The sequence below is a fragment of the Camelus ferus genome, chromosome 8 (genome assembly GCF_009834535.1).
Source record: "Camelus ferus isolate YT-003-E chromosome 8, BCGSAC_Cfer_1.0, whole genome shotgun sequence".
In the NCBI taxonomy this organism is placed as follows: domain Eukaryota; kingdom Metazoa; phylum Chordata; class Mammalia; order Artiodactyla; family Camelidae; genus Camelus; species Camelus ferus.
In genome coordinates this window covers 72,536,143-72,676,078 of record NC_045703.1, presented here as the reverse complement: position 1 = coordinate 72,676,078, position 139,936 = coordinate 72,536,143, and the positions used below count along the sequence as shown (strand labels likewise).

Genomic DNA, 139,936 nt, shown 5'->3' with positions numbered 1-139,936 from the left:
ATAATAGCTAATATTTGCAAATATCAAACTCCCAGCTTGTCCCTTCCCACCCCTTTTCCCCCTGGTAACCATAAGTTAGTGTATTATGTCTGTGAGTCTGTTCCTGATTTGTAGATGAGTTCGTTAATGTCTTCTTTTCTTTCTTTTTTTTTTTTAAGATTCCACAGATAAGCAATATCATGTGGCATTTTTCTTTCTCTGTCTGGCTTACTTCACTTAGAATGATGATCTCCAGGTCCATGCATGTTGCTGCAAATGGCCTTATTTTATTCTTTTTATGGCTGAGTAGAGTTCCACTGTGTAAATGTACCACAGCTTCTTTACGCAGTCCTCTGTCGACGGACGTTTAGGTCCTCTGGGAGAGCTGAAGGCTTCTGAACCATCGTGCGTGTGGTCTGAAAGGAAACCTGGCCACATCCAGGGATTCTAGAACCGAAGGAAGGCGTTCTGGATACCACAGTGTTTTATTTTTGAAAGCTGCTTTGGAGATGTGTTGGCATTATTCACTGCTCGCTTTAAGTAAGTAACTTTATATTCTTTTCTACATCAGGTTTTTCTGCTAAGTTAGTAAAACTGTCTCCCCCTCATCATTAATGCAATTTATTTCCCTGAGTGACCTGGACTCTTTTTTTTCTTTTAATGGAAGGACTGGGGATTGAGTCCAGAACCTCGTGCATGCTGAGCACGCCCTCCACCTCTGAGCTCCATCTCTGCCTAAAACTACCCTTTAATTTACTCCCACCACCTGTCCTGCCCTGTTGTTTTAGATTACACTTCACCAAATTGCCTGAGTAGTGTGAGGTCAGCTGTCTGTCCTGCGGGCAGGGCTGGGACAGGTTAGAGATGGAAGTCAGGTTCCCTCTGCTGGCCGCCTGGAGCCAGGAAATGGGCGACACTTTTGTCTGCAGAGGCTCCTGGTCCCGAACTGAGAGTTAAGGAGAGAAGCCACGGCCGTTTCTGCTGATGCCCCTTCCACGGGCATCTTCTTTTTCTGTCTCGCATTTCCCCATCTCTGTAGGGGCGGCCCCTGGGATCTGGACAGCTTAAGCCCAAGAGAGCACAGCTTGGACTCCAGCTGACTGCGGCTGGCAGGTGGCCCTGCCAGCCTGACAGAGCCCATGACTTTTCCAGCCTCCCAACCCGGTGGAAGTGGCCGTGGCCGTGTGACTGATTCTGGCTGGTGGGGAGTGGGCGGATGATCCCTGTGTCCCTTGCCGGCTGGCTCTGGAAGCTTCTGACTGAAGGAGGGCCCCTCTCCCTCCTCATTATCCAGCTGAATGGGGAGGACTTCATGGCCTGCGGGGTGGAAGCATGGGGACACCGAGGGACCCCTGCATGACCACGGAGACAGTCACTTACCCACCAGGAACATGGCCTTGAATGTTTCCTAAGCAAAAATTAACTTTCTTAGATTCAGGCACAGAACTGGGGGGTTATGTGTCGGGATAGCCATACTGCCCTGAGAAACAGGCCTATAACTCCCCAAGCCTGGATTTCTCGTCTGCACAGCACCACGCGTGCCTGGCTGTATTCGGGCCAAGATCACAGGACATGAAGTCCCAGGTGCTCCTTGGCAGGTGCTTGGTAAGTACTTGCTTTCCCCTTTAAAACCGCCTCTCATTGCTCTGCCTCCCTCTGTGCCTTCTCCGTCCCTCTGTGTGTTTGGGTGAGACAGCGTCCTCACAGCTGCCCACGGCATCCCGGGAGGGAAGCGCTGTGCCTCGGCGCCGCCTGCACCCTGTCCCTGTGGTGGTGGCTCCTCCGAGTTGCAGCCCCCACTGCCCTTTGGTGCAGTAAGTGGAACAAAGTCAGGACGCAGCACAAATGGGTCTGCCCATCAAACCGCCACCTAAGCACAGGAGGGCTCCGGTCCCGTAATTATCAGGATGATTAAGTCGCTCCCGGTCGGAACCAGACTGAAGTCACTCTCTAATAGCTCGTAATTATAGGTCTGCCAGTGCACATCCAGGCAGAGACGTGCTGAGCCCGGGGTCCGGGAGGGAAGCGGGGGCCCCGCCAGGGCTGGCTGGAGCCCCGGTCCTGAGTCGGCCACACAGCCTGTTTCTGGGGCCAGACACCAGCATGTCCCAAAGCCCCAGCCCTGGGGGGGGGGGGGTGGCACAAAATGAACTCAATTAATTTTTTAATAAATTAAAAAATGTATTTATTTTGCCCAGCTTCACTGAGGTGTGGCTGACAAGTGGAAACTGTACATAAGGGGCGACGTGGTGTCTTGCACGGGAACGCTTCCGCAACGTTTACCGCGTCGAGCTAGCTAACACGCCCGCCGCCTCACACAGTTACCTTGTTCTTTCTCTTGATCAGAACATTTAAATCTCCTCTCTGAGCAAAGTTCAAGGATACAGAACAGTGTTATTAACCACAGCCACCACGTGTGCATGGGGCCCGGGACCCCAGGCCCTACTTACCTTTTAACCGGAGGCGTGTGCCCTTGCGCAGACATCTCTCTCCCGTCTCCTCCCCGGCCCCTGCAGCCCCCGCTGCTCTGGCTCTGAGTGGGACCGTTTTCCATGCCCAGGTAGGTGAGGCCACACGGCGCTGGTCTGTGTCCGGCTCATTTGTCTCGGTGTGATGCCCCCGTCCCTCCCTGCGGACAATGGGGGTCCCTTCCTGGCTGCGGCTGGAGTGTACTCCTTGCACGGGGAGAGCTCGGCTCTGGGATCAGAGCCACCAGCCAAAGGGGTCCCGGCCGGCGACTGAAGGGAGGACAAAGGCTCCCCCCACCCTCCTAGTCCTGCAGCCGGACGCAGAATTAAGCTGACACACGCAGCTGAACAGGAGGACAGCAAACACTTACTTAGAATTTTTACGTGTCCACAGGAATCTTCAGAAGAAAAATGAACCCCTGCAGAAGCCATCAGGCCCCAAAGTGCATGTGCCTTTTACACAAAGCACGAGCCATCGTGGGGCTGTGACGAGGCCCGAGGCAGATGGGCGGCCAGGGGCTCCCAGAGAGACTGTGGAAGGGAGGACGGGGCTGTCCGAGCAGGTCTGACTGTCCAGGTCCACCTCGGGGTCAACTCCCCGGCCCTGGGGGTAAGAATGCTTTCCCCCGGGGCAGGGGAGGCAGCTTGGGGGGCACCTTCCAGGGGAACCTCAGGACCTGCTTTGGAAACAGGGCAGTCAGGGAGCCTACCTGCTTCCTGTGCAGGATAGTCACCTGCCAGAGCGGTGTGTTTGGGGTGGGTGTTCTGAACCCCTCAAATGTCTGAAAGAACATTAAGCAACTGAGAGTTAGTAAGCTTGAAAAACCAGACGGCAATGAACTCAGCAGCAAGGGGACGGTGGGGAAGTTGTTGCCGAGGGGAGGGGAGGACAGGGGGTTCTGGGGCTCTGGCTGAGGTTGTAAAGACCCAACAAAGATGCCCAGTTCCTCAGTGACCAACGGAGACGTGGTGGGAGAGGAAGGGGAGACGAGACATGACCAGCTAGGACCTGCTGGGCTGGAGGAGGTGGGCGGCTTCCCAGCCAACCTGGCCGCACTCGCCTGGCCACACTCAAAGGACTGCACTGCGCTCAGGGCTCCACTGTTGCCCCTGGAAATTCTCAGTCATCTTGTCTCGGCCTGTGTTCTGTCTGCGAGGACACGGAGCCCACAGACGTGCTGTGGTCCTGGTCGCCCCGTTCACGCCGAGCAGCCATGACGCTGAGCAAAGTTCAAGGTACCGTGTTCCATCCACGACCCGGTACATGGGGCACTGACAGCCTGTGAGCCCACGCTTTCCTCCAGAACGAGCGCTTGCGTGGCACAGTGGCCATGTGGTTATCGCGTCGAACTCAGGTCCCTCCCCCGCCACACAGCAAAGCCAATCTACTGACCCTGGGTGGTGGTGAAGGAAAGTACAGTGTTTCCTGCAGGCGCCAAGCAAGGAGAAGGGGCAGCTCGTGCCTCAAAGACCCAAACTGCTCGATGGCTTCCAGGGAGGGGTTTTAAAGACAACGTTATGGGTGAGGGTTGCCGGGTGCGTGACCAGCTCGTGCGCTGTCTTCTGACTGGCTGGTGGTGAGGTAACGGGGATGTTTCGGGAACCTTAATCGCCAGCCTTCGGGTTCCAGCTAGTCCCGAGCCTCCTGCTCGCGGTCGGACGCAGCCGCGGGCCCCCCCTGGGAGGCGGGGTCTTAGCTTCTGCAGAGAGAGTTAAAGACATGAGCTGGATTGTCACGTGCGCCCCTCGGGGGGACCAGGAGGCCTGTGGCTCTATTGTCGATTAGGCTGTGATTAGTTTTCCTGCCTGGCTGACTTCCTGCCAATTCCTCTGCTCCAGTCATGAACTGTGTGCAGCCGCTCTTTGGAGCTCAGGGGAGGCCCAGCAAGTGGCAGGGGGCACGGAGGGGCCTGTACCCGGGCGGGCCCCGCAGGGTCCTGCTGGGTTGCAAGGTGTCCTAAGAGACGCCACCGCCCAGGGCCCCCCACAGGCTGGCGCTCTCATCGCTTCCCTGTGTTTATGCTGAAACCGATGGCGGGGAGGGAGGCGGGGACGGACGCCCACAGCTCCCTTTCCCTGGGGCCTCTCCTCACTCACCAGTGAGCCGGGAGAGCTGGGGGCAGCGCGCACACCAACACGTGCGCTAGAACGAGTCCGTGTCACAGGTCACTCCTCCGCCAAGAAGATGTGTGTGCATGTGTAAACCCCGACTCGTCCGGACTCTGAGGGGAGCAGGCTGCCCTCCAGAGCCTTCGCGGGGCCGCCAATGCCTTTGCCAACTCCAGCCTCTGGATCTGGGAGTCTGGGAGTGCCCGTTGTCTGAGGGCACCGGGCGCGGTGGCCTCGTTTCAGTGGCACTAGGAAGGTTCTCAGCGTACTGCAGGTGTCCCGGTGCGGGCCGCCCACTGGGCTGAAGCGTGTGTGGCCAGAGTGGGGAGGCAGTGTTTCCCCAAGTTCTTTCCTAGGACCGGCCGCGCCGCGACCCCGGGGTCCCTCAGACGGCAGCTGCCGGATCGCAGCTCCGGGTGGGGCCCAGCGGTCAAGGTTCAACCAGGCCTCCAGGTGATTCTGATGCAGACCAGGCTGTGAACCCCACCGTGGGGGAGGGCTGTCTGCCTGATGTCCCCACGACAGAGTGACAGGCAGGCTCTGTCCCAACCGATGTGCGGCTGAAGCCACGCCTGGAGGCCTCAGCGACCCTGCAATCTCCCCGAGGAAGGGACAAGAGCCCGCAGGCTACAGGCTGGAAGACTGGGGAGCTACTGCTCAGAAACAGGAGATGTGGGAGGTTTCCAAGGGGGGCACCCAGCTGAGGGCGGAGGGAAGGCAGGACCGGCGTTTGGCAAAGGAAGGGACAGGGGTTATGGGTTTGGGATTCCCCTCAGAGAGATGAAGCTAAGAACAGCTGAACAGTTTACCGGGAGAAACTGAGTGCGTGCGTGTGTGTGTGCGCGTGTGCGTGCGTGCACGTATGCGTGTGCGTGCAGGCCCGCAGGGTGAGCAGCTTTGGGCAGGAAAGAGGCCCCTATGTCTTGTCACCAACCTTAAACCAGGCACCCCAAGCCTTTCCGCTGATGACACAACACCTTGCCTAACCTGTGGGCGCTTTCCTAGACCAAAGGAGTAGAAATGGAGAACGCGTAATCCCCAGATGACCGGCGTCTTCCCCGCTCCCCTCTCAGGCACCTCATGAACAGACTGTGTGAACAAGACAGCGTCTGAGGAAAATTCGCAAGACACAGACACGCCACGCGCGGCCGGCGGTGGTGGCGCCTCTGACCCCTCCTCTTGATGGTCAACAGAAATGACTTCCCTGTTTTCCCTTTAAAAGCCTCCACGGCTGAGCAGAACCTGCAGAGAAGGTCTCCTGGGGACACCAAGTCCACCGTCTCCCCAGACTGCCGGCATTCTGACTGAAAGCAACTTTCCTCTCTGTCAACATTGCCTCTTTCGCTTACTTATGTAAAGAGTGGCGAGCAGCTGGCCCACGATCGGTAACAGCGTGTGTGTGCGTGTGTGTGTGCGCACGCGTGTGATGTGTAGTGACAATGGGTCCGCCCGTGTGTGGTGACAGCAGGTCCACACGTACATGGTGATGGTGGGTCCCGGTGTGTGTGGGGACACAGGGACACTAGGCGGCAGGTGCAGTGATTTCCTTCGCTGCCCACGTTCCCCGACCCGAACGGGCCCTTCCTTTGAGTCACCGGTCACCGCAGGTCTGGGTGGGAACAGCTGGTTCCTGTCACCTGCTGTGAGATTGCCTTGGGCGACAGCTGACATTTCCTGCACGCGATGCTCTCAGCTGATCCGCCTCCCCCAGAGGAGGCCTGAGTCCCTGCTTCGGACCCTCCCCAGCCTGGAGCTTCCTCCCCTGCCCTCAGACAGAACCACAAAGCCGCCACACAGACAGCCTTGCCGCCCCGGGAAGCCGTGATGCGGCGTCACCCCTTCCGTCCGTGGACCACGCTCCTCAGCAGCTCGTGCTGTCAGTGGAAACGGCTCTCACAAAGCCACCTGGTCGGGGTCCCTCCTTAAGCTCTCGGGAAAGCACCTCTCAGGGGGAGAGAGGGGACCTCTCACACACGGCGCCCAGAACCAGGATGTGGTCAAGGACAGGCCAGGCCCTGGTTCTCCAGCCCCCAGGGGAACCCAGGACGCGTAGCCAGGGTCTCCTTCCGACAGCATGGCCTGACTTGTTCGGGGGTCGGAGAAGCTGCCCTCAGAGACACTTGCACTAACAGGTCATCCTGTGAAAACCTGCGAGGTGTCCCTGGGGCCCCCTGTGCGGCCGGGTCAGCCGGGCATCCTGCTGCCTCCTCGCCCACCCGGGACAGCCGCTGGCCCAGGGAGGGCTCGTCCCTGCAGAGGCGGCTGGCGGCTTCACTGACGCTGGGACCTGCTGTCTGTCTGTCTGTCTGTCTGTCTCGTGAAGTTTGGCCTCTTCACATCCCTCCATTTTCCGGGTGAGTCTCAGGACTGCCCCGAGGATACAGGTTCCAAGAACGAGCCCCCCAGACGGGGACTTTCCTGACACCTGGTGGCCACTGGCCGCCGCCTCCCGGGCATCTCAGGCTTTACCCACCTTGCAGTCACCGCTGGGGCCTGCAGATTAGACTGACCTGAGGCAGGCTAACGGGGGAACAAGCAGAAGCCACTAAGGCATGCGCGGCACATCCACACGGATTCCCAGGGCTGCGGCGCTCGGAGGGGTAGAAGCCCCGCAGCTTCCGTCGCGTCCTGGGAGAGGACGGCACGCGTGTGGAGGGGGCAGGACAGCGGAAGGGACGTCGCGTTCCCAGGGGCAGTGAAAGCAGGAAGGCAAGTTCATGGGGGAGCTGCCGGAGGTGAGGGCTGTTTCGGGAGGTTCCTCTGGTGCCATCTCTGGACTGAGAACCGTCCAGAGTGGCCTCACGGTTAAGAATTCTCCGGCCCTTCCTTCAGGGGGAGGGCAGAGGGCTTTTTGGATTTACTTTTCCTCAGTGCTTTCAGCTCAGAACCCTGCCTGTGCCAGGGTGGCACATTTTGGGTGATGCCCTGTGGGGCCTCCAGCGGCAGGTGCAGCGTGGGGGCCGGGCCTCACCAGCTGCACAGGTGACTTGCGATGCATCTGCATAGATGTGGTTGGGTTCTCAGAGCCAGCAGGCCTGGGCTGGCATCTCACCCGGGCTGACAAACTTGCCTGACCGGCTGGTTTCCCCTCGATCACACCCCCCCCAGCACCGGCAGCCCTCGGGGTGCGGCCCTGCCTTTGTTTCTGCCGCACTCAGAGCAGGCCTCCTCCTGAGCCCGGGCGCTGGCTCTCCAGCAACGAGTCTTTCCTTGAACCTGGGTCTGAGCTGCATTCTCCGGGATTCGGGAAGCAACAGGGACCAGCTCGGCATGCGGAGACCAGAAGACCTTGAGGACAGGGCCAGCTGCGGGGAAGAGAAAAGCTTTTCCCTGAAGAACTTGCCCCGTTTGCTAGCAGCTGCTCCTGAGACGTGCTCGCGGCTTTGCGGCCCCTCTGCGTCCCTTTTCAGGTGCTGCGCTCTGAAAAGCGCTGGCTTTAGCAGGACAGCGAGCACTGGGCACAATGGAACGATAGTAGTGGCTTGTTCGGATTTTTCACTTGTTTCTTTTTCTCCCTTTTTTGTTTTTTTCTTTGGGGGGGAGGGTAATTAGGTTGATTTACTTTCATTTACTTATTTATTTCATGTAGGTCCTGGGCTCCATCCCATGCTAAGCACGTGCTCTACCACTGAGCTGTCCCCTCCCCTCTAGGCTTGCTTGGGTTTTTAAAAATTCACCTCCAGCATGTTGTCACTTAGTATTTCCTACTAGCTCGTGCGGGGACACCCTAAGGGAGTTCCTCAGGGCCCCTCTGATGTGGGGCGCCCTCCGACCGTGGCTCAGACCCCGCCCTGGGCAGTGGGCTGGGACCAGCAGGAGTCCGCCCTCTTGTCCACATCTCACCATCGTGGATCCCAGAGAAGAGACTTGTCCTGGGACTTGCCCCAACTCAGGGGAGTCTAGGGGAGCAAAAACCTTTTTATTTCTACCTCCTAGATTTGCTGTCGGGGGCCTGCAAATTAGACTGACAATGGACGGGTTAGCAAGAAGAGAACACACAGAAGTTTATCCATCTGTGCACGGTGCAGCCGCATGGGAGAACTTGGTGATGTAAACTCCGGGGGGTTAGGACGGGGGCTTCCTCAGCGTACGAACAGAAAAGCAGGACTGTAGAGAAGGGACAGGACACAGGAAAGGGCTGTGCGTTTCCAGGGCGGCGGGTGGGGGAAGGTGAGTCTGCGGGGAGCTGACGGGCGATGAGGCCCAGCTGGCCAGTTTGCTGGGTGGACTCGCTCTCGGTGCCCCGGCCCCAGCGGTGAGGTTGTTCTCGTCCTGCTACAGAAAGCGAGGACACCCCCACCAGGGGGCTGACGCTCTGCTCTCAGACAGGGGTGGGGGTGTAGGGTCTCACTCTGCGTCTGCTCTGTCTCCATTGCCTCCTAGAGCAGCATCCTGGCGAGATAGGAGGGAGGGGACAGGGCACAGCCATCGAAAGAATGACACACCACTGGGGACGCGACATAAACTGGTTAGAGGCTGCAGAGCCCAGGGTGGCGGTGGATCTGACTCCCAGCAGGCCCCAGCCTCGTCTCACACGCTCACTGCAACACACCAGCTGCTAAACGGCCCTCCCACAGGCGCCTGACAGGTCCCAGGCTGACCGCGAAAGGCCAAAAAGTGGGCGGGGGCCCCATTCCTGGGAGTCCACACCCCTTTCCCCAAACAGCTGAAATAATCCTGCCGCTTGTTAGCATATGAGGTTACGCAGCCCTTACAAACTAGCCACCTCCACACCACATGGCCGATCTCACTTTTCTAGAAGGCCCCACGCTCTGGGGCCGCCCCTCGCCTCCTGAGACGGCCCACACTCTGTCTGTGGAGTGTGTGCCTCTGAATAAACTCGCTTTCACTCTGCGATGGCTCGCTCTTGAATTCCTTCCTGCGCAAAGCCAAGGACCCTCACTGGGCGGGGCGCGTCCGGAGACCTGGGACACGGCCCTCCTCTCACCCCATTTTCCCCCAGCGCTGGGATGGTGCCCTCTGACCCCAGGAACAGCTTCATGGACATTCCTTCCCCAGCAAGGGGTGTGGGCTGGCACGGGGCGCCCCTGACAGCAGGGACCAGCTCCTCCTTCCTCCCTCCTCTCCCTGAGCCCCAAATACGCACAGCCCTCACCTCTGCGGCACTGGAGAGAGGGGGCAGCAGTGCCGGCCTCCGTGCCTCCTGCAAGGATCTTCCAGAGGGAATGGGCCATGATGACCCCTATCTGCCTGCGAGAGGGCTGAGAGCCGCCAGCGCTGCTTCTCGCGGGCACAGCGGAGGTCCTGTTAGACCTGGGGGACCGGCGACGGAGGTGGAATAAGCACCCAGCAGAGCGCGATGCCAGCGGTTCCCCAAGGGCAGTGCATGCGGCTCGCACCGCCCCCAGGGCGGGTCCCCACGTCCCGCTCCCCCCAGATCACCCTGACGTCCCCCGGGCAGAGTCCCTGATGTGCTGTGTCATCCGGACCCCACCTCCCTCACTCAGGGCTACACCCCGCGTGCAAACCTCGGAGTCTAAGAAGAGTTGCTCTCAACTGTTAAGTGCTGTGACACCAGCCACTCTGCCTTCTCAGTCCACGCCTCTGCCACCTCGCACAGACAGCTCCATTGTCCCTGCTTCCCCGGCAAGAGAACCGAGCTCAGACATCAGTGTCCTCCTCACGGACCCACGGCTCACAGCACGGCAGAGCCGAAGGCTGCCGTCAGGCTGGCAGAGCCCGGCCCTCCTACCTGGGCCGGTCCCGGGCTGCAGCTTACCCAGCCCTCCTGCTTGCTCGGGCAACTTTCACAAGACTCCTTTGCGGCTACTTCTCCTCCCTTTCTCAAGTTTCAGCAGAATAATTTGATGAGTAGCATTCTTTAGAATTTAGATTCATCAACGAACAGGGAAAATTCAGACTTTGTCTGTTTCAAGGCGAAACCAAGCAGCCGCCGCGGGGCCTCCTGGGAGCAAAAGCTTGGCGTGCGCCCAGCTCTTTGCAGAAAAAGGCTTTCGTCTCCTAGGCCTTTCCCAAGTGCCAAAGAGTAGGCTCAACAGCTACTAATCAGGGAAGTGAGAGAATGCAGAAACAAAGGAGACGCAGTCCCGCAGGAGAAGCGGTCACGGCTTAAACAACAGCCCAGTCATAAAGCAGAGCCCCAGCTCCCCCCAAAGGAGCGTCCTTAACAACCCAGCACCTGTCCTGAGCACCGTCACCGTCCTCCCTCTGGGCGGGGGACCAGGGGCGTCTTAGTTTCTGCAGAAACTGTGAACTGGAAGTACTGACACAGAGGACCCTGCGGGGCCCCTCCTGGCACAAACCGTTTCCGTGTCCCCCATTTCTTGTTTGTAGGAAATAGGGCTCATTCAGCCTCCTTGACCTTCCCTGAGCTCCCAAGGGCAGATTCAAACAGTTGCTAATAGGGAAGGAAGGGGGTGCAGAGACAAGGGAGGGACAATCAGGAAAAAACAGTGCAGCCCTGGGACAGGGTCCTGCTTCCTCCTCAAGGGACACGCGTAACAACATCTTTGAGTCCTTCCACAGGAACTGAGGCCCCACCCGGTGGGGAGGACGGTGACTTCACGCTGAGCACAAGATTCCTGGAGCACAGCCCTGGTACCTCCCCACCAGCCAATCAGGAGAAAGTCACACCCCCTGCAGCCCCCACCCCAAGTTTCCCCCGGAAACCATCGGAGGGTTTGGGGTTCCCGAACACGAGCCGCCCGGCCTCCCTGCTCCGCCCCGCAGTAGACCTTTCTCTGCTCCAGACTCCAATGTTTCAGTTTGTCTGACTTCACTGTGTGTTGGGCACACAAACTTTTGTTGGGTAACACCCTGTCTGGAGAATTGTATCAATCAACTAGTTTAAAAATACTGTTAGTTTATTTAGGAAAAAGGAATTTGCGTTTCAAGGGAGGCTAGAGTGCACCCTTCCAGGACACGTGCTGTCTCTGAGCTACTCTGCATCTCTGGGCGCTGCAGGTAACTCGTCCATGCGGAGCTCCTATCCTGGTCTCCTGCTGCGGGAAATCCACTTTTGTCCTCGTTTGCAGTTCATCTCAAAATTCCTTTATTCTACATGTATTTGTGCTTTGTTGACTTTTCATTTGAACCAGTTTTCACCTATACATGAACGCTTGCTTCTCTCCCATTGCATGCAAAACATAAAATTGTCAACACGCGTCCATTTTTCACATCTAGATGCAAGGGTAGGGAGCAGGATTTGCCACCCTGAACACTCCTCTTTGATCTGTTAATTACTGCAAGCTGGTTATTTTCTAAGGAACAGCAGACACGGGGCAAACTCTGACAACCAAGTAGGAACTGCCCTTTAGTAAGAAAGATCTACATTTGTAAGGGAAGTGCCCACCTGTAAGGGCCTCTCTCCCTGGAAGGGGAGGAGGACCAAACCTCTAGAAACTTATCAGCGGAGAAGGCGGTGACTCAAACCCGTATCGCAATCAGCCTCATTCACTGTGCCTCCGTTCACCTCCCCAAGTGGACTCTCTCCATCCTCAACATCTTCTTTTGTCTCTTTGGGGTGGGGGGAGATAATTAGGTTTATTTATTTATTTATACTTTTGACGGAGGTGCTGAGGACTGAACCCAGGGCCTCACGCACGCTAGGCACCTGCCCCACCACTGAGCCACCCTCCCCCTTCTTCATCTATCTTTTAAAGATGGCACTGAAGGTGATGGCTTTGGCCCTGTTGTGGGTCAATGGCCTCTCCTGGGTCTCTCCCATGTATCCATGTCATTAAACTTCTGTGTGACTTTCTCCTGTTGATCCGCCTCATGTCGGTTTAATTCTCAGACCAGCCAGCAGACGGGTGAGGGGACAATGCTTTCCTCTCTGACATGCTCCTTGTTTCCTGCAAGAAGCAACAAGGGACACAAAGACGTGGGGGGCCTGATTTTACCTTTCCCTGGCAATCTCTCACACATAGAATAGACCCAGGGCACAAAATGTGCTGTGCTGCTCAGACTTCTGCCTCACGGCTAACGTCCTGTGGCACGTGAACGCTTGCATTAGGTGCTGGACTTCCAGGAGCCAGAAAGCATCCTCTCGTCTTGATTCCGTTCTGAGCACAGCCACAAGGAAGGGCCCGATACTTACAACATCTCTATAGAAAATACTGGTGCATTTTGCCTCAGGAGGGGCACTGCCCCAGAAAAGGTGAGGAGCAGAGCATTCCGTCAGCACCAACTGTGTGCTCCATAAAATGCAGGAGAGCAGAGGAGCCAGGCCCTGTCCCTGAAGAGCGAGAAAGGACAGGCCCGTCCACTGAAAACAAAACAAAAAGCAGCACAGCCTCAAAGCTGAGAACTCCCTTCTATTCAGCAGACTTTCTGCGGGCTAGCGCCTGGAGGTGACCCCTCAGGTGGCTCCGAGGGGCGGCTCCCAAGAGGCAAACGAGGAGCCAGGAGGTTTTGCAGCGAAGCCAGGCAGTTGGAGCACCAAAAGGTCACTGTTAATTCAAGGGAGCCAGACATCCCAAGGGGAGGAATCCAGCGCCTTTCTACGTGTGGGGAGGTGCAATGGGCTCACTGAAATCACCCCTGCAAAGGGCACCTGGCTGTCCGGGGCCAGTGCCCCGCGCTCCGCACCCCGAGCGCCCTGTGGCGGCGCTAGCGCTCCACCCCGCGTGCCCCGGGCTCGCCTCGGAGCGGCAGCCACAGCTTTGCTCGCTGGCGAGCCTGGCTGCGCTTCTCCGCTCACACGCCCCCTGTATCCCCTGCCTTCGTTCCTCTCTCGAGCATCTAGATAACGGGATCTGACAGCTTGTTTTGCAGCTGCTAACACCCCCACCAACTGCAAGCCATCAACCAGGGCTTGAGGACCGCAAGCGCGTACTGGCACCTCAGGATCTATGAGGTGACCCCCGTGACCCCCACGGCGACCTCACTGTCAACCAGAGAACCGTGCGTGGGCTGCCCTGCAGCTCCCCTCCCTCACCTGGCCTTTACAATGCTCTTCTGAGACCCATCGGGGTGTCCGGGCCTTTTAAGCACTCGCTGTCCCCGAGTCCTGGGCGCTGGCAGTAAACACTGCACTTGCCTTCACCACAGCCCGGGGCAGTAGACTGGCTTTGCTGCCTGCGGGTGAGTGGGCCCAGGCTTGGTTTGGTAACACATGCTAGTTGAATTTTAATCTGAATTAGCTGGAAAAATAAGACTACGGGAAATACGTAGAGGACACCACCAGGCAATCCGCAGTTCACCACGGGACAGCGTGGTGACACGGGTTCTCCAAGGAATCCAGCAGAGCAGAGTCATCGTGAGCGCCAAAACAGTTTGCTTCCCAGTAACCCCAGGACCCTCAGCTCACATTCCGCTCCAAACAGTGACCTTTGGTTGATAAGAATCAGTAGCAGAGTTCACCACCCATGCTCCTCTTTCAAGCTACCGACTTGACTGTACATGAGATTTCAAAAGCAGAGAACCAGGTCCCACAATCGGCAAAAGAAACGCCGTTCCCAGGAGGGCAGCCTCGCCACCCAGCCGAGCCCTGCACGGGCTGCTCTCAGCCCAGGTGAGTCCGCCTGGGGTGGGGGCAGGGCAGGGGGCTGCAGGCGCACACTTGCTTTTGTGGAAAAGAAAATGCTTTACGGGGAAAATGCTAATGTCGGGGAGGAAGAAATTTCTTCTAGGTTCTATTGGCTGTCTAAGAATTAAGCTGACATGAGACAGATTAACAGCAGAAAATCAAACAAAAGTTTAATAACATGTATCCATGGGCGAGACCCAGGAAAAATGAGTAACTCACCAACATGGCCAAAATCTTCACCTTCAAGGCCACCTTCAGCTAAAGGCAAAGAGGACGCCACGGGCGCGGAGGGTCAGTCTGGGGACGTTACCCGGGTGACTGGGGTGTGGATTCAAGATTGCTCTTTCCACCGCCTCGGGTTTCTTCTTTCTCCGGGGACAGAGAGGAGACACCCTCACAGATGGAAGTCTCCCTCACAAACCTAACTGTGCCTTATAGCAGGCAATTCCTGCATGGTTTTCAGCGTTTTTCCCATGTCTGCTGTTTCTAGGAAAATGACCGACTTACAATCACTGGTATTCCAAAGGGGCGTATGTTAGGGCGGCAAATTCTGCTCCCTACCCTGACTTCCTTACAACAGCACCCTAATTGCTGTCCGCAGCAAAGGCGGTGGGCGCCCTTACGGCTAAATAAACTGTCTTTTAAAGCTTCCCTTCCTTGTCCCTGAGGTTTCTCTTCAAAGGGCTTCACAGAGCTCTGGGTGTTTTTGGTCCTGCCGTTTCAAGTGACGATTAAAAAGAGTTATTCACATCCCAGTCTTTAAGAGATTCGGAGCAAGCCCGAGGCAGGCGCAGAGAGGAGGCCTCAGGCGATGGCCCTTGTGGAGCCCGCAGCTGGGCTCACCTGGCCCCGGCTCCCAGGGCGACAGTGCAGGGTCCGGGGGCCAGAGGACCTGGGCTCCCAGACCCACCCAGGCCCAGCTGTTCTGCAGCAGGTGGAGGAGGCGTCCCGGCGGGTCTGGAGCCCAGAGCCAGGGCTGGGCCTGCACAAGGCAGGGGAGCAACATTCCCACCCAGATATGTCTCTGTGGCATGATGATTCCTTTAGGTGGGGTATTTTTAGGAAACAGAAGACTCCAGGCACTTTCCTTTTGCCTCCCCTTTAGCTGCCTAAAGAATTTGTTTGTTTGTTTTTATGGAATTCGAGTCAGTTTACCATGTCGTGTTCATTTCTGCTGTACAGCATAGTGATTCACTTACACATACATATACTCCTTTTCATGTTCTTTTCCATTATAGGTTATTACAAGGGATTGAATATAGTTCCCTGTGCTGTGCAGAAGGACCTTGTTGTTTATCTATTTTATATATAGCAGTTCGTATCTGCAAATCCCAAACCCCCAATTTATCCCTCTACCACCCACTTCCCCTCCTGGTAACCACAAGTTTGTTTTCTATGTCTGTGAGTCTGTCTCTATTTTGTAAATAAGTTCATTTGCATCTTTTTTTAAGATTCCACATGTGAGTGATATTCAGTATTTTTCTTTCTCTGTCTGACTTGCTTCACTTAGTATGATATCTCTAGATCCAGCCACATTGCTGCACTGGCATTATTTCATTTTCATGGCTGAGTAGTATTCCATTGTATACATACACCACACCTCTTTATCCAGCCACCTGTGGTGGACATGTGGATTGCTGAGAATTTAGACAAAGGGCCAGTTCCCAGAAGAGCTCTCTCACCACAGTTGACTCTAATATGAGCTGGATGTGTGTCCAGAGGAACCTAGCAGAGTGTGTTTGTTGACGTCCCTGTGTCCCACTGTCTCTGCCTGGCCCAGAAAACATGTATTCACTGAACATTTGTTCTTCTGTCTTCATGTGAGCAGCCTTGCCCCACTGTGACGTCCCAAACTTCCAGCATCCTCTTTGCCTTTAGCTGAAGATGGCCTTGAAGGTGAAGATTCTGGCCATGTTGGTGAGTTGCTTACTTCTCCTGAGTCTCTCCCATGGATACACGTTGTTAAACTTGCGTGTGGCTTTGTCCTGACTATCTGTCTCATGTCGGTTTAATGCTTAGGCCGGCCCGAAGGGCCTGGGCGGGTGGAGGGGCTTTTCTTCCTCCCGACAGTGGGCGTAGGTGGCTGGATTCAACTTCGCTGGCCGGACGCTACTGGCCGGACGCTACTGGCCGCAAGGCCGCCGCAGCTCCGAGGGCCCGGGGCGCCTGACCAAAGCGGGCAGGGGGCTGGCATGTTTACGCAGCCGACCAGTCTCCAGGCTCTCTGCCGCTTGCAGGGCCTGTCGGAAACAGGCTGGGAAGAGTCCTTTGCTTTCTTCTCTAAAATAATATGAGCAGGAGAAATATGTCTGCGGTGCTTATGCCTCGACCGGGGAACGTCTGGGAAGTTCGGCAGAGCGCGCCTGGTTTGCGGGCGCTCCTCCCCCCCGAGGCGCTCGCTGTGCCCCTTGTCTCTGTCTGGTGCGTCCTGTGTCACAAGGAGGAAAGCCGTGGGCCCGATTGGCCTCCCCTTCACCTTGTTCTGGGTGTGGGGTGCGGGGGCACAGAGCAGCAGTGGAGCGGAGCGTCCCCCAGCGGGCCGCGGGGGACAGGGACGGAGAAGGGGCGGAGCCGAGGCAGCAGCGCCCAACGGGCTCCCTGGGCTTTTGGAGTCTAAACCCGGAGGCATTTCAGGCTCCCGCGATGTGCTTCGGTAGAACCACCCAGAAGTGCCCGCACCACCCTGTCTGGTGGCCGCCTCCTCCTCCTCCTCCTCCTCCTTTTTAATTTAAGGGCACTGATCCTTGTGGAGGATCATTTAAGGACAAAGTCCCTTCAGACCTTGTAGTGGCCTCTTGTTTACTTAATGTCCCCCCGGCCTGGGGAAGCATCATGGTGCTGGTGTCACTCTCGGTCACTGTCAGGGTTCGGCTGTTCTTGTCGTGAGACGTGTCGGTTATGATGTCAGGTCCGTGGAGGGTCTGTTTCAGCTGTTCTCCTGGCTTCTGCTTCTCCAAGCACAGGGAGGCCTGGTTTCTGATGCTTGTTGCTGGCTGGGAACACGGTGGTTCCGACCTCTGCGAGAACACAGCGCAGCCGGCGGGCCGCAGCGGTGACAGTCAGGTGGGCAGCGCCCCGAGAACGAAGTGCACTCCTGAGCCAGGGCCCCCGTGAGCCAAACGAGTCAGAGTCAGGTAAATCAGAGGACGCCCCGAGAGGCATCACCCTGTTTCAGCCAAGTGGCTTGTTGGGTAATTTCCGGTATTTGCTGCAACAGGGCAGGTGTGGATCGGGGGGCCCAGCGCGAGGCATCAGCTGTAATGCAGACTCCTCCTTGTTCAGCCAGCAAGTCATCTCGAGTGATTCTATGGCCTAAAGTCACCTTAGCAAGAAAGCAGAGGGATTTTGTTGTGCAACTACGGCCTTAGAGGTAGAGTCAGTGAAATTGCCAGAGTTAAGGAACGTTGTCTTCCCGCGCGCTAACAAGGAGGGAAGTCAAGCAGAAAGTGGCGAGAGAATAAAACATTTCACTCTGAAGATGAGGATTTTGATCTGTGACCTTGGGAGAGCTGTCCACCTTAAGATGTCATCTGCTTCTCGGGAAAAACCTCCCTAATTATTTTTTTTATATTATTATTATTTTTTTTTTTTACTAATGATGTCTAGTTGATTTACAATGTTGTGTTAATTTCTGGTGTGCAGCATAGTGAATCAGACATATATATATATATATACCCCTTTTCATATTCTTGTTCATAGGCCTCCCTAGTTAATTATAATTTTAGATCTGCAGCTGGTACATGGCTCCAGGAGTCTGAAAGAGCCCTCTTTAACTGAGAGATGTGGGCCCAAGGCTCAAGTCCCTGATGCTTGTCTGCCCCCGGGAAGTGAGGAAGACCAGGTACAGTCCTTTCGAAGGCTGAAGGGCACAGTTCATTCCACTTTAGCGGAACCATCTCAAAGTTACAGAACCTGCACTTGCCGGAGGCGTCTCCGTGAATCTCTCACAAGATGAGGCACTTCTGTAAAAACATCAGAGTTAAACAATAACTGTCTGTAAATGGCAAGAAGACGTTTGAAAAATGGCCGTCTTTAGAGATATGATGAGAGTTCATTGATAAGGAAATTCAGTTATTTCTGTGCCATACAACAACTTAAGATAACAACTGACAAATTTTTATAGCAAGGGTATTGACAAACTTCCATGAAGCTCAGCTTCTGGACACCTACATTAGTAAGACGTGTTTATACACATATGACCTAGGACGGTTCCCATCTGCTCCTGGTTGGCAGTGCTGCCCGTGTGATTTCACGTCCCAAACAAACCTGATTAAGTCCATGTATCTTTTACCAGGGTCCTTCTGGGAAGCCTCAAAGTTAGTTCGAGGTCAAAAAGATTCCATTTAGAACCTGATCCTGGGAAGTTATCAAAAATGTCAACAGATTTCACATTTGATCAAATAGGATCACAGATCATTATGAAATGATGCTTAATTATCTATTGAAACTAAGTGACAATGAGAGAGTTTAAAGGCAAATACAGATGGTTGTATCGTTGTGAACTAAATTCAGCTCTTTTAAAATCGAGAAGACTCAGCTCTCCCGAGTAGTCAAAGACCTGAGAAAGGCAGGAAGCACAGGAAATTTTGGTAGGACACAAAATCTTTGCTTTCCGGGCAGATGACTCAAAAGGTAAAGGGAAATTTTTCACAGCGTCTTACCGACAGCAGGCCAATAGTCTAAGGAAATATTGTTCTTTTTACAGAGAGAAAACTACATTCTGCTTTTGCACCAGGTTGCAGCACCTGGGTAGGTGTTAGAAGGCAGTCTGTGATTTGCAAGTGGAGACCCTGTGGGTATCTGAAGGCCAGTAGAAGAAACTCAGCCACCGTGCAGACGATGTGTTGTGCTGGGAAAGGCACTGCTTGGATGTGAGGGGCTGAGTCAGTCCCTCTACCTAGAATTCAGGGCACAGCACCACCGGCCCTTCACCCCATGGTTCTTCCAAAACAAACAGCACAAAGAGTTTGGCAGAACATACAGCGGCGCTCAGAGGACAGTGATGAGCAGAGAGACGGCCTTCGCACGGCCAGGAAGTCATTGGGTCGAGCCCGGGCCTCAGTTCTACGGCCGAAAACTCGTTACTAGCTCTCTGAGCTTCAGTTGTCTTCCTTTACAAATGGTTTCTATTTTTTTTTTAATTTATAGTATTTTTCAATATCACTCTGATGCTGCAAACATCCTTTAGGGTATGATACAGTATATGGATCCAGAGTGTCCCCTTGGTTCTCTATCTCTGCAAGCTATTAGTTGTTTGTGGACAAGTTTTTAATACCTTTGTATTAGTTAGATTCTTCAGAGAACTAGAGCCAATAGGAGACAAACATAAAATAAGGAATTGATTCACACACAGAATTATGGAGGCTGAGAAATCCCAAGATTTGCTGTCTACAAGCTGGAGACCCAAGAGGGCTGATGGTGTGGTTCTGGTCCAAGTCCAAGTCTGAAAGCAGAAGATGCTGTCCCACCTTGAAAACTATCAGGCAGAGAGCAAATTTTTCCTTTCTCAGCCTTTTTGGTCTATTCATGCCTTCAACTGATTGGATGTGGCTCACTCACACTGGGGAAAGCCATCTGCTTTACTCAGTCTATTTTTCACATGTGAATCTCACGTGGAAGCACCCTCACAGACACATCCAGAATGACATTTAACCAAATATCTGGGCACCCTGTGGCCCAGTCAAAACACATAAGATCAACCATCATTATCTCTAAGCTTTCTCTCATCATCTGTAAAGTAGAAATAATATTAGTACCTATCTCAAAAGATTGTGAGCATTAAATGAATTAATGTACATGGAGCTTTTATTACAGAAGCTGGCGTGTGCTAAATGTTCAGAGAGGGGAGAGAGTCATGTTCAATGAATAATTCCGTCCCAGTTCAATGGAGAGCATAACAGATAGACCACTACAGCAAGCGGCCAGGTGAACAGAACACGTAATCCCTGCGTGGCTGGAAGAACTGGAGAAGGCTTTCAGAGGAGGAAAACTCTCTGCCAGGACTTGAATTATAAATAGAATTTTGCCAGGCAGAGAGCGGTGGGTAGGAGGGAAGAAGGCATTGCAGGGAGGGAAAGAGGACACGTGCTCAACAGTGACCAGGAGACAGATGGGGAAGCTGGGCTGTTCAGTGTTCTGCCTTCACAAAGAGCGACGTGGGGAAAAGAGAACAGTGTAGGGGGGAAAATGCCTTCTTAGTTTCTCTGCCAGGGGCCCTGTAATTAGACTCATAAAAGACGGATGAATAGGAGACAAACAGCCTAAGTTTAACGGGTGCGTCACACGCACACATGGGCCACCTGGAGGTGAGTGACTCACTGGAGCGGCTAGAGCTTGGGGTCTCTATACCTAACTTCACAGGGGAAAGGAGGGAGGCAAAGGGCACTTATGGGAAAGCAAGTGTCTTTTTGGAAAGACAACGGGCCCTCAGGAGAAGAGGTGTGAGGTGATCGTTTGTGATAAAGTCTGTCTAGGTATCAGGCTGAATTCTCCAAGAAGACGAGGTTGCTCGTGGAAGGGGGTTAATGACAACCGAATTCTTTTTAGTTTGGTGGTGGGGGGAGGCTCTGATTTTAGGCAGAGAAGGGATTATAGGAACTTAAATTCCTTCAGCTCAAAATAATTCTTATGCCCAAACGGCAGACTTTGAGGTGGTATATTTACGGCCCTTCAGCAGTCAGATGGTGAAAGATGAAGCTGACGGAGTAAGTGTCACATGACAAAGAGCTTTATAAACTGCCAAGAAACTTGGGCTTTATCCTGTCAGCAGTGGGAAGCCACTGAAAGTTTCTTAAGGACGTTTATCATTTGGAGGAGATCACTGGGAGTTCAGTCCCCCAATATTTCTGTGTCACGTGCCAGAACCTTCTCCTGTGCGGTCACGGACGCTCAGACTGCAGTTCTCTCCTCCACTGCCTTTATGTTCTCTTACTTAATTCTGTCCACCTCATTTATTCAGATCATTCTAACTCCCTGTTCCAAACTGGTTCCTGTAAGGGAAATTTCCAACAGCCAAAGCAGTAAAATCCTCAAAAAACATGAGCTGAAATAAAAGGAGAGAGTGGTGTGGAGAAAGCTAATGTGAAGAGAGTTACTCTGAAAAAGGAGTCTCGCCAAAGGGTAAAAGACCACGCCTTAAGCCATTTCAAGAAGCTGGAAGGTAACTAGAGACTCGTGCATGGAGCTGGATTCCCGAGCAGGGCACACAGCTCCAGGCTGGTCGTACCCTCTGGATGCCGAGTGCCTCTAGCTGTCTCCAGAGGCAAATGCAGATCCTTTCTGGAGCCTTAGGGGACCGATGCTTATCGATTAAATATGAGCTTACAATCAAACATGACTGAAAACACAAGGAAAATGCCTCCATGCGTGAAAATTAACAGAAACAACGAACAAGCTTATCCTCTGTGGAATTTTGAGATACAAAATATAGAATAAGCATGTCTAAAATGTTTAAAGAATAAAAAATGGAATAAAAAATGATCAGGGGCCAAAAAACTACCAAAAAAATGAACAGATATATTATAAAAGAAATAAATAGAATTTTTAAATGAAAAACATTAAATCAAAATTTTAATGAATGGGTTAAACTATTGACTAGATAAAGCAGAAGAGAAAACAAGTGAATTGGAAAACAAATCTGGAGAGATCACCCAGACTGTGATACAGAGAGAGCAGAGGCAGTTAGGAGAGGTAAAGGGACATGAAGAACAGAACAAGGAGTTTTAACACAACTCTAGAAAGAAGTTCAAAAGAAAAGACCAGAGCAAAGGAAACTGAAAAAAATTACAGCTGAGAATTTTCCAGAACTAATGAGTGATATGAATCCACAGATACAGCAGTAACACGTGAATCAGCAAGACTAAGAGAGCCACACCTCGACACCTTAGAGTGAAAAGATGGACCAGAAGAGGCCAAAAGAGGGGCATCAGAGCAACCAGACGATCCCACTCCCAGGCATATACTGGAGAAAACTCTAATTTGAAAAAGTACATGCACCCCAGTGTTCATAGCAGCACTGTTCACAATGGCCAAGACATGGAAGAAACCTAAATGTTTGACAAATGACTGGATAAAGAAATTGTGGTATATGTATACAATGGAATACTACTCAGCCATAAAAAAGAATGAAATAATGCCATTTGCAGCAACATGGATGGACCTAGAGATTGTCATACTAAGTGAAGTAAGTCAGAGACAAATATCATATGACATCACTTATATGTGAAATCGAAAAAAATGAGACAAGTGAATTTGTTTACAAAACAGAAATAGACTCACAGACATAGAAAACAAACTTATGGTTACCAAAGGGGAAAGGCAGGAGGAGGGATAAATTAGGAGTTTGGGATTTAACAGATACAAACTACTGTGTGTAAGACAGATAAATAACAAGATCCTACTGTAGAGCACAGGGAACTATATTCAATAGCTTAAAATGACCTATAATGATAAAGAATATGCATAAAACTGCATCACTGTGCTGCACACCAGGAGCTAGCACAACATTGCAAATCAACTCTACTCCAACAAAAAAATTTTTTTAAAAAAAAGAGCAACCAGAGTGAAAAGTCAGATCACCTACAGATGAACGGCAGCAGACTGACATGAGCTTCCGAACAACAAGAACCTGGATTATCTTCAAAGCTCTTAGACAAAAACAGCTGCTGAGCTAGAAATACATGCCAAGAATTAGCTGCCTTTCAAAAGTAACAGTATCATAAATACAGTTTAAGATTAAAAGGAACAAACAAACAAAAAAGCTGGAAAGTTTTACCACCCAAGAATTCACTGAAGGAAATTCTATAGAATAAACTTCAAAAAAAGAGCAAGTTACCCAGTAGGAACGCCTGACACATAAGACAGAATAACGAGTAAAGATGCTGTTGAGGACACAGGTAAATGTACACTAATACTGTCTGCAGAAAATAATAAAGTTAAATTTGGGAGATTCAATTAAAAATAGATAATATACTGCAAAAACCAGCATATAAATTGGGGAGTGTGCCCTTAAATTCTTATTGTTCAGGCAGAGGGCTTAAGACATGAATTTCCTTGCGGTTAGTCACATATGTGTAGTTCAGTGTCAAGGATCATAATTAAAAGAGTGAAAGCAGAGGGTTGACACCTAAAATAGAACGGAAATGGAGCAAGAAAACAAGTATAAATTTGAACAAATTAAAAAGAAACTGTAAAGGAGAACACAAGGAGTAAAAAATTAGGAGAAAGAAAAAGCACAAATAATATTGAAATCATAAGTTTAAATATTTTAGTACCTACACTATTATTGAACTAAATTTCAAGTGGATAGGCAGGTTTTTCAGATTAGATTTTTTTAATTCACCTATACCTAGTTCCACAGACACACCCAAATTATAAGGATATGAAAAAGTTGGAAATAAAAGATGGAAATATATATGTTAAGCCAACAGTAAGCTTTGGAAATCTATCATTATTATAATTGGATCAAAAAATCTTTAGGACCAATAAGAGCATTATTATGAATAAATAGGGCCACGAAATAATTTGAAAAATTCAACTCAATAAGAAGACGTAACAAATTTAAACTTATAAAGAAATAGGCTTTATTAAGTGAAATAAGACAGACAAAAAAAGACAGCTACCCTTTGATTTCACTCGTGCGGGATCTAAAACGCACAACTGAACACACACAGGAGAAACCGAGTCAGGAACACAGAGAACAAACAGGTGGCTCCCAGAGGGGAAGGGCGGGGGGGAGCAGAGGAGGGAGACAAGAGACACAGAAGCCCCAGGTGTAAGGTCAGTGGCCGCGTGAGAGGTGTGCGGCGTGGGGAATGCAGCAAAACCTGGGCAGTATCTTTGTGTGGTGAGCGGTGGGGCTGGACTCACGACGGTGATGGTTTTGAAATGTATGGAAATACAGGATTGCCGTGTGGCTCACCAGAACCGGCATAGCACTGTAGGTCAATCATACTTCAAAAACAAACAAACAAATAAGCTCATAGAAAAAGAGTCCAGATTTGTGGTCACCAGAGGTAAGGGCTGGGCAGGGGGGGATGGATAAAAGCAATCAAAAGGTACAAACAACTCTGAAAAAAGGAAGAAAAATAAAATAGGCTTTAGAGTGTTTTAAGCAGAATTGAAGCTGAACAAGGGAGTAGCTGGTAAACCCGCCTTGATAGTCTGAGAGCTTGTCTTGCACGTCTCTCACTTACCAGCAGGTCCAGACGACAAAGCGTAGCACAGACGCAGACGATCGACAAGCGCACTAAACTAGCCCCACCTAACAGGGAAGGCACGTGCACGCACATCACTGAGCTAACACACAAGGGAAGCGCATTTCCCCGCGAGCGTCACGGCTCTGATCTGCGTTGCCCTAGTGGCCTGTGAGGCGGCCCATCTTTTCACACCTTATCAGCCATTTGGATGAATGTCTTTTTCTGATAAACGGCTAGTTTTTAGTTGCATGGCCTTCTTGTGGTGGAGCTGTGAGAGTCTTTACCTGCTCTTCATGCTGGAACCTTGTCAGAGAGAAATCACTGCGGATATTTCCTCCCACCCTGTGAGTCGTCTCTTCGCGTCATGTTTTAAAATCGCACTTCAATTCATGTCTCCCGAAGTCACGATGCGGCCCAGGCCTGCATCCTGGGAACAGGAGTGTGAGGGCTTCCGTCCTAGAACAGGGTGGGGGTCTCGTTCGGAAGCTTCGTTGACCTAAAAGTAAACTGAGTTCCTGGGGAAACCAGGATCTACCTGACTTTTGAATAAAGCGCGAAGTGCCCTATGTCACAAAATCGATCATCGCTCACACCAACTTACTTTTATTTGAAAGAAGGAAGATGAAATACGAAACCTCATGTGAAATGAGGAGGTGTCCGTTCGTGCTCTGAAAGCCGCGTGTAAGCCTGGACCTGAATTCCTGGGGCGCCAGCCTGGCTCCCGCCGCCCTGTCCGTGCCCGCTCCTGGCGGGGTCTCCGCGGCAGCCTGGCCAGGAGCTGTGCCCGTCCCAGGACCCAGCGGTCCTGCACTCAGTGTGGATGAGAGAGGATGCTGCTGCCCTGCCTTCTTTGGGTCTCTTGCAGTTCCTCCAGCCTGGTCGGTTTCCAGATCCATCTGGCATAGAGGCTCTGCCCAAGAGAGCTCCCTGGAACATTCACCAAAAATCCTGGGGTGTGAACCAGCCTGAGACCCCAAAAGAGTGAGAGGAAATTAGCTTTCTGGTAAAGCACCATTCTCTGCTCTGGGATTCTAACTTAAATCCACTGCATGTAGCATGAGAAGATGGAGCCTCAGAAAAACTCAGCTCAACCCTGCTCCTTGGGCTACTTCAAATTAAATTAAATTTTAAAAATCATTTTAATGAATAAATCCCTCCCTGCTCTGCCTTAGCCTCCTCCAGCCTACCAGCTCTACAGTCGGTTTTGGCTTATTCTGCTTCCAAAACATTTGATCACATCTTGTAGCTATGAAAGTCGGAAAACTGTGGCAAGCTGTTAAAGGTACGAATTCACAGGTGATTTATAATCGGCCAATATGAGCAGTGCAGGCAAACTCCCTTCGTAATTATTTGGATGAAATCGCCCAAGGTCTTGCAGACTCCACATCCACTCCTTCTTTCCCCAGCGAGGAGTGCCTTCCTAATCTTGAGGCACTGGGCAGAGACACATAGAGACATAGAGATAAAAGTCTTTTGCAGGAACTCGGGGGAGCGGACAGACTCTGCGATGGAAACAGAAATTCAGGGAGGGGTCCACCAAGACTGAAATATCGCAAGGAAAGATTTCTGAAGGAAGTGACATCTTAGTGGAATCCTCCGAGAAGAGATGAAGTTAGCCAGCAAGGAAGGCCGGATGCGAATTTCCAGCAGAGACACCAGCAGGGGTGCCTTTACCAAGATGCCCCCGTGGCTCGTCCAGGAATAGGGACACAGGGCAGGGGAGCAGAAGCGAGGACTCTAGGTCTTCGTGTGCCCTTTCAAGGAAGTGGACCTTTTTCCCCTTAAAATAGTAAATAAACTGTTAAAGCTTTGAAGGAACACAATCAAATTTCCATCTTGGACCCACTGCTCTGGCTAGAAATGGAGCTGGTGTCAGAAGCGGGGAGACCAGGGTGATGTGGCTGTGACCCCGTAGAGCTGATCAGGTAATGGGGTGGTGGGGGAGAAGAGCTACTGACAGTTAGACTCTGAAAGACTTTGTGACTGGGTGGACGTCAGGGCAGGAGAAGCTATGTCAGAGAAGGAGAAATTTTTAAAAAGCAGCAGCAATCTCCACCGCCCCCTAAAAGGTTTCATTATAACAGGTAAATTTCCAATGCACTTCGTCAGACCTGCTTGCTAATTACAGCCCAGGCAACTGTAAAGAACGCACACAGTGGTGCTCGCCCAGAGGGTATCTTTCTGGACATACTGACATATGAAAGTATTTTCTAAAAACAATTAATCTCCAGCAAAAACAACTGCATGTAGACAGCGATCTCTTTGTCCGGGAGAGACCTGGGAGGACGGCAGATGGCTGGGGTGTTTGCAGGCACATCCCAGGGGCTGTTTCTATCAGGGAGTTGGTGCTGATTAATACGGAGACTCCGTGCTCTCCGTGCCGACACGTGCTGATGAAGCTCTAACTCTTCACTAGGGTCGGGACAAGCCCTGGCTCCTTTTCCAGCCTCGAAGGGCCCCTCCTACCCCAACCCCTTCCCCCGCCTCCCCCGCCTGCTGTTCTGGTTACTTTGACTTGCTTTTGTGAGCCCTGAGCTCTCTGGTCTGTTTCACCACTGCTCCCTCTGTGGGAGAATTTACCCCTCAGCTGTCAGCGTAGATGCCCCTCGCCAAAGCTCCCTCCTCCCTCTAGACTACGCATCGCTCTAGGTGTACCAGGGCTCCCGTATGTCACAGGCCTCCTCATGTCACAATACGAGCCCTCACATCTGCGTCTACCCGAATGTGAGGGCCAGGGGTCAAGGACGGTGACTGCCCCCTGCCATGTCTGGTTCCCGGCACATAAATAACACTCAGGGAAGTAGGTACGAGCAGGTGCCAGGACTTGCCCCAGAAGAAGCCCCCGTGGGGGGAGGAAGGGGAGGCAGCACCTCCAGGCCACCATCCCTAGAGGGCACAGGATCTGCACGGCACTCTGCGGCCGTCGGGGAAGCTGCGGCTGAAGCCGGGCTCCGGGTCAGCCAGCACGTGACTGGCTTCAGGTGAGGGACAGACAGGTGCTTCCGACCAAATTCTCTACTGAGTCACTTGATGACTCTGGGTGAACACACTGAATTTGATGAGAATACTGGATATGCACCCGGAATTGAGAATTTAAAGCCAATTAGAAGAAAAACATGTTTTGAGTGTTTTGGGTTTTTTTTTTTTTAACATTACAATTTGCTCTGAGTAAAAGTCATGCTGCAAGTAAGTTGATACTTTGTAGAGTTCAAAACTATGAAGCCAAGATCACTGCGGACTCACTACCCCTGGTAGGTGGGGGTAAACGCAGAAAGAGCTGGTGCAACCGCTGCCGAAACACCGGTCTCTGTCCCCCGAGAGCGAGTCAAAGTCGGGGGCAGAGTGTGGGGAGAATTAGAGAAGAACTGCTTCACTGCGTCGCCAGCAAAGGGGGGTCAGAGCCGGCTATGCCTTAAAGACCGTGTGCGCCTCTTGGGGTTGAGGTCTGGAGGTTTTACGGGAAAACTGAATGGGACAGAAAAGGCGATGACAGTCAGGGCGGTTTACAGGGTGTCACATCCTCTTCATCTTGATAAGAACTTGCTGCAGAGGAGTTTAGGAGGATCTGCTCGTTTTCTTGAGATTCAGTCCTTGACACTCTTTCAAGACCTCTAGGGCGAAAGGGTAAGCTATTCTGGGGAAAGAGTGCACGCGGAGGGTCGCGTGCTCGCCGTAGGGCAGTTCAGCTGGACGCACAGGCCTGACCAGCTCAGGGGTCACCTTGTCGGTTTTCTGCTCCTTCAGAAGGAACACCATCCACGGAGATCTCCGGAGAGTCCACAGAGTCCCCTGAGGGAGGGGGGACGGTCCCTGCTGTCCTCACTCAGCCAGGAGCACGACGGGGGCCAGGACTGGACGTCTCCCAGGTGACGCCCGGCTCCGGAGCACACACGCCCTCCTCCTCTGGGCGCTGCTCCCCAGCTGCAGGGATGGCCTGGCCTCCGGCTGGTGCCCCCCGGTCGCCCACCCCTACCCACGGGGGGAGGTGGACCAGTGGTGGATACTCCACTCCAGCTGGTCCCAACCTGCTGCTTTCTTCCCTAAGAATTTTGCTTCGGGGCTGCCAGCGTTGAGGTGGCCTTTGCTTGGGGGTGGAATTGAAAGAAAAAATTAAAAAGTGAGTTTTCTTGTTAAAGAAACAGAGCAGGGGTTGAATCAGGTGAGCTGTTCAATCAAAGCTGGTCTGGGAAGAGTCCATCAGTGGGGCTTCACTTCGCCCTCCGCGGCAGCGACAGAAGGGGACCCAAGCTGACCTCCAACCCCCCCCGCATGAGGGTGGCACCCTCATTCCTTGCTAGCGGGCCTGCAGAACACGAGGCCTGTCCTGCAATGGAAGAGGCTTCACTGCTGAGGGCGCGGTCACAGGAAAGGCCTTCCAACCAGCAATGTCAGCCATAACTCAGGGCGCCCGAACACTGTCATTTGCAAAGCTCTCAATGGTAAATGGACACCAGGCCCCTCCAGTAAATGATTTTATGGAGTTGGAATCTGGCAGAATGTTAAACCCCTTCTGGGAGCATTGCATTCTTAAGTCAGGTGTTGTCTTATTTTGGTAGAATCCGTATGTTCTACCAAATCTGAAAAATATTCACTGAATGCCAAGGGCAAAGCATGGAGAACATGTCCATCAGAACCAGGGCCACAGTACTGTGGACAGACCGACAGACAGATGGAGGATGGAGGACGCCTCTCCAGCTCCTGGCTCCGGCCTGGGGCGGCCCCTCAGGGCGCACGTCAGGCTGTCCTCACCCCGAGACCACAGAAGCGAGACTCGGGGGACATGCACTGACCTTGGCGAACCCAGTACACCTTCTGCTGCAGCCCAGGGAAGCCCCTTCTGGGCCGTTTTCTGCCGTGGGCCCTGGACCACAGTCTGTGGCTCCCGTGGATTCCCAGTTGCGGTGGGTGGCGGCATCGGGCAGACTTCATCAGCAGCTCGTCAGTAAGAGACGGGGTCGAGACCCTCATCTCCTGGGAAATAAGAGCGGAGGTGCGAAAGCCGTGGAGGATGGATGTTTGAAACAGCTTTGGACCATCGGGGCTCGGGAGGGCACAAGAGGAAAGTTGAAGACACAAAACTATAGCGTGGAGGCTAGGATGTAACCCCCAGTCCTTGTCCTCACTCCGCGTCACCACCCAGAGCTCGCCTGTTGTCCACGTGAGCAGGGATGACTGCTTTCTGAGCGACTGGGAAGACACGGTTAAACACCATAACGAAAGAGCACGTGGGCTTAAAAAAGGCAAGATATTAGAGATCACTTGGAAAAGCACGATTTTGCTTGTGGCGCCCACACACAGCTGGTTTCCCAGGACAAGCCCTGGTCCCGAGGTCGGGTGCAGACCCCTGTCTGGGCTCCAAAGGTCATCGACAGAGTTGGGCGCGTTGCCTGCTGGTTCTTGGCCATCTAAGAGCAGTCACTCAGGAGAGGTCACTGCCACGGAGGCTCTTGGGTCCCACACCAGCTGGGTGCCCCACCTCAGGAACTCCGGACACTCAGCTCACGGTGACCAAGCCCAGATCACAGAGGTCAGGTCCCCCTGCAGGCGGCGGGCTGGGAGCCAGAACTCTCACGCCCCTTGTGAGTCATAATCCTTTCCAGTTCTCACAGCACGTCATAGCCTGCTCTCGCCTCACCTGAGCAAGGCTGCCCTTCCCGTCCGCTCCTGGCTCCTGGCCCTGCTCATGCCCCTGTCGCGGAAACAAAGTGACTCTGGACCAAGCACAGTGTGCAGGTAGGTGGTGACCTCTCAGAGGGAGGCAGCTGGTGCTCTGGGGCAGAGGGCAGTGTCCAGTCATGACAGCAGTCCCCAGCCCCAGGACTCCAGGCCGGGACAGGGTCCTGCCTTCTCCTCCACGGCCCTCTGCGTCCTGTGCAGAGTAGAACTCTGGGGGAGCTTGGGACTGCGAGGTGGCCATCTGCACAGCTGTCTGCCGGGCTCCTGCAGGGACCCAGCCACCCTTCTTGGGTCTCTCCAGCTGCCCATAGACTGGCCACTTCTCGAGGAGGTGCCAGTCCAGTGGGGAACCCTGGGGATGCAGCCAGACCACAGTGGTAGGACTGCTCTGCCCAGAGGACGGCTGGCCTGGGTGTGCAGGGCAGGGAGGGGGGCGGGGCTCCATCTGGAAGCACAAGAGGTTGTCAGGGGCCCAAGGCCTGTGCATTTGCTTTGTAGACCCCCGGCGTGTGGTGTGAGGGGCTTCAGAGAGGCCGGCAGGAAACAGGTTAATGATGCAAGTAAGAGACCTAAAAATGTCAGTGTTTTGGTTTAATTTTTAAAGTTCTTTATTTCTTATGCATTTATTTTTATTGAAGTGTAGTTGATTTACAATGGTGTGTCAGTTCTAGGTGTACAGCAAAGTGATTCAGTTATACATATACATACATATTCTTTTTCAAATTCTTTTCCATTATAAGTTATTACAAGATACTGAGTATAGTTCCCTGTGCTGTACAGTAGGACTTTGTTGTGTGTTCATTTTGTATATAGTAGTATCTGCTAATCCCAAACTCCCAATTTATTCCTTTCCCCTCATTTCCCCTTCAGTAACCATAAGTTTGTTTTCCATGTCTGTGAGTCTGTTTCTGATTTGCAAATAAGTTCATCTGCGTCGTGTTTTCAGATTCCACATGTAAGCGATATATGATATTTGCCTCTGTCTGACTTACTTCACTTACTACGATGATCTCTAATTTCATCCATGTTGCTGCAAATGGCTTTATTTCATTCTTTTTAATGGCTGAGTAGTATTCCATTGTATATATATATACCACATCTTCTTTATCCAGTCATCTGTTGATGGACATTTAGGCTGTTTCCATGTCTTGGCTTTTGTAAATAGTGCTGCTATGAACATTGGGGTGCATGGATCTTTTTGAATTGAAGTTCCCTCCGGATATAAGCCCAGGAGTAGGATTGCTGGATCATATGGTAACTCTATTTTTAGTTTTTTAAGGACCCTCAGTACTGTTCTCCATGGTGGCTCCACCAATTTACGTTCCCACCAGCAGTGTAGGAGGGTTCCCTTTTCTCCATAACTTCTCCAGTATTTATTATTGGTAGATGTTTTAATGATGGCCATTCTGACTGGTGTGAGATGATACCTTATTGTAGTTTTGATTTGCATTTCTCTAATAATTAGCAACAGTGAGCATCTTTTCATGTGCCTGTTGGCCATCTGGATGTCTTTAAAGAAATGTCTATTTCGATCTTCTGCTCATTTTTTGATTGGGTTGTTTGGTTTCTTTTGATATTAAACTGTATGAGGTGTTGGTGTATTTTGGAAATCAGTCCCTTGTTGATCTCATCATTTGCAGATATTTTTATGAATTGGAGAATTTCTTTATGAAAATATATTTTCCTTTAAAATCCTTATTTTTAAAAGTAGATGATGCTCTTTCTAAAAATATGGAAATGGTACAGAGGGGCATGAGATAGAAGGTGTGCACAGACCCCCGTCCTCCCACAAGCTCTGTTTTCCTGAGAAGGGTTTGATGTGAGGCTACTTACAGACCCACTGCATGTAGCCGTATAGATGTGTGAGCCTCTGTATCTGTGCTCATATATGCATACACACGTGTGTGGATGGCTTTTTCATTGAAATGATTTTCTAGTATTTTTATCCAAAACCCAGGCAATGATTTGCAATAGAGACCTTTATAAAATGGTCTCACTCCATCACATCCAGTCCTCCTCCAGTCTTCCTTTCTACATCTTGCCAGCAACTCTTTTCCAAAGACTTCACTAGTCCCCATACCGCCAGTTGCTGGGGCACCTGCAGGTCACAGACAAGCTGTGCCGCCTGCACAAGTGCCCGGTGAGGTGGCACGAAATGGTTTCCAATGTACTGCTGAAAAGAGTCACTTCTCTCGCAATAAAAAGTGAACCAGGACAACATCTCAGCATTCTGACACTGTCCAAAGGGACAGGAGCCGTGGGCTACAGTGGTGACTGGAACTGAGGAGGCCACAGAACTAGGTAAAATTGACAGAGGATGGCATTATTTAGCTTGGGGACGAAATTCAGGTTTATGGGTGTTTGTGTACTGTGGGAGCAAAGGCACAGAATGATCTTTGGAGGTTTAGCAACACCTTACCTCGCTGTGGCTCTGCCTGCACAGATGAAATGATCAGCTGGAAGCCGGCTGGAAAATTCCAGTGTAATCAGCACTTTTGCTCCCGTCTCGGTGTTGCGGCAAACGTACATTTGGCCCTTGGCTGTCCAAACCGAGGCACTAGTTTCCCCAGCTACTTGGCGCTCCGCACCCGCCAGAGGTGCGGCTCCCACCCTCCAGGCTCACCGAGCCGGTCTGCAGGCTGCAGGGCCGGAACTTCCAGTTTCTGTTGGAAGAAATGGGTCCAGATCTGCCTCAGAGGAGTTGAGCGGCTGTGTCAGTGGCTGGGGGTTTCTCTGGGGCCTTGTTTTAATGCGGGTGGGAACCGGATGGGACCCCCCTCCCCAGGCTTTCTTTCGTATTTCCCATTTTGCTGGGGGGCAATGCTCACCTCACCTGGATTTGTTGGATCTCTCTGTTTGCTTAGTTGTCTGTTTCCTGTTCCTCCACTAGAGCTAAGCCTTTGTGAGGACGGGGGCCTTGCCGCCCGTCAGTGTGGGGCCCCTGGCCCTGGAGGGGTGGCTGGCATGGGGTGGGCACCCAGCGGGCCGCCGCAGAATGACTGGGGGAGCAGTTCTGCCTCTAGGGCAACAGACGGCCCGCTGGGAAGGGGGCAGGGCTATGCCTCTGGGAGAGGAAAGGGTGTGTGTGTGTGTGTGTGTGTATGCACAGCACATGTGTGTGTGCAGGTGTGCAGGCACGAGTGTCTTCTACCCCAGGAGCCCCCTCCTCCCTCTGAATACGGCAGCCAGGAGTGAAGACTGACTCATTCCACCTTGCGAGGCTGATGGGGCATGTGAAAGGCGTCAAAAGTGATGACGGTGGCCGGCTGGCCTCCACTCTGGTTCAGCATGAGGGTGGGTGGCCTCACCCGATGCCACAGGGCAGGGGCCTCTGCAGCTCCCCCTGGAAGATTCTGGCTACAGAATCAGGCCATTCAAAGCCCCAGGTGGAGATGGTGCTGAGGACCCATAGGGCAGAGAAGACCCAGGATCTCGCGAAGATAGGGGCTGATTCAGTTTGTGTTTTGAGGGTGGAAGTATTTGCACTGTTTCAAGTATTTTCCAGCCCCAATTGGGCTGGGTTTCCCTGCAGAGGGTCTCTTCTCTCTCTGAAAAGTTAGGGGGGTGAGCTAAAGGGTTTCGGCTGAGGGTCCCCCACTGGCTCCAGGTTCATTGCCGCGGCCTCCCGGCTCACTCCGGGGCCGGCGGGCCAGCCCGCTGCTCTGAGGCTTTGGCCCTTTTGGAATACTTGCTACAAGAAAGCACGTCTCAAGCCAGAGTTGTGCTAACATGAATTGCTTCTCCGGTATTTTTTTTTTTTCTTAAAAACAAATCACTAAATACGTTTATTTCCAAAGTGTAAGACTTTCTGACGTAGGCACTAATTTGTTCTGCATCTGATGTATCCATTTTTCATCTCTCTGTAGCTGAACAGTGTAACTAATGAAGAGGACAGACTTGAATGTATCTGGTGCTGCTTTTATTAACAAAGCTGTCAGATTTAAATGCCGAGAAAGTGGATGTTCATTTGCGGACATCAGTAATTGCTTTAAAAGACCAAGCCGTTGTTTCGACGTCCCTTAAACTAAGCGCGGCCTCCAGCTTCTTAGCAGGAGGCTTGCCGGTTGAAAGCCCACGTGGCTTTTGGTGACCTCGGGTAGCAGAACAGGGACACCCAAGTGGCTGGTAGACTCGCGCCCGCGGTCAGCTGCCCCCCAGTTCTCTAGAACATCCCGTCACTGAAGCACCCAGTAAGGGGTCAGGAGAACTCAGGCACATCTGCAAAAGCGTGTTTTTCTCCTCAGAGTGACACGGTGTTGATGTTCGCTTTGAGGAGTGAGATGATTGTTGGCACCTTTGAGTCGCTCATGCCTAACCTCTAGCCGTCTGAGGTTTGCCCAGGCTCCCGGCTCCAGGGACAGATTGCTGGAACTGCCAGGACAGCTTCCGGGTGTGTGGAAGCTCCCCATCTCTCCCCGTCCCAGTCAGCTGTCTGCAGGACTGTGTTGCGTCAGTGGGGACGTACTTCTGAGTCTGGGTCCCTTTGATTACGAGGAAGGTGCCACGTTGACTGTCCTCGTCATGTTAACAAGTCAGGAGTGGCGCTGGCGGTTTCTTCTGAGAAGTATTTTGGGAGACTGACTCACCAAGATGGCGACAAGGTCGTTCCTGACTTTGCTCTGCTCCCAAGAAGGGCAGCTGACAGCCATTCAAGAGCAAGCACCACTGAGCTCCCGGAACACTGGGCCGAGGCCGCCGCAGCCCGACCACGGGGACCGCGGGAGACCGCCGCGCCGGTAAGAAGGCAGCCTCGGCTGGCCGCGGGCCCCTCCCCCAGGCTGGCACAGCCCCACGGGGAGAGGGCACCCCGAGCCTCCAGCTCCTCAGCTCCTCCAGTGGGACAAGAGGACCCAGGAGGACCCCAGGAATGTGGGTCGCTTTGCGGGGTGCAGATCTGCCTGATTTGGATCCTCAAATGAGGAGTTTTACTGGCCCAAGAGCCCGATTTGCCAGCACCCAGACGAGGAGCTGAGTCACAGCCCCTCCCGCTGCGGAGCGGACCTTCCAGCCCCATCTGACCCGAAGGGCTGGCAAGGACTCCTGGGGGCTGTGAGGTCCAGCTGTGCTCAAGCCAAAAGGAGGCAGGCAGAGCACACTGGGCATGGGGTGTTCTACACACAGGCCAGGGGACTAATGCAGAGCCAGGGCAGAGGGGCGCCCCCCACCCCTCCCAGCCAGAGAGCTCCGCCCCGGCCAGGGAGCCGTGACACAGCCCCGCCCACTGCAGAGAGGGCCTTCCAGCCCCTCTGCCCAGAAGGGCTGGCAGTGACTCCTGGGAGCTGTGCAGCATTCCAGCTGAGAGGCAGGCAGATTTGAGAGTTGACAGAGCAAGGCCAGTGACTGTCCGATCAGACAATCTGGGGTGCAGGTCTGCTTCAGTTAAGAAAACAAAGAGTTTTACTGCTTTAGAGCCGCTTCTCCCACAGTGCCTGGGCGGGAAATCCAGTCTGTAGTCCTGTTTATTGCTGAGGAGAACCTTCAGCCTGTGTGACCAAGGGGTCCATCGGGAGCACACGGGGAGCTGTGAAGCCCATTCCACAGGCCCACGTGCAGTGGGACTTGAACCCAACGCAGCCTGTAGCTCCTCCTGCATGCAGAGCAAACTCAGTGGCCTCCTTGACCAGGGAATTCAGGGCACACTCAAGTCTGATCTGGGTCCCCAGACAACACTCTGTGCAAGCCCCAGACCCTGTCCTGCTGCCCCACCAGGGAGGGAAGCTAACTCATGGCCCACCTACTAATGAATATAGGGTCCAGTTCTGACCAGAAGATCCAGGCAACCATGGAGGCCATTCTGCAGCCTCGCGTGGGCAGCGCACCACGCCAGCAGCCCTCTCCCACTGCTCTCAGCCAGTGGCACCATTCCCGCAAGCCTCACTCTCAGAGTTCCAACAGCTGCCACGTCCAAAAACAGACATAATAGCAGGTTCCTCCTGCCCAGGGCTTGACCAGAAGACACACCCAGAAACCCCAGCTGGAGCTGACTGCTGGAGATCTATTGCCGCCAAAACAAACCTGTGAAGTTTAGAAGAGGAGCCCCATTCCTCGGATGCACAGACAGCAGCATCAGGAATCAAGGGGCATGAAAAATCAGGTCGACACGACTCCACCAAAGAGAACTACTAAAGCTCCAGTAACTGACCCTAAAGAAAAGGAGATGCATGAACTGCCAGACAAAGACTTCAGAATAGTCTTCTTAAGGGAGTTTAGTGAACTGCAAGGAAACACAGACAGACAAATAACAAAATAAAAATACAAGCATAAAACAAGAAATTCAATAAGGAAATAACAACTATCACAAAACAAAATACAACCCAGAAATCCTAGAGATGAAAAATACAATAACTAAACTGAAGAATTCAATAGAGAGTTTGCAAAGTAGACCTGACCATGCAGAAGGAAGAGTCAGTGGCCTGGGAGACAGGACATCAGAAATTACCCAGTTGCAGCAAAAAGAAAGAGGAATGAAGAAGAGCGAAGAGAGCCTGCAGGAATTATGGGACACAAAGGAAAGAAACAATATTCACATTATGGGTGTTTCATAAGGAGAAGAGAAAGAGAAGGGAAGAGAAAGTACTTTTAAAACAAACACGGCTGCTGAGAACTTCCCAAACCTGGGGACAGCAGTGGACCTCTGTATCCATGAGACCCAAAGGACTCCAAATAAGGTGAACTCAGGGCTGCGCTGAGACACATTATAATTAAATGGTCCAAGATAAAGACAGAATTTTAAAAGTAACAAGAGAAAAGAGAGAAGTTAGGTACAACGAAATGCTTGTAAGATTATAGGCAGATTTCTCAACAGAAGCATGTCAGGTCAGAGGCAATGGGACGATATATTCAAAATTTTAAAAGAAAATCACTGCCAGCCAAGAGCCCCATACCCGGCTCAGCTGGGCTTCAGAAGCAAAGGGAAGACAGACCTTCACGAACAAACAGAAGCTGAGGGAGTTTGTTACCCCTGGACACATCTCACCACAAATGCAGAACAGAGCTCTTTGAGTGGAAGTAAAAAAAAAAAAAAAAAAAAAGGCTAATTAACTTCATAAAAACGTTAAAAGTTAGTGTAAGTGAGTGTCACAAGCAATAGTAAATAAGCAGTTATAGTTAGATTCTGCAATATGATCATAGCAATGCATGATTCATTCACAAATAGTTTAGTTTAATTCATAACTTATTTTCTAGTTTAAAATTTTAAAAACATCCATAATCTACAATAATCTGTTATCAGTTACACAATATAGAAAAAAATGTAAATTGTAACAGCAATAACCTAAAATGTGAGGGAGAGAAGAAATGAAAGTGTAAAGTTGATGAATTCTATTGACGTTTAGTTGTTATCCATTTAAAGTAGGTTATTACAAGTTTAAAATATTTACTGGTAGCCTCATTGTAACCAAAAGGGAAAATCCTGTAGAAATTACACACAAGAACACAGTAAAGAAATCAAAGTACGCTGGTACCAAAAGACATCAAAACACACAAAAGGGCAGCAGGGTAAGAAACAAGGAACCGTGAAACAGTGGACAAAATGGCAAGAGTACTCCCTGACCTACCAGTAACTACTTTAAGCATAAAGTGATTAGATTCTCCAATTAAAAGACGTAGAATGGATGGATGGATGTACAACACAAGATCTAACAATATGCTGCCTGTAAGAGATTTACTTTAGCCTTAAAGACACACATAGACTGAGAGTGAAGGGTTGAGAAGAGACATTTCAAGTAAATGGTAACTGAGAGAAAGAAAAGAGAGAGAGAGAGAGAGAGAGAGAGAAACAAACAAAGAAGAAAGAAAAGAGCAGCAGTAGCTGTATTTAAAATCAGACAAATAGACTTTAAACTAAATTGGTAAAAAAAAGAGACAATATGATAATTAAAAAGTCACTACATCAAGGAGATGTAATAAGTGTAAATATTTATGTTCCCAACCTGGTAGCACCTACATACACTAACCAAAAACTAACAGAGCAGAAAGGAGTAATAAACGTAATACAGTAATAGTCGGGGACTTTGCTACCCCACTGCCAACAATGGATAGATCACCCAGGCATAGGGTCGGTAAGGAAACAAGGAATTTGAACAACGCTATAAATCCAATGATCCTAATAGACCTACACAGAACATTCCGTCGGACAACAGCAGAACACACATTCTTCTCAGGCACGCATGGAGCGTTTTCTGGGGTAGACCATATATTAGACCACAAGAAAGTCTTAGCAAATTTAAGAAGATTGAAATCATACCACTTGTCTTCTCCGACCACAATGTCATGATAACCGGAAATCAGTAACTAGAGGGAAACTGGAAGACTCACAAATACATAAAAACTAAACAACACTGTACTAAACAACCAGTGGATCAAAGAAGAAATCCAATGGGAAATAAAAAAGTTCCTTAAGACAAATGAAAATGGAAACACAATATACCAGAGCTTGTGGGATGCAGCAAAAGCATCTGTAACAGCAAAGTTCGGAAAAACAAATGCTTACATTAAAAGTCAAGAAAGATCCCAAATAAACCGCCTACCTCCACACTCTAAGGAACTAGGAAAGAACAAGTTGAACCCAAAGTTAGCAGAAGAGGGGAGATAATAAATAGTAGGGCACTAATAAATAAAAGAACAGAAAAACAATAGAAAAGATTAACCCAACGAAAAGTTGGTTATTCAACAAGATAAATAACATTGACAAACCCTTAGCTAGACTAACCGAAGAAAAAAGAGAAGGGACTCAAGTCAACAGAGCTAGAAATGAGAAAGGAGACGTTGCAGTGACGGTCACAGACATTCAAAGGGTCAGACAAGCCTGCTCTGAACAAACTGGACAACTGGAAAAAATGGAAAGTTCCTTAAAAACATACAACTTACCAAGACGGACTCAGGAAAGAATGGAAAATCTAAACAGATCAATTACTAGTAAGGGAATTGAATCATTAATTTAAAAATCTAGCAAGAAAAAAGAAATCCCAGGACCAGATGGCTTCACTGGTAAATGTTTCCAAGAATTAACACCAATCCTCCTCAGACTCTTTCAGAAAGTCAAAGAGGAGGGAACACTCCCAAATCATTTTACAAGACCAGCATTATCCCGATACCAATTCAGAAAAGAACACTACTAGAAGAGGAAACCACAGGCCAATATCCTTGATGCGTATGGATGCAGAGATTCTCAATAAAACGCCATCAGACTGAATTCAGCAACACTTGGAAGGACCCTTCACCATGAGCAGCTGGGAGCTACCCTTGGCGCACGAGGAGGGCTCAGCACAAGCAGACCTAGCAGCGGGATACGTCGCATTTATGGAGCGAAAGGGAAGAATCATGCGACCACCTCAGTCGGTGCAGAAAAAGCATTTGACAAAATTTAACACCCATTCATGACTTTAAAAAGCTCCTAGCAAATTAGGCATAGAAGGAACATATCTCAACATAATGAAGGCCGTATGTGACAAGCCCACAGCTAACATCACACTCACCGGTGAAAGACTGAAAGCTTTTCCTCCAAGATCGGGAACGAGACAAGCCCGTTCTCACCGCTCCTGTTCAGTGTAGTCCTGGCAGCTCTGCCAGAGCCATCAGGCAAGAAAAAGAAGTAAAAGCCATTAGAACTGGAGGAAAAAGTAAAGTTGTCTATTTGCAGATAACACAATTTTATACATAGAAAATCCTAAAGACTCAACCAAAAATCTAATCCATGAATTCAGTAAAGTTGCAGGTTACAAAATTAACCTACAAAAATCAGTAGCATTTCTCTACACTAACAACAAGTCTTCTGAAAGAGAAAGAAAGAAATTGATCTCACAATAGCATCGAAAACAGTAAGATACTTGGGAATAAATTTGACTAAGAAGGTAAAGGATCTCTACTCTGAAGACTACAAGACGTTGATGAAAGAAATTGAAGGCACCAATGCGTGGCAAGTTGTTCTGTGTTCATAGACTGGAAGGATTAATATTTAAAATGCCAATATAATCAAAACTACCATGGATTCAGTGCAATTTCTATCAATTCCAATGCATTTTTTCCAAAAGTAGAAAAAACACATCTAAATTTATTTGGAACCACCAAAGACCTCAAATAGCCAAAGAAATCCTGAGAAAGAAGAACGAAGCAAGAGAACCCCACTTCCTGGCTGGCAGCTGGGCCAGGAAGCGCAAGCATCGAACAGCGTGGCCCGGCCTAAAACCAGACAGTCAGGCCTAGGGAACAGAACCAAGAGCCCAGAAACAAACCCAGTCGTATGCAGTCAACTAGTATGTGACACGTGAGCCAAGAATACTCAATAGGTGGTGTATTGGGGTGACTGAATATCTACATGTGGAAGAATGAAACAGGACCTATGGTTTACACACTCACAAAAATTAACTCAAGCTGGATTAAAACCTTCAATGTTAGACCTGAAACTACAAAAGCCCTAGGAGAGAACACGGGGAAACTCTCCCTGACATGGGTCTTGGCAATGATTTTTTGGATACAGCACCTCAAGCACAAGCAACAAAATGAAAGATAAACCACTGGAACTACATTAAACTGAAGAGCTCCTGCACAGCAGAGAACCCGTCAGCAAAGCGACAAGACAGCCTGCAGAGCGGGAACAGCGCACCTGCAAATGATGCGTCTGCTAAGAGGCTAACACCCAAAACATACAAAGAACTCACACAGCTCAATAACAAAAGGGAAAAATTTAAAAACGGGCAAAAGTCCTGAACATTTCTCCAGAGAAGGTATATGAAAGGGCAGCAGGTGGATGACAAGATGGTCAGCACCGCTGGTTGTCAAGGAAACGCAAACGGAAACCACAGTGAAGTGCCACCTCCCAGCCTGCTGGGAGGGCCGCCATCAGGAAGCCAGGGGGCGGCAAACGCTGGCGAGAGCGCGGCCAGAAGGGAACCCTGTGCGCCGTCAGTGGGAGTGTAAATCGGTGTGGCCTCCGTGGAGGACGGTTAGGGGGCTTCTCAAAACGTTAAAGACAGAGCTACCATTTGGACCAGCAATTCCACTTCTTCAAGAATATATCCAAAGGGAACAGAAACACAAACTCAAAAAGATCTCTGCACCCTCGTGTTCATAGCAGCGTTATTTACAGCAGCCAAGTGTTCATCCGCAGAGGAGTGAATAAAGAAATTGTGGTATATATATACAACAGAATATTATTCAGCCAAAAAAAGGGAAACCTACCCTTTGCGACAACATGGGATGGACCTTGAGTGCATTATACTAAGTGAGGTTAAGTTAAACAGAAAAAGAGAAATACTGTATGATCTCACCTATATGTGGAATCTGTTTAAAAAATTAAAGCACAAACTTATAGAAAAAAGGGATCAGACTTATGGTTACCAAAGGCAGAGGGGTGGAGGGACAGGGGACTGGAGGAAGGTGGTCAAATGTACAAACTCCCACTTATGAGACCAGGAAGGACAAGTGATGTAACCCGAGTCAACACGGCTGCATAACATGTAGGAAGGTTACTGAGGCGGCGAGTCCTGAGCGCCCTGGTCACAAGGAAACAGCTTTTCTCTTTCCTTTTCTTCTTACTGTATCTGTATGAGAAGGCGGCAGTTAGCGGAACTACTATGGTCACCATTTCACAATACATGTGAATCAGCCCACCACGGGGTATCTCTCAAGCCCACACAGCAGTGTATGTCAGCTACTTCTCAATAAAACTGGAGGGAAAAAAAAGAAACGTTTTGTCCTGGTAGAGGTGACGTCAATTGTAAAGTACCTGATCGTTAAAAAAAAAAAGTTCCCTTGAGATAGATAAAAGGGAAAAAACGGGAGGGAGACTGGTAAAGCAAGCATGCTTAAAGCAACTATTTCCGTGATTAATTCCTGATAGGGCGAGGGCAGTGAGAGGGACGGCGGTGGGAGCGGCCGGCGAAGACCGGAAGCCGACCTCCAGCGTTTCTTGCACAAACGCAGGCTCCTCGGGGGCCTGTTGAAAGGCTGGACCAGCAGCTCCTGGGAGCGCCTCGCGGGAGCCGGTCAGAAAATCCAGACCGTTGTGATCACTGTGAACAGCGAATGGCACGAGAAAACCTCAGGAAGGTCTTCTGACATCAAGATATGAGTCATTTGCAGGTAAAGACAGGTCAGAATGGAAGTAAGGGAAAGCGTTGCTGAAACACAGAAAGGAGGTCAGATACTTGGTAACAAGACGGGAGTCAGAAGCCCATGTTGAGCCTGGTGTTACGTTTCTGTAAACGTTGCCCCATCTGATGTCTTCACTGAAAGTTAAAATGCCATCCTAGCCAGTTAACATTCACTGGTGATTTCTGTATGTCAGGGCCGGTGCCAAAGGCTTTTCCAATTACCAGCTTCTTGAACTTTGGCAAGCCTCCTATTTCAGGAGGAAACCGACGTTTGGAGAGTCACGTGATCCAGCTGCGACTGTCCAGCTCGGAAGTCACAGGATTAGGGTTAGACCTCCAGCTCTCCTTTGTCTCCGTGGTCATCACCCCTTTTCCCAGCCCATGCTGCTCACGTGTCCCCATAATCGTGACAGCCCATACTTGGTCTATACCTAAAACTGGCATTTTCCCCAAACTGCCATTTTTCATAGGAATAATTTAAGCTGAAGGGCAAGAACTTTCTCACGCTATTCAAATGATCTGGCTTGGCTCCCCGAACACTATCGCCACCGCATCTAACATCTACCTGCCCTGTACGGTTTGCCTGACTGATCCAAACTAGGTAAAAATAACACCACAGAATTTTGGAAGCAATCTTCAAACATCAACTTTCACTAACAATTGAATTAAATGGAACAACTGAATAAAAACAATTGAATTCACACCTGGATGGACAAATGATTTTGCTTGCTGATTAGCTGTGAGATGCAGGGTAAGGGGTTTAAACCTCTAGACTGGCCCCGTCCAACACGATAGCCACTGGCCACGTGTAGCTATTTAGATTTAAATTTTAATTAATTAAAATTAAATGCAATCGTGCATTCAGTTCCTCAGTTGCACTGCCATGTTTCAAGCGCCCAGCAGCCACCTGTGACCAGCGGCTAGTGCTGCCGAAAGTTCTCTTGGACAGCACTGCTCCAAACCTGAAATCCAAAACCTCCGAAGTCTTCTGGAACTGTTTCTTGTCTGGCAATGGGTCTAAGTTCTAATGATAATCACCCCAGTCCTGTTACAGACAGCATGGAAAAGTGCTTTGCAAATTGTAATGTGTCATACAAGCTTTAAAAAAAAATTGTCGCAGTGTTGTAAAATCAGATAGTCTTTGAGATGCTAATACTTTGGCCCTTGGATCTTACAATCATATTAACTCTTTTTCATAAGTTGACCTGTGTACCTTGAAGCTGACATTTATACTTTGTTCTTTAAGACTGAAGTACACTCTGCATTGTGCACCATTGACAATTTCTCTTAATGTGGAAGGTACCCTTACATATATACACATAATGATATACACAGGTACCACTATGTAATGTATAATGATATAATATAATATGCGTACTTATATCATACAATGTATGTAATATGAAAATCATCGCATTCCTGTGAGGGTCATATCTGTTAGAAATTAATAGGGAAAAAGTTCCAAGACATACAAGCTGATAAGAGTCTGAATTTTTCGCCCGACCAGAAAGTGATTACTGTGGCTGCCGAGCAGGTGAATGAGTAACAGCACCGAGGTGCTTCGTGGTGTCAGTGGCAATCACGTTCTGTAACGCTCAGCAACAGCCTTCCTGACTGATACACCCCAGCTCAGAGAGAGAGCGCGGCTTCTGGTACAGACGGCTTTTCCAGCGCCCCATCGATTTCTTTTAGGGGACGACAAATCTGTTGATGCTTGAGACGTCCAATCAGCACGATGGACAGAAGCCTGAGGAACGTCCTCGTGGTCTCCCTCGGGTTTCTGCTTCTCTTTACTGCCTACGGAGGTCTGCAGAATCTGCAGGTAAGCGGTGTGCCATGGTGTGACCCTTCCTTCCCGACGTCTCTGGGCCTTCAGGAATGCCTGTGTTCACAGGCCACGAGGAATGTGGGGTTTCTGGTTACCCAAGTCACCTTCCAAAAAGTCCTCTAAGACAAACAGTGGTTTGAGCTGCCATCCCATGCCGTGTGGCTCCCGCTCTGGGTTCGGTAGGGCCGCACAGCCGTGAGCACTCAGCCTTTGGATGAGGAGGCCGAGTCTCGGCCTGGTGCCTTGATAAGAGTGCCTCGCTTTGCTTTGTGTGGGTAAGGGGGACACAGGACGAACCCCTGTGGACCTGTGGTCAGAAGCAGTGCTGTGAATTCATCAGAGGCCACCAGGCCACGCAGATCCCCAGCCCGCTTTAAGCACAGCTGTGAACTTGGATGAATGGCCTCTGTATAGTCTGACTCTGTGGCTTTCGCTCCTCCCCGGGTGTCCCTGAAGGCTGTGACTGTGGTCACGTGTGCCCAGAGTGGAGTTGCAGGCTCCTCCCCAGGTGGCTCTGTTTGGAGTCTGATCTCTGTGGTTCAGACCCGCAGGAGCCCCTGGGGCAGGGGGCTGAGGCCACAGACGGAAGCGGGCACCTCACCCAGGAAACACTGGGAACGGCACCTGCGTGGGGGGGAGCAGAGCAGCTGAGGGGATGCTCCCCTGGCCCCCACGTCCTCCCGGGCCAGTGCCCCTGGGCCGGGCATCCACTGTCACTGGTGTGGTCCCTTCCTCCTCAGAAGACTGGAGACGTCAGAGACCAGACCTCCAGCCCTGACGGGAACAACCCCGCTCACCCACTACCTCCCTCCCTCCCAGCCCTAATCTGGCCATGTTTCTTGTCCAGAAGATGTGAACATGTTTCAGCTGGGAGAATGGTCTCCATCTCAGGACCAGCTTCAGAAAAAGCAGTGTCATGACAGGGACAGAGTGACCTTAGGGATGACTGAACCCCGGGGCTGCTGGGGACGGACACCTGCTTGTCTCCATCACTGCCTTCTGCTCTCTGAGGATGGCTGGCTTCATTCTCAGGCCCCAGTGAGAAGGCAAAGATGCTCACAAGCATCCCCAGAGCCCCAGCCCAGGTGTGGGTCAGGTCGTGCACCTGCCCCAGGACCCAGACTCTCATCGGCACCGCTTCCCGCTGCGGTGGCTGCTGTTCTCACCATGTCCTGCTGCGGTCACCTATGTGTCAGTCATGCCTCAGCTTGCACGTCATGCTTCCTCCTCCCCCTTTGCTGTGCCCCGGAGCCCACGTCTGGGTGAGGCCCCTGTGTGCATGCCCAGGGCTGTGGCACGCCTCCCACAATGGCTGCAGGTCCCACAATGCCCGACCCCACCCTCCCCTCCATGACCGCATCCCCTGCCTCGGACGGCACTCGGCACCCAGCCGTCGCGCTTGGCTGGCCGGTGAATGAAGTCGTTGATGTGTGTTAACCTCCTCCCTTTCAGTGCTCACCATGGGCTTAAAGATCCGATCCAGTTGCCTAGTATGGAGTCCAGGGCTCCTCCCGGTATAGTTTGGCCAGCTGTCCGGCCTCACCTCCCCGGAGGAGCTTATGGCTCTGACCCCCAAGCTAAATGTTTCACAGGGTCTCTCTTCTCAGGACGCGCCCTCTGTAACACGTCCCCTGAACGTCCCCCCTCACCCACGCCTCTGACCTTTCCCTGGCCTCCTTCCCATCCTGCAGTTCCCACATCACCTTCTCTCCTTCCAGAAAGCCTTTCTGACGCCGCTGGGCTGGCCCTGTGCACTCCCGGAAGCTCGGACCCTGGGCCTCCTCCCTGCAGGACTCAGTCCCACTGCAGTGGCCTGTTGGCTGGGGTCGCTGACACCTGGCCGCTCTGTCCATCATCCACTCCCCGACGGTGCCTGTTTTTCCGTTTTGTGTCCCTAGACCGCACGCAGGGCCTGCACTGGTCAGTGCTGGTGATGAGCGACCACTTGCACTGTTTGTGAAGCGGGTCCCTCGCGTGCGCTCATCCTCACGCGTGTGTTCCACAGGGCGGCTCTTCTCACGTGCAGACACAGGTGCTGGAACAGGGTCGTTCAGGTAGAGAGAGACACTCGCTTTCGAAATTCGGCTCCCGCTTTGGATAGTGAGATCTGCCTTCCTGTCCAGTGGTGTGCAGTGGGGCTCTGTTGTAAGCAACACACAGACGCACCTTGCCGGTTGGCAGCAATGCTGAGGGCGGAAAAGAAATTCCAGGGCAGAGGACGCCTGCTTCTCATTAGCACACGAAGAGGCGCGCTCCCTGGTGCGGAGAATTTAACACATCAGAATAAGGAAACAACAGGCTCCCCCGAGCCGGTTCTCTCCCTCCCCCGCCCTGGCAACTGGAACTAGGGGCAGAAATTTCCAGATAACCTCGCCTTGAAAGCAGGCTTCTCATTAGCATGCAAACCTCTGTCTTCCAACCAGATGTTGGAACTTTCATGGGACAAGAGGTTCTTGCTTTTGTGTTCAGTTACTCAACAAACATCTTTAAGCACCTGTTTGGGGCAAAGGCATTGGGGTAAATTCAGAGAAAGCAGTGGCTGATCCAGAGGCAGATTCCAAGCCAAGCTCGAAGCAGAGACCTCCACGGACAATGATATTCGGTCGGGGGGTGGGGTGGGTTGGAGACCCTGGCCGTGCACTGGAAGCAAGGGCAGCGTTTGGGCGGACGTACCCAGGAAAGGGAGAGAAAGCCCTGAGGGGAGAACTCAGCTTGTGGGGTTTGGAGTCTCCAGGAGATGCGAGTGATGGGAAGGGGGTGTTGCTGAAAGATCAGCCCCGTCCCTGAGGAGCCGAATAACCAGAGACAAGGTCTTGGAGCTTAGAAGAAGAGGCAGCTTTCTTACTTTGCCGGGCAAAGGGGCCTCACAGCAGGCTGGTGCCTTCAAACCTGTGAGCCGTCTTGGGGGTGGGGCTTCATGCTTCTGTAGATGAAGAGGTTGGTTGGAGCATGAAGGGTGGTCGTGATCAGCAGGGGTCTCTGATGAAACTTCCCCCTCGATCTGGACGAGTGTGTCTAGTATCATGGCACCTGGTGGTCTGGGAGGTCGTCAGCCCGCAACCTTCTTTATCTGGTCAGACTCATCCGGCAGCGCCAGCGCCACGGGGTGGGGGGCGGCTGGTCATTCTCCTGAGCTTATCGCCTGTGACTCCCTTCCTGCGAAATGACTCAGACGCCAAGCATGACTGTAAATTTTAAAACAGTAGAATCGACAACTTCAGCTATAACAACGGGCCTGGGGCTGGGAGCAGCATCCGGTCGGTCAGGGTTGCTGATCGTTCTAAAAGCAAGCAGTAAGCATAAAGCCAAGAATTTGTTAGCCCAAGTGCGGCCGTTGTATTATTTCTCCCTCAGAAGGGCCTCAGAGACTTGCCCCCGGCTGCGCGTGTGGGGCCTTTGGTTACGAGACAGTTGTTGGGGGCCCAGGTGGGAAGGACGGTGATGGTGCAGACCCAGCCCTGGCTCGGGGTCATCTGGACTCCTCAGCGGCGTCTGCGGTCTGCACGGGGCGCCTTCCCCGCGGGGACACAGCACCTGCCTCAGCCGTGGCGGGGAGAGCCGTCCAAGCTCTTATTCCAGTGTCTGCACAGTCGACACTCGGACAATGGGGGTGAGCTCAGCTTAGGGCTCCGGCTTGTGCCGGGGAAGAGGCCCTCTCAGAGGCGTTTTCCTCCTCTGGTGTCTGGCCGGTTACCTGGAGCTCAGCAGGTCCTCCCCCACCCCTGCCCCATGAGTGACCACGGGGCCGGGCACTGAGGGGAAGGGGACAGAGCGTGGGGAGTGGGACACGCAGCAGGGCCCTTGTGAAGGGAGCCCGCTGCCAAGGGGAACACTTGTCTCCCTCCTCCCTCTCCTCCTCCCCCTTCCCCCTCCCCCCCCCCGTTTCCCCCTCCTCCCCCCTCCCTTGCCTCCCTCTCCCCCTCCCCCTTCTTTCCTCTTACAAGTGAAGGAAGAGGAAAAACCAGTTATGCTGGTTTTTCTTTCACAGCAAAAGGCAAACGTCCCCCCTGTGAGTGCCTTTGCCAGCCTGGCTCTGGGAACTTACCTGACCTCTCGGTCGCTTCATAGCAGGCTATGCCAGGCCCTCAAGTGAAAAATGACAAAAATATGAAAAATGGGAGTGTTCGCTTACACAGTGTTGAGCAGGAGCTTCTTGCCGTGCCTCGGGCTCAGCCTGAGTCCCCCCACCGCCCGAGGGGCCTGGAGACACTACGGCTGCCTCGCCATCCCACGGATGGAGGCAGGTGCCGGGCAGCAGGTGGGGCTCCCTGCCCAGGCTGGCCCCTTGCCATGCTGCAGCCCTGCGCACCCCTCCCCGTCCAGGAGAGCGGCCCCATCCTGTGCAGAATTCACCGCATCTCCGCCCCTGCCCACCTGCCAGCTGGAGAAGAGGCCTCCAGCCCAGGACGCCAGCCCGGGAGGCCTGTGGCTGGTGGCCTCGGGGACCTGGAGGCGACACTGGACCGCTGACCAGGGTGGTTTTGTTCCCGCAGAGCAGTCTGTACAGCGAGGCGGGCCTGGGGGTGGCCGCGCTCAGCACGCTCTACTGCGGGATGCTGCTCTCGTCCATGTTCCTGCCGCCGGTCCTCATTCAGAAGCTGGGCTGCAAGTGGACCATCGTCACCTCCATGTGCTGCTACGTGGCCTTCTCCCTGGGCAACTTCTACGCCAGCTGGTACACCCGCCGCTCGCCACCCCGGGTCCGCGTGCAGCTTGGATTGAGCCGCCCCGGCCCCTCCGCCACTCCCGCTTTAAGATGAGATGTCTCCGTTCCCTCTGCTGGGCCCATCAACTCCTGATTCTCAACCCTGCCCTCAGCTTCCCTCCTGCCCCCCAGGCACTGTCGTGGCCCCAGCAACCAGGGGAAACTCTGACTAAGATGCTGGGGGTGAATTTCAGGGAGACTTAGCAGGATGTGACCAGTGGACCAAACCCCATACCCTCACCCTGTCACAGAGAGGACACAGCAGGGCTGGAGCCGGTGCCCCAGGCCAGGCCTGAGCCCTGCCCGCTCCCCAGTTGAAAGGGACCCTGGGGGGCCAAGCTCTGAGGGCGTGGGCCACACCCCTTTTCCCAGGAGCACAGCTGGCAAGTGTCTTTTTGAGGGGCACCCCACTGCTCGCAGGACACACTGATATGACGGCTTCTTGTGCTCCTTTTTCTTGGGACCATAGATTATTTCCTACAGAATCCTCAAGGTGGGGGGTGGCAGGTCAATAGATACATACATACACACACATACACACACACACGCATACACATGCATGCACACACATGCACATGTACACACATACATGCATACATACATATGCATATACACACATGCACATGTACACACATGCACATGTACACACACACACACACACACACACACACACTAAATGGTCTTTAACGTGATGCCGTTGGAGATACCCAGCACCGGCCCAGCCTCACTTCTAACTCCAGCTCACTGTAGTTGCATCCAAATACAAAGAAACCACTGGCACCCACGTCCACTTTTACAAACGAGCCAGAACCAGGAAAGGTGCCGATTTCTCATTCAGCTGAGTCTAAGGGTGACCCCGTCAATCTGCCCAGTCCAACAGCACAGTTCGACCTCATGGGCCAGGAGGAGCCCCTTCTCTCCAGACCGAGGGGACCGAGCACCCCCCCATCTGCCTTTCATCCCCCAGGTACACGCTGGTCCCCACCTCCATCCTGCTGGGACTTGGAGCCGCCCCGCTGTGGTCCGCTCAAGGCACCTACCTCACCATCATGGGAAACGCACACGCGGAGAAGGCGGGAAAAGCCGGCAAAGACGTGGTGAACCAGTATTTCGGCATCTTCTTTCTCATATTCCAGTCGTCTGGAGTGTGGGGCAACCTGATCTCGTCTCTGGTGTTCGGACAGACGCCCACTCACGGTAACAGGAAGGCTCAGTGGCCACCCCTGAGGGCCCCTGGACCTGAGCGGGTGGTCTCGTGAGGCCCGAGCCCTGGTTCTTGGCCCGCCTGTGCCTCAGCGTTACCGGCTTCCTGCTCCCCGGGCAGCCTGGGCAGGTCTAAGGGCCCGTCTGGCCCACAGGTGCCTCAGCAGTTCTGACCCTGGCGTCCCCTGGGCGGGGGGCCCTGGGGTGCCCTGGGGAAGTAAGGGCCACCTCTGTGGAACTTGGAGTGTGGCGTCCTCACTGTCCTAGACCATCCGTTTTCCCACTGAATCGGTCCATTCACCAGTGTTTCCAGGGGCACATGAAGGACCCCTCACCTCTTACCTGATTTGAGCATCAGGTGACCGACGTCTTAACTCTGCTCTCCCTGGCCTCAGACAGGGTGTAACGTGGGTGTCTCTTCTCTGCCCGCACTTTGATGTCTGAGGATTTAAACCAAGGGCAGACGGAAGGAACCTCTTCATTCCTTACAGGAAACATGTATTAACAGGGAAGAGGTTCTGGCTCTCCTAAGTGCAGCCATGATTACTGCCCTGCCCTGGCCTCGAGGACCTCAGCCGGCTGTCCCCTCCAAAGCCCTGCCTTTGGGAAACTCTGTAATGAAAATCTTTCTTCCTTTTTTCTCATGTGATGTCATCACTTGCTAAATGCACCCAAAGAAGGGAAACCATAGGGTCGATGGATACCCACTGCTCCGCATTATTGGTGTCACTGTCAGCAAGAATCCTGCAGAAACTGGGCTCAAAGTCCAGTCCCTCTAAGAGGACTGGTGCGCAACGGAGGGACCAGGTTTATTTGAAAGGCATGCAGGCTAGTGAGCTTGGATCTCTGCCTGATCCCAGGACAGAGCTGAGGGCTGGGAGGCACACTGAGCGTCACGAGGCTTCTCGGCCTTTCTACGCCTCTGCTCTCCACACTGCCTTCGCTACGCACTGAGTATCTCCCCAGCCAAGGGATTTTGTGGCGTCTTATGTGATGGAACCTTTGTGATGGGGACATAATATTCACTGAATATTCTTTCTTCCACGACATCCTTCTCTCTCCAGAGATTCTGATGTGAGTCTGACTGAGAGTCATTGATGTTTCAAATTTTATTCTTCTCACAGATAAGAAAACTAACATTCAGAGAAGGTATGAGATAACCTGCCCAAGGTCATGGAGCTGGTTACAGATGAATCTGAAAGAGAAGCCAGCGGGCCCAACATTCAGCTAGTGCCCTCTAGTTCTTATTAATTTTGAAATGTGGAAAATTTTCAATTATGTCAGGAAAGTAACATAAACAAGGAACCAACATTTTCCGCACGATGTCCAGAGTGCCTTCAGGTCAAGTGTACGGACACATGCCCAGGGGGAAAGTATTTTCAGACCCTTGGTGAAGTGAATGCGTGCCTCGTCATGCTGACCTGCAGCGATGTCTGGCTCTCTGCGTGTCCACGTGCCTTTATCGCGGGGCACCCCTTTGCTCAGGTCCAGTCTCCCGTCAAACCACCTGTGTTCTCATCCCACCTCTTTGCTTCCGACGTCACAGGGGCCGTTCCGGAGGAGCAGCTCCTGTCCTGCGGGGCCAGTGACTGCTTGATGGCCACGGCGTCCACGAACAGCAGCAGCCGCCCGTCCCAGGAGCTGATCTACACCCTGCTGGGCATTTACACGGGTACGTGCTCGGCGCGGCGGGATCCGGGCAGGCAAGTCTAAGGCCCCCTGGGCTGCAAAGACCACCACCCCCCCCCAGCACGAGTCATATCTCTTCGTCTGCAAAAGCCCCGCAAAACATGTTCCGGTCGGTTGTACTCAGACCTTTTCCACAGGGACTCCGACACAGCCGACCCCGATGTGTGATGCTCTCCTGCAGGAGGGAGTCGCTTCACACCTGCACAGTCCAGGCGGGTGGCCATGACGTGTGCTTCTTTAAATGTTAATTAAATTAAAAATACTCTTCCTGGGAGGTGGAGGGTATAGCTCAGTGGCTGAGCATGTGATTAGCACGCACGAGGTCCCAGGTTCAATCACCAGTCCCGCCATTAAATAAATAAATAAATCAACCTAATTATCTGCCCCTCCCCCAAAAAACTCATCAAAAATTACATTACAAAGATGAAAATTCTGTTCCCAAGTCCCAGCAGCCACATTCCGAGCGCTGAGCGCCACCTCGTCGGACAGCACCGTGGCAGCCCATCGCTTTGGTGGACCCGCTGCTTGGGTCCCAGCTGTGCCCAGGTGACCCTGGAAGTCCCAGACCCCTGTACGTTATCGCCTTTTCCTGAGGGATCTATTGAACCGTTTCTGCTGAAAGGCTGGCGCTGGGCGCGGGTCTCTCCTGCACCCGCTCCGGCACCGGTGAGGCTCCAGGCCCCCCGGCTGGTCCCAGCTCGGCTGAAAGCACACAAGCCCGGGGGGCCGTGGGAAGACGGCTGCCTGGGGGAGTGAGCCCTCACAGCGCATCTTGCCGTGAGAAACTCATTTTAATGGCAAGTATTTCTGTGAATAGTTTTCTAAACGACTTCCCTCCTACAGCCACAGGTGTACCACTGCTTGGAGGGCTGCCTTTGGAATAGTACATATTCCAAATATCTGCTAGTCCCAGACGCCCAGTTTAACCCTCCCCACCCCTCCCCCAGAGCCCCGTAGCCATAACTTTGTTTTCTGTTTTAAACAAATATGTCTTTATGTCCCTCCTTATCAAAAAGAAATGGGTAAGCCAGAAGGAGAAAGAAAAATACCATATGCTATCACTCATATGTGGAATCTAAAAAAAGAAAAAAAGAGACACTACGAACTCCTCTACAAAACGAACAGACTTGCAGACATAGGAAACAATCTTATGGTTCCCGGGGTAAAAGGGGTGGGAAGGGATAAATTTGGGAGTTTGAGATTTACAAATATTAACTACTATATATAATAGATAAAAGACAAATTTCTTCTGTAGAGCTCAGGGAACTATATTCAGTTTCTTATAATAACCTTCAATGAGGAAGAATATGAAAATGAACATACGTGTGTACATGCTTGACTGGGACACTGTGCCGTGCACCAGAAGTCGACACAGTGTAACTGCCTGTACCTCAGTTATGAAAGATAGAGTTTAAACTGAAAAGAACAAACGGCAGTGCAGCAGATGGCCAGCCCCGCACCTGGTTTTCCCTTCAGTCGTTTGTTTTGGAGGCGTTTTCCCGTCTCAGTATGAAAAGCCTCTTTTTCACGATCGCACTGCAGCTGGGAGACGCCTGGACACACGCAGCTGGTTCCCAGGGCAGGACGTTTAGGGACATTTGGGGGATAGACAGGAGAAGCAGCAGACGTGACCTTCGGGACTCGGGACCCTGAGGACGGAGACTGGCTGTTGGCGGAGGCTACTCTGAGGGTCCTGACGAGAGAACCAGTGGGTGTGAAGGGCACTGAGGACCTCTGGGGTCTCTCCCCAGGGGCCTGTGTTTCCCGGGACCTGCTGTGGCGGGTTACATGGGGTCACAGGTTCATCACAGAAACAACACGTGTGTGTGGGATCCAAGTCTCCACGGGAGGGCAGGGCTCTGGTCAGGCTCGGCCTGCCTCGTGTCGGATTTGAACCCGACCCTCCGTCCCCAGAGGAGGAGGGGTCCGTGTGTGTGCGGGCCCCGCTCCTGTAACGGCAGCCTTTCCCCTCGCGCCCTTCCAGGGAGCGGCGTCCTGGCCGTTCTGCTGACAGCCGTGCTGCTCGAGCCCGTGAAAGGCGCTCGGCGGACACGGGAGGGGAAGGAGAGAGCACCGCGCGTGTGGTCCGCTCTGCTGTCGACTTTCAAGCTCTTTCGGGACAAGCGGCTGCGTCTCCTGGTCCTGCTGCCGCTGTACAGCGGGTTCGAGCAAGCCTTCCTGGCTGGCGACTACACGAGGGTAGGGGGTGAAGGGGATGCTGACCGTGCTGCGCTCAGGCCGACGGCCCTGCGGCCGGGCGGAGGGCGGGCGGGGCTCCGGATGATGCACTGGGTCCTTCCCCGCCTGGGGGAGCTGCCTCTGTGGTTAAGACGCCAGCTGCCTGGCTGCGTCCAGCTCCCCTGGGCTGAGATGCTCTCAGGGGAGCCCCTCTCACCCGAGCTGTGTCTTCAGGGAAAGGACCCAAGCTCCTCGGGACATACGTGATCATTTACTTTGTAATGCATACCTGCATCTCACCTGAGGTTTATTTTAGAATGAAAAATAGGGAAAACCACGAAATCCACGAATCCACTGAAATTCCTGATCACTCGAGGTTTTAAATTACGCATCTCCACCTGGAAATGGATGTGGGTCTCGGCATGGTGGCCCTGTCCACTCAGATGCCCTCTGTGCCTGGAAGCCCGCCTGCCCCACTTTGTGCCTAAGGGGGGCGCCTCTCTGGGGGGAGATCTAGAGCGGTGCCCCAACCCTGGACACCGAGAGTGACCCGTACTGGCTGACAGGCTCTGAACTCACGGTCACCCTCAGCTGTCTTACAGACAGAATGGGAAACCTCCACCCCAATAAGAATAGCTCAGATTATCCCCTGTATGAACAATAAGTATTGGGTGTCTGTCCAAACCATTCTTCATTAGTTCTGACTCAAAAGAGGAGTTTTTCCTACAAGCACCAGCTCTGTTCTCCACACGGGGACCCTGAACAAAGCTTTCAGGCCAATTTATCAAGTCAGTGGTCACATGGAAGAAAGCACTGTAGCAGACATGGCACGCCCTGATCAGAGTGAACCCCCACACTGCAGCTCCAGAGCGCGGCCCCCAAGCAGGGCCGCGGCCAGCGCAGGTGACCTGTCTGTGCTTCCCGCAGTCCTACACCACCTGCGCCCTGGGCATCCAGTATGTCGGCTACGTGATGATCTGCTTTGCGGCCATCAACGCGCTCTGCTCCCTTCTGTACGGGAAGCTCGCCGCGCACACGGGCAGGACGGCTCTCTTCGCGCTGGGTAGGTGACCGTGGACGCGTGCTGCATGGGGTCCCGGACTGGCCTGGCTCTGCCGTGTGGTGCGGCCAGGGTTGGGGCAAGTAGGGGGCTTGGTGGAGGCACAGGAAGGGAGGCCCGACCAGCCACGGGGCTGTGGGGTGAGGCGGGAGTCAGGGAAGCTTCCAGAAGGAGACCTGTGTTCTCGTGGAGGATGAAGGTGACCTTCTAAACACGCATCACCCTCCATCTCTCTGTTTTTAAAATATGTTTTTATTGAAGTGTAGTCAGTTTACAGTGTTGTGTCCATTTCCAGTGCACGGCACAGTGCTTCAGTCACGTAGGAACACACGTACATTTGTTCTCATATTCTTTTTCACCATAGGTCACTGCAAGATATTGAATGTGGTTCCCTGGCTCCACAGTATACACTTGTTGTTAATCTATTTTATGATTTTTTTTTTATCATGTCTCTTGAGAAGGGAAGGAGGGAGCGTCAGAGACAATGTGAATAATGAGAAATAAGGGTGCTAACAAAACGGTTGCCCGGCGGTCCCCCCAAGGTCCAAAGGGTCTGTGGTGACGCAGGAAGAGGGGGGGAAATAGTAACCACTGGTCAGTGCCCGCCTGGAGCCAAGGAATCGTGTATGTTGAGGAACAGAGAAGTGTGGTTACCTGCCCGAGGTCACACAGCCTGGGGAACCCAGGGTGCACCTGCATCCCCGACTCTGCGGAGCCTGCTCCTTCTCCGTAAGCTGCTCTGTTACTCCATTTGAGAGACACCTCAGTGTCCACAGAGGCATGGGGCCAAGACTTAGGACCCGTTAGGATAAAGTCAGGAGGGACCAGCAGGCGCTGCCACCAGCATCTCCTGCCACGTCCTGTTTGGACGGACCCTGCCCCTTGCCCACGCCCCCTGCTTGGTGGGAAGCGGGGGTCCCAGACTCATCCCTAATGAAGTCGCCCTTCTCTCCACCCTCTGTCTGAACCCACTCCCCTGCCCTGGCCCTGCACATGCTGTGTCAAAACCCCCCAGGAGTATTTTAAGGAAACGTGACTTAAGCCAGAAAGCCAAGGGTCAAGAAGACGTGTCCTTTAGCACCGAGCACCTCAGGTGAGCTCATGTCCCTCCGTCTGCGTGCTCGCAGGTGCCATTACCCACCTCTCCTGCATCATCGCCCTCCTGCTGTGGAGACCGCACCCCAGTCAGCTGGCTGTGTTCTTCGTATTTTCCGGCCTCTGGGGCGTGGCCGACGCCGTCTGGCAGACACAGAACAATGGTGAGCGCCCGGCCCGGGGCCGTTCCCACTCTGGGGCCAGCCGTGGGGGAACACATGGTGGGTGTGTGGACGGTCCGCCAGCTTGGGGTCCCGGGGAGACAGACGTCCTCAGTGGCGCTCAGGAGGTGGAACGGGGGCCAGACAGGCAGGAGGGCTCCTGTCCCACACCAGGGATTCTAAGTGTCTCCTCTGGCCCGTGATGCCAGAGAGAAAGCCCCGGAGAGCACAACTTCCTTTCCTAAGAGTGACGGCTCCCCGGCCCTTCCCATGGGAGGAGCTTCGCTGAGTAGAATGATGCCCCCACCCGCACCGTGTGCTTGTCCCTGGGCGTCTGAGGACAAGGGCCCTCCAGCGATCTCGGTGATGATGGGGAGATGAATGTGTCACTTCTGGAGCAGAGGGGCTCCCAGGTGACCATGACACGTCCCGGCAGTGACTCCAGGGCTGGGGTGGGTGTCTTTTCCTGCGAGAGCCGCGTGCGGGGCAGCAGGGGTCACGCAGGCGCCATCCTGGAGGCCACGGCTGCGTCTCCCGACTGGCTGTCCTCCAGGCAGAGGGGGGCCCAGAGGAGGCTGGGGGGCCGGGTGTGGGGGGTCCGTCTGTTTGGGATGCCGTAATAGGACCCCACAGACTGGGGGGCGAGTAAACAGCAGACGTGTGCTGCTCCCAGTTCTGGGACTGAACGTCCAAGATTCAGTGTCTGGAGGGTTCTGCCTCCTGCTTCACAGACACCATCATCTTGCCGGGTTCTCCCGTGAAGGTGGGGGTGAGGGACTCTGCGGGGTCCTTTATAAAGACACTAATCTCACCCAGGAGGGCCCCCCCAGGTCCTCATCGCCCCCAGAGGCCACCCCCCGACACTGTCACCATGGGGTTTCCACAAGCTCCCTGGCCCCACAGCTGAGGACAGGCTGGGGGCAGTGCTGGGGGCGGGGGCTGCTGGTCCGACGTGGGGCCAACGTGCCTGGGGAAGGGCCCAGTTTCACTCAGCATGGGTGGAAGCAACAGAAAGGATCCACACCAAGGGGGGCAGGGTGAGATGCTGTCATAACTCGGGGAAAGGCAGGCAGACAGACGGTCAGGGCAGACAGAGGGGTGGGAAGAGGGCCTGAGGCAGAGTCTGCGTGGCGGAAGCTACTGGCCAGCAGCAGGCCCCCTGCGGTGCCCATGCCCAGCGTCCCCAGGTGGGGCTGGGCATCCTGGTCCCGGGGGGGCATCAGATGGCAGGGCCAGAGGCATCCACGGAGGGTCTTGCCTCGGACTTGGAACGGGACGGAGGAGGGACGCCGGACGGGGCACAGCTCTGAAAGGGGATGTTTATCCCAATGATTGTTCTTAGGCTCCAAGTGAGGGGTTGTAAGGAGAGGAGGGGAGGAAGGATCCAGAAAAGGTTGGATGAGGAGGGCGAGCTGAATGGTGATTTGGGGGACGCGGGGCCAGGAGGGCTGAGAGGGCGCCCCCGGCTGGGAGCGGGGTACTTTCTTTGGAAACCAGGGGAAGGCAGTCCAAGCGAAGAACGTGGGAGACATTGTCGCCACGGGGAAGGAGCGAAGCTCACACCTGACAGATGTGGCTTCCTTGGGGAGCACAGCCAGTGGGGACCCCAGCAGGCAGCTCTGATCACGGCCGGGCGCTAGGTCCTGCGAGGGGCCCCCTCACCCACGTGGCCCAGGCCACCCCCCACACTGCCCGCAGCACCACACACAGTGCAGGGCCTGGGCTCTGGGCCCAGTTGTCCAGCCCTGGTGTTAGGCAGCCTCCCGAGCAAAGAGAACCAGGAGGAGCGAGGCGGGCAGAGCTGCTGAGGGCGAGGGGCCTGGCCAGCGCAGTGGGCCAGCTGAGAGCAGGGAGCGTGTGCGGCGTGGGTCTGGCGTCCTCAGGGACGGAGCTGGGGGCCCAGGGAGGGATGGGCACCAGAGGGGTTTCCAGATTACGTGATGTGCAATGAAGCAGCAGAGGTCAGTGGATGGGAGGGACATGAGGATGGCGAGAGGGATACTAGGTGGGGAGGGCGGTGGCATCAGGGCTGAGAACCCGGCCCGGGGAGCCTGAGAGGCTGGAGCCCGGAGCCTGGCTTCGGGGTGGAGGCACAGAGTCCAGGCGGGGCGTGGAGGGAGCAGCCGTGGGGCGGGAGCTCTTCCCGAGCCCCGAGGCCCGCCGTCGGGTCGGGTAGGGGTCGCCCGCGGGGTGCAGGGGAGCAGGGGTGGGACGTGCGGGGGAGGGAGTAGTCGCAGCCCCGGGGGACACACAGGGCCGAGGCCCAGGGAGGACCCCGGGCACGGAGCGTGGAGGCCTGGTGTGGACACCACATCCCCAGTGTCGAGCGCCCTTTGGTGGTGGGTTGGTTGCGTTTCCTGCCAGGGGACAAGCTGCTGTAGCGGAGAGGGTTAGGGGAGGCCCCAAGAGAGAAGAGGGAAGCAGAGGTGGGGGACCACACGTGGCAGTATGGGGCAGAGAGCCCGCGTTTTGTGTGGTGGCTGAAAACCACAGGGCTGAGGCCCGAGGATGGGGACCTTAGCCTTGAGTTTCCCACAGACCACCTATGGCCCTGGCACACGGTGGGTGTCGGAGGCCCAAGGGTTGAGCTGCCTATGCATCTGGCAACCTGCAGAACGGTGAGATGCGCCCTGGCCCCAGAGGTGGACCTGGCTCCGAAGGGGCCTCTTCCCTCAGGAGCACCACCCACCATTCAGTCTTCATCTAGGAAACACCTGGGACTAGAACCTGGGCCAGGTCAATCCACTAACAGGCCACAAGCCAGCGTTTCCAGGACAGGAGAGCTGGCCACTGTCCCCGGCCCCCCGTGGACTCAGTATTCCAGGACTGCCCGGCTTGCAGAACAGCAGAAAAACATCATGTTGTCGGATTCAGGAGGTGGGTTTCCCAAGCTTTCCTATGGCCCCCGTCATGCAGGAGGCTTTGGCGAAGTTCAGAACCAGGTGACAAAGGTGTGTTTGGCTCAGTGTCCTAATCTGGCGTGTGGACAGGGGTCACTGCGTGGGAGCAGCGACCTACCAGTCACGGGTGGGGCCTGCGGGACTGCTCAACGGAAGAAACACTGCGTCGCAGAGAGAGAAACAGAAAGCACGGTCCAGATTAGTCAGCAGTGACAGGCCACGCCACCTGTAGGAATCCCAGACACCTCGCCCTGGGAGCAGCAGGAGAGGCCTGCCTCCAGCGCCCCGGGGGGCGTGAAAGGCCCCCGTGTTTTACTGAGCTCTCCAAATGCACGTGCCGCCTTGCTTTCTGAAATACGAGCTGAATTTTAAAGAGTATTTACACATTAAAGGGAAGTCAGGTAAGGGCCTGGGGGACGTGGCCACCCAGTGCTCCATGCAGTAATTCTCCAGAGGTCTCCAATGCTCGCAGCAAAAATGTCTGGTTTTCTTTCCCCTGCAGACCCGGGAGTCACTGCTTTCAGTCTCTGTCCATCCTCGGGCAGCAGACACTGTCAGGCAGATCCTTAGTCAAAACTGGGCAGAGTTCCGTGAGGGCCAGTGAATAATTTGGATAAAGACTGCCTTGAGCGAGGAGTGCTAATTTAAGACGAATTCTTTCTGTCGTTTTGTACAGATAAAAAGTGATTTTTTCAAGGAAAAAGATCAGTTGTTGAAGAAAGCTATCCTTTCATGTATGATTTGAGAACTCCTTTTGGAGTCTGCGCCCGCAGCCGCCTTGGCCAGGGGGGCTGTTTTAATAAACGGGGTTCCGGGCAGGCTGGCTGCCTCAGAGCTCCCGCCCCCCCGGCATCCGCACCATCTCTGTGCTGCTGAAACTGGAAACGTTGTGTAGCTTTTGCCACCTTGTAAGATCTGCTCCCTCTCATTTTCGCTTTTTCAGTAACTAGTCGGATCCCCAAACCTGTTCTCCCTGAATGTGTCTCTCTCTTAAGAAAATACGTGAACTGCATGCTTCCCTAATTGACGAGACGACACAGTTCAGTTCCTCCTCTTCAGTCACCACTTCTCAGTTTAAACACTGATGGTGACAGTTCTCCAGTGTGGAAGCGCATCAGTGGCGGGAGCATCCAAGCGCCTCCCCCCGGGCCAGAGTCGTGCAGCTCACTGCTCCGAGCTCCCGCTGGGCTCCAGGCATCCCTCCAGCCTCAGGAGCCCTCCAGCTAGGCTGTCTGTTTATCTGCCCTGACAGTGCATGGAAGATGGGGGCCGTTGCCACAGAAACCCGTACAGGCCAATGCCTGCATCTGAGGTTGGAATGTCTGGTCTAAAAATAGCCTTCTGCCCTGTCAGCCTCCAAAGGGGCTGTTTTCGGGTTGATTAACTCAAAACCCTGGCTCCTCCTGCATGCCTTATCTTTTCCAACCAAACCAGACATGTCCCCATCTGGTCATCTGAGGACAGGGGTCAGCATCCATCATTTCCCCCGGTTCCTTCGCCAGGTCAGGCTTAATTTGAATATCTTATAAAACGATGATATGTTTGTCAAAACCAAGAACTCGACACTGGGACACGACCTAAGGAAACCTGAGACTCGATTCGGATTTCTCCAGATCCCCCCGCCCTCTGTGTGCTCCAGTACCTCCAGCTTCACCCCCTGTCCTCTGTGTGCTCAGGACCCCACGCGGGTGCCACGTTCCACGTCGGCATCACATCTCCTCGTCTGGTCGGTGCCGGATCCTCCTCCTCCCCTGCTGCTGGTGCCCTTGGCACCTGTAGGGAACGCTGGTCGGGTGTTCTGCAGGCTGCCCGTGAGCGTGGGCTCGTCTGACGTTTCCTCGTGATTAGGCTGGAGTTCTTGGTTTTGGGGAGGAAGACCCCAAAGTGAAGTGCTTTTCTCAGCACACCAGTCAGGGGCACGTGGCAGCACAGGGCTGGTCACTGCTGTGAACCTCGATCGCTGGCCAGCCCAGGATCTGTCAGGCTTCTCCAGGGCAGCGGGCTACTCACCTTTCCACGGCGAGTTCTTTGGGAGCTAGGAGCAATTCCACAATTAAGGGGGAGCAATTAATCCCCACCTCCTGGAAGACGAGTGTGTATTTATATAACATGTAAGTCTTCACTCAACCATTTGTCTGTATCGGCATGGGCTCATGTGTTTGTTATATTCCTTGGGTCACAATCCAGTGCAACATTATTTATTTTGTTGCTCGAATGGTTCCAGCTTTGGCCATTGGGATCTTTCACGCTGGCGCCTGTGTCCTTTTGACATGTTCCATCTATTTTTTTTTTTTTTTTTTAGTACTTCCTTATTTCCTAGCACTACGGAATATTCTAGGCTCATCTGGTAACCCTCCCGTGCCAGCCCTAGCTTAGCCATTTCTCCAAGGAGCCTGGGTGCATTTTATCAGAGAACGGTATTAGAAAGCGTGATTTGAGTTCTAGGTGTGCCTACGGCTGCTGAGATGACCCTGCTTCCAGGCACAGCCATTGCACAGTGAGGGGGTTCCCCGTGCACACTGGCCCCTGTGCACACACACGGGGGCATCCACGTCTGTATCTGCACACCCTCTGTAAACTAGGGGTGAGCCCAGGCTGCTCCAGCACCGCGGGCTCATTCCAGCTCCCCCCAGCCCCCAGCCCCCTCTGCTGCTCCGTAGCTTCCTTCTCGGACAGTGGGAAGCCCAGGCTCCCCTCTCAGTGGTTCGGCCCTACTGTCCACGCAGCTTCAGAAGTGCTGAACTGCTGTTTTCGGCCTACTTTTGTTTTCTCTTTAATGTCTTTACCCTCTGCCCACCATGTCCTTAATTCTTAGAATCGGACGCAATGAATGTGTTGCTTTCTTTATGTTTGTATTAAAATGGAAAACAGATCATGAGTCATTTCCCTGAAGCTGGATGCTTGGTTACAACGGGCCCTCCCCCACTCCGGCTGGGCCGCGCTCCCAGAGGGGCACAGGTGGCTCTCCCCAGACTCTGCGCTTTCTTAAAAGGCAGTGCTGGCTGCTGACGGCAGCCTCCGCTGGCTTGCTCCTTCTGCGGGCTCTGGTCCGGCTCCTTCTGAGAGGGGAAGGGGCCCTTGCCTCCTGTCCAGCCACCCCACGTCTTCCTCAGTCTCTGCTGTTCAGCCAGAGGTACAGCTGGCTCCCGCCGACTCCTGGGTTCCAGGTCCTCCCCTCCCAAGGGCTCCCCTGCCTCCCAAGCTGCCCAGTTGTGCTGAACGCAAGGAGGTGAGCTCGCAGCCACTCTGGGCCTCTCTTTCCTGCTGGTGGACTCCCCACCGGGGGTCAAATTTCAGAATCAGACTCAGAGAACGTCAAGTTCTTCGCTTGATATTTCAGGCTTCGGGGGCCCAGAAAGTTTACATTTATGGGAAAAAAACAACTCAGGAAGTTTAAGAGCCCGTAACTGCTCAGGAGGTGGGACCAGACCTGAGCCAGAATGTGAGCAGAAGAAAGCATGTCCCATCCTCCTGAGGCTCGGGGATTTATGATCATCACAACCTAAACCAAATCTTGAAATCTCCTAAAGACATCACCCTGCAGACCAGAAGTGGTAGCTTAACTTAGAGTCGCCCATGTTACTGGATTTTCAGGAAAGTGGATGCATGTGACAGGACCGCAACCTGCCAGGGTGCGGGTGACCGTTTCTGCCACAGACTGGGACTGAAGCCTCCCCTTGCGGCCGTAGTGTCTCCACTTGGATTTCCTTCCCGAGCATCTTGTTTCCGGGTCCAGTTTAAGGTCACCCTCCAAAGACAGACAAGAGACCTTTCAGTAATCTCAGGAGCCAAGTCCCTGGATGTGGTTTTTAGATTCTGTTTGTTAAGTTTCATGTAGGAGGCACTTTGCAGACTGCACACGAGAAGGGCACCTTCTTCCAACTGTTCCGAGCAGCCTCTAGTTCCCCACACGCGTCGCTGGAAACGTGTATCTTACCTTGTACCGCGTATCTGCGTGGCTCCTACGCAGGTAAAGGCTGAGAAACCAGACACCAAGGAGCAGCTTCTGGGGTCGACGTTCCAGGCGGAGCTGCAGGAGACCTCGCTCCTGGCCTCAGACCTTCTCCTCGATGCTGGCAGGACCTCTCCTCCCTAAACCCTCTCACCTCCCCGCCTCATTGCGGGGGGGGGGGGGGGCGGGGGAGAAGGAAAGGGGCAAAGGAAAAGGAACAGGGAGAAAGCTGAGAAAGGAAGGTGCTGGAAGTCCCCTTGTGGGTCCCTCTCCCACCGCTGCCCCCGTCGGCAGGGCCGCTCCGAGCACACCATGACTGCGCGGCGACGGCAGCCCTGGAGCACAGGTTCCCGGCGCAGACCCCGCCTGGCCCCGCAGGGGCTCGAGCAGGGGCTGTCCTCTCCCCCCGCCCATGCAAGAGGTGCACACCTGCCACTTCGCTTCACTTGTTCTCTGACTCACAGGCCAAGGCCGTGCCTTAGCCCTGCCCTGCTGTCTGCGGTCCCAGGTCCTAGCTTACCCGGCCTCCCTCCCCGCGGCGGGCTCCGGCTTGTAACAGGAGGGGAGGAGAGGAAGAGAGGACTCTCCCCGCTGGCATGGCCCCACCGTCCCCTCGTGTCACTAGATATCCTGCGAGAGGCTATGCTAGGTCCCTGTGGGGCATGACCTGCAGGACATGGGTGCCCTGCTCAATTCACAAGTCACCACCCCCCAGTGTCCCCTCGGTCACGCAGTATCCAAGCTGACTCTTAGGCAGCACTGGAATGATCGCTCCAAGTGAGATGGGTTCCTGCTTTCGGGAGTCCACAGCCTAGCAGGGGACAGAGGGAGAAACAGACTGAGTAGGTGGAAGGCATGAAAGGACTGGACGGATGTTGCAGGGAAAGCGGGTCGAGCCCCCAAGGATGCTCGTGGGATATCAGCTGCGGAGAACCTCTTGGAAAGTCACAGGGGAGGCGGAGGTCCTCGCGAGAGGCCTGTCACAAGTGAAGGCATGAAGCTAGAAGCACGGTCAGTGGGCCGTGGTGGGGTGTGCGGGGGCAGCCAGGGGCAGAGGGGCTGCCCCACCACAAGGCCTGGGTCCCCCCCGGCGGGATGCCAGAGACTCGGCAGGGAGTGGTGTGACACGTTGCGTCTTAGAAAGATGATTCTAGCAACAGTGCGGGGGCCGCTGGGAGTAGAGTATGCCCAGAGATGTGGAGTCAGGTGACCCCAGCGGTGACCAGACAGGTCGTGCTGGGGCCGGAGAGTCTTGTCACAGAAAGAACCCAGAAACAAGCACGGAGGTCAGGAAAGCAAAGCGAGGATTTACTAAGGGACAGACAGTACGCTCTCAAGGAAAGAGCAGGCAGACCCAGGTGGGTAGCTGCCCTGAGTCTCCTTGGCAAGCTCATTATCTGGGTGTAAAAATGAATGGGCAGAATATTCACTGGCAGGGAGGGGTGCGGGGTCGTCTTTCCTGACCTTCATCCCAGCTCCGCCTTCCCAGGTGGGGAGGAGGGAGTTTTGTCCTTGTTTAGTCTTGATTGGGAAGTTGGATGAGGTCATGATGAACAAAAGGCTACGTTCAGATGGGGAGGTATCATAAGCAAAAGGTCACGTGTGGACAGAGGTCACAGTGATTGAAAGGTTACAGCTGGATGGTGGGGATTCCTGTCCTGTCCTCTCTTTCGGCCTCCAGGACACTTGTCAACCCAGAAGGTATGGCTTTTTATTAGTCTGGAGGATCCTGTTTTTCTTGGTCTGTCCCAGGACCCCCGTTGTTTACAAGATGTAGACATGGTTTTCTTCCATTTGGCCCATGGCCCCCTTTCTCTGCTCATATCTAGCTACCTGCCTGCTCTAACAGTCGGATCGGACAGAAAAATCTAAACACTCAGGGTCCAAGTCTGACGAAGGGGCCTCGAGCCTCCTGATCACCCTTGTCTCTGTGTCTGCAGAGCTCAGAGCTGTGACTGCCACGTAGTAGGTGCTTCATAGAAGCAGACGAGGCAGTGGTGTCATGGGGAAGGAGGGCAAAGGGTGACCTGACTCCAGCTTGGGACCCACGGGAGAGAACAAGGCTGGAGGAGGAGGCAACGAGGCAGCCCAGGAGAGGGTGCAGGAGAGGGGCTCCAACTGATGGTGAACCGTCCCGTCCCCCAGGTGACGAGAGTGAGGGCCTCCTCTGCTCAGGGCACCCTCCTGGGCCTCGGAGGAAGGAGGGAGGGGATGGGGGGCACCAGGAGAAGGGTCTGCGCCTGGCCACCCCGGAGGCTGAGAGGTTCCCAGTGGAGGGACGGGAGGCGTGGTGACTGGGCAGCTCCGGCGACCAGAGCAGGACATCGGCCGGGTGCGCAGGCCTGTCGCTCTGCTGGCAACATCCCCCTTCCCAGCTGTCCGCCTTCCAGACACACTGCCGCCTCACTCACGTCCTGGGGATGGGGGTGCTCCCCGTGCTCACCCAGGAATGCACGTCCCTCCCCCATAGCACGGCCTCCAGGCGTCCTCACGTTCGGGCTCTGCGGGGTGGGTCCCTCACCGGCACCCACGCAGGTCAGGTCTGGCTTCCCTCACCCACGCGGCGCGGGCGTGGGCGGCACCCCCCCCAGCACTCACGTTCATGAGCCCTGGTTCTCTGTACGCGATGGTTCCCCTCTGCTGGCGAGCATGACCAACTGGCTGTGATCCACAACGTGAACTAGCCCCGTGGTTCAAAAAGGAAGGTCCTGACTGTGCTGAGCGCCGGGGCCGTGGAAAGCCGCACAACTTCCTGCCGCCATCGCAGGGGGCGTGTGCAGTTCCACGGCCAGGCCTCACCGCGGTTTCCCCCCCGCAGCTCTCTACGGGGTGCTGTTTGAGGACAACAAGGAGGCCGCCTTCGCCAACTACCGCCTGTGGGAGGCCCTGGGCTTCGTGGTCGCCTTTGGGTACAGCACGTTTCTGTGCGTCAGCGTCAAGCTCTACATCCTCCTGGGCATCCTGAGTCTGGCCGTGGTGGCGTACGGAGTCGTCGAGTGTCTGGAGTCCAGGAAGCTGGCCTGGCCGCTTGCCGTCCGGCAGACAAAGCCAGAGGAGGAAGGAGAAGCACAGACCAAAATGTGAAGCAGCAAACCCCGCGGCAGGTGGGGCGGAGCCCACGGGCAGGAGGGCTTTGCTTGAAGGCGCCTCCGAGTTGACACTTGATTCTTTGCAACGACGTCCATGGTATTTCATTTTTTATGTGTTTTTTTTTCCTACCAAATTTTGCAGTCCACCATCTCATCCATCTCCTGGTGGAAATCCAGAATATTTGTGAAGGAATCAGTTTCAGGCACAAAAGAAAGAAATTTAGGGCACAGTCCGCCAACTGGGACTGGCTTAGACTCTTAGCACCAACAACTGCTGCTTGTTTTGTTGTTGTTTTTAAGAGTTGAAGGCTGCTTCCAAAAAGCAGCCCCAAACCAGTCATTTTACAAACCGCTGAACGACATTCGGGCCGGTCAGGGACCGCCGCCCGGCGTCCGTCAGGGCCAAAGCCAGAGCAGGGGACACGAGTTCCTGAATAAATGCAGTTATATCATGGCACCGTCTTCCGTCCAGATGCTTTTATCCTGAACACCCAGAGCACACACGTAGAAGTCATCAGGTGAGTCACTTCGCATGCTGTAGACCATTGGAGGACAACGGGCAAAGGTTGTCCCCAACGGGACACACAGGTGAGGCTGATGATGCTAGAAGCCGGGCAGCGTCCTAAGAGCCATCTGCCCTTCTTACCCTCAGAACCTACGCGCATCCAGTCTTCCTTGACGCGGGGGAGCAGCTGGTCACTCGGTCACCACCTCTCTCTGAGCCGGGCTCTCCGTCCGGGTCTCCGCACCCCTGGCTGCTCTGTGACAGCATCCCCATGGGTTTCTCTTTTCTCCTTTCACCCCGGGAGGCTGCTCACCCCTTCTTCTCCACCTGTGCTCTCCTCCCTCGTGTCCCGAGGAGGCTCCCACCATCTGTGAATTTGAACAACTACTCCTGCAAGGAGCTCGGGCCAGCCCGGAGACGCTGCCTCCGACAGATGGCCGTGTTCAGCCGGGCTGGTTGTCGTGACGGTTGACAACAGGCAGGGACTGCTGCTGCTGGACTGTGATCCGAACAGGCCGGAGGGCGGCTGTCAGGGAAGTGGGTCGGTCACTTCCCACCTCACCCTCCAGGAGCCTGGAAGCTTCTACTCCAACAGCAGATGTCCCAACCTTGGGTGACCCCCCGTCCCCCTCCCCCAGGCTGGATTAGTGTCCACTCTGTGAATGAAAAATATTGCAGCCACATCAGTGAACAAGGATCCTGAGGCCATCACGTCATCAGCGGCGACCGCCGCCCCCGACCCCCGACCGGGAATGGAGGGAACTCAGGACGCAGACCAGCAGGCAGCCGGCTCCGCAGCGCCCCCAGCGGTGCCCCCTGAGGGGACCTGGACGGCCAGGTGCACATCAAAGGAGTGATTTCAGTGAGCCCGGACCTTTGCGCCTTCCCACACACAGAAAAGCGCTAACTCCCTTAGCTTGAGAGGGCTGGTTCTCTTTAACAGTTGAAGGGCGTAAGAGGAGGGGCAGGCAAAGGCCGGTGCTGCTGCCGCCCTTGGATCAGCCTGCCTCCAGCTCTTGGAGGTGCACGTCCCTTTGCTAATAAATCCTTCAGTATCTTTCATTACACAGTGCTTTCGTCTCCCGTCTGAATTCTCCTCTTTCGGGTAAGACAAGGACCGAGGTTCTTCCCAGCTCCTTTTGAGACAACAAGATGAGGGGGAGGAGCTGGGAAAAGTGACCAGTAAGGTGAACGAGGACGGCCGGGAGTGACGTCACGTGAGGATGGAGGGTGGGCCACTGACTTAGCAGCAGTGAGGTTGCTGGGGTCCGTGGCCAGAGCAGCTCAGTGGAGTCTGGGGGTAAAGACGTGAACTCAGTGGGCCCGAGAAAGTAGAGGGGTGTAGACGGGGAGGATTATCAGCCCTTCCCGGAGGGGTTTCTCCAGGAAAGAGGCCATCGCTAAAGCCCGGCGCGGGGGTCAAGGATCATTACCCAGCTGAAATACTGGGGGTTGGGCAGGGCAAGGAAGGCATTAGGTGAGTCTAGCTCAGGCTCCTCAGGTGATACTGATGAGAAATGCAAGACAGGTCAGTTAGATTCTGGCGTGTCCCGGGCCCCACAGCTGCGCAGTTGAAGACATGGGATGCGAACCTGATTGCGTGACGCCTGGCTGGGGGTGTTAGCTACTAGAAGGCGAGAGAGGCATGATCCTAAATGCCCTTTTTCACCTGAGATAGATGCACTTAAGGTTTTGGAACTTTTTATTGAATTGTAACATAAGGACAGAAATTTACATTTATCCGTGTATGATTTGGTACAGTTCACAAATGGAACACACCCATGTCGCCAGCACCCAGACCGGGAAACAGACCACCACCCACCTGGACCCCTGGGGACCCGCTCACGTCAGTTCCCCCAAGAACAGCAGCTTCCAAAACCACAGACTCGTTTTATGCACTTACACGTATTTCTCTCAAGGTGTTTATTATTAAAATACCCTGTTCATTAAGTCCTTCAAGCAGTAGTGAGGTGATGGTGCGAGTCAATAAAAGTCCATTCTCAGTGAACACTTACCATCCTTCCAGTGCACCGGGTTGCAGTGTCAGGTTTCAGTGAACGGCAAAGGCTTGGTCACTTGGCTGCTGGTGGGGCCAGGAAAGAGTTCCAAGTTCCCGTAATCGTGCTGCTCTCCACGCCTCCCTCTCTGGGGCTTGGGAAACGGGACTCCCCTCCTATCAGCTGCTGGAAGCATGGGTCTCTGTGCTCCCCTGGGTGGGGCTGGGGTGTAACAAAACAGTGAAAATTCTATCATGAGTTCAGAGTTTCCTAGGACTCCAGCAAAACTTTAGATTTAAACATCGCCATGAATCCAACCCCCTCCTGATCTGATCAGAGGAGGGCACGTCAGATGAAACCGTCCAGGCGCAAAGAGCAGGCGTGCGCACTCGAAGCTGAGGTCAGACTGGTGCTGTCAATAGTGGACGCTTGCGAGGTCCACGTAACTGATGAGGGAGAGAACCCCATACTGCGTGAGCTGCAGCCTGGGGTCGGGGCGGAAGGTGGTCCTGGGTCAGCACTGCCCTGGCTCGTGGATGCACCTCTGAGTCACTTTTCTGACCACACAGTCCAAACTGCGTGTGGTCGCTGACCAGGAGGCACTGAGCCATCCTGAAGCCTTTCCGTGTCTGAGGAGGGCCCTGGATCCTGTGGGGGTCGCAAGCCAAGGAGAGAACTGAGCCCAGTGGGAAATTCAGGGAGACCATCAGAAGGAGGCTCGACATGAAACAGCTCAGAGAAACATGCTTGCTCCTTGCGCTCCCTTTGGGAGACAGCAATCATTTTCATCAAATCAGCGCTCCCCGCATTTCCTTACTGTTCAGGTTCCCTTGGCAACCGCCTCTCATCGGGACCGCTGCCTCCTCTCGCAGCCCAGATGCCCAGGCAGGCACTGAGCTTGAAGTCTTGGAAGCTCAAGCTCAAGCATCCATTTCTGATTGAAGGAAAAATGGAAAAATTGTTGAACAAATTCAGGATGTATAAATTGCTCAGCTAAACGACGCAAACCCGGATATCCTGACTCACACCTGGATTGCCTCCCCTGCCGTGCACATCACTGCAGTCCTTGCCAGACCCGCCCTTTGTGCGATGTGTCTGAAGACAGGGGAAGAATTTAATGACACTAAGTTTTTACAAAATTCACCAGCAAGTAGGGCTGGAGGACAACCATACATAATTAACGGCAAGCGAACACGTCAACCGGAAAAAGAAAAAGTCCTCTAGGCCACGTACAGTGAATTCCTTTTGTTCTCGGTTTGCTAATTAGAAAACCGCCGTCCCCATCCCCTTTACCGCGAGCCCACAGCTGCGGCTGCGTGTCGTGCGGTTTGCGTGCAGTTACATGGAGCGGTTCATTTGGTCCTGAGCGACTGTAACAGTGCCTGTAATCAGGCAGATGACGGTGAAACAGTAAACATCCTCCAGCAGAGGTGGCAACACGCCGGACCTGAATGGGCTGGGCGCAAAGAGGCTGTCGAGCTGCTCCCGGCTTGGAAATGCCAGATGGTTCTCACGGGTTCAGGCCGCGGAGTCCACAGGCGGGGCCCCTGCGCCCTGGAAGGCGGGGCGAGACGGTGGGGTGGGGGGGAAGCGTTCAGCCTTGGCTGGAGGGTGGGTCCAACCGGTTCTCTGGTAGAAACATGGCTTCAACAAATAATCAAGATTCATTTTGGAAACTCAACTGTTTTGGGGTAGAAATGGTATATTTTGAGGTTTTCACTACAGAAAAGCCCAAGGAAGGCCCAGGATGCCCTGGAGGGGCCCAGTGCCTCTTCTCTGAGTCCCCAGGTGTGTAGCTGGTGGGGCCACCAAGACTGTGGCCTGTGCGGGTCCCTGGAAAGAGGTAAGCCCCTGGAGCACAGATGGAGGAACCCTGCGTCCACATCCTGACTGGGGTCCCGGCCCTCAGCCCTGCCCCTGAGGGGATGACCCCTTTGTGAGGGAGCAGCAGCATTGCTCGGCGGCCAGCAGGGCAGCTTCCAGCCCTGCCCCTGTGCACTGGGCTCTGCGGCTGCTGAGGGGGGGACCCGACCCCCAGCCTCGGATCCGGGCCCGACCAGGAGGCCGTCCTCCATTCACACCAAGCCTGGTTCAGGGAGCCACCTATGGATGTCATGCCCAGAGCTGGAGGGCAGCCCCGTGGGTGGCCCCATGGGTGGTGCCTTGGTCCCTGGACCCATCCTTCCCGAGAGCACAGGGGTCCAGGGCCGCCAGGAGTGGTGAGTGCGCGCCCTGACCTGCGGTCACTGTCCAGTCTGCTGCACCTGTCCCTGCGGGGATGTATCGCTCCAACCACGGTCAGTCCAGAAAATACTCAGAGGGCCTACTGTGTGCTGGGTTGCTGCCCCACCAGGGCGAACAGGATAAACACAACGTCGGCGACAAAGGTTTCTGAGGACCAGAGCTTAACGTAGAGGCTGACCGTCCTGACCCCCTCCGGGGGCTGGGAGGTGGGGCTGGGATGGGGCCTGGGGCTGAGCAGGGCTGGTGGCCTTGGGTGCCATGCTGAGCAGGTGGCTCTCAGACAGACGTAGGCAGTGACCAAAGGCTCTCAAAGAGGCCAAAAGCCCTGCCTTTTTGTATTAGTCTGTAAAGAGCAGATTCAGCCTGGTGAGTCCTGGGACTATGCTGGGGTTTTCATTGCAAGTCGGTTCCCTTCGCCAGTGTTTACAGAAAGGAGACACGGGAACTGGGGTTCTGGGGGCAAGGAGTGATTGGAAGTGGCCTTGCCCTCAGGAAACTGAAGGTTTTAATGATAAAACAGCCCTTTCCCTATAATCAACATCGAAAATGGCACAGGGACTCTGACTAGAATAATACAAACTGTCCCAGGTTCAAGGCAATACCGACTTTTTCCCCAAAGAACATGTAGATAGTATGCAGAAACCGTTTTTTAAAATTATTATTGAAGTATAGTTGATTTCCAGTGTGATATCAGGTTTAGGTGCACCATATAGAGTGTGTGTAGAACTCTTATTTTAAGTCAGCCAACTTAAAAAATAGGGCAAAATGTATACAGGTATTTTTTTTATGTGAGAAGCATTCTATGTTTCATGTAAACTGGAAACCACAGCGGGAAGCTGTAAACTATGCGTCAGAAAAGGAGAGTGAGCAGGACGACGGCGATCCTGAGACAGGTGGCTGAAGCCGACTCTTCTCCATAAACTGGCTTCACTACCTGGAAAATTCATACCAGGGCCTCCAGCTGCTGTTTGCTCCCATTTGATAAAAATGTTTAACAGCAGGAGGGTACAGCTCAGTGGTAGAGCACGTGCTTAGCACGCACAAGGTCCTGCATTTAATCCCCAGTGCCTCCATTTAAAAAAAAATGTTAAAACAACTAACTCCTAAATTTGAAAATCTCTGTGCTAAGCAGTGCGAAATATCAGTTGTGTGTATGAATTTTACATTCACAACAAATGGCATTTTAAAAAAATAGATATTTGCAATATGACTAAAGGTGAGGCTGTTAATAGTTAAAAAAAAAAAAAAGTTAAATCACATTTTCACCAGAGATGCATGAACATACAGGCTTTGTAAAGTCAATCTTCAGTCATTCCAAATAAAGGCAGGGAAAATATTTTTGTATTTCATTTTTTGAAATTCTAAAAATCAACGTCTTTTTATAGCAACGTGCAGTCTTACTACGTTCATCTTGTGCACGTGTAAGCCGCCAGCAGGAGCACTGGTCATGTGCACTGACCGCTGTTTCTCAGAGAAACTGGTTCTCTGCTTTGGTGGTACCTCTGTTGGTTTGCAGCATCTGATTCAGGGTCACCCAAGGAGGGTCCCCTCCCTGACCCCCAAATCTTTCCTCTCAGTTCTATGATGACTGAAGGGCTTGACATTTAATGAGATGGTTTGAGACTTTAGCTGGATCCCGATTCAAATGGGAAGTTTGCCTGGAGGGGTAGTTTGTCCTTTAAGCAATGAAGGTGCTAAAAAGTAAAGTGTGAATTAAAAAAAAAAAAAAACTTGACTCCTAATTCTCTTTTGAGGGTTTATTTTGAAAAGAAGAGGGTGTGAGAACTCGTGACGGGCACTGGGAGCCCGTCCTCCACGTAACTCTCGAGCCGGGATCAGTCTTGCGGGAGAAGCAATGGGCCCGCAGGGGTGTCCCCGGGAATGACGGTTCCCGCAGTGATAGAAATGCTGTCTTGGCTGACGTCCCTCCCCCCGTGGGCCCCACAAGATCATCAGGGGATGGGAAAGAGAAGCTTCCTCCATAAGCCAGGAGAATGTGCGGCCAGGGCTGAACCAGACTCCAAGAGCCCAGGAAACCCTGTAATTATGATAACGTCCTAATCACACGTCTGGAAGCGGCTTCCAGAGTCGGGATGGTCCTCAGCGGCTGCTCGTGCGCGGATGCAGTCGTCCGCGGTACGGCCGTCGGAAGGCACGGGACGTGACTTGTCTGGGCGGGGTGTCCCCGGCAGCACCTTCCCAGGTTGTCTGTGCCCCCGCGGGCTCTGGCTCACGCGCGGCGTGGGTGCATGGTGGGCCCGGGGCACCGCGCGCTGTTAGTTTCCGTCCAGGTGGGGCTTTGGCCTGAGGAACGTCCAGTGGGTGATGCTCGCAGTAGCGGAATCGGGCACACACAGAGAGGGTGGCGGCCTCCGTGACCTGCAGGTGCCGCTGCGGGTGCTGACGACAGGCCGACGCTCTGCTTGGCCTCAGGCCCAGAGCTCCCAGCGACTGTGCCTGGGGCTCAGTTCTTCTCCTGGAGCTGAGGGGGACTCCGGGCAGGACTCTTCCTCCAGTCACAGAGACACAGCACCAGGGCTCCATCCTTGGGGCCGGGGACCCCCTCTCCCTTCGGGCAGTAACTACGGGAGGAGTCCGGTGGGTCCCAGCTTCCTTCTGGGAGTTTTTACTTGGAGGCTGACCTGGATCTCTGGGAATGCCCCCAAGGTACGCCTTCTCTATCAGGCCCCTCGACAAGGAATATTCCCAGTGTCTGCAGGTCTGTGGGCGCTCACCTGTCAAGGACGGCCCACTTTGCAGAGCCCCTCCCCCAGGCCTCGCACCTGAGAGAGAGATGGAAATATCCGCCGGAGATCTTGACGCCATCAGTATGACTGGGTATCCGCAATGGTTTTTGCAGCAAACTTGAGCTTTTTACACACAGTTAATAAGATTACGCTTTAACACATTCCAGGACCAATCGTGACACATCAGTGTGTCTGCCCAGTGGGGCTGAGAACTGTGCTTCCAGATGAAGCGCTCCAAGTTCAAAGAGAACGTTTTTGGCTTCTTTTCAGCACAACTGTGGGCCCTGTGACAGCTCCTCCAACCAGGCTGAGCCATCTACGTTCAAACTTAGAAAACTGTAAAAGTTCAGGCTGTTGATTTGACAAGTATTTCCGCTTCTGTCCTGGATAAGCGGCAAATATATTTAAATAATTAATAATTTCATACTACATTTTTGTGTCTTTATATGTATATGTATATTTGTATTTTGCATGTGTGTCACGTGATGCATTTCTTTGCCTTTTTAGTCTGAGCACAGAGAGTTCAATTTAATATTTTAAATTATTATAAGCATCAATTAATATAAATGGATGCCTTCAGGAAATAGCCAGGACTCTTTGGCTGTGCAATAAAATACCCCAGACTACTATAATTTTATGGTTTTTGTATCTTTAATTAATTTCATTTTATTGTCAGTCATCTAGTCAATTTCCCACTAATACATCTTATGTATTACAGCCTAGAAATCCACATACTAAAATGTGTGTGTGTGTGTGTGTGTGTGGTTACTGACTTAAGCACTTGGCCACTTGGGAAGAGCTGTAAAGATCTAGGGTTTATCTGGTAAAATGATAAATTTTGTGATGCTTATTTTATTTAGAAGTAGAATTTTCCACTGAATTTTGGGTTCCAAACCAAGAAGGTAGAGTTAGCCACTGTCTCCTGGTTCCTGACTAAGGTAGTGGGATGTTATAAAAAGGGAAGGGCATTTTAGGCAGAAATGAGCCATGAATAAGAAACTTCTATGTATTCTGTGTTTTCAGTATTGTTTACTCGTGGTTGAAATGAGGAAAAACTACGAGCCTGGGACACGAAGGGTGAAACACCATGTATTCGTGGATGTTCCTTCCATGATTCACGGACCACTGGCCACACCTTGAGCAGAAGCTCAGCCTCGCTAGGTCCTGCCTCAGCCATGAGCGTCGTTCCCATGTCACCATGCCCCCTTCTAGCCGCGAGGACCTCCCCCACAGCTCAGACCAGCAAGGAAACAAGTTGTTAGGGAACTCCACATACAGCATCGTCTCACCCACGAGGGAGTCTCTTGGGAGAGGAGCCGGTGTGACTCACTGACCCTGGGGGGCCGAGTCCTGCTGCTTCAGAACAGAAATGCATGTGGAAGGGGCTCTGCTTTTATTTATTCCCATGCGGGCAACTTTGCCCTGCAGGCAAAGGTGATGCCACACCTAGAGTAACGGGGAAATCTGCAGTCAGTCCACTTTAAAAGTAGCATTTTCTCCTTTCCAGGCCAGGGAGGTGGGAACCCAGTCCTGCGTCCCCTCCCGGGAAGGGGAAGGGTCCTTGCTGGCCCCGCCCACCTCAGCCATCACTGCCTGCATCCTTCCTCCCCAGACAGAGTCCTGGCGCCCTCCCCGACACAACAGCCTCAGGCTGTCCCCAGCCTGTCTTCGGTCCCTCCACATGCACCCTACACACACCTAAACTACTTGCTCTTGTCAGCGCCCGTCAGTGGGAACCAGGCAGAATAAAGACATTTCAGGTAGGTCCAGGAGAACTTTTATGGAGAAGGAAAAAACTCTCAATTACATATTTGGTTTCTTAATGAAATTGAACAGGAAAAGGGACACTTAGTTGAAATAGAGTCCAAGGTCAGTGGGTGCCCTGTGGGACCAGCCCTCCAGGACTTGCATCTCCTCAGACACCCCCCCTCCCCCCAGCCCCCCCAGGATGACCTGCTGGCCTTCTCGGCTCCACGGGGGTAGGGAAGCCAGGCTGCGGCACCTGCCGGGACTTCTGCTTTTGCTCAGGCAGAGCCGGGGAAGGCGAGCCCCTGGTCTCTGAGCACTGATTCCAGAGGAAACAGGCCCTGTTTTCACCCCACCTTCTCTTTTTGAGCCTCTGATAGGTCTACTCCCCAGGTGGGAGCAGGTGGAAGGTGCCAGAAATGGGACAACGTTTCATCTGGTCTACCGGACTCCGCGTTTCTTAGCTGGTTTTGTGAAACTGATGTCACACACACGTTAAGAGTGTGTCATGATCAAATGAACTTGGGGAAACGTGGCCTGTTTCTTGGAAACAAAGAGAAGAAATCTTTCAACTCTGTGTAATCCTGCCTCCATAATCATGTGACCCAGCCTCCCCCACCCGCTTCCCTGCCATGCATGCGCACGCGCACACACACACACACACTGCTTGATATACGTGTTAATTCCAGGGAACACAGTTTGAAAACGTCACAATAAGTGGCAAAGATTGAATCTTCTTAACAGCCATGACAGATTTATAAATCCTGTACGTCCCCGGTCAAAGCAGTAACAACGCAGAAGGCGCCGGGGCACTTTGCTGATGCTGCTTTGTTCACAGCTCTCCCGGAACCTCCTTTGGAGCCGCCGACCTAGCCTGTTAACACCTTCAGTATCAGAGGCAACCCACACTCTGCAGGCAGCTTCAGATTTCGAAACGAGGTCACTCGGCAACAGACTGCCTCCTTCCCCCCTCCCGCCCCCGCCAACTCCTCCCCGTGTCAAGTGAGGAGAAGGAGGTGGGTGAGCAAGGGAGGTCTCTGTCTCTCCCTCCCTCCCACCCCCACCACCATCCGTGCTTCCTTCCTTCCTTCCTTTCTTTCTTGTCCAAACTGGCTTCCCTGAAAGCACAGTATACGTCACAATTTATTCCTTTTATATCAGTCAGACTCTCCCCAACACCCCAGAATTTCCATCCAATGCGTTACTGATGTCACCTGTGTGGTAAATTATGCACGGACAGTACAAACACCATCACAGAGACAAGGCAAACTGCCTGAACGTGGGGCTTTTGATGCGTTTGTCACTTGAGGACCTTGGAGTGTCCGTGCTTTCCCTCAGAGGCTTTGACGAGTTTTACCTTTTTTTCCTAGGTCGTAATGAAAAGTCAGGCTTTGTCATCAGTTTTAATTTTTCTCCCAAAAGATCTTGTTTTCTTTCTTTGAAAGTTCATAAAAATGTTGACTCTGCATTTCCTGTTGGCCTTGCAGGATGTCAGAACAATCCTCAGATAACCATTGGTATTGCAGAGTGAGTTTTTAAAAACTCAAATTTTCCTTCTCAGCTCTTTCTGGCAAATTCCCACACATCTGCATAAACCAGGCCTCTGGCCACTGAAACAGCTCCGGGCCCTGGGGGTATAAGGTGGGAACCCAGAGGCCATCACAGGGGCCACGCCCTTGCTCCTAGGACTTCTCAGGCCCGTGAGACCCTTGCTGGTCACACAACACCATCGTTTCAAGCGCTTGGCACATGTTCAGATTCATTTAGCTGCACAAAATTGGACTTTTTTTGGTCAAAATAATGGACTCACTACAGTTACGGGTCCGCAAGAGACTGGCCCCTGAGAGTGTTGACGGCATCCCTGCAGACACATTTAACAGGCTCTCACAGAAGGAAATAACCAGAGAGGGGAGGCGGGCTGGAGGTGCACGGGGAGCAGAGACGGAGTGTTTGTGAACAGAGGCAGGTAACCGACGGGGCCACACGTCCGGCAGCAAAGCAAACAAAACAGCTGACCGCAGACGTGAAGCCTTTCCAGCGAAAGCCCCACTAGGTTGTGACCTCTCGGCCCGCCCTCTAACGCTTTTCTTATCATCAATTTTCAGAAAAGGAAACCTTATCTGAAGGCGGACGATGACCTCGCAGGGGCCGTCTTGAAACCCCTGGCGTTCCGAGCTGACGCGACCACGCTGGCAGTGGTGCAGTGTCCTCCTGGCGCCCGGGGGGGGGGGGGGGGGCAAGCTTGATCACCGAGAGCAAAACTTGGAGGACTGGAGGGGGTGCTCCTCCCGGTGACGGAGCACCTCAGCGTCACCAGCGCCCGGCACCAGCCGGCTCACCAGGAAGGACCCCCGGCCACGACCCGAAGCTCATGACGAGGCCGTGCAGCCCCCCCCCGACGAGCTCGCCCCACCGCTCGTCGTGCCCGAGGCCGCGCACTTCACGGGAAGCGGGTGCCGGGCCCCAGGCGGCCGCTGGCGCGCGAGCGGCGGGAGCACCTCGAGGCAGAGGGACTGTCGTTGGCAGCGACGTGAAAGCTCTGCTCTGTGCCGCCGCGCGCAGCACAGGCCGGTGTCTGCAGCCCTCTCCTTGCGGCCGGCGCAGGCGTGGCCGCCGCATCCGTGTCTGCAGTCAGCGGCCGAAAGCCGGGCCGCGTGTGAGACGCCCGAGAGGCAGGGGGGTGGCCGCGGGGGCAGGCGGGCCCTGCGGAGCTGGGACGTGGACGGCCTGCTTCCGTGGCGGAGAACCCGCCACAGGGGGCCTCTCGGCTTCCGCGCCATCGCTCCCTCGGGCCCCTGCGCGGCCAGCTGCTTCGAGCTCTTTGGGTTTGATGTTTTGCTGGTGACCTCGTGAAGCCCTGGCTGTTGGAGGTCAGCCTCGGCCCGGCCCCGCCCCTGGACTGTTGGACGGATGGACCGGTGAGGAGAAAGCCTGCCCGCGACACCGCTGAGCTGGGTCTCCCCCGCGGTCTGCGGACCGAGAGGAAGGGACGCAGCAGGGCTGCGACTGCAGCTCGCAGCCGCTGCGTTGCGCGCGGCGGCGGATGCGGCCACGCCTGCGGGTCTGTCCTGCGCTCCCGAGCAGAACGCTGGGTAAGGAGGCATCTGCTGAGAAGAAAGCGAGACGAACGCGCCCTGAGAACGAACGGGGCTCCCAGCCTAGAGAACCGACCAGCGGGAGGACGGGCCTGCTTCTGTCGACGAGAGCCGGCGAGAGCCGCCCCGAGCCGAACCGCGGCCCGCGGGCAGGTCCCCCCGCCAGGCGCCGGGCCCCGCAGGCGGCGCGTGGGGTCCTGCAGCCACGCGGCCAGCATCTCCCCGCGCGCCCCCCCCCGCCGGCAGCGCCGCCCCGGACCCCGAGCAGGCGGCTTCGTGCTCGTCTCCCCTTCAGTGAAGCTGCTTTCAGAGCTGCTGCGGACGGATTCAACGCCAGAAGAATCGTCCGGGCCTCCAGGAACTCACGCAGAAGCAGCGTCCCCAAGTGGCAGGAAAAAAAACAAAGACAGGAACTTTCTTTTTGAAAACCGCAGGTGTCTACCTCAGGGAAGGCAGCAACCTGTTCCCAGCCTCAGTGACGTCACTGGGGCCAAAGACGTGGGTCTGGACACAAGTTCACCACCTCCGCCGCGGCAGGGCCAGCTCAGGGGTGGGCGCGGCGCCCTCCCGGCCTGGCGGCTCAGCTCTCCGGGGAGGCCCCACTCGCCCCGCGCCTGCTCTTGGACGTGCTTCACTGACAATTGCGTTGTGCATTTTTAATGTGAGTGAGACTATTATCACATCTTACAAGAATTATTAGGTGAGAACAGTGTAAGAGACCAGGGGTTAACTTTTTGCTTTTTAATAGACGACATTTTGTTCAAAATTATTTTTGTCAACAGAATGATCAGCCGTCTAGAGTAAAGTGAAGTGCTGAAAACCTCCCCCTCCTCCAAACACACAAATGACTCCGTTATTTGTATACAGATCCCGGGCCTCAAGTCAGACCCGGTGCGAGGAGCTCGCTCCCTTTCCGCCGGCCTTGTGACTGTTAGCTGACTGTCCCAGCATGCAGCGTCAGAACCTCCCAGATCCAGGTGTGCTCCGTTCCTCCCAGACAGGAAGGACACAGAAGATCCAGGATTCACTGCAAACCGCATGCTAAGAAGCCAGACAGAAAGCTCCCCTGTCGCACCATTGCACTCACATGGCACGCCCAGAACCGGCGAATCCACAGAAACAGGAAGCAGATTGGTGGTTTCCAGGAGCTCGAGGGGGGATGGGAAACGACAGCAAATAGGGACAGGGTTTCCTCTGGGGGTGACAAAACTGTTCTGGGACTAGATGGTGGTGATAGTCATGATGGTTGCACAGCACTGTGAATGTTCCAGAATGAGACAGAGGTGCTAAATGTCACAAGGGGCCAATTTTATTTTATGCTTGTTTTGACCACAAAAAAAAGTTAAAGCAAAAACTTAAAGCAAGGTGAGACTGGATTTTTGTGAGTGGCGACGCCTAGTGGGTGATGCAAAAGTCAGGGACGAGATGACCACCCACGCCAAGAACGCGATCCCTCAGCGTGATTAGGGTGCACGTGGACGTGCTTCTAAACAGCTAATAGAATTTTACTACGATATCTGGATGATTCCGAAAACAAATGAAGAGAGAAAAACATTCCAGCAAGCTGAGGCATGAGGCGGTGATGTCTCCTTGCTCGTTGCCTGTTTTCAGCATCCATGCATTTAGTGCCACCTCGTCCCAGGAAAGATTAGAGGAGCCAAGCACACAAGCGCATCAGGGTGGCTCTGATCTCACCTGTCAGCAAACTCCTACCTTACACTGTCTGGCAAATAAAGGAACATCTTTTCCACAAGTGCCCGGGGTCCTAGTGAGACCGAGTCCTGCGACCTCCGTCACTGGAAAACCAGAGATTAGATCTCACTGTCCCTCAGTGTTTGTTTTAAATACTCCTTTATTGTGAGCCAGGTTCTGATGACTCCTTAGATGTGAAGGTGAGTCTTAACGGAGGTGAGGAAAGCATGTGTTATTAAGGAAAGGTGATCTTATTTGTGCTTCTGAAGTTCTTAGGGTAGGAATCGCCTTGAGCCATCCGTCAGGAAGAACAGGCCAAGTCTGGGCAGTACGAGTCTTACGGGCCAATTCAACTGAAATAATAACGTGCTGATGTAAGAGTTTCCAGAGTGACAGGAAACCTCTGTGCATAAAATTTGTATCCGGTGCACAGACGCTAAGGGACGGGGAGGAGAGAACACAGACAGTCCTGCTGGGGCAGAGCAGACAGAACGCGAGGCCAGGGGGCCACGAGGCGGCATCTGGTCGTTCTCTAGAAACACTCGGCCTGCACGTCCGGGAGGATGGAATGGGCGTGTGTTCCTTCTTCCCCCGCAAAATACCGCTGGAAACCCCGCGAGCAGGAGTGAGCCAGACAGAGGAAGACACTGAGAGGAGGAGCGGAGGCCGCCCAGCTCGGGACCCCAGGAAAACCAGGCGTGGGGTGTCGGGGCTCTTCCTTGTCCTCATACCCCAAACTACAAGCTGGCGGAGCCGGCAGCCCAGAAAGGGACGCGGACTCAGACCCGAGAAGCCCGAGCCTGCTCTCCAGCCGGAGGGCCAGGGACCGAGCAGCTGCAGAAACTGCTCACTAAGGGAGTCTGGGAAGTGGGCTGGGATGTTTGGTTCTGAGAAATCTTCGGGGGACTGGAAATGTCTTGCATTGAAAGTGAAGGTTCTTATTTTATTTTAAAACTGGATTCTGTTTCTCTCTGACTCAGGGTTAGAGGGAACCAACAAAAGAGGAAACAGGAAATCTTGATCAGAATCTTCTAGAAGGAATGCTGAAGAAATAGGGGGCATTCCTGTGACACTGAAGTCACTCTGGATCCTGGAAGGCAGTGTGAAGGCGTGGCACCCACTCGCCAAATTCCCCCAGGGCAGAGTTAAGGTCTCCTTGGTGCACGTGCTCCAGCCACCTCAGGACCACAGGTGAGGGGTCACGGAGGCCCAGCTGTCAGGCCAGGTTGAAACAGATCCCATGGGCACTGAGTGTAAGCAGATCTCACAGATGTGTGGGGCCCCGCAGACGCAGCAGCGCAGAGCGAGGTCCTCTGCCCCCCGGGTCCTCCCACCTCGCCTTCAAGACTTCCTAGTCTGTTGAGCAAACTGCCCATGTCCACCTGTGCAACTGTGTGTGTGCAGTTATTAATCACGGTCCAGCTGCAAACTGGCTGGTGGCACAGATGACCATGGAGGCAGCAAAAGATGCTCTTCTGGGCCTCTTGGTTCCCCATCAGGGAGGACCAGTCTTGGGGGGGTGGTGAAAGATGTCAGGTAAGCCACCTCTCCACGTCCTGTCAAGATGCTAATGTCCCAAGCAGGGTAATGTTGCTTTGTTTGTTTGTTTAGCGCCTTTATTGTGGTCTGGTTCCTGCACAGTAAACTACACAGATCCCAGATGCACAACTTGATGGATTTTGATGGCTGCACACACCCATGAAGCCACCACCACAATCAAGACAGCCAGCACTTCCATCGCCCCCCAAGATGCGCAGATTTTGAATTCCCAGTTTATCCCTTCTCACCCCTTTCCGCCCTTGGTAACTACAAGTTTGTTTTCTATGTCTGTGAGTTTATTTCTGTTTTGTAGATAAGTTCATTTGTATCCTTTTTTTTGGATTCCACATGTAAGCGATGTCATGATCCAGCAATCCCACTCCTGGGGTATAGTCAGAGAAAAACACAATTCAAAAAGACACACGCACCCCAGTGTTCAATACCAAGACAGAAACAACCCAAATGTCCATCGACAGATGACTGGATAAAGATGTGATTTACGTGTACAATGGAATCCTACTCAGCCATAAAAAAGAATGAAATAATGCCATTTGCAGCAACATGGATGGACTGGAGATCGTCATTCTAAGTGAAGGAAGCCAGAAAGAGAAAGAAAAATACCATATGAGATCACTCACATGTGAGATCTAAAAACAAAAAAAGAAGAAGAAAAGGACACTATGAGCTCCTCTACAAAACAGAAACAGACTCGCAGACATAGTAAGCAATCTTACGGTTACCAGGGAAAGGGCGTGGGAACAGATAAATTTGGGAGTTTGAGATTTACAAATGTTAGCCATTATCTATAATAGTAGATTTTTTTAAAAAGCAAGTTTCTTCTGTATAGCACAGGGAACTACGTTCAGTATCTTGTAATAACCTTTAATGAAAATGAATATATGTGTATGCATATATATAAACACATAACGGGGACACTGTGCTGTACACCAGAAACTGACACCTTGTAACTGACTGCACTTCAATTAAAAAAAAAAAAAAGGTGGCCAGAAACCAATGAAAAATAATAAAAGAAAATATCCCAGCTTCCCAAAGGCCACACCATAAACTCAACCCAGATTCATTGCCTTGCGTCAAGTGTCTTCGACTGAGAAAGTAGCAAAGAAGGAAAACAAAGTGATCACGTTTCTGGTGTCGTCTCTCACAATTCATCAGAGACTTGGAGTGCAGAATCTGGAGCTTCCCTGCTCTAAAGCAAACTCTACAACAGCCGGACCCTTCCCGTGGAGGGCGGGCTTCTGAGCTCAGGGGAGGGGAGGTGGGCGGGGAGGGGAGACGCTGGTCCAGGCTTTCATCCCTGGTGTGTCGTGTGCTCCTGGTATCACTGACTTTCTGATCTTCTGTCCCTAAAGCTGTGTCCAAGGGGGAGGGTACGGCTCAGTGGTAGAGCACGTGTTTAGCATGCACAAGGTCCTAGGTTCAATCCCCAGGACCTCCATTAAAAATGAATAAAGAAATCTAATTATCTGCCCCCCCAATAAATAAAAATGAAATTGTGTCCACACACTTACCATATACGTGTCCTGTTTCCTTCAAATCAGGTGTGTCCTTCTGAGAGCAGGTACTGTCCTTTCGAATACCCCTGCAGCCCTGTGGCGGGCACTGAGCACAGACCCGGCGGGCGTCTGGAAATCCACCAAGTACCAGAGTTCAGACTAAGAGACAGACAGAGAATCATCCTGCCGCCTCAGGAGTGTCCTAACTACCTCCTTGCACCATAGACTTGCAAGTCCACGCGGTGAGTGCGGGTCAGACTTGTTAGCGCTGTCCCTTAATCCGCTAGAAAGTACCCCCCACTCACATCCACAGGGTGTTTGCAAGGCTTCATGCCGGCGTCTGGCCTATAACTTTGATGATTCAACGATTTGGATGCATTTGCAGGAAACAGACTGCAGACCGGCCAGTAAAGCCCAGCCTCCCCCACAATCTCCGCAGCCCCCTCGCAGCCCCGCCACCCAGACGTGGAAGCCGGACCACGCGTCCAGCCATGCTGCCGCAGGGTGAGAATACGGACTCGAAGTCTGGGAGGAGGCAGGATGGGCTCTACTGTCATCAGCCACCCGACGCCTAGATGGGGCATCTCTGAGGTCCTGTGAGCTGGTCCCGGGGTCAGAGAGCTGGGTCCAAATCCCGGTCTGGGCTCACCAGCCACATGGCTACCGACGGGCTTGGTAACAGACCCATCTCTGGGTCATCATAGTCAGCAGGGGTGGAAAGCCCCGGCCAGCCCACGAAAACCCCAGGAAGCGCCCTCTGCAGGGTCAGCCGATGTCTGCAGACCAGACCCGCTGGATTCCAGTGGGCGTCCTGATCCGTTGGGTTCTGTTACTCACTGTTCATGGGAAGTGGAGTTGGTTAGAGAGAGCAAGTCCCCAGCCTCCTGGAGGAGCAGGTGGCCCAGAGCCCCAGTGACATGCACAGGGCTCTATAAAGGATGCTACGTGGAAGCAGACAGCAGCCTTCGATACCCGAGTGCCCGGCTGCTGCCCACGTGCACGGAGCCCCTGAGCTCCTCTTGGTCTCCAGGCACCAGAGCTTGGAGACTCTCAGCTCCTTCCGCAGCTCCAGGCTCTGCCTCGTCAGCACGTCGATCTGGGCCTAGAGCTGGCTGGGAGCGGCTACGCAGCAAGCCTCCTGTCTCCTGACCTGCTCCCGGAGCCCGGAGACATGCTGCTGCAGCCGCTGTGCCGGGGAGAGAGCACAGACAACGGTCAGAGGCCACGGCCGGGCCAGGCCGGAGCCTGGCCTGCAAATGCAGCTCGCAGCAGGTGGACTCGAGGGAACCAGAGACCTTTGTCCGTCTCTGCTAAGCTGGGTCCATCAGGAACTACTCCCGTGCTAGGGGCCCTGGGCGGGGGGTGCCTGGGGGCTTTTGTGGAAACAGAGCAGAGAGAAACGGACCCTCTCCCAAGGCGTCAGGCGTGGATGCTGACAGAGTTCTGGAATTTGATGAGACTATTTCTGATTTTTTTTTAACAGTGTTTACATTCTTGTGCCCTCTCTTGTATCAGGGAAGTTAAGCTGAGACCCGTGGCTCCGCTCAGCCATCGGGACGTTAAGCTGCGGGGGGAGAACCCCTTGTGGAAGGAAGCAGAACACTGGAGCCGAGACAAAGCTCTACTGAAACAGTCCTGCGGGAAGAGGAGGCGGGGCAGGCCTAGTGCCAGGTCTCCCGGGCACCGTCGGGTAACGGCCGGTGACTCTAAGTCGACCCCACCCACCAGCACCTCCTTGGCCCTGCCGCCGTCTCGGGGTCCTTCCCGGCCCTGCCATCTTCTGCGTGGCCCGTCTCCGCTGGCTCCTTGGCGTCCTGAGGCGGCAGAAGAAGGCCCATCAGGAGCCAGCCCGAGGCGGGGAGGGGTGCAGGCTGCCCCCTCCCCTGCAGGATGGGACACCTCATCACAGCCGGTCCCACCCTCCTCAGCGCTTACAAAATTGACCCACAGAAAGGCCGTCTCAGTGTCTGGAAACCACGGAACAAAGAGGCCCGAGTGGGCCACGCGTGGTCTCCCCTTGGTGACCTGAAGAAAACGCTTCAATTCATAGAAAGTCAGCATAACACATACGCATAACCGACTGGCTGGCGGCACGGCCTCGGACGTGGTCGGGGCTGTCTCGGAGGGAACCTTAGGAGCTCTCGGCTCTGTGATCAGCACCAGCTGAGTAGACACCTGCCTGAAAAACCAAAACGGACCATCTGTCTGCAGCGTTGAATGGACACTTTTCTAACACCCGCAGCAGGCGAAGCTTGGGGACCGGGGACCACCCCGAGGGCCCAGCCCCTGGAGAGGCAGACGTGCTGTGCCCCTGCTCCAGACGCCTTCCCCGAACAGCTCGAAAAGGTGATTTTCCAGCTCTCAAGCTCTGGGCTTCCAACGAGAGACATTTGTCAGCGCACAGCCTGTGGGCGCGTGAAGGTCCAGGAGGGAAGACGTCGGGGAGGACGGCGCTCCTGCCGTTCCCGGAGCTCAGGCAACTGGAAACAAAACGAACCAGGAAAACAAAGTTCCCTGAGCGCGCGAGGCGTCCTCCCGAAGCCCGGCCCCAGCTGACTGCCCCTCCTTTCTATCTGAAGGGAACCGGGGTCTTTATCAAGATGAGGATTAAGGCTGAGTCAGGACGAAGTCAGCGGCTCTCATAAGACAGAGCACTTGCGGGAGGGGGCAGGTTTACAAAGACAAACTGGAACTCAGTCGTGATGGCCCTTGTGTATAAACAGAAATGTGTTTATTCATAAACCTCGCACTTTCTGTAAACATAAGAATGAGAAGATGGATTAGGAGCTTGGGATTAACAGATACACGTTCTTACATATAAAACAGGTGTCCAGCACAGGGAACTATACTCACTCCCTTGTAATGAGCCGTAATGGAACAGAATCTGCAAACACACACGTCTGTACGCATATGTGTGCCTGAATCACCGCGCTGTGCACCCGAGACTAACACTGTAAGTCCACCACACTTCAGTGAAAAAGAAGAGTTTTTTAAAAAGGGATATTTCAACCCTGGTAGGAAAAAACTGACAGGTGAAAAGCGTTTGTTTCATGATGGAAGATAATCATCAGACGTATCAACAGCAAAGACCAGCGAGTGACCTCGTCGCTCCATCCTTCCTGTCTCACTTGGGTTTTACTGACGTTTCATTTGGAAGTTGGCTTGAGTTTATCATTCTGTAACCCTGGAAAAGGCACTTCCTTCCAATTTCTTTAACATCTCGGCGTCCTCGGCCCCAAACTCAGTCTTGGGAAGACCCCTTCTCTCAGCCACAAGCGGACCCGTCACCTCCCCAAGTCCATGGCGGCCACCAGGCTGGGATCCTGATCTTCTCGGCCATGGGAGTGCTGCTCCTGACCCGCCCACCCCATCTCGGAAAACCAGAAAACCATGGATTGATTCTAAACTGTCTCCCAGTCTTAAAGGGACACGCCCTCTTCACATATCACACACACTAGCCAGCTTATGATTTCACAAACTTAAATGACAATTAAAAATTTTCAAATGTGTCGTTTGAATGTAGTAAGTGCAAAGTCAGTGGAATATGTCACCTATGCAGGGAACTGAAGATGTCAGAATTCCTCATCCCAACTGACTCCAAAAAATGTGTTTACTATCAAGCTTTCAGTGTGCAGTATGCGGTAAGAACCTCTTTGCAGGTGTTCTCGAAGACATAAAGCTGTCCTTTGATAGCAAAACACGTGATACACTAGCAGAGATACTTTTGAGGAGAAAGTGAGAAATGCGAGTTTAAGCAGGAGAACCGATCCAAATGTCTTCGTTCCACAAAGCGCCTCCTCTCCTTCTAAATTGTGGCAATGATGCGGGAGAATTGAGGCTCGGGGCTGAACGTTGGTCCCCTTTACCGGCAGCCCAAATGTGCAGTGATGAATAATGAAACGTTGAGGCGTCGGCAGAAGGGGCCTGCTGCACCTGCATGCCGTCCACCCAGCACAGGAAGTGGTCCTGGCCCCGGGCAGCCGCTGGGCTGCAGGTCGGACTCCAGCTGCATCAGGGTAGAGGGTCTGCTCCCCAGATGTCTGGTACCCAGCACTTGCTCTGGCTCCAAGTTCACGTTCTCCTTGGAGCAGCCTTTGTTCACCGGGGTGGCCGAGTGCCCAGGGCTCTGGACCGTCCTGCTGATGGTCTCGTTGTGTGCCCTCCATCTCTGTGACCCACAGGGCCACTGGCCTGGTGGACAGTCCCGCAGGACAGCTCCAGCCTCGGGACAGTGAGCATCAGTGTCTTGAATGCAGGAAATTTTGTAGATGGTTCCAAGTTACTCACATTATGTGACAGTGAAAAGCCGTTTTCCGCTCCAGACGCAGCTTCACAGCCTCTTAGGCTGTGCTGTTCCTAAAACAGCTCCCGCGGTCCACAGGCAGCAAACCCGACAGCTCGTCTGTGCTTTGCGATCAAAGCTCAATAAGGACACACAGTTTTGAAGTAAGAATGACTGTTGCTTAGGATTAATGCTTAGGATTAATATTTAATCCTCTGTAAATGTGAGCAGCATAAATCCTCTCTGTGTGCGCTCTTCAACACAAGGGGAAACTAAAGGCACGAACACCCGGGCCCACGAGGCTTGTTCCCCGAGGAGCCCAGGCGTGTGCTGCGGGATTAGGCAGGGGTCCGGGCTGAATGCAGGGCGGCGGGTGGGAGGCTGGTTAGACACAGGGATGTATCAACAGAAAAGAACACCGTTTCCTGGTCGAGAAGCTGTGTGACTTTTCCACTTTCCAGGAAGAGACGTGTGTACCTTCATTCCTGTTCTCTCGTCTCCCTGGTGTTGCACCCGGGGGAGTAGGAAGCCTTCCTCACAGTCACACGACACTCTCCTTCAATTTCCTGAGATTTCTTCCACAGTCAGTATCATTTTAGTTTCTTCTATCAAAAAATTAATAGAAACAATGCAAGGGTTTATGGTAAAATATGTCACAGAGTCTCAATTAAATACAGATAAATATATAGTTTGCCCTCGACCCTCCCACAGGGGGAGCCTCATCCACATGCGGGGACTTTCCGGAATCACACAGTGTCACAGTGGGTGAGCCGTGACTCATGGGGTGACGTGAGACCCCCACCTCCTAGTCCTTCTCAGCAACCAGCCCCGAGCACACAGGAACCTTCTTATTTCTTATCGTTTCCAAGCACACTGCAAAGTAAATGAATCGGAGTGCACTAGGGATGTGATCTGCGCCAGGATGCTGGGCTGAGTCCCGGACGGTGATGTGGTGGGGGAGTGGAGCTTGGCATTTGCAGAGGAAGCTCCAGGCAGCTTTCTTCAGAGCACACGCTGCTTTGTCTCCAGCAGAACCCAAAGTGCAGCCTCCTGCCCTCTGGCCTCCACGCGGGACAGCATCCCAGCAGCTCAGCTCTGTGCTGTGGGCTTGTCCCGGAGCCTGCGGTCCAGCATCCACTTTGTGGCAAAAAGCAAAAATCACAGCGGCCTCTGCTGACCATCCCCAACAAGCATGGACGAGACAGACCCACTGAAACACAAGGGGACTTAGAACCACCTCAGGGGGGTGGGAGTGGGGGACAGACATCAACACGTGGACGTGGACCCCACAGCATGCCGTCCCAGAGCAAAAGTGCACCTTGCGTCCCAGGGTAACTTTCAGAGCGGATTCGAGTACAACCTTCCATGATTCAGAGGTGAGTTTTACGGTGGTGACCCTGGACCCAGAACACAGCCTGACCTCATGCTGAAAGCTTTAGTGGGGCTCTTTCCCAACTCAGACACTTTAAAGAAAAGAAGTTCTCATCTCAGACGTGCTGGCCTGTGGGGCAGGGACCAGGGGCCCAGAGAGCAGCAGTTCCCGGCTGGGATCCGAGAGGGTCGCCACAGACAGAGGAGGAGAGCCGGTGGAGGTGAGACTCCGAGTTAAATGAGACGAAGTTACTGGGGGTCGGGGAGGTGCTGCCCCTGGCACTGCAGACAGGGATGGGGGGGGGTGCAGCAGCACAAGGGGACCGGGAGGCTCAGGCTCTGGGGCACCGAGCACTGTGGGAAGTGTGTGCTCAGCGGTGTAGACGGTGGCCAGGAGTTCCAGGAAAGTGCAGGGAGATAAACATGGTTCTGAGGGCTCACTTTGCTCTAAACAGCTCTGATTCTGTGATTTAGTAGAAAGACCATTTGTGACTGCCAACTAAAAACTGGCACTTGCCACCTGCCTCTCCAAGGATTGGATCCCACTGGCGCTTACCATCTCCCTCTGCTGGGATTGAATCACGGACCTCCAACACCGACCGGGGGGGGGGGGGGGCGGGGGGAGGCCAGGGCGGGGCCAGGAAGGAGGCGCTCTGTGTTCTGGGGAAACTGGCAGAACAGGCCTTCAGAGAGTCAGATATTTTCAGGAGATTTTATCAGCCCAAATTCTCCCATCTCCTCATCTCTAGAGAAGCACTAAAACCATTGACAGTGACGTCTGCTCCTGGTGGCAAACAGCAGCCTCTGCCTGAACGTGTGCTTGGCAGCACGTCCCCCCATCACTGAAGCCATACATACCCTGAGCCCCCCGCCTGTTCGGAGCGGCTCCTCAGAGCTGTCTGAGATGCCGTCTCCCAGGCTAGAGCCCTCATTTTGCCCCCAGTAAAACTTAGCCCACAGCTCTCAGGCTGTGTGGTTTTATTTCAGGTGACATGACTGAGGGTGCCCAAGGGGAAAAGAGTTTGAAAGCACACTCATAACTGCGCCTGGCCAGGCAATTCCCTTAAGCGGAACGACCTGACCAGATCATGATGTAGCGTTCCTCAGATATGCTGGAAGACAGCCAGTTCACTGCAGCCAAGATGTCCTAGTTGCGGTATAATTTTAAATGTTCTCCTGATTCCTCAACTCCACTGGTGGTCCCAGGTTGAGGAGCCCCTTTGGTCCTGAATGGGGTCATCTGGGAACACCCGCTCTTCTTCTTTTTCTGTTGTGGGACTTTGGCATATTGGGCAGATCCTGCCTTTCCTCAATGTCCCCTGCCTGCCTTCTGAGTACCAGGTTAAGGGCCTCCTTTTCCCTGGGCCCCCCAGATTGTGAGGACTTCAATGTAAATGTGGTTTCAGTTTCTGTTTGAGACAGATAAGTAAAGAATACTTGGTCAGTCAAGTGTGGTTCTCATTCAAAGTTGCCCTCACCTCCAAGCTCTGTGGGAATCTACCAGCCCCCACCCACCCACCCACAAGAGCACCTGCCCGCCCAGCATCGCAGCAGGGGGACCAGCCAGCTTTTCATGACCACAAGCCTGAGAAACAGGAAAAGGAGGGCCTATCCCTGAAACTCACACTCCAGCAGCCCAAGTACAGGTCCCAGAGCTAAAGGGAGATGGGGTGAGCCCAGTGGGGACCAGGCTAGAGAGGCTTATCTCAGGGTGCAGACAGAGGGGCCTTCCTCGACGGAACACGCCTCCCAGTAACCCCTGCTGCACACGCAGCACAGAGGTGTGGACAGCAGCGTGTATGTCCCTGTGGAAAGCTGCCGCCCCCAGGCAGTCCCCCGGGGACGGGCCTCTGCTGTGTCCGTCCCCCGGGGACGTCTGCTCACTCATGCTGGCGCCACAGAAAGGTGTCTGTGATGTCACATGATGGGACAGAAAACAAAGGGCAGAATGAAGTTTTTTAAACAAAATTCAAAGGATTCAAAGACCAACTTATCATGTTCTACATATGAGACTTTATTTGCCACTTATCCCCTTCCATGGATCTTTCTAATTCTGCATCAGGATGAGATTGTTTTCATTTTTATAACCTAAGAGTACATAGTAATGTCTAATTTTAAAAATGTTCTTGAAGGCGGGAGGGTACAGCTCAGTGGTGGAGTGTGTGCTTAGCATGCACGAGGTGCTGGGTTCAATCCCCAGTGCCTCCGTTAAATAAATAAACAAACCTAATCCCCCTCCAAAGAATTCTTTTTTTTTTTAATGCTCTTGGCTAATTCGACCCATTCGTCCAAAAGAAAGTCACAAAAATGTCAATTTCTAGGGACCATCCTGCGTGTCTTTCCCATCCCCCACGTAGACATTGCATCCTGCCCTTACTTCTCCTCAAGGATCCACTTTAAATGTCCCTTCTCAAGAAGGCCTTCATATATAAAACAAATACTAGCAGACAGAAAGGGAGAGATTTATGGGAATATAATAACAGTAGGAGATGCTAGCACCCCACTAACAGCATTGGACAGGTCTCCCAGGCAGAAAATCAGTAAGGCAACAGAGATACTAACGGACACAATAGAACAGTTGGACTTGGTTGGTATTTTATGACATTACATCCCCAAAAAACAGAATATACATTCTTTTCGAGTTCTCATGGAACATTCTCTAGGACAGACCACATACTTGGGCACAAAAGAAACCTCAACAAAGTTAAGAGGATAGAAATGTTTCCAAGCATCTTTTCCAACCACAATACCATGAAACTAGAAATCAACCACAGAAAAACAAATGAGAGAAAAATGACAGCATGGAGACGAAACAACATGCTACTAAAAAACCAATGGTCAATGATAAAATAAAAGAAGAAAATTTAAAAATACTTTGAGACGAATGACAATGAAAATACAACCACACAAAATCTATGGAAAGCAGCAAAAGCAGTCCTACGAGGGAAATTCACAGTGATACAGGCTTTCCTCAGAAAACAGGAGCAATCTCAGATAAACAGCCGAACCTGCCACCTGAAGGAATTAGCAGAAGAAGAACAAACCAGACCTAAGGTCAGCAGAAGGAAAGAAATGATAAAGATCAGGGAGGAAGTCAATCAAATAGAGATTCTAAAAAATAGAAAAAATCTGTCAAGCCAAGAGCTGGTTTTTTGAAAGAGTAAAATATAAACAAAACTGACCAACCTCTGGCCAGGCTCACCAAGAAGGAAAGAGACAGAACACAAGTAAATGAAACAAGAAAGGAAAATGGAGACATTACAACAACACCACAGAAATAAAAACACCAGGCAGGCCTTCGAGGGGCCACCTTCCAAACTAGCACCACTGTCATCACTGCTGCCCCACCCCCAGCTTCACGGCACTCACCCCACCTGGCCGTCCAGGTGTGCCCACCTGAACGGATCATCCAGTCTCCAGACAGCGCTGCCCGCCCAGCACCGGAGCGGGACTGGGCATGTGGCACGTGCTCTGCAAACTTACTGAATGAACAAGCAAACCAATGAATGAATACATAACGTAATCACCAATCACTAGTTTCACAAAAAATAAGGAAAGCCATTTTTTGATCAGTTACGTCAAGTTCTCCAAGAGCAATGAAACGGAAAAGAACACGTTTAAAACCCAGTCCCTGTCGCCGAGGCTGCACTTGCGCTCTGGCCTCTGTCTGCCCTGTCCTCTGGCGTGGGCCTCGGGAAGGTCAGTTCAGGGGCTTTCCATCCATCGGAGTCTGAAACGCTTTGATTTTACCCCATACTGAAAAAAAGAAGAAAATAACAATTTTTTTTAACACTAAAAAGTGCATTTGCACACTGGGTTGGAGTTTGAGGACAATTAACCAACTCTCATAGAAATTTTATTTTTATTTGATTTTTAAGATTAAAAATTTTCTATAACAAGTAATTTCTTATGCACGAAACACTGACTACATTACCCATCCCCTCCTCTGCTGCTGTGCGTGTGGCGGGACTGTTCTGAGGCTGCTAAAATTCCTTGACACAAACCACAGACTGAGACAGATGTTCAGGCCCCTCAGGCGCTGCCCACGCGTGACTTCCCACCTCTGAGATTGTCCTTCCAGTTTCTTCTTCTGAAATGACTCCTTCTTGGAAATGACATAGCTTCTTTCTCTGATGCTCGTTGTCCCCAGGCCGGAGGTGAAAACAGGACAAGAGAACGAAAAGTCAGCGAGTCTCATCCCGGGGGAGTGAAGCCAAGGCGAGGAGAAGGACCCCGGGCCGTCGCCTGGGTGTGGGAGCTTCTGAGAGTCTGTGAGGAAGCCGCCAACCAAGGCTGCGAGAAACCCGCACCCTCCCAACGTGAGACGAAGGTCCCAGCTCGGGGCCGAGCTGTGGCTCCCCCGCTCCACCCACCCACCCTCGCACCCCGGCACCCGTGCACCCGGGATGTTCCCCCTCCCTCCCTGACCCTACTCCTGCCAGGAACACGCCGTGTCAAATTCTATCATGTCGTTCTCTACAAATCTGTGCACCCGCTGGTCGTCCTCGCTGGAATATCTGTGTCTGACCGTTGGGCAGTATTGTAAGAATTATAAGTGTCTGCAGCCTCAGCACAAAACAAGCAACACAATATGTTCTGAATCTTTTCTGAGTAATTACGTGTGTAGTGAAGAATTAAATTTTGCCCAAAAGATGTCTGACCTTTGCCCCCAGCTGCCAGAGGTCATCTCCAAGCCCTTTGAAGGTCACGGCTGGCCGGGGTAGCTTTCTTACCCAGGGGCTTGGGTCCAGCCAGAGAGTAATGTGATGTGGGTCAGGGCTCTGAGTCACACAGACTCAGCTCCACCTCCGGGGGCCTGGAGGCTGAGGCCAGCATGAGGACCAGCAGCCTGAACTCCAGAAAAGCCTCTGCACACACTGGCAGCAGCACGGGCGGGCCTGGAGAGCCTCGTACTAAGTGAAGCAAGGCAGACAGAGGAAGACAGACACCAAATGATGTCGCTTGTATGTAGAATCTAAACACCAAAAAAGACACAAATGAACTCATTTACAAAACAGAGATAGACTCACAGACATAGAAAACAAACTTATGGTTACGAGGGGGGAGGAGGGATAAACTGGGAGTTCAGGATTTGCAGATACAAACTATTATATATAAAATAGATAAATGACACGGTCCTACTGTAGAGCACAGGAAACTATATTAAATATCTTGTAATAGCCTATAAGGAAAAAGAACCCGGAAAGGAATATGTGTATGTCCGTATGACTGAATCACTATGCTGTACGCCAGAAACCAACACACCATTGTAAATCAACCATACTTCATTAAAAGTGAAGAAGACTCTGGACACGAGGCTCAGGGGTCTCCCTGGTCAACAACGCTCTGGGCACGGATCTTGGGAAAGCGGTATTGTCCTGACTCTGCCGGGAGGGACGCCCCACGTCGATTACTCCCCGGACCCTGTCCCATGCCCATCCCTGCTTGGCTGATCCCAATCTGTGTCCTTTCTCTACAATAAAGTGTAACTGTGAATATAAATGAGCTTGTGACTCCCTCTAGAAAATTATTGAACCTGGGGGTGGTCTCGGGGACCCCAAACTTACAGCTGGTCGCAGAGAGAAGGCAGTGTTGTAGGAACAGTCTGGTCCCTGCGGACCTTCAAAGCAACTAACAGGAAAATCTAAGGCAGAGTATTTATTCAGTCTTTACAAAGTCTTCCTTCTGGTTATTTTCAGACATAAAAGAAAAACTAGAAAGGAAGAATGGGTAGAATTAAATTTGTGTGTTGCTTTTAAGCAACGATTCCATCAGCATTTAAATTTAAGAACAGGCGTGTAAAAAACATACACCGTACAAACTGAATTGAGAACAGAGAAGTCTCCTTCATAAGAAGAGCACTGAGGAAATAGAACGGTTACTGAAACCTGGGCTTCTGGGATAATAAGGTTTAATAAGACAAGACCCCTGAGGGAGAAGTTCAAAGATTGTAACTTTAAAAGAAAGTAAAGGACAAGTCAACCTTTCAGGAGTAAGGAAAATAAATCAGGGTGCTGAGGAAAAGAAGCAGAATTTTTTCAGTCTGTGAATTTTTGATTTTCTACATTTAAAAAGGAAAATATGTCATTATTCATGTTTGTGTTACCTGTTGAGATAGAATATCTATAATTTAGCAAGTTTGGGGTACACTGTGCTCTGAAATCTGCACTGAAGGGTAGCGTGGAAGGTCTGAGTTTTAAGTATGTTGAGAGAAAGAGATTTAATCCATCGCTTTCCTGCTTTTGTGTAATTTCGGCCCCTGAATAGTTGAGTGAGTTCCGGCTTTTCTGAGTGTCACCGTGAGCTATAGCACCCTTAGAGATGAGACACGTGGCCTCCAGCCAACCCTTGCCTGGAACTTGTCCCCTGGTGTCCCCGAGGAACTGTTTATGATGGGCATATGGTTCAGAGAAGGTGTCACTAGAGGTACCAGTCGGGACACTTCTGCAATTCTGGATGCTTGGACCATTCTCTGAATGCATCTTCTTAGGAAACCAGATGCAGGTGAACCTGCATGATGCAGAGATGGGATGATGTGTGGGCTGGTGGTCCAGAGGAAAACCTTGATAAAATTAAAGCCAGAAGGAATACAAAGCAAGCTACCTGAAATATCATGCAAATCAGTGGCCGTGGCAGGCTTCCTGAGACGTGGACTTCTCATGAACACAGGAGTGCGGGTGCTGCCAGCAGGGCAGTGTGGTCGAGACCCCGGGCTCTGGCACCAGCTGGGCTGGGAGGGTCTCCCATCACCCACTGTGACCCCGAGCAAGTCCCCTGACCTCTCTGAGCCTCCGTGCCTTCATCCATAAAATAGAGCTTAAAATTGTCCCTGCTGCACCGCATGCCCCTCTGCTCATTGCTGTAACACAGGTGAGCGCACGGCAGTGCTAGACACCTGGTAACATGCCGCAAACTCTCGTCGTTCTTACTGCTGACACCTCTTAAAGCTCTCAGGTTAAGTCTCCAAAGCGAAGGCATTGAAGCACCATGGGATTGAAGTGTGATGCAAAACTGTATCACCATCCGGGGAGAGAAGAAGAAGTTTTGTTAAAAGTCTAAATGTCAGATAGAGGTTAATAATGAGACTGCAGTCAATGTCAAGCCACCCACGCATCCCAGATCCAGGGCGAGTGCAGTCCCTGCGACAGGATCGCAAAGGCTCACAAGGAGCCTGCAGGCAGGTGGTGTCACATCCGCCCCGGCGAGGAGGCTGGGCGCGCCGACGTCCACTTGCTCCCCCAAAACCATGTGGCTGCCGAGTGGAGAAACCAGATAGAACTAAAGCCGACTTGACTGCAAAGCCCAAACCAGGCTGAGCAGAGCCGGGAGGAATCGGGGTCAGCTGTGGACCAGGGCCCAGGTGGGCCAGGCCAGCGCTGGGTGGGAATGACCAGCTTCATTCACATGTATTTTCTGACTTCCATTTTGTGCCAGGCATGGTTTTGTCTCAGGCACATAGGGCACGCCCCTGGGTTCACAGACCTGACATCCTGGTGGATTCTGCGCACCTTAACCAACCGTGAGTTTTACAAGCACGGTCCAGCGCTGTAGATCCCGACCCAGGCAGGGGGAGGGCAGGGAAGCAGCCTCAGCAGAAAATAAAATCTGACAAAATGAGAGGACAAGTGAAAACGGGCAACCCTGAAGGACCAGGTCGCCCCACATCCTCTTCCAGGTGAACGTAGAACCAGAGTTTGGAAAACAGTTCAAACTAGAGAACAACTTTCTGGTTCAATCATGATTTTAACTTTATAAAGACGAGTCGTCTTCATGTAATTAAACTTTCCAGGTCCCCTCCCCTCTGTGACAGCTGGGGTGCACAGCCGGGCTACGCCAGACACTCTCAGGACACTGTAGCTTCCACTGAATGCCAGATGATGCAAAGCGAAACATAATTTCCCCTTTTTGAGGGCAAAACAAAAATACAAGGGATTTTTTTCCCTCTGCCCCGATCCTCCTTCCTCAAACAAATTTTACTTTGCCTCTGACTTCATTCAGATGCTGGTCAGTGTGTTTTCTGTTCTTCTGTGGGAAAGTGCACTGCCAGCAGCAGCCTGGTCCCTGGGGCTCAGCCCTCCCGGGGACTTGGGGACATGCTGCCACCCAACTGCTCGGTGCACAGCGAGGTGGCGGAGCTGGCGGCGGCCTCGCTGCTGCTGCTGGAGTGCGTGCTGGGCGCGCTGGGCAACGCCGTGGCCCTCTGGACCTTCTTCTTCTGCCTAAAGGTGTGGAAGCCCTACGCCGTCTACCTGTTCAACTTGGTCCTGGCAGACCTCCTGCTGGCCGCCTGCCTGCCCTTCCTTGCCACCTTCTACCTGAGACACAAGACCTGGGGCCTGGGTCACACCGCCTGCCAGGTGATGTCCTTCCTGCGGGCCCTTTGCCGTGGGTCAGGCGTCTCCTTCCTCACCGCCGTGGCCCTGGACCGGTACCTCCGAGTGGCCCACCCTCGGCTCAAGGTCAACCTTCTAGCTCCGCGGGCGGCCTGGGGGATCTCAGCCCTCATGTGGCTCCTGGTGGCCACCCTCACCCACCAGAGCGTGCTCCTCTCCGAGGCCCAGTGCCCCGGCTCCGGGCCCCGGACGGAGTCCTCCTTCAGTGCCGTCTGGCAGGAAGCCCTCTTCTTCCTCCAGTTTATCCTTCCCTTTGGCCTCATCCTATTCTGCAGCGCCAGCATCATCAGGGTTCTCCAGAGGAGGCTCCGGGACCCAGACAAGCAGCCGAAGCTGCGGCGGGCACAGGCGCTGGTGGCCGTGGTTGTGGTGCTGTTCGCACTGTGCTTCCTGCCCAGTTTCCTGGCCCGAGTCCTGCTGGCCGCCGCCCGGCGGGGGCGCAGCTGCGGGGCCCTGAGCGCCGCGGTGCACGCCTCCGACGTGGCGGGCAGCCTCACCTACCTGCAGGGCGCGCTGAACCCCGTGGTGCACTGCTTCTCCAGCCCCGCCTTCCGCCGCTCCTACCGCAGGGTCCTCTACACCCTCCGAGGCCGCGGGCCGGAGGCCGAGGCTCGGGGCTGTGAGCCCAGGGACGATGACTCCTGAGGACGCCCGCCCCCCACCTGCTTCCCCGGGACCACCGGGTCTGAGCAGTAATGATGGTGAGTTAGGATTCCACACTACAAAGGTCGGGCTCAACTGTCAGCACGACCGCAGCAAGGGCTCCCACACGCCTGGCTCCCGGGATTCCCTTCCGCTGATTTACGTGACAGAGCAGCCAGTCGAAGGGACCAGCCAGAGCCTCCTTTACACATGATTCGGATGCAGGTCAACCGCACACCCACCACTGAAGAAAGGTGCCCTGGTGGACCGGGGGTGCAGAAGGAGGCGGAAAGCAGTGTTGCCAGTGTGGTTCTGACTCTGCTTGGTCTTGGCAAGTCATTTTAACTTCCTATTCTTGTTTGTAAATGCAAAAAGAAAAGAAAAAAACCTGCTCCTTTCCTACCTCTTCACAGGCTTGTGGTCATTGACATGGGGAAGAGGGGCTTTGGTTCCCAAAGCAGGTCCCGGCTGTCAGTGTCCCGAGCTCAGCGCCACTTAGCACACAACTGTTTGATTGACAGGTGCTTCAGTCGTGCAGATTATACATGACATCCAAGGCCACACAGCTGGTGCCCCAGTTTATTGTAAGAATTACTTTCCTACTAAATCTCTCAATATTGCATCTAGAACTTTTTTTAAGTTTGAATGTCTAAACGCTTTTGAAACTCAATTTGCTTCCCTTGCTCTAAAAGAGTCACCCATTTTACACCTTCTGGGAGAAGCGCGCGGTGTGAGATCCCAGTTTGCGTGTGAGATGACTGTTTCCACCTGATGCCACCGCGTCACTTGTGCAGAAGGCACGTGGGGACCAGCCCAGGTGCCAGACCACCGCAGAGAAGGTGGGCCCCCTCCAGCCCCGGCCCCTGGGCCAGCAACGGCTGCATCTTCTCCTCTCATTCTTCTTAAATTATGTCCCAGATCTGTAGTTTGCAATGGTGACAAAGGATTTAGAAAGTCACCTTCCTGACTGCCTTATCTCTCACTCTCTGTTCAACATGGTGGTACACTCCCCAAAGTGCTTAGACGAGGCAGAGGGTCTCCTTGTAAAACAGGGTCCCAGGCAGCCCACACCAGGTGGTCTCACCTGGAGCCACACCTGTCCTGCCCACAGAGAGAGCCCCCTGCTTTTCCCAGCGGGTAGTCCCGTGGTCTCTGCAATATTTAAGGTTAAAACTGATGGCACTGGGTAATAGAAAATGGCAAAACTACGTCCCGTTCCTGAGCTGTTTGTCTCCCAGGAAGGCTCCTAATCAGAGCCAGACCTGAACCGTGGCCGTGACCCTACTGCTGTGCTTCTGAAGGACGTGGCACCTGCCTGACGCCGAGCAATAACAGTATAACCCTGCAGCTGGCAAGTTGTGTTTATTGCTGGTTCACATGTTAGTTTAATAGGATTTCCAGGGCAAAAATATTGAATTGTGTATCTCTTCCTTAGATTTCACGTCTTTCACATATCCTTCAAAAGAAAAAAATGAATTTTCTGGAACTCTGATGCTTGGGGGGAAAATGAAGGAAATGTGCCCAGATGACGATGTGGAACGGCTGAGTAAAAGCCTCCGGCGTGAGCCTCCTGCTCTGTGCCCGTGTTCTTCCCTTTTAGAGACCAGGAGTGTCGGGGGAGGCAGAGCCCAGGGGCACAGCGCGTGCTCAGCATGTGTGAGGTCCTGGGTTCAACCCCCAGCACCTCCATTTAAAAATAAATAAATTAAATAAATGACCAGACTTTTTTTAAAAGTTTCCATTTTTCCTCCTGCGTCTTACCGCATATGCAATTTTAAATACCGCTTTTAAAAATCTAACATGTTTAAGAGAAACATTTTCCGTATTATGATAAATTCACCGTCAAGCTGATTGATAACCCGATAATCGACCCAGAAGATGTTTCTTGGCCACTGTCCTCCTGTGGGACGTTTAGGTCCCTTATTCTCTACCCAGGGGAGTCCACACGTGAAAGCACGTCGCAGTGTGACAGCCATCAGGTGCCCCAGGGTGGGGTAAAGCCAGCCCGAGCCGATACCTGGAAAGGCGTGCTGGCAAGCGCTGTGCATAACCGCTCCCCAACATGGTCCCGTCCCACTGTCGCCGCAGCCCTGCACACCTCCCTGCCCACACTCAGTGTGAGGAAATGGGGAGGTCTCACTGCAGCGCTGACGGTCTCTGGGCTCAGCTGTGCGATCCAGGAGGCTTTAGAAGCCCTGATGCCTCTTCTAACCCCAGGCGTTCTGGCCCGGTGGGTCTAGGGGCACAGGTCGCTTTGAAGTCCCCTTCATTCGTTCCGTTACTGTGCAGCCAGGGCTGAGAGACACTGGGTGAGTGACCACGGTCAGGGCCTTTGGGTCAGCACCCTGCTGCGTCCCTTCCCGGCTTGTGGCCGCCCCGCTCTGAACCGTCCCCTTCTGCGGGAGGATAATAACATGAGAGCACACGGGATTGTTGTCCATGAAACTCCGCTGAGCACGGAGCCTGCACAGGACAGCATCCAGTGCACGTCCCTCGGCTATTGTCAAGGGGCCAGCTCCCTCTGTTACCTTTGTTTACGTCCCCAAGATGAGGGCCCTTTGTGGACAAAGCTTTTCACCTACACACCCTCAACACGGAGCCTCATGAACGAGACGCCCAACAACTCTGCTAAATCAAGGCTTTGCTGCGATTCGTTCTGTCTAGTAAATCCTTTCTGGGTATTTTCTGAGGATCCTGTGGTGGGGGCATTTTTTTGTACGTGGGCATCTCAGGGTCCTCGGAACAGCATCTCTGAGGATGTTTCCGGGGTCCTGTCTCTCATGCCAAAGACCCCGCTCGGCGCTCAGATGGCTTTGTTCTTTACAGACGTGGAATAACACGGTTCTTCTCCAAATTACTTTTTTGAGTAAGGAAATGACTCAAAAGGAAAGTGTGAGCAGACCGTGTATGCAGCGGGCCTCAGCCCCACAACTATTTCGCTGCCAGTGGCAGGTTTCGGTTTCTTTTCTCCTGTGACTCACTTCTTAGTATATAGCAGATGCACGGTCCTGACCATGAGCCTTAGGAATCTCAGCTCCGTCTGAGCTCCGGGGTGGCCAGGGGCCCAGGTTTCCACCTGAATGATGAATTTCTTTCCCCATGCAGATAAGGTTATCACCATTTCAAAACCCTGGTCAGCTTCTTGTTTCTCTTTCCAAAATCCAGGCCACTGAACCCTCCCTGGAGCACACACGTCCTGCAGGTGGACCTGGCCAGGACACGCCACACTGTTTTACATTCCCACCAGCCGTGTACAAGGGTTCCTATTTCTCCACCTCCTCGCCAGCACTTATGGCATCCTGGTTTTGTTTTTGTTTGTTTGTTTTTCTGTTTTCAGGGTTTATTCTTAAGTAGCCAAACCCAATGGGGTTTTTGGGATAGCAGCACATCCTGCTAGTGAGCTGGAGAAAGGCCTCTTTGAAGATCAGAAAATGCTTAATAACTTCAGAGACTCGGAAGACAACATCCCTGTGCCTGGATGCGAAAACGCGACCCAGGCCCGAGGTGAATTCGTCATGCGGCCACGGTGACCTCAAGTCCACTGAGACCTCACACAATTTCAATTTTGAGGCTCTTTTTCCCTGAAACCACAGGCCCGAGGACAAGTGTCCTGGGGAATTCTGTCAGAGAAGCTCTCACCTGGATGGCTCAGCTGGAGATGATGGAGCTGCTGGCTCTGAAGTCAGGATGGGATGGGCTGCCATTGGGCGGGATGGGCTGAGGCCTCAGCTGGAGTTTAGCTTAAGGACCTCAGGTACATCACCTTACGGAGCCTCCATCTTCATCTGAAAAGTGAGGGTGATGGCACTTTCCTGGAAGGATGGCGGCGAGGACGGACCAACACGCAAAGCTGGAAGGAGGCAGCTGCTCTGCCGGCCAGACAGCCCCCCGCCCAGGCCACGTCCTGACCCATCCACCCTCAATGCCCGGGGTCTTCAGTGGAAGGGAACAAACCCTGCAGATAACAGTCTGGGGGCAGGGATCAGAAAACAGGAGAACCGTGACTGTGAGGCACCATCCTTCCTCCCTCCCTCTGCTCGCCCCCTCCCTGGGCCTGCACACCCACAGCCCAGCTCTGTCCCCCGTCCACCCCCCGCCACCACCGCTGGACAGGCCAGCCCCATCTCATGGCCGTCTCCTCCCCGGGGGGTTAGAGCACTTTCCCAGGGCCCGGGCTGTTTTCTCTTCCTCTGTAACCTGACAGGCCTGCTTCTAATCAGACAGGCTGTCCGAGGGTGTAGACGGTCTACACTCACACACCCAGGGCGTGCTGAGCTGCTATGAGCCGTCACAGCTCAAAACAGTGAACAGACAGATCTTGCCTTCCTTTGTGCCGCAGGCTCTTGTCTCTCGTCTCTGGTCTGTGACATCTCGCTTCATATCCTCAGCGGTTTCTTGCGTGCGGGAAGGGAGATCACGGGTGGAGAGCCTGCCCGGAGGAGTCCCTGTCACTCCCAAGTGCCCAGGCAGCCTCGCAGACAGAGGTTCAGAGGGGAGGTCACAGAGGTGCGCGTGGTGGACACGGAGTGTGAGACAGAGAGGAGGCATCAGATCCAGACCCTGGCTGTGCGCCTGCCCACCTGGCTCTCCGCGGCGCCGTCACTGCCCCAGGCCTGCCAGCTGGGAGGAGCGGGAGGGGACTCGCCTGTGTGCTGTGTGGAGACAGTTAAATTATTGTCCATCTCGGAACTCTGTAACTGGCTGCCCGAAGGCTGCGTTCAGCCAACAGACAGCTTTTGATTGGCTCACAAGTTATTTTTAATTTTTTATATTATATGTAGTTAAAAAAACCCACCAAGACTCTACATTTTAAAAGTATAGATTTGCATCTCTTCTTGAAAACTGGACGCTCTCCAGCACTGGGTGAAGACTCCCCCGAGCCTCGGTGGGGGTGGCACCACGCCGCTGAGGTGGATTTCGCGGCCAGCCCTGTCTGGGCTGGTGTGCGTCCCTTCTGGTCCCTGAGAGAATTTACACCATCGTGGACCCTGATCTACACCTCCTAGTGTTTCAAACAGGTTTTTCGTCTTCCCTTCCTCGGTAAGTGTGATGGTTAATTGTATGTGTCCACTTGGCTAGACAGCTGTCTGGTGATTCATCAGACACTAATCCAGGTGTCGCATGAAGGTGTTTGTGGATGAGTCAACATCTGCATCCACTGAGCAGAGGAGAGTACCCTTGCTAATGTGGTGGGCCTCGTCCAATCAGGTGAAGGCCCTAGAGCCAAAAACCGGAAGTTTCCGGGAGAAGAAGGAGTTCTGCCTCCAGACCCGAACACAGAAGCCCCGCCTGAGCTTCCAGCCCTGCAAGTTTCAGGCCTGCCAGCCCCACAGGCGCGCGAGCCAGTTCCCTTAAATAAACCCCTGTACCTGCGTGTGTGCGTGTGTGACCTGCCTGTTCTGCTCCTCCGGGAGCCCTGGCGGGCACGCAGGAAGGAGTGCTCTCCTCCGCCCTTGCTGTCCTGCCTTCCCTTCTGTCGGGGGCAGCGGTTTCCACGATGCCTGTCGGTGCCAACCTTCAATCTTGGTTTTTAACACTTTGTGTCTGTTTCCATCCCCCGCAGTGTCTCTTGTTCACATCTCCTTCATAATCTTCGTCTCAGGCTTTGCCCGGGCCTTTACCCTTCCATCCAGAGTGCCCTCCTGTCCTGGCTTCCCCCACGACACGTGTCAGCCCCCTGCCACCGGCTTTGCCCTTCAATCTTCTTGCGCTGGCCCTGGGACCGTCCAGAGTCCCCAAGGTTCATGCATTTGGTTTCTGCTCCACATCAAGCCGAACGGCTCTCAGGTTAGGCTCAGCCCAGGGGGACCAGGCTCTGTGTTTGCACAGCACCGCTGGACGTGAAAGTTCAGCACAGCAGGCAGGCCTGTCCCCACCCTCTGTACAAAAGCCTCGACTGCTCTATTATCTACATGTTCTTAGGACACTGTTTTCCACGTAGCACGAAAAAAAGCAACCAGGTCTCCCCACAGTCCTCCCCCGTTTAATCCCTGCCTGACACAGGATGGCCAACTCTGATACGCTTCCGTCAGCTGCAACACAACGGAGCTGCCGTTAACAAGACTGATTAGCTCCAGATTTAAAAATACAGGAAAAGGAGCTCTCTTTAAGCCTGAACAGGAACTTGGGGTAAACACCCTGGACTATCTTCTAGAGAAAATAAACACGTTTCAGGGAAGTGAACCCTCCGAGTGGCCCCGAGCGTGGCTCAGTGGGAAACTCGGAGACACTGCCTTGGTTTCTAATGTGCACAGCGGTGCCGGGTGGGGGGCAGTCTCAAATTCCTTAATGACTCATTTTTCTCACTTTTACTAGAACTCTGAAGCAATCATATTTGTTTTTCAGACTCTAATCCAACTGCATGATAATAGACCTGTTATTATTACTAACAAGCCTGGAACTCTATGTTATTTTACTTATAACACATTGAAAGCAACGAGTGCTTTGGGGGCGGGTGTAGCTCAGTGGCAGAGCACGTGCACAGCGCGCCCAGGGCCCTGGTTCAAATCCCAAAACCTCCACCACCGACAACAACAAAAGGTAAAAATAAATAAAAATGAAAATAAGTAAAAGCAATTAGAGCTTTAATTTCCTCTAAAATATTACGTTCGATTCCAGACACCAGCATCCTAAAATTTTAAGAGCTGCTTGCCCGGAAAAATGCATTGGCTATTATTTTTACCAAGACAGAGGTAAACGCTGTGAAAATAAAGGGGGAAAAGTGAGGGAGCAAAATTCCCTGGGAACCCTAGGGGGCGCAGCAACCTCGAGGCTGGGGCGGTAAACTCCCACCTTGACGTGGGAGGGGCTGACGACGGGGGCGGGGGGGGGGCAGGCTCGTCACAGAGAGGCAGACAGAGGGACTCTTCCAACCTCAGCGGGCAAGACACGCGGGGTGGGGGCGTCCTGCCGACGCTGGCGGGGGTCTCCCCGCTCTCCAGCCACTCACACAGGACTGCAGCTTGAGCGTCTCCAGAAGCGAAGGGCTTGCGGGCGCTGAGGACCAGTGGACGCTGCCCTGCCGGCCCTGCCCAGCTGCCTGGTACCCATGGCAACCACCACCTGGAGAGGCCTCGGTGCTTAGGCTCCGGACGAGCGTCGGCCGGCGTCTCCTCTTCAGCTGTGAAGCAGCGCCGGGGTGGGCGTGTGGGGTAGGAAAGCCCCCGGGTGAGGGTGCGGGAAGCCCGGCCTCGACTTAAGAGCAGGGTCTTCGTCATTCCTACCCAGATTGCCCTGAGTCCGCGCCTCTGTGTCCCTTTGTCACCCCCACACTCCACTTGAATCTCACAGTGCCTGAGACTCACACTCTTCTTACCAAGACAAACGGGAGGAGTGATGCTGGCATTTCAGGTAGGACCAAAGTGTTTATGGGGAGGAAACAGAGGAACCCAATACTGATCGCATGCCAGGCATGTCCAGGCACAGGGCACAGAGTTGAAAAGAAGGGCCCTGACCACAGGACCCCCGATTCCCACCCCTGCCCCGGGGACCTTCTGCCAGTGGAACAAAAGAATGTGTGCTTTTTACACAGCTCAGTGGAATCAGGGCCACAGCCCAGCCCCGAGGTCAGGGGCAGTCGGACAGAAAAGGCACCTGAGCATCCATGTGTTAAGAGTCACATCTTCACCTGTGTGTTAATTAGACACATGCCCACTAGGTGTGGAACCACGTGCTGGGCCCCGGGGGTCACTGATGGGACAGACACCAGTGCCCTAACGATGGCTCATCTCGAGCTGGACACAGACTCTGAATAGTGAGACACTCAGAACCAACCAGGGAAGGCACGTGTGAGATCCTGGGAGGCCACCAAGAGGGTGCAGTGACAATGTGGGGGCCCTCCCAGGTAGACAGGTCAGGGAGCCCCACCAGGAAGGTCCCCTTCCAACAAATCTTGGGAAGATGAGCACCCACGATCCGTGGCGAGAGAAGATCTGGGCAGAAAGGACAGGGCCGCTCAGGGAGACGCAGCCTCGGGAAGAGGGGCCGCTGCGCCTGGAGTGAGAGGCGCGAGGTGGGCAGTGTGCAGGGGGCCAGGGTGTCGGGCCTCGTGGGGCGCCGTCAGGGCTGTCTTCCAAGTGCAAAGCCAGGGACTGAAAGGGGTCGAGCAGGAGAGAGGAGAGGGAGGGGCTGCACTTCGGGTTCAAAAACCCACTCCAGCTGCAGTGCAAGGACAGGAGGGGGGCTGGGGTGAGAATACAGGCTGAGGTGCTACTGCAACCGTCTGTGCGAAGGGAGGTGCAGGCGGGCTGAGGGGCGTGGGCCTACACACACGCGGAGACAGAGCCTACGGCCGGGGGACAGCTAGGAAGTGGGGGCCTTCCAGGGAGTGGGCTCAGCAAACATGGGGGCAGAGGCAACATTTACCAAATAGAGGACGACTGGGGCAAAAGCAGCTTTCTGGGGGGTGGGGGGTTCGTCAAGTCAGGGTGGAATCTGAGACCCCTTGGAGATTCTGGTGGACGTATCCAAGGGGCAGGTCTGTTTGCGAGCTCAGAGTGTTGGGGAAAGTTCCAGACTTGTCATCAGTGTGTAGGGGGTCCTGAAATCCGGGGACAGGAGATGGCCTGGATCAGTGGAGGGGTGGGACATGGGAAGAAGAGACAGTCCAGTCAGAGCGGCTGTGCATCGAGGGTCAGGGGGAGCAGGAAGGGACAGTACGACACAGGGGAGGAGCCATGGCTGAGAGGGTGGTCTCGGGAGGCACACGGCCCGCGTTTACAGATGCTGCTGAGAGGCCGGTGTCCTCTGCATCTCATGAGACAGCCCACGAGGTCGTGAAGTCTCCAGAACAGCGGCCCGCAGCCCCAGCTCCTCAAACCCGGCCGGACACACGGCCACGGCGGGGGGCCCTCCAGCTGCACCTCTGGCTGTTGGACAGGAGTCCTTGGACGTCAGGTCTGTGGTTCATCATGGACAGCTCCCTGGGAAGGCTTTTCCCAAAGGCAGGGCTGTCGGCAGCCTCTGGCAGGTGTCTCCAGTGAGGCCAGCCCTCCCATCACGCCTGCCGACCGGACAGAAGCTGGAAGGACACGCTGATACACACATGCCCTTCGCCACCTGAAATCCTGGGGAAGTTCTCACCGGGAGAGCGGAGGCGCCGGGCTCTTGAGTGCAGCCTGTGTCCAGCAGGTGGCAGCAGCGCCCCGCCCAGGGGCGAGTGGGCTCCCCAACCCCACCCCACCCCCGCCCTCCGTGAAGGAAGGAACCCCTGAACACCTGGCAGCATCTCATAAACGCATTTGTTTACCACTCGCGCGAGCAGATGTGCTAGTCCATCACCCAAGGGGTAGGTCAGAAGAGGAACCCCTCCAATGTCCTTTTTAAATGCAAATTTTAAATTAAAAGATCCAGCTAATCTTTCTAAGTAAGGCAGAGAAATGAAACTTTCTCATTAAAACATTAACCCTAATTCCAATTACAGTACTTGGAAAATTTAGGCTGACCAGTTCCAGATGCCCCGGTGGTGGTGGGTGAAGTGGGCGGGGGGCCTCTCGCAGGCAGAGGGAGGCTGGGCTGTCCGTTTTCTCAGAGGCTTTAGCCGAATCCGTCCCCACTTGTGCTCTTGTTCTTTTACTGCAGTTTGAATTATTTCTTTAAAATTCACAACTGTGTTCTTTTTTTGAATGAGGTGTACAGCTTCCCTGCCTTCCACTGAAGTTCATTTCTCCAACGTCTCTCCTGTCCCACAGAATAACAGTTCACAGTGAAAAATCACAGTGTGTTCACTGTTATTGCATGTGTGCAGATACATGGTTGCCCAGCAGAAGGCGTCTCCCTGGCTTTCTCTCATCTGGTTGTTACCACTTGATCAAGTTAAGTCCAGTAGGCTGGGAGAAGTGATCCCCACAACTTCCAGGTTACACCCTTAAAGAAAAGGCCAGCTGCCTCCGCCTTTTCCTCCTTCTGTTGGCTGGGATGAAAGTGTGATGGAGGGAGCAGAGCAGCCCCTATACACCAGGAGGACCGCCTGGGGTTGAGGACAGTGGCCTCTGGTGGTCGGGCTGCAGTGTCTATCTGGACTCTAATATAAGAGAGAAATAAATCAAGGGGTTAGAAAAGATGCAGCTGTGACCTCTAGCTCTGTTATAGATCCACCTCAGCAAAACATCAGGGAAATATTGTATCAGCAAATGCGTGCTGAGGAAGAACGTGAGAATGCAGTCTGGCAGTTTGCGGTGTTACAGGTGTATGTACTGAATCATAAGATGGGAAAATAAGTCACAGCTGGTCATTCTGAGCCCGGGGTTCTAGAGCCTTCCCTCATGTGAAATCCCTGAGCACAAAGACAGCGGGGACCTCTGATTCCCACAGGGCAGCGCGCAGAGTGCAGGCTGCATCGGGGGAGTCAGACTTTGTGGGGGCTACAGTGATTCAGGGAGACCCACAGTGACGGTGAACCAGCACCTCGCTCCCCAGCGCTGTGAGGGACGGAACGGGATGCTCTGGGGGTCGGATTAGATAACAGAGACAAAGTCTCAAGCCAGGAGGGCCCTGTTTATACAAGGGGGTGGGCAGAGCGGGTTCCCGGCCTCCACCAGCACCGTCATGACTGCCTTCTGCGGCCACAGCTGCTGCCAACCCCCTGAGGCCCCAGAGAAAAGAGCCCAGAAGTGGCCCCGGTTTGGGGAAATTCCCACTGCCCGGCAGAGCTGGACCAGGCTGGGGTGGGGAGCGGGGAGCCACCCGTCCCCCAGGCGGGATGGAGGGCGGCGACCAGCACTGGAATGTGGCACCGAAGACCCTCAGAGCCGGCATGGGAGGCGCTGGAGCGCCGCTGCCGTGCGGGTTGACGGGCAGGTGAGGTTGCCCAGGGCACTGCCGCCTGCTGTCTTCACACCCACCTGAAATCCACCTGAAAACTGAGACACGGGTGGGACCACACCTGGAACTCAGCTTATTACAAAGGATGACCCTCCCTGGGAGTGAAGTCGCACACGTTTGAAACTAACGAGAACGTGAAAGCTTCTCTGCCTTCAGAAAACTGGCTGTTCTGGGCGAGGGGGACTTGTGCCCCCGAATTCACATGTGGGAGCTCTGACCCCTCTTCTTAGAAGGTGACTGTATTTGGAGAGAGGGCCTAGAGAGGTGACCAGGGCAAAATGACAGCATTAGGGGCGGCCCTAATCCCATGGGACTGGTGTCCCTGCAAGAAGGGCGATCAGGACACAGACACACACAGGGGACGGCCATGTGGGGACACAGGGAGAAGACGGCCAAGTGCAGGCCAAGGAGACAGACCTCGGGAGCAGCCAGCCCTGCCCCCGCCTGGGTCGCAGACTGTGAGAAACCAGTCTGTGTCGCTTGAGCAGCCTGGTCTGCCAGGCTGTCACTGCGGTCCTCCCAAGCCTACTACGCCGGTACACGGTAGGCGTGCACGCTGTATTCACTTAGACCAGACTCTGTCCTGATGCGTCCAGATGCCTAGAATTCGCACGCACTATTGAAAATCTTAAAAGGATCTTGAAACATTGCACTTTCCTGGCCTCGCTGAAAAGCTGGCCTGTCTGTCCTCAGAAGCAAATCAGCCTGCGACTTGCAAGATAATAGTTCAGTGCCTGAATTTTCACCTTTGTTGAGATTTACTTAAGTAAAACCTCAGTTATCCAGAAATAGCTGATGGGGACCATCCCAACTACTTTGTAACAGGAACCAAGAAAAACCGTCTTCTGGTCAGTGCACAGATGCGATTATACATAAACACACACGCACGAGCAGATGCAATAAATATATGCAGGTGGATATGGCCGATTTATTAATAACAAACTGGCAGGCACTAACTCACTGTCCCTATGAACACACAGTTCTGACAAGTGCAGAGAGCTGGTTCTCTAAATGCAGCAGAACAACATTCGCAGAGTTAGAGGAAAGACTGAAGGCACACGCTGAAGGTCCAGCCAGAGCCCGACAGTGAGAGAAAATACGGAAAATTGGCGAGGAGAAGGGCAGTCCGGAGTCGCTGAACACAGGAGCAGAGGCCCCAGCAGCGCTGGTCCCTGGGTGCCAGCCACTGCAGCAGCAAGCAGTGCCCACGCCCCTGATGTGACACACCCCAGGCAGCGAGGGAGAATGATATCATTTAATGAAATAAAGCACACACTCCATTTTAGGAACATCTTTATTCCTTATGGCTGAAATTTTAAAAGGGTTTTTGCATAAAGAAGCAAGCTGCACTCATCTGGAGATTTAGATACAGAAGAGCTGGTTTTCAGCTGCACCAGATCAGCGAGACGTGTCCGTGCTGGTGGAGAAACGCTTCCGCAGGTGGCGTCAGTGCGCTGGTCACACCGAAAGAAGCGCCTGAGCGCCGCCGCCTTGGACTTCTGGAGTCAAACACTAACAGATTTGAAGGGCGTGGGGCCCCTTGAAAACCACGGTCTCCCGGTCAGAACACTGAGCCTGGATGAAGGCTCCTCCTCCGCGCACGGAACAGTTTTGTTTCACAAAAGCCAAAACGTGTTTTAAAAAATACAGACTTTGAATCTTAAGAGATCATGTTGAATTTCGTACAGAGATGGAGTTGATGCTCACAAGGACAGGAGGGAGCATCAAGTAACACGTCTGTCAGGATTAAACACGGCAGCGTCTGTCTAATTTGCATTTTTGTAGTATGAGCCGATACTTTTCCACTTAGGTTCATATGTTTACAAAGCACTTTCAAAACTTGAGTTTTATGAACTTTCAACGAAGTTGAAGAACTGTTGACATCTGCTTCCATAATTAGCCCCAGGCGTTAGGCAAAAACTGCTTTACTGCAGCAGAAGCCGAGGTGATGCGAGCCCCGCCCGCTGACCTGAGGCTCGCGGTGGCCAGACAGGTGGCCAGACACTGCCCCGGCCCAGCAATGCGTCCTTCCTCAACTCCAGGGTGGAAGTGAACAAAAGGGTTCTCATCATTGTCTCGGTAAAATTCTTTGTCCTTTTTTTTTTTAAGTATTCTATTTTTTTAAGTTTTAAATGCCTAACATTTTAAGCTGCACTATAAACTCCAATTTCATTATGTTTTGTTGAACAAATGCTGTTTTTATTAAGCCCCTTCTGTATGCTGTATGCGTCCATCTTCACGGGATTTTTAGAGGAAAATGACCAATTACAGAAAACTTTCTCAGGGAAAGTTTATCCGCTGCCCTGTCCACCGTGACAGCTGTCACTCGCCCTTACACAGTCACCTCTTCTGTCATCAAGCTTGTTCCTCTTCTGCCTTTCTGCCGTCGCCCCGCCGGTCGAGTGCATCACAAGGCAGGGAGGTAAAACTCAAGCCGGCCCGCTTTGCCGCTTCCGCTGACCGGCAGGAACCATTGCGATGGGAAACATGTTTAACAATTTGACTCAGATGAGTCATGTGAGGGCTTTTATCTGGTTTTGGGGGGTTTTTTTTTCCAGTTTTTGTTTTTTTAAAGCCATGTGATTTTTGGCAATGACCAGAAGACCTTGTGGTCTGGGACTGCTGCATGAGTACTTTTGAAAGGTTTCACACTTGTAAGCAATTCATTTTAACCCAGCATTTCCCAAATCCTGCTTTGCGGAACACCAGCTGGCAGGTCCCCCGGGGTCCCAGAGCCTCCCTGGCCTGGCCGAGTGGACCCGGGGGACGGCGCACACGGGAGCCCGCCGGCACCCAGAGCACGGGCAGCCCCGGTCCTGCAGGAAGGGCCCCGGCTCGCTCGTGCTTAGCTGCCCCTGCCCCGCGTGCTCCCGTGTCGTCCGGCGGCCTGTCCGCGCCGGGCTCGGGGGGCGTCACATGGTGAAGGAGGACTGGTTGTCGTTGTCCACGGTCTCGCTGTTCTGCCGCGAGGTGAAGGTTTCCGAGTGCAGCCGGGAGCACGAGAAGCCCGGCGACTTCTGCTTTCTCCGCACGCACCACAGGTCCTTCATGATCTTCAGGAAGTAGCTTCTGAACTTCTGGCCGATGAAGGCGTAGAGCACGGGGTTGAGGCAGCAGTGCAGGAACGCCAGCACTTCGGTGACGTTCTTGACGTAGCCCATCACCTTCTCGCTGCCGCAGGAGCGGCCCGTCCTCCCCAGGTTGACGGCAGTCACCAGAAGCACCATGTTGTGCGGGATCTGGCAAGCCAGGAACACCAGGACCACCGCGACGATCACGCGGATGGCTTTGTGCCGTTTGGAATTCTGAGCCTGAACCAAGGTCTTGACAATAAACATGTAGCAAAACACCATAAACAGCAGGGGGATGAAGAAGCCGAAGAGGAGCTGAAGGCCCAGCACCAGCAGCTTCCACCTGACGGGCTCCGAGACGGCGTGGTACCTGGGCTCGCACACCTCGCCGCCCTGCAGCCTGTACTTCTGGGTGAACGTGAACGTCGGGCTGGAGATGAGGACGGACACCGCCCACACGACGAGGCAGATCGCTCTGCGGTGGGCTAGCGCTCTGGACCGGAGCCTGAAAGCCCTGGTGGCCTGCACGATGGCGATGTAGCGGTCCAGGCTGATGCAGGTCAGGAGGAGCATCCCGCAGTTGAAGTTGACGGCGTAGATGCCCCGAGTCAGTTTGCACACGGCGTTGCTGAAGACCCACTCGCCGGTAGCATGGTTGACCGCCCAGAACGGGAGAGTAAGGACAAATAGTATGTCCGCGATGGCCATGTTCAGGAGATAAACGTCCGTCATGGACTTGGCTTTCTTATAAAAAGCAAAGGTGACCACCACCAAAATATTGCCCAGGAGGCCAAAGACACATATCAAGGAGTAAGCGAGTGGCACAAACAGCCCAGAGAACTTTCTGACCTCCTGCAAGGAGCAGAGAAAGCTATCATCATCCAGTGTATAGTCCGAACTATTCACCAACCCAAAATAATCCTCGTTTGAATCGTAGATGCTGGTGGAATTCATTGGCTCCTGGAAGGTGAACAAAGACACAGTTAGCTGCAGCATCGTTTTCAAGTAGCCATAACTGACCAGAATTATACTCCCAGCCCAAATTTAAGAAGATGCTCACGGCTTTCATTGTGGGGCTTGGTCTGCACAGAGAGCAGGGGCTTGGCATGGAAGGTTCGTGAATGTTCACCCCTCTGGCTCACAGCAGAGAGAGCGAGAGAAGAGGCTAAGGAGGAAAGAAGCAGAACACAGTGCAGCCACGAGTCTCGGGGAGCCGTCCCACTCCCACACGGAGCGCACAGCACGCTGTCCTACATAAATGCTCATGTAGCACAGGTGTCGGCGGCCTCTCTCTGTGAAAGGCCAGACGGTAAATGTTTTAGGATCTGTAGGGCTCATAGTCTCTGTCACAAGCACTCAGATCTGCCAGCATCGCTCAAAAGCCACCAGACAGCTGCACAAGGGAGCGGGCTGAGCAGATGTGGGGTCCACAGCCGCGATTTACTGCTCCCTGGCCTGCAGGTAAAGAAGGGTGACATTAGCAAGACCACAGATTCGGCCTGCACAAATTCTTCTTCTTGCAAAATTCAGTTTAATTACATTCAACAAGATGCCATCGAACAAAACTTACAGCATGTAGGTGTTGTCTAGGGTACCTGTAATTTATAGTCCTAGCCTGAAAATATTATGTATAATATTAAATGTTTTATAAAATGCATATCTATTGGAGATACATATATACATATACAGAATCCTCCTTAGGAGCCACAGGTGTGTCCAGTGTGCACTGCAGCTAACAACCACTGATCTGCCAGGACAAACACATCATCACCCTCAGAAACCAGAGTTCGAGAAGGAAGGGGAGGGCTGGCACGGTCAGGGAAGGCTCTGCGGACAGGCCCTCGCGGGGTCCTTGGAGACCAGGCAGAGGGATGGCAGATATAGTGACCTGCAGGTGACCACTCTGGCTGGAAAGGAATATGGAGCATGCGTGTTTGTGAAATGGTGTGACCAACTCGGCTGGGTCAGCTTAACTGTCACCAAACAACCTTCATGGAGCATGTGATGCACTGAGAACACCAAGAGTGGATGACGCAGGGGTCCAGGCTCAAGAAACTCACCAGAAGACGAGTTAAAGGATGGAGCTGGAGTCTCAGCAGGAAGGGCTCTGAAACCTATTGCTTGAAACAAACTGACAGGAAGGAAGACATCCTGGCTTTTCTCACACCCACGCCTCCCTCCTCGCTTGGTGGTGGTCATCATTGCGCTCTATTTTCCAGCCTCCACCCCGACAAAATCCCTGGCCTAGAATTCTGGTCCTCATGTAAAATGCACATCACTTCTTCCTTCCACCTACCCCCTTGCCTTGTGGCCAAGCAAGGTCAAGGCAAGGGAGGAACAGCAGAAACGAGGGCCCCAGACGCACAGAGAAGGCGAAACATGCCCCAGGAACCACCAAGCTGTGCCCTGTCCGTCCTCACCGCCGGCTCAACATGGATACCCCACAGCTGGGGAGGAATCCGGTACCACACAAAGCTCGCCCCGAAGGCGTCGCTGAGCATACTTCTTGCCCCGCTTGACTCCCCCGCTGTCGTCACGCGGTCCCAGGACGGGTGGTCTCAACCACTCCTTCCCTGACGCCTGGGGACTGAGTCTTCGCCACTGCTCAGCGCTGCTCTGCACCCAGGACTGGAGGGGAGCCTGGCTCCCCTCTGCACTTTTGTAACTGCCTGCAGGGCTGGGATTCCAACCGAACACAATAGAGCACACAGAAGCAGCATAGCACAGAGCCTCCGTGTGGCGGAAGCCTTCCAGGATAGAAACAGAGCAATCTGAGTATCTGATTAAACGCGTCAGTCAAGACGTGACCCGAGGCTTGCGCTCCCAGCCGCGGTGGATTAGCCGCGCCCGACGCACCCTAGCCCCGTCAGCAACCTGCACAGCCCGTGAGCATGCCAGGTGACGGGTTTCCGACACTGGCGGCGGGCATCGGGGCTTATGGCCCTGGGCAGAGCCCCCAGCTCTCACTGGAGGCAATTCCCAAATGCAGAGCAGGAAGGCGGCCCAGAGAACGGCCCTCTTGCTGAGCTGAGGCGACGGCGAGGCCGGGCGGCTGTGATTTGCAAGGTACGAGAGAGCGGGACGCTGCCGGCAGCGAGGCGAGAGCTGCAGAGAGGTGTCCTTGAGAGGAAGCAGCGCAGGAACGGGGAAGGGAGCGCCGAGGGGAGGGGCCAGGGCCTCGGAGCCCTCGCAGGCCGGAAGGAGCTACCTCCACAGACAGGGCAGCAGCCACGACCAACCGGCCCGGCCCCAGGGCAGCCGCTCCCTCAGGAGGGCCCGCCCGGGGGTGACGGGGCCAAATTAGCCCGACTGAGCGCTGCGCGGGGCCGCGTGGTAGAGCGCGAGCAAGTCTGCAGCGGGCCCTCTGCCTCCCGCCAGCCAACGACGGTCCAGAGCAAAGCCCCAGATCATCTACAGACATACAACCAAAGTCAGCCTTCAACAGCGTGAAATTCATAATGTCAGGCGTCCACACACAGACCTCTAGACCACCACGTATTAAACGTCTACGTCTCCCGGAAACTCGTGGCCGAGGCCTGCCCCCCCCCCCCCAGCACGAGGGCCCGGGGCGGCGGCTCCCGCCTCAGGACGGACCGGCGCCCTCAGAAGGAGAGGCTGGGGGCGAGCGGCCTCCCCTCCCTCTAGGCCCCGCCCACGAGGACGCAGCGGAGGGAGGCGAACCATGAGGGGGCCCTCGTCAGGCCAGGGCCTGCTGGGGCCTTGGCGCGGGCTTCCCAACCCCTAGAACTGTGAGAAACAGAGGCGCGCACTTCAGGCCACTCAGTCTGCGGTAACCTGAAGTAGTAGCTCGGACTAATCAAGGCACAGACATGCAAAGAAACAAGAAAGTGTGGCCCAGAATCTACACAAGGAACGAAGAAGAATGCTCAAAGATGAGAGAATTAGCAGAAGAAGACACTCCAGCAGCTACTATAAATACACTTCTTACGTCCAGGAAGGTAGAGGAAGGCGCAGCACGGCGAGGAAGGTGAGGAAAAAGATAGAAAGGCCTAAAGAACGACTCTAGAGATGCAATGCACAGTATGGAAAGTTAAGAACACACTGACTGGGATGAACACCAGCTCGGACACTCGCTGGCACACATGACTCAGCTGTGGGGCTGCAGCCCAGCAACGTTTGGAAATTGAAACTGAGAAAAAATTACAATAGCGTCAGAAAACATGAAATGAAATACTTACACGACTGCATCCACCAAAAGGTGGACATATGCTGAAAACTATGAAACATGCTGAGAGGATGAAGTGATCTGCGTTAATGGAGAGACACACTACGCTCAGGGCTAACCATCAGTGTGGTCAAAATGTCACTTCTCTCCATACTGAGCTACAGACACAGCATGAGCCAAACCAAAACTGCGGCAAGGGTTTTTGGAGAAAATGACGCAGTAAATCTAATTTCTTTTTTTGTAAGAAATTCAAGGGATTTAGAATAGTCAAAAACAACTTTGAAGAAGAGGACAAGATTGCAGGACTCACAACACCTGACTTCAGGACTTACTGCGAAGCTACAGTAACTATGACAGTGTGGTATTAGCAAGAGGGTCGAGGCATAAATCATGGAACAGAATGGAGACCAATTTTAACTGAAGTGCCAACGTAATTCAGTGGGAAAAGGGAGTCTTTTCAGTAAACGGTTCCAGAGTACTGGACACTCGTGTATAAAAGGTTGATCCTTATCCCTTAACTCATACAACAGTCAATGAATAATTCCACATAGGTCATATTCCGTATGTGGAAGCTAAAGCATAAAATGTCTAGAAGAAAACACAGGGGAAAAATCTTTGTGCCCTTGGGAAAGAGAGATTTCTTATATAAATTGCACAAGGCATGAACCATGATAACATTGATAAATTGTCATTGATCAGATTTTAAAACTTCTGCTCTTCTGAAATGAAGATACTGCAAAAATGAAAAAGACCACTGAGTAGGAAAAAGAATGTAAATTTGTATCTGATCATGGATTGTATCCAGAATATTCAAAGAACTCTTACAACTCAACGTCAAGAAGACAAACAACTCACTAAGAAGCAAGCAAAGATGTTTAAGTCGATTCACCAAAGGAAATACACAGATGACAAATAAGCCTCAGAAAAGACACCAAATGTCATTAATTATTGGGAAAATGCAAGTGAAACCTGCAATAAGAAATCGTTTCTTATGCTCACCAGACTGGCTGAAATCACAAGGGCGGACAAGAGTGTGGAGGAAGACGTGGAGCCACTGGCCTTGTCGCCGTTTGCGGCGGTGGGAAGGCAAACTCAGAGACGGCGCGCTGAGAGAACAGTGCACCGTCCCTTACGAGTTAAAAACACATGCTTACCGCGTGAACCACAGCCGACCCCTGCGTGCTCACCCAAGAGAACGAAAATGAAAGACTTGTACCCAGAAGTCTTTTCTTAACAGCCCCAAACTAGGAAGAACCCCAGTGTCCACCAGCAGGTGAACAGATAGGCAAACTGCACTGCGTCCATAGGCTGGAGCGCGGTCTGCCGGCGAAGGGGGCTGCCTGCACCTGCTCCACGTGCCTGAATCTCAGGAGCGTTTTTCTGGGTAAAGAATTCAAACATATAAGACCAGGTCCTGCAGTGTTCCATTTATATGAAATTCTAGGAAAGTCAAAACAATGGTGGCAGAAACCAGGTCATTGCTGCGGGTGGAGGATGGGAGGATGACAGGGGCGGGAACGGGGCTGGAGGACCTTCCTGTGGGGGTGGAGGTGCTCCTTATTGGGACGGTGACTGTTGGCAAAACCCCTTGAATCATGCACTTCAAACTGGTGGCATGTATGGTTGGAAATTGTGCCTCAAAAAGCTAATAAAAATCACCACACACAGTCCCACAAAAATGTGTTGGTGCAGTTGACAGGTCTCCACTGAGGAATGAGCAGGTTTTGAAGGGTTTGTGCGGAGGAAGGACTTGAGATGACCCCAGAAGGAGGAAAAGGGACAGACTGAGGGGAGGAGCGGGGTATAGGTGCTCAGGGAGGGGCTGGGGGCAGCAGCAGGAGCGGAAGACACGAGGGCGGTGCAGAACGGAGCTGTGCAGGTACCGAGAGGCCAGACAAACGCCAGACCTGGGGGCACCGACGGGTCCCTGGGAGAGATGCGGCTGGGGTGGTGGGCGGCCAGGCACGCATACCGTGCAGAGGGGGTGGATCGTGGTGGGACTGGCAGTCACAGTCACCAAGCAGTGAGGGATGCCCTGCATCAGGGGCCCAGCTGGACCCTTACGGAGGGAAAATGCTTTTAAACCACCTGTGATATGCAGTGTTTTCTGAATTCACGTTTAATTCAGTCTGACAAATGTTTAAGCGATGTCTATTGTGGAGAGGCGCTGAAGATGCAAAGATGAATCGAACATAAGCTCCAGCTTCAAGAAGCTGGGAAACCATGCTGAGAAAACTGTGCAAAACCAGCAGCCCTAGTGGGATGTGCAGAAGAACAAGGGGTTAACGCTTGGTGACAGCCCGAAAAGGCTTTGGAGTGAATGTGGGCAGGCGGGCAGGGCTGCCGCCTGCCGGGAACCAGGTATTCAGGCCACGCTGGGAGGGCATTCCAAGCAGAGACGGAAGAAGTTCTGTCTGCATTATTTCTATTCATGAGACCTTGTTTTAATTCCCTTTGATTGGCTCTTATTGCTGCTTAGAACGGCAGAATAAGTCGCAGTAAGCCACATTTGTCCATTCTGTGTCCTTTCGGGACAGTGTTACATACTTATTGGGTATAAACAGCGTGCAGATCTGGATGAGGACACATTTAGTGCTGCTGTGGTTGAGAATCAGAGCTCTCAGAAAGACTGCCGGCGGGTTCACACGTGTCCCAGGCACTCACGGTAACTGGGACAGCCTGCCCCAGACCACCACCCTCATCACACAAATCATGTGAGCTGTTCGAAGGAAACGGCGTCGGTGACAAATTGGCATCTGTGCCACCACACATGCAGAGAGTCTTTTTTTTATTTTTTGCTCAAGTAAATTACCTCAAATCTTGAGTCTCAACAGTCAGCCCTTTGGAGAAACAATCTGTGGACTTTCTGTCATGGAAATTGTGATGCTAAGAAACATTAAGACGTTTTCAATAGGCACTTCCATGCTGCCTTCCCAGGGCTCTCGTGTGACGGCTCAGGAGACACAGGCGAGCGCAGCCGGGCTCTCGTCCGTCTCTGGGTGAACCGACAGACCAACCACCGTGCAGCCACTTGAGATGGAGTCCGGCTCCAGCTCGGTTTTAAGGCTCCTTTTCTTTCTCACACATACTCCCTACCACCACCATTCATGCCAGATTGTATTTTGAAGTCATTCAGTCACATATGAAACTCACTGATTGCAACTGATTCTTAAAATGCAATTTTCTTTGGTTTGGAATTAAAAGAGTTTCTATGCCATTGTTTCTCAAACAGATTAGGGTACAAATACACCTACAAAGCTAGTTGGAATTAAGAGAATCTGTAGGACAAACTGTTCTAGGTTGTCCTTTGGAGGAAGAGTTCAGGGTCTCGAAGGGGAAATCATAGGATACACGCAGAAGCAATGTTTCATTCAATTCGGTTTTGCATGAAGAGCCATCTTCCTAGTACATGGCCCCGTGAGGGACGTGCTGATGGTTGCAGTCTTGGTGACTCACAGTCACCATGTGCTAGAGTGTTAGCCCTTTCCAGGATGTCTTAACCCTTCAAGTCCCTGGGGCATCGTGGGCCCATGTGGGCTTGCACCAAACAGGTCGCTTAGTAGGACGCTCGGCCCCAGTGAGTGCCTGGGTGCCCCAGAGAGCAGACTGAAGGGCCCTCAAAGTTCACGTGGGATAGAAGACAAGCCCCCAGGCTGAGGTGGGCCCTCACGCGTCGATTCTAGGCAGGATGCTGGCGTGCGTTCTGACAGAGTAACCGGAGAGCCCGGGGCTGGAGGCGGTGAGCACCAGCCGGAGTGGGCTGGCCACACTCTTGACCTTGGTGTGCTGGTCACTGGGCTGCACATCCCAGAGGCACTGTGGACACTGAGACCCGTGATCACATCTGGAGATCATAAACATCAAGGTGTGGAAGGGGCTCCGGGTGGGGGTGCAGTGAGATGGCTTGCTCGTGCGGGGTAACCGCCCACGGGGCACCAGCCCAGGCGCCCAGCAGAGACCCTCACTGGCCTCAGGCTGGTCTCCGGCCTCAGTCACGTGCTGCCCATTGTTTTTTTTTATCTATTTTAGGGACAAAAATAGAGGAGGCAAGACCACCAGGCCTGAAGATGGCGATAAGCCTGAAAATATAATTATTATGTTGGATGACAGAGACAATGAGCAAAGTCTCTGGACACTCAAACAATGGGTCAAATACACGGTGAAGTTCAGTAGGGAAATGAAAGAGGCTACACGCAGGGGGCGGCGGGCGCAGCCCCGAGGTAGGGCGTGCTCTTAGCCCGCGCGAGGCCTTGGGCTCCCCAGTACCGCCATTAAGAAATAAGATAAACCTAATTGCCTCCCTCCCCCCCCCCCGGTACAGAAAGATCCTACACTTAGATTTGAGTGGTCAGCCACGCAGGTACAACGTGACAGCGTAGCACCACTGGAAATTTCCAGTTCTATCTGATTGTAGGTTCACTATGAGGTGTGTGAATCCACCACCATCTAACCGTCTAACCATGAACTTACTTTCATGTGATCTTGTCTCCCGTGTCAGTCACATGTCACTCTCGTACTGACTGACAGAGGCGCAGTGCTGGTGGGCAGGGAACCTCATGCTTGTGGCCGGACACAATCACGGCACCAGAGACGTCCACATGCTGATCCCCAGAACACATGTGCGCGTGACTACGCGGCAAAGGGAACTCTGCAGGTGGGGTGCAGGGTGGGGACCCTGAGGTGGGGGGGTGATCTCGCATTATCCAGGCAAGCCCGACGTTTTCATGGTCCTCAAAAGTGGAGACTCTCCCAGCTGAGACAGAGGAAGAGGAGATTTGAAGCCTGAGCGGGACGCGGCCCAGCCTTTCTGCCTTTGAAGACGGAAGGAGGGGCCCCAACCCAAGCAATGTGGGTGGCCTCAGCTGACAGCCAGCATGGAGATGGGATCTCAGTCCCACAACCACGAAGAGCTAGATTCTGGCAGCAACGCGACTGAGGAAGGAAACAGGTCCTCCCTTAGAACCTCCAGAAGGAACACAGCCCTGCCAGCACCTCGGTGTCAGCCTGCTGAGCCCCGTGTCAGACTTCTGACCTACAGGTCTGTAAGATGCTAAGTCTGGGCAGTGAAAGCCACCAAATGTGTGGGAGCTTGTTACAGCAGCAATCAAAGTGAAAATAATACCGTACGAAATGAGAGTGTGGCCTGTCAAAATTAATTGCTGTTTAATTTTTAGGCCAAGTTATCACAAGGTCTAGAAGGATATAAGGGGTCCTTTCATCAGGTCTGCACTGGTCAGGTTTACACAATAATTTTGAGCTGAGCAAAGGAAAAAAAATAATCCTGGCTGGAAGCAGCTGAGCCAAGCGGCCGTGGTGGCGAGGAGGGACCATGGGGCGTCTGGGCTGGAGCTGCCCAGCCTGGGAAGACGGAGGGCCAGGCAGGCACAAGGCCGTCACCGGCTTCCGAGGCTGTCACCTCCCGCAAAGGGCAAGAACGTGTGTGGTGAGTGGCGGCTGTGTGAGCAGGACTTGACCTCACACTGGGAGGAACACTTGGCGTGTTTAGCAGGAAGGGACCAAGCTGCCTTAGGGGCAGCTCGCTCTCTGCCAAGCACAGTGGTGAGTGGTTGCGGACACGAGGTGGGTGTCAGGTGGGTGGGCCCTGCTGAATCAGTCTCTGGAGGTGAGCTCACTGGGGAGGAAAGGGTTAAGGGGGTGTGGCTATCCCTTCCAGCTGGGGGCCCCATGGGGCAGGACCCACCCTGCCAGTCTCCTTGGAAACACGCTCACCCCATTCACTCATGGGGTCCCTACCAGAAGCGCTTTGACGCAGACCATACCTGCATGCCTGGATGTCTCCCCGCAGGTGCACCTGGAGCCTGTGGGCCGATGGACCACAGTCCACGGGAGGGAGTGGAGCATGGGGAAAAGGCAGCTTCTAACAGCGCGGCGAGTGGGTAAAGCTGGGAGCCCTGAGAAAACTGTTTTCTCGTGGACCGCCCACAACACTTCACAGTGATCTGCAGCCAAAACCCTTTTCAGTAAGCCCAGTGCTTCGGGGTTCCTCCGGAAAAGGGGGGCCTCTCCTCTCTGGGCTGACTGCTTGCCTGCGTCTTTGGGATCATTAGTGAGGTCTGGGGTCAGGTCAGGTCTAGAGACCTCCAGATGTCTGCTGCGATCGTGAGGTGCCCTCTTCCCACCACCTCCGTGTTACTGGAGGCATATCCATGTGGAGCTGTGGCTTCACTGGGCTAGAGCAGCCGCTGACAGTGAGCTCCCGGAGGGAAGGGGGGTGGTGGGGAGAGGGCGCGCGGGGCTGAGTGATTTGGGGAAACGCCCCCACCCGCAGCCTCCCTTGGATGCGTGTGTCACAGCTCATGGTCAGTGGCCCTTTGAGCACCCAGCACTTCCCAGCCTCTTCACTCGCAGAGCCGTGAGTCTCCCTTCTGTGGGGAACACCTGGGGAAAGCTGACCTAGAGGAGACAGCCCTTCCTTCCCTCATTCAGACGAGCATGCGTGCCGGGCACCCCTCCACCCCCACTCGAGCTCACAGCCTCTCTCCTGCCCCTGTGGTGGGTGTGTGGGGTGCCACCGAGGCAGGCCAAGGGACCCCCCCGTCTTCAGGCAGCAAGTCAGTCTCCAGCTAGGAGTGCATCCACCACTCAGAAATTGCGTGAGACAGAGACTCGGCAGGCCTTGAGCCAAGTCCTGACCGACTCTCTTCTCCTCTTGGACACCCTTAGAAATCGTCTGTCATCAGAAAAGGAGTCTTTGAATGACGATTCTTCCTCTTTGAGAAGCACATAGTGATAAGTTCACCCTTCATATGACTTTGGCATTTAAGGTCTGAAACCATAAAAATAGATAACCTTTTAAATGAAAAGTCAATGTGCTGAGAGCCCCCGGCGCAAGGTATGTCCCTGCAGGGATGGCCTCTGCCTTTCCATGGTCACGTTTCATAGACTTAGTTACCACACATGGAAAGAAAGTGTTACTTCAAGGAAACTTGCTGTTACTTAATCAGAGCCACATTTTAACATAGTGTTTAAAATGTCCATGCGCATTCTCCCTGCCGCCACCTAATGCGGCACCCTAGCACGTCGTCACTCGGCACAGCATGCAAGACATCTCAGAAACTAACAGCTGACTGATGACGTCATTCAAAATGAAAAGAACGCCTAGTCACGCACGTCCTGAACGTCAGAAGAGGCCCAGTGGGCCGGAGGCGAGGGTCGTGACCACGCCACGCGGTTTAAGATAGAACGCCAGGTGGGGGTCCCTCCCCCCACCCAGCCGCCCTTGAATCCACCAGCGGCCGCCCCCTGGGGCCCCACTGCACAGAGTCCCCTCCGCTGGACTCTGAGGGCTTTGGAAGTCCTCTGGTCACACGCAGAGGGCCAGGGCCAGGGCCATGCAGGACACAGTTTAGGTCACGAGCAACAAGCGTCTTAGCTGGTACCAGTGGGCCGAGGACAGACTCTCAGGGAAAATGACCGGTCTGCTGTCTGCGGGGCCCAGGAGGGGGAGGCAGCAAGAGGGAAGTAAGGGCCCAGGAGACGAGAGGTGGGGAGGGGCTGGGAGCAGAAGGGGCAGCTCCCCCACCTCCTTGGATTGTTCGTCCATTTGGCCAAGGGAAGGGCAGCCTCTACCCAAGAAAATTAAATGTGGGGAAAACATTACTAATATTTTGTTTCTATAATAAGAATAGTTTAATAATATTAACAATATGGTAATACTGATACTCCATCAGTAAGGAGACCTGTGCTAAAATGTTGATTTAAACACGTTTAATACCAAGTTTAGCATTTGGTTACAGCTCAAGCAGAAGACTTTACATCTGTGCTTATTTCATAAACAGCGACAGCCCGTAGGACAAAGAGCAGGAACTCAGTGAGCTTCTGTGCGTAGGTGTGCACGTGTGTGTCTGTATGTTCAGCGTGCACAGGCATGTGTGTGCGTGTGTGCATGTATACGTGTCACATCGTGCGCATGGGCATATATGAATGTTGTGTTGTGTGCTGCGTGCATGCATGTGCAGTGCACGTTGCTGTGAAGGGTGGGTGTGCCTGCTTTAAGTTCTAGTTACAGACCAGGCACCGAGATCACTGCGTTGTGTCTGCTATCGCTTTTAACCTCAGGAAAACCCTCCGAGGCCGAATTACACCCTTTTCACAGGCAGGAAGACGGCGGTGCCTCTCGGGCTGCGAGTCTCTTACGCACCAGACCGTTCACCTTGTCTCCAGCACGTCTTAGACAGACTGTGACATTCCCACAAGATCTTAAATAATACATCCGTTTTTAGAACCTCTTATAGGTATCAGAACCACACATACTGCTAAAGGTAGGTGTGCATTAAAGGTATGTTCTCTTAATTTATCTGAACCACAGGTCCTGTTTTTATCCTTTTTTAGATGAACATCAGTGGAGCTGAAACTCTGCGCTGGCTTCCTTCTGCTTTTGAATAAAAGTGGTTAAGAAAGAAGCCAGAAGGTTTTTTCCAGTGATGTGTATATAGGTTTGTATTTTTTGTTCTTTTTTCTTTTGGTTCCGTTTGCTCCTTTGGAAGCTCACTTACATATTTTCGTTAATAGAAATCACATCTCTAACCATTTCAAGATTTAATGACTAATTAATTCAGATCTTGCCTTTGTTTCTTCACATTACTGAGCCCTCCAGGACCCATTTCCTACAACCACACAGGCTTCCGAGGGGCTCCCAGGCCCGCTCGTTTCAAGGTCGCCGTGTGCTTTTGTGGTCACGAGACACTAACTCCATAATCACTGTGGCGTTTGCAGCCACGATCAGAGCTCTTCCTGTGTTGCCCTGAGTCTCATAACAATTTCCAATCACTTTCTCTAAAGTGACTCCCCTGTCACACCTCTGCCCACCCCACCTCCAGCTCCTGGAGATGCTCGCTCGCTCCCTTTCACTGCTTGCGTCACTTTGCTTGTATTGCCTCCAAAACATCTTAGCTTACGTTTTACTGTTTCAAACTCTTTGTGTGCACTTAGCTAAAGGAAGAACTGCATTCCTCTCCAGAGCGCTGCCCCGCGGATGTTCACCAGACGAGGCAGCATTGCCCGGACCATCCCCCAAGCTAGTGCGAGGCAGTTACACTGAAGTCGCTTACTGTGCATTTAGAGGAAAAGTGAGCTTCTTGAAGGCACAGTACTTTTCCTCAAACCATAAGGGCACCGCGTTTGGGAAAGTGACAGTGTTGCATTACGTGCAAACACAGGCACTAGGCCAGCGTTCTGGAATTCCTAACAGAAAACCAGTTCCATGCCTCACACTCCTTACTTGTGGGCATCAGAGAAGAAAGGACAGTTTTGAAAAGAGTGAAGGGGGCTCAGCCAGCTCACCTTCAGAAACGCTGTGATCCAGAGTGAGCTGTCCGGTTCACGCCCCTCACGACGCCCCAGGCACGCACAGCACCCGTGTGGTTCTCCTAACAAGATGTACTTTCTAATGGTCATTAAGAAAAAAACAGTGAGAAACCAGAATTAGCCAAAAGCAAATTGCTGAATTACCACTTCCTATGTACAAGGAACGCCTATTTGCCCAAATACAGCTGGTTAACCATCTATATCCTGTAGGTGATAAAGCAGTCATATGACTCCCTGGAACCGGCGGTGAAGTTGGTCACTGGGCTAGAGAAGAATGGCCGTGCGTGGCTAGTGCCGGTGCGGCGAGGGTTTGTGCTCTGTCTCCCGCTCTGTGACCTCTGTGGGCTGCCTGGGAAGGCGCGGAAATGTGAGGAAAGGCCAGGTGAGCACTGCGGGGAGCGATGCAGCCTCTGGGGCCCCCGCCTGGGCCCACCCCGAAAGCTGCGCACCCTCCGCGCCCCACACTCCGTCCTCAGCACAGTAAAGACCAGATGAGCCACGTGATGCAGGGAGGCCAGCGCCCCGACACAGTGAGGGACGTTAACCAGACTTACTGTGGTGATCATTTCACAATGCATGCAGACGCTGAATCATCCTGCTGCACACCTGAAATGGCCACAGTGTCACATGTCAATTACACCTCCATTTTAAAAAAGAAAAAGAAAAACGGGAGACCCTGAAAAGCCGGGCACGTGATCTTTACGAGACAGCAGGTGACAAACCTGATGAGTGCCTGGTCACTAGATGTGGCGACTGACAGCAGGGACAGCAACTGATGATCGGGCGGGGAGCTCATTTTTAGGTGCAAGTAGTTTTTAAAAAATAGCAAAAAATAAGGCAAGAAGGATTCTGGGACCATAGAGGTGGTCACCAGCATGTAGCGTGTTGTGTGATTCGAGTCTCAGGAAACAGTTTTAGAAGAAATTGCACAGCGATGTCTGACGATGGATCAATGGAACGCAAGCCTTTCCCGCCTCCTGAGCCCGCTGGCTTCCTCCTCTCGCTGAGCTGACCACCATCCACCGCCGCCCGCAGCCTGCCCTCCCTCCGCTGTGTCTTGGCTGAACGTTAGTCAGGGGTCTCTCCTTCCCACAGACCCCTGAACCCGCCTGTCCCCAGGCCTGAGCGGCAAAAACGCGTGGAAACTGCTGCCTTGTCAGAGCCTCCCGGGAACTGGCTGAGCACAGCAGGACCCTTTTCTTGGCCATCACCGGTCGTGTCCCTCTGGAGTTTCCTTCCCCGATGCTCTAAAAGGAAAGTTTTTTCCTGCTTGATTTTGAGATGCATGCAGGCCTTCGGGCACAGGGTCCCACTGCCACAGTCCTCCCTCCCCTCCTCCCTCCCGACAGCCCTTTTGAATAACACCCTGTCCAGGTCCTGAGTTGCTTTTCTTTGATGGAGCTTAGGGTCCCCCATGGACACAGGGTGCCTGTCCGCTCCTCTGCTTGAAGGAACCCTCCACGTGACTTCCCTCAGCGTCCTGACCCGGGAGGGCTGCTCCGGCGGAGAGTAAGGGGGGAAGCTCCTTTCTGCTGCGGTGGAAGCTGCTGGAAGGACTGCTGCCGGCAGCCAGCTCCTCGCAGAGGAAGAAACGCTTGGGAACACGGGCACCGCAGGCATGGACGCTCCCAGCCCCCCTTCCCACCTGGCCCCCCAGCAGACCCGCGGATGCTCCTCAGCATGAAGGCGGGGAGGCAAACCCTCCCGTCGCTAATCATGGCCCGGGAGCCAAGAAAGAACACTGGGTCGAGTTCAGCTGAGGAGAGAGGCTGACGGAGCAAGAGGGTCCACCCCTGCTCCCTTCCGGGGCAGCAGGCTTCATCACCAGGCCGGGGCACCCGTGGGAAGAGCACAAAGAGGCGGGAGGGGGAGCCGCCTCCCAGGAGCGACCGCCTCCCCAGCTGCGCCCTCGCTGGCCCGGGCGGGAAAGAGACCAGCTGAGAGTTTGGACGTGGCCTCTGACGGCTTCCAGCCCTGGGCCTCCCACGCGAGGCTGCCACTCTGTGGGATGTGCTGGCCTGTGGGGCGCCTCGCATGCCCTTGGCCTCAATACTCCTTCTGAACTTCGAAGTGAACCCAAGTTCTGTGTCACCCTTGGGAAGCTCAGATCTGTCTTGTCTTCTCTCTCCATCAAGGTCCAATGGGATCTCACCCTCACTTAATCGCCCTCAAACTTAAGACACCGCTGCTCATTTGCATGATGTTGAGAGGCATGTAAAAAGCAAGAAGTACACGGTACAGGTGGGCCTTACTTCTAAACAATTTCCAGGGTGAAAATCTGCTAGTAGCTGTGAAATTCTCATTCAGAATCAAGTGCAATGACAGTCTGGTGAATCAGCAGCACAGTCGCAGGCTGTGAGCTCTGTGCCGGGCGGGCTGCAATGCTTCCGCGCAGCCCCGAGCTCCCGGGGCCGCTCACTCCGACTGCGGGCTTCACCCCGGGCGGGGGAGGCAGCCCATCCAACGGCAGGGTCCCGTGAAACTTAGAAAGAAAAGGGGTCTCGGACTTGCAGAAACGGTAGAGAATACAAGTCAGTTCCCCCGAGAAGGAAGAAGAATTTAAAAGGGAAAACAGGCACTTAGGAGTTGTCTGTAGCTGGTGAATAAATAAATTTTTAAATTATAAAAATTAAAATGATTTTAGGCAGCCATTCCGGAAAGAAAGTTTTTCAATCATGTTGACTTCCTCATGATTGATATTGAGTGTTCCTTTGGGAGATGGCAAGGATTTAATATATTTTCAACTTTGTGGATTATTTCAAAAGATGCATGACATGCAGAGGACCAGTGTCTGCTGGTGGGAGTCTGGCTGATAAAGCTGATGCCCGTCAGCGTTTCTGTGGACCTTGGTCCTCACTGATAACAAATAGAAACCAGAAAACTTACGGTCACCTGGGGAAAGGGAGGGATAAGTTGCGAGTTTGGGATTTGCCGACACACACCACTACATATAAAACAGATAAAAGCAAGGTCCTGCTGTACAGCACAGGGAACTATATTCAGTACCTTGTAATAGCCTGTAATGAAAAGAATACGGGCAGGAATATATATGTACGTGTAGCTGAATCACTGAGCTGCATGCCAGAGATTAACACCGCATGGTGAAGCGACTCGACGTCAATAAAATAAGCAGAAACGAAAGCCAGTCCTTGCGCCGGATACCCGCCAGCCGCCTGCGGGCCCCTGGGCGGTGGCCCGCGGCGTTTCTGAGGCGCACAGTCCAGCCGCGCTCGGGCGGCCGCAGCCCGGGGGTCGCCGCGACCTGGCCGAGGAGCCTCGCTGACGGGGTGCTGCTTGCACCTCAACGAGACGCTCCCGTCCTGCGGTAGCGAGTCTTCGGAGATGCCGGCTTCAACGCCCTTACCTCCAAAGCGACCACACGGCTCGCGTGTCGGGAGTAAAATCTCTTTCCTTCCGGGTCTGGATTGGCCTTGGTGACTTGTGGCCAAAAGGGTACGGAAGTAACGGCCTGGGGTTTCGGACGCTGGGCCTCGGCATCCTCTGACGGCGACTGCGTGACGGGCCCCTCCTGACAGCCGCTCGGCTGCGCCCGGCCGGCCCAGGGCCGGCAGGGATGGCGCTGAACCGCTGCTTAAGCCGCTGCAACTGGCGGTCGGGAGCTGAGCAACAGCGGGCCACGGGTAACGGGAGCTGTTCTCTTGTGTTCTCACCCTCTTCAGTAGGAAGATGTATTAAAAACAACAGAAATCAAAACAAAACTGTACTCGTTTAAAAAAGAAATCCTCCCCAAGAAAGCCAACAGTTAGAACAGAGGCTAGAAGTTGGAAGGGAAATAAGAAAGTAGGGAGGGTTAAAACCAGACCGTCCCCGCCGGCCGCGCCTTAGGTCCGTGCCGTGTGGTTTGGCTTTATCTCTTTTCCTCCTCATAGAAATAAGGAAACACTATTCATCCAATTATGTCTGCAAATTCTCCGGTGGAGACAAAGGAGGCTTTCGCAGGGGGATCACCAGCCACACTGACAGCTCCAGTTTGGGAGCTGGCCGAGGCTGCAGGTTGGGCAGCCTTCGTGCCCACGCGTGCCGGAGCCTTGGGCCCGTGGGTCGGACTCTGTCACGTCCTGATCCACCCGGCCTGGGAATTGCTCTCCTGAAGAGCCAGGAGCACGTCAACCTCCTCTGCCTGTCGTAAATTAACATTCAGATTACTACCACGTGCTCTGCTCCATGTGCAGAGACACCTTAAAGTGTGTGATTTATTTCCCGCCTGAGGAACTTTCACGGCTGGAAAGCTGAGGCCCCAGTACAGGACGGTCCAGGCAGTGCAGCGGGTGGCCGGGCGTCCGGGGTTGGGCACCAAGGAAACAGCACGAGAGCGTGAAGAGGTGAAAGGAGGCTGAGAGCCAGCTCTGTGCGGTCTCCGCGGGGAGGGAGGGCGCGGCTCAGCCAGGAGAGGTGACCCTGGGCTGCCTGGCCAGGTAGGAAGGGGTGGGCGGGTCAAGGGTGGGGAGGGCCAAAGGTGCACAGCAGGAAAGCGCCACGTGGACTGGCCCAGGAGCAGGCGGAGGGGCCCGACCGCAGTGGGATGTCTGGAAGGCTGCCTAAAGAGCTGGGACTTGGGCTTGGCGACAACACAGACGCGAAGACCCGGGAGTGATGGGGGACAGGTTCGCAGAGCTGCCACGGAGAGGAAACCCCGGGGAGGCAGGTGGCCCAGAGCCCGGGGGCCGAGGGCAGGGCCGAGGGCACGCAGCCAGGCGCTCTGCTGCTCCCCTCCTCCTGTTTCGTTAGTCCTCACGAGAAGTCTGGACGGTGCTGGTGGTGTCAAACCGAAACTCAGAAATACAGCAACTTCCTCAAGTTCAGGCAGAGCCAAGGCTCAAAGCCGTGTCGTCTAACCCCAAAGTCTGCGCGTTCCTGGGACAGACGTAAAGAAGAGACGGTGCTTGGCAGATGTTCCGAAGAATCAGAAGGAGCAAGAGGAGGGAGGAGTTGCAACAATGCCAGGTTTTCCAGCTCCACAGAAACAGGGAGATCAGAACTGGAGACTCGTTTCTAAGTTTCCAACATCTCTCTACATGGAGAAGTTGTAGAAACTGATCTAAGGGGAAGGAAATGGGCTTCATTGAATGTACACAGGGTGTAAGGAGACGGAGCTGTTGTGCAACCAGAGTCTTGACATGACTTTAGGGCTGCGTCAGCCACGCGTTGGCCATTTTTTAAATTAATCTGAGCGTCTGTCTCCTCACTGACAGGATGAAAGTCAGGGATTTGTAAAGGATTAAAGTGAAGATTAGAGACACGTAAAGTGCAGATGCTCCGCAGTGTTTAGTACAGCCTCCCCCTCCCCTCCCCTCCCCCTTACCTCATCGCCCTTCTTGCTTCTCTCCTCCTCCCCTCCCCTCCCCTCCTGCCCTCCCTCCCCTCCTGCTGTCTCAAAGAGGACCTACGGCATGAGGTTCCACCAACAGAGGGGGCAGGAGTCAGCCCTCAACCCACAGAGATGGGAGTCCGCGTTTCCGGCCAGCACTGACCTCCCGGCCCTTCTCCTTGTGGGACTGCCAGGACTGGGACCATCTGGGCTTGCCAGGGACCAAGGGGTTTCCCAGGATGCGGAGACTTCAGGGCTAAGATCAGGACCATCCTGGGCAAACAGGAAGGTTGGCCTCTGCATCTACCAGCAGTGGTGGCACTGAGGACTGGGGTGCAGACCCCTTCTGCTTGGCCATGGTCAGGGCATCCTGGGCACCGTGTCCCAGAGCACGACTAGGGAGGTCACGGGGCCTGGAACCAGGGCTCACGAGAGAGGAAGGGGTGGCCGGCGACCCTGGCGGGAGAGGAGACCACGGGGAGGATGCTGCCTGCAGTGTGTGAGGGAGACCGGCAAGGGGAAGGAACAGCCTTATTCTCAACTGTAGCGAAAGGAAAGCTTGGGTCAGAAGACGTGAAGGAGGAAGGAGGTGACCTCAGCCTGGGGGAAGCGGGGACCCTGACAGGACCAGGCTGCCCATTCAGAGAGTGTGTTTTCTCCCGCTGATTTCCCCAGATGTGCTCAGAGAGAGGGATGGTCACCTCCTGCGCCCCAGGAAAGGGGTCAAGCCAAGAAAATAAATCTGATCTGAAAAACGCAGTTCTGGGAGGCTGAGGGGAGAGCAGCTGGGAGGGAGGGACGGGGCGGTGTGGGGACTGCGGGTTCTGGGAGGCTCCAGGGAAGCTGGGGTGGGGGTGGTCTGAGAGGATCCGGGAGAAGGCGCCTCTGTGGGTCACAGGGTCCGCCTCCCACATGCCCTCCAGGGGACACACAGGAGTGTCAGGAATTCTCCGCCTCCTGGTCGCTGACTGTCAGCTTCTCCAGAAGGAAGACGCACCACCACGCAGTCGCACGCGCTGGTGCCCTGGGACGGTGTCCGATGCTACTGCTTTAAGAAGGAATGCCGCTGAACCTACATTCACTCTCTTTCTAACACCTTGTATCTTTGAAGTGGAAGGAGGAGAGGAAGGTTTTCAAAATTTGGAGTTGCCTTCATGAAAAGAGCGGGGCCTTTGCAAAATTTTATTGAGGTCCCACATGTAAAGTTGTAACCCTGACCGTGGCATTCTAACAATGGTCTTACTCTTACCAAAATGTCTAAGCAAAATGAGACGCTGTAACAAAACCATAAAGCGACAAGACTACGTTCTTCCCAGAACACAGCCTGGGAAGAAATGTGTTTAAACGATAACGGTGGCTGCTTGGGGAGGTAGAAATGCAAGGAACGCAATTTTGTTTCTATGTCTCTGTGTTCTCCATGTGCAGCACTGAGGCACACTGGGCAATGAATCGGCCGCCAAGGACAGTCCCAGGACTAAGCGCGGTGACTATTACAGACGCCGCTAACCCTCACCGCTGGACGAGCCACACCCCCCAGCTCCCAGGTGTCTCCCGGTAGTCTCCATTGTCTGAGGTTACCAGGAAGTTCACAGGTTTTTCTGGCAGTTTCCAGAACAGCGAACATGCTGTTTTGCTTCAAATCAGATAAAGAAACAGTGAAAGGAGCAGTTGGACACGACCCCTCTCTCAGGACTGGGACACTGTGGTGAGGTCATTACGGTCAATGAAACAGCTCTAAGTAGCTCTAAAGCTGACTTCCAGTGGAGCTGGCTTTTCTCAGACTTACTGTAAACATGTCAGAAAACTCTTTGATGAAGGCACGGTTAATTTTACCAAGATGGATGGGATTCGGTCACAGAGTGAGGACCACAGAAAGGCCCCTTTCCCACCTGTTCTACCAAATCGTGAGCGGGGAGGACACGGAGGTCCCTGGCAGACCCCCCGGGAGGCCAGCCGGTCCAGCCGTCCATCCGTCTCCCGTCTGAAGGGAGGACGTTGGGCAGCCCGTGGCTCTCATGCTGCTCTGGCAGAACACGGGGAAGGAGAAATGCGACTCACTTCAGCCTACTGTACGGACTCTGAAAAGGCTAAAAGTGACAAAAAGGCCAAAAGAAACTGACTTATTTCATTGCATTTTCATTAATTTTTACCAAAATGTCTGTTTATCTGCCAGAAAGAGATCTGAAAGCCACACGTCCTTTTCATGTTGGGGACCTCCAGTCGAGTGATTTTGATGTTAGATAAACCCACAAGTAAAGCCTGAAGCCTCCCCCCTGGTCCTGTGAAGACACCACTGCCCCAGTTCCTGAAGGTGCTCACTGCATGGCAGGGGCGGGGGCGGGGGGGGGCCGTGCAGCTGAGCAAAGGGCCCGAGGCCACCAGTGATTCATTGCATTCCTCAGTGACCCAGATTTAGGGCCTTCATTTTCATTCTGTCTGACGGGAACAGCCAGGCTGATGCGTAAAGGTGCTACAGAAATGAGAAAGGACGAGGCTGTGACAATGTGACCACAGCCCAGGCTGCTCTCCTGGCTGTCACCCCAGCAGCTCTAGGGCAGTTGGGGAAGGACACAGGCCCCTGCTGAAAATGCAACAACACAGCAGCAGCCACTGCTTCAACACTGACCACCCTTTGGCCCAGGTTTCCTCTACCTGGGAGAGGGGCTTCCGGATGCCCTGAGCATAAGAATCCCCTCTCCATGGGGCCGAAATGCAGACTCTGACCAAGCAGACCCGGGGTGGGTCCTGAGATCCTGCGGTTCTTCACATCCCCATGCTGCCACTCGGGAGACCATGCGTGCGCAGGAAGGGCCTGGAAGACCTCAGCAAGGTGCGCGTGACTCGTAGCCCATGCAGCCCAGCATCCCTTTGTCCCTAGAATTCCACGTGGTGTGACGGGGGGTAGGGGGCAGGGCACGGGGAGGACGAAGTCCTTGTAACGCCATCAGGAGAGGGAGGCTGACAAAGGGCGTGCAGAGGCCTCGCCCGACCCCAGTCCTAGACGACTCCTGCCCACAGCTGTGGGCGAGCCCTGCTCCGCATCTGGGCTGCTCTCCCCTGGTCCCGGGTGGGTGGCTGCACCCCCCGCCTCACAGCCTCTGCCCACGGACAGACCACTTCCCCTTCAGTTTTGCTCAGCCTGCCCCCCTTCACAGCTTTGCCCTTCCTTCAGTCAGCCTTCTCTTTTTTCATATATCCAACTCCTCATTCTACTCCTCAAAACAGAAGTTGTAAAAAGTAAAAAGGAATAGACCTCGCAGATACCCATCTTCCCTGATAAGGAGTCCTCTTTAGATTTAAGACGCTGCCCGGCCATCACGTGCTCTGAGTTCTGAACGACCTGCTGGCTGCTGAGGGTTCTTCACAGAGAAACTCAGCAGTGTCTAGTTCACCTTGTTCTTGGGGATGGTAATTCTGAATTAACTTTCAACTGAGGCTGATCATTTCCAGTGCTAAGTATTTAAAAATCTGAGACATGCTTGATAAAAGTTTTGTGCAAATGCATCTTCTGGTAAAAATCACCATTGTCCAGCCCTGCTTCTGATGCCCTGTGTGGTCACCACTGTGGATGCTAGCTTTTCTCCTCTGCGGAAAAGCACCAAGTTCCACGCAGAGGTCTTTCAAATCCTCGACACTGTTTGCTTCTGCGTCACATGGCCCCAAGCGCAGCACAGCGTCACGCTCTGTATCTCGGGGCTGTGTTCCCATCCCACCCCTTCCTCATGTTTGCCTAGTGCCTCCCAGCGTCCGACTCCACTAGTGACCTTCCCACCTGAAACCTTTTGCTTCTATGAGCTCTGGGCGGGAAGCCAACAGCCTGCTTATCAGAACTGTAGCTAAAATAAGAGTCAGTACATCTGAGTGTGCACCTGAGGGTCTCCCTTGGGAGAAAGCTCACAAGGGTTAGGCTCCGGGCTTTGTGGTGTCTGTTTGGCTGCAGCCTCTTCATGTGTTCGCTTCCTCTTTCTCGGCTTGTCTTAGAGGGTTGGTATTTTTAGACTGGAGACCTCCAGGTAAGTGAGGGCTCAGAAGGCTGAAGACGTTTCATAAGAGGACATATAAGTGTGAGATGACAGCAAATGCCTCTGATAGTGTCATATTAACGGAATAACAGTATTTTGTAAATGGCACAAACACATTAACCCACAACACAGTGAAACTACACTGGTTGCCGCCCTTTTGTCACTTTCACTGGAAGACGATTTTATCACGAGAGCTTCTTCCCATGAATGACGGCGTCGGTGAGTCTCCCGAACCAGACCCGGAGTGTATCCGCATACGATGCCGGTCCACACGCGGCTCTGTCCTTCCTGCTGAGCCGGCTCCAGGCTCCCCAGCCCTTCCTCCCATCTCGTCAGCCCCGTCTGCCGGCTCCGTCTTCTCCATCCGTCTCTGTGGGCCCAGCTCCTGCCCTGTTCTCCTGACCCAGGACACCTGCCTGCCCCCAGGTCAACTGCCGCCTCCCTCCACAGACGCGCACCCCGCTGTGCCTCGCCCTCGTGAAGACCCCAGCCCCCCGCCCCGAGCAGGCGGCGCGCGCAAGGGGCCGAGTTGTCGAGTGGGCGCTGCTTCCCACGCTTGTGGCTCCTGTCGATGACGGCTCTTTCCAAGGTGTGTGTGGTTCACTAGGTTCCTTGCAAACGTTTCTGCAGTCCTTTCCCAGGTGCTAGTCGCCGTCATCAGGACACGGGGGACTCGAAGACCCCGCGTAATGCCTTTGTGAGGTAGAAAGAGTGCAGACTCGGGGCGAGTAAACCCGGACTCTGTTCCCTCAGCACTGCACACTGACGCGTGCCGCTGGCTCTCTGACTCTGGAATCACACCTGCTCCCAGGACCGCGGTCAGAATTACATGAAATAGCACATGTGACATCTCTAGAGCCATGGCCGGCACACGACAGACCCAGCAAGAGCTCGTGTCTGTCCTCCCCACGTTCCACCCCCCCGCCGGCACGACCAAGGAGTCTGCATAACAGCCAGTGTCTGACTTGATGACAGACTTTCACAGCGTTCTTTTACCTTCACAGCATAAGGCAGCTAAGACAGCAGGGGTCAACTCTTCTCTAAATTCCAAGCCAAAACAAAAACTCACCAGTGAAGCAGCAGCTCTGTGTTCAACAAGGGAGCAGCCACAGAGGTTTCCCCTTAAATTTCAGGCTTCTTAAATCTTTAGACGTCTCTGCACCAGCGTAAACCCACTGGCCTCTGTGCTGAATAGTCTCGGGTGCTGAGTTCCTCGGCAGCGTGTGCCCCTCAGGGGTGCCCGCGCTCGTGCGCAGCGCCCTCGGCCTTCGCCCACACGCCGGGCGGGGTGCTGAGCGCCTCACCACAAGCCCTAGCCTTCCAGCACAGACCTCAGATCATAGAAAGGTACAAAGTCAGGTGGAGGAAGGAAGGCAAGCTTATGCAACTAGGTCACTTAATAATTTCAATTTTAGATACAATTTTTTTCTTGTTTCAGAATTATTAGTCTGTGGAATGTTTTTTATTCTTCTTGGAAATTACAAATGAATCAGAATGATTTTAAAGTTCTCTGAAAGGCTCCACACAATACCTAATGAACTTTATAATCAACAACACACATTCCAACTTAAAAGAATAATAAGCCTGAAAAAAACCACATGACGTATCTTTATAGGTAGAGATGATAAATAGAGAATTGGCACATCACAAATAATGTAGGTCATGCTCTGCTCCCAGCGGAGGCAGAACCTGGCTGTCAAGGAGAAACACCACCCTCAAAAGATTCACGTTGTCTCATCAACCATTTTCTACAGTATGTGGTCATTGTGTCATAAACTGGCCTGTTTAGAGGCAGCAGAAACCAGAATATCTGTATCACCAAAGCAACTATTCAGTTTGGCCCCGTAATTTGAGGAGAATCTGGGTTACCCTCTCCACTGAAGTCTGAAACAAGAATTAGTCAAGCCGCAAATCCCCCTCGGGAAAGCCCTAGGTTGGCCCTGGACAGAAAACACCGGTGTCTGCGGGGCGTGGAGTGAGCATGCACGTCCCTGGCTGGTCCGACTTCCTCCTTTCTTCTTCAGATGATGATAAATAACATCGCTAATGCTAATTAACACATCTAATAAAACTAGGAGGAACTTGTTGATGTCACGTTTACCATTTCACTTAATCCTGACAAACAGTTCTGGTAAAATGTTTTACAGATGGAAAGAAGCTAGCACGTGAAGGTGTCAAGTAATCTTCCCAACAGTCTATGAGTCAGAAGCAGTGGGTCCATAAAAGACCTGGGCCCTCTGAGTCCCCCTTACGCCAAAGCACAGCCCGTTCGCTCCTTCAGCAAGCTCTCGCTGAGCTCTCACCTTGCGCTGGGAGCTCCTCCAGGCCGAAGGGTCGCAGCGGTGAGTGAGGCAGGTGAGATCCCTGACCTCGTGGGATTTACATTCGAGCCATGGGAGCTGGGCCATAAGCCAAAAGGAAAGATGTACAACGTGGTAGATGGTGATGGGTGCCAGGGAGGAAAATCAGGCCGGGAGGTCGGAGGGGGACGACTGAGGCACTTCGAAGTCAGGCAGACAGGGAAGGTGTCGCTGACAGGTGCCACTTGAGTGGGTGGGAGTGGAGGGGGCTGGTGTGGCAGTGAGCGCGTGTTTACGCGTGGGAGGAACACTTCGGGACAGAGGAACAGCGAGTGCGGGCTTCCTGACACGCACGTCTGCCTGACACGCTCACGGGAAAGCAAGGAGGCCAGTGTGACTCGAGTGAACCAAAGCAGCTCAGGGAGAGTTGAGATCAAATAGGCGAGAGGAGCCAGGTTCCGGGGCCATGCAGTCCGTCGTGACGGCTTCACCTTCTCAGGGTGAGACCAGAAGCCACGGGAAGGTTCTAAGTAACATGACATTCTAAGGCCTGTCTGACTTACATTTTAAGAAGGTTACTCTGGTGGTAATGTCAACAATAGGGTAAAGGGAACCCAGGCAGAGTTAGGAAGAACATCTCGGTAAGACATGGTGAGTCTACTTTGGAGATGGAGCCAGCAGGGTTTGCTGAGGGGCTGAGTATAGGGTCTGAGAGCAAGAGAGACACAAAAGATGGCTTCGAGGTGCTTGGCTTGAACAATAGAAGGAATTCATTAAATAAAAGGGAAAATACTGCAGAAGCAGCAGGCTGAGGCTGGAGGAGGATACCAAGAAGTTAGTCAGCAACGTGAGCATTTACAGATGCTCATCAGACATCCCAGTGGAGACATCCCGTACAGTAGATAATCGCTTGTATGCACATAGGGTTCAGAGGACAACAGCAGGCTAGGGATGCAAACTTAGGGGTCATCAGCTTACAGGTGGATGAGGTCACCAAGGGAGTGGGCATAGATGGACAAGAAAGGTGTTTCAGGTCCTGAGACCTGGAGGCCAAGCACAAAAACATTTCAAGAAGAGAAGAGTAGTCAACCATGCCAATGCTGCCAGCAGATCAAGCAACACGAACTTGAAGAACCTGAGCCCAAGATGCAGCTCCGTGCAGTCGGTGCAACCTGGACAGCTTGTGTTGAGCGGTGTGGCGAAACCGGACAGGAAGAGGGTCGGAGATAGAAGACAGCACAAACAGCTACGTCAGGAAGTTTGCACGAGAGGAAAGAGATGAATGGGCAGGAGGCAGAGCTGATACAAGAGTCCAAAGCCTTTGTGTTAGGATAGGGGGAGTAAGAGATGTCTACACATTGGTGGGAACCACCCAGTGAAGAGGGAAATGTCGATTAGGCAAGAAAGACAGGAAAGACGTGCCCACCCCCCAGCACTGAGTGGACCGCGGAGGCTGGGAGCCGGTGCGCCAGCCAGGGACGCCCGCGGTTTTGGACGAGGTGGTGGTGCTGACGGGTCCGGCACACGGTGGGCGGGGTGGTGAGCGCTTGTGCGGGTTCTCGTCTGATGGTTCCTATGTTCTCAGTGAACAAGGAAACCAGGTCATTGGCTGAGAGTGAAGATGGCAAAGGGGGCATCAGAGCTTTGACAAGAGAGGAAAAGGAATGAAGCAGCCATCTAGGGAGAATGGATGAGGTAGAGAATTACGTAGCTTCCAGGCAACCATGAACTTAAAGTGAGACCAGCCCCTGTGATTGCTTGCTGTCCTTTTCTAGAAACATTCAGTCACGCTGGCCCAAGAGCTGGCTAGTAGGAGAGCTGAACTCAACCAGAACTGTGGTCTAGCCAGCTGAGTGAGACAGAGAGCGGGCCAGCGGGGTGTTCAGTAAGAGTACATTGCCTTCCGGCCGGGCAAGGATCTCCCCGCCCCAGAATATCCTAGCGATGGCCCACAGACAGAGTCGTTCAAAAGAGCATAACGATCACCATCCAGTCTCAGACACGGGATCTTTCCAACCCACAGCTGACACTGGTCCGCCTCTGGCACTGAAGGCGCCTCTGACAACGGTACCAAGGAATCCATTCGGGTGCGAGGCAGTCGTCCTCCTGGGTGTCGAGCACACACTTGCCGGCACTGTTCATCAGAACCCTTGCTTCCTTGAAAACTTGATGGTGGCTGTTAGCATCTAAGACTTATTTAAGTCTTATTTTACTTTTTTATTAATTTTGCCCCTATAGTTTGGGGCAATTAATCATTGAATTTTGCCGTCGTCTATAAAAGCAACACTCTTTTTTTCCCCTTTGTCCTAACTTACTTTTCTCATGAGTCGGCTGCATTCTAATATTCTGACATTTAGTGAGCAAGCCCACGCTCACGGCAGCAACATCCCTGATACTAATTCCTGCTGCCTCAGGCTGTTTACGCTGTGGACACATTTCAGAAAGGCCAGAGTGCTATTTAAGCAAAGCTAGCGTCAGCTGCTTGTGCATTCTTGGACAGTACAATAAACTTGCTTTTGGGAAAACAAATGTAGGCCCAGAGACCAGTCTGGGCTGGGATTTGGGAGACCTTACCCTGTGTAATAAAATAACACTAATTTTGGAGAAGAAAGAAATTTCTAATATTTAATTTCAGGTAGTGCTGGCTTTTCCTGTGATGTGGCCATCACTCCTGTCACCCCAAACCTTAAATAAAATTCTGTTGCGTTACAGGAGGACATTTACAGGGATGAAGGAAAGAGAAACATGGCTCGGGGTCAAGAGGGGGCATTACTGGAGCAAGTGGCTGCCTGGGACACCTGATGTCTGGAGCGCTCCCCCGGAGAGGCCTTGCAGTGGCCCACGTTACACTGCGAGCCTTCGACACACTGCAAATAAGCATGGAATCAGAAGGTGACCTTGGGTTCTTCTCCATCAGGTCGGCTTACTTGACTTTTTACCCTCTGGGATAACTTAGTCATCTGAGCACGTGCAAATGAATAGAACCCGTCCCGGCACAGCACCTCAGACATCACACTGGCTCACTACGCTGGTGCTTCCATGGCCAAGAAGACTCGGAGAGCAGAAAGTCGCATTGCTTTGAAAAGACGTGCATGGGTCACCGGGTGGGAGCCGAGCCTCCTGACCTCCAAGGGCCTGTGTTCCTGGGGATACTCGTAGGGATCCAGGCATCTGGGCTGAAATTTCCACCACAAAGAGGAAAGCCCCACTCTGCCTGGCTTC

At 53.4% G+C, this 139,936-nt stretch overlaps 4 protein-coding genes and 3 long non-coding RNA genes across 20 annotated transcripts; 4 read left to right on the top strand and 3 right to left on the bottom strand.

Annotated features, from left to right (window-relative positions):
• Positions 1 to 8,454: 8,454 nt before the first annotated feature.
• On the bottom strand, positions 8,455 to 10,462 carry LOC106729160. Of its 4 annotated transcripts, none has more exons than XR_004322138.1 (4): positions 10,270 to 10,462; positions 10,046 to 10,155; positions 9,673 to 9,830; positions 8,455 to 8,948 (listed from the first exon to the last, which is right to left on the bottom strand). It is a non-coding gene; the product is annotated as an uncharacterized LOC106729160 (long non-coding RNA). The 4 variants fall into 4 exon arrangements; XR_001365502.2 differs by having other exon boundaries at positions 10,046 to 10,152; XR_001365501.2 differs by having other exon boundaries at positions 10,297 to 10,462.
• A 19,419-nt stretch (positions 10,463 to 29,881) lies between these two features.
• Positions 29,882 to 67,465, top strand: UNC93A (unc-93 homolog A). Of its 8 annotated transcripts, XR_004322135.1 has the most exons (12): positions 29,927 to 29,996; positions 33,806 to 34,675; positions 41,779 to 42,020; positions 43,539 to 43,853; positions 48,353 to 48,534; positions 49,532 to 49,761; positions 51,314 to 51,439; positions 53,441 to 53,655; positions 54,562 to 54,697; positions 55,822 to 55,953; positions 65,621 to 66,409; positions 66,544 to 67,465. XR_004322135.1 is itself a non-coding variant. In XM_032485352.1 (11 exons), exons 4-11 carry the CDS (start codon positions 43,767 to 43,769, stop codon positions 65,884 to 65,886), a joined length of 1,374 nt encoding a protein of 457 aa, XP_032341243.1. In that variant the 5' UTR covers positions 29,897 to 29,996; positions 34,184 to 34,675; positions 41,779 to 42,020; positions 43,539 to 43,766; the 3' UTR covers positions 65,887 to 67,465. The 8 variants fall into 8 exon arrangements, 7 of the variants coding, with proteins under 7 accessions (XP_032341246.1, XP_032341248.1, XP_032341243.1 ...); XM_032485352.1 differs by having other exon boundaries at positions 29,897 to 29,996; positions 34,184 to 34,675; positions 65,621 to 67,465; XM_032485353.1 differs by having other exon boundaries at positions 43,724 to 43,853; positions 65,621 to 67,465.
• LOC116665489 lies at positions 41,267 to 47,135 on the bottom strand. Its single transcript, XR_004322136.1, has 3 exons — positions 46,705 to 47,135; positions 45,563 to 46,115; positions 41,267 to 41,479 (listed from the first exon to the last, which is right to left on the bottom strand). It is a non-coding gene; the product is annotated as an uncharacterized LOC116665489 (long non-coding RNA).
• A 9,725-nt stretch (positions 67,466 to 77,190) lies between the features above and the next one.
• TTLL2 (tubulin tyrosine ligase like 2) lies at positions 77,191 to 79,153 on the top strand (the record flags this gene model as incomplete). Its single annotated transcript, XM_032484889.1, is given in 7 exon segments — positions 77,191 to 77,333; positions 77,335 to 77,366; positions 77,448 to 77,969; positions 77,972 to 78,508; positions 78,511 to 78,573; positions 78,576 to 78,723; positions 79,093 to 79,153. Coding segments are annotated over 7 exon segments (1,506 nt in total), but the record flags the coding sequence as incomplete, so codon positions are not given.
• A 944-nt stretch (positions 79,154 to 80,097) lies between these two features.
• LOC116665488 lies at positions 80,098 to 86,678 on the top strand. The gene is made up of 4 exons (XR_004322134.1): positions 80,098 to 81,108; positions 83,016 to 83,212; positions 83,356 to 83,474; positions 84,486 to 86,678. It is a non-coding gene; the product is annotated as an uncharacterized LOC116665488 (long non-coding RNA).
• A 9,952-nt stretch (positions 86,679 to 96,630) lies between these two features.
• Positions 96,631 to 101,001, top strand: GPR31 (G protein-coupled receptor 31). The gene is made up of 2 exons (XM_014556228.2): positions 96,631 to 97,717; positions 100,824 to 101,001. The coding sequence occupies exon 1, from the start codon at positions 96,717 to 96,719 to the stop codon at positions 97,659 to 97,661; it is 945 nt and encodes a 314-aa protein (XP_014411714.2). The 5' UTR covers positions 96,631 to 96,716; the 3' UTR covers positions 97,662 to 97,717; positions 100,824 to 101,001.
• An 8,758-nt stretch (positions 101,002 to 109,759) lies between these two features.
• On the bottom strand, positions 109,760 to 135,644 carry CCR6 (C-C motif chemokine receptor 6). 4 transcript variants are annotated; one of them, XM_014556226.2, is made up of 3 exons: positions 135,484 to 135,644; positions 125,040 to 125,142; positions 109,760 to 112,510 (listed from the first exon to the last, which is right to left on the bottom strand). In XM_014556226.2, the coding sequence occupies exon 3, from the start codon at positions 112,502 to 112,504 to the stop codon at positions 111,392 to 111,394; it is 1,113 nt and encodes a 370-aa protein (XP_014411712.1). In that variant the 5' UTR covers positions 112,505 to 112,510; positions 125,040 to 125,142; positions 135,484 to 135,644; the 3' UTR covers positions 109,760 to 111,391. The 4 variants fall into 4 exon arrangements, with proteins under 4 accessions (XP_014411712.1, XP_032341240.1, XP_032341239.1 ...); XM_032485349.1 differs by lacking the exon at positions 125,040 to 125,142; XM_032485348.1 differs by lacking the exon at positions 135,484 to 135,644 and having other exon boundaries at positions 125,040 to 125,158.
• Between the last annotated feature and the right edge of the window lie 4,292 nt (positions 135,645 to 139,936).

Bases quoted from the DNA above. Each gene is read 5' to 3' on its own strand.
- UNC93A (XM_032485355.1), top strand. From the start codon at position 43,767: ATGGACAGAAGCCTGAGGAACGTCCTCGTGGTCTCCCTCGGGTTTCTG. The intron at 51,440-53,440 runs GTACGTGCTCGG...GCGCCCTTCCAG, and splicing joins CCTGCTGGGCATTTACACGG to GGAGCGGCGTCCTGGCCGTT. The intron at 54,698-55,821 runs GTAGGTGACCGT...GCGTGCTCGCAG, and splicing joins GACGGCTCTCTTCGCGCTGG to GTGCCATTACCCACCTCTCC.
- GPR31 (XM_014556228.2), top strand. From the start codon at position 96,717: ATGCTGCCACCCAACTGCTCGGTGCACAGCGAGGTGGCGGAGCTGGCG.
- CCR6 (XM_032485348.1), bottom strand. From the start codon at position 125,153: ATGACCATTAGAAAGTACATCTTGTTAGGAGAACCACACGGGTGCTGT. The intron at 112,511-125,039 runs GTGAGCTGGCTG...TTCACCTTCCAG, and splicing joins GGATCACAGCGTTTCTGAAG to GAGCCAATGAATTCCACCAG.